Consider the following 144,179-nt stretch of genomic DNA (forward strand, 5'->3'; position numbering starts at 1 on the left):
CTACGATGTCTGCAGTGTGGCAGTTTATAGTGATGTCTAGCACTTTGGCATCATGCAACAGACACGTAGCATATTATCATATTATCCTGACACCAGGCCGAAAAATGCTAACACTAACCTCTTGATGCTGAGTGCTACGCGAGGAAGCTGTTAGTATCATTTTTGAAGTCTTTGGTATTACTTGGCCGTGGTTCGAACCCACGGCCTCCCGCTTCCGAGGCGAACGGTCTAACCATTACGCCACGGGAGTAGTGAACCACAGAAGAAGAAAAAAACCGAGAAAAAAACATCAACATTTTCTGCTTTGAACTTCTGATTCACTTGCAGTTTAAATACCCAATTCAGGCCAATAAGAGCTGGGGCTGTATATGTTGGCATGGTGCCATTAACTAGCTTGTCCATACTGGATGCTGGATATGTAAACAAGTCTATAATTTTACAGCAGGCCTACTTGATTTCTGTAATGCAAAATGTTTATTTCCATTTGCAGACTCTCAAACTGCCAAAACATCAGTGTGCTTTCCACATGGAAAGTAAGATGTTTGTTTGCTCATTTGTTAAGTTTTCAAAACCAATCTATTTTACTTTCATTCTCGCCATGTTTCATGAAAGCAACAAGAACCTTTTTATATTAACGGCGCAGGATTTCCCATTCTCTTTGTTTTTACGTGTTGACCTTCTATAAACGATTGTTTCTGACAGTAAACAAACACCTAATACCATTACGAATTAATAAACCCTGTACTCCCAGAATGTATAATGTTGTGTAAAGGAGACAACTGGTATTTGTATGCATTTAGCAGATGACATATCTCCTAGAATCACGGGATGGTGTTTTTTCCACAATATGAACAGCAGAACAAAGAAAATGCATAAACATACATCAATTTTCATAAAATTCTAGAAAATTTAAAATGTAAGGACACAGTCAATGTCTTGTCAAAATTATAGCAAATTCAAGTTTATTCAAGGACAAAAAAAGGGATTTGAAAACCGGTGGCTGTTCAAAGTTCGGACAAACCATGAAATATGTAGCACGCTTACAATCTTTTAAGGAACCAATGATTTCAATGGCCACTTGGGATCTAGTATGTCATTTGGTAACCTGGGAGCTTGTTTGGGGTTGAAATGAAAATGAGATAATCAACATGTACAGCACACACTAGCTGGATTGAAATAACCTCATATTTGACAGCTTAGAAGTAGTTACAATCCAATATTTTCAAAAGTAGTAATTAACAAGCACAACTTTAACAGACATGTCTGCTTTTATATTAAAGAAATTTCCTGGTATATAATGGAGAACAATTTTCTGATCGATTATAATATTTTGAAAGAACAGACCTCTCAATTAAAAGCATTACCAGATCAATATCAGGCAGAAAGGCTTAAATCTCTGTTTCATTTGAATTTATCACAGACTTATCAAAGAGGCTCAAACAATGCTATATACATTTCAAACATATATTCAGAACATTATTCTAAACTAATTAACTTATGAATGATCTTAGAACAGCACAAATGGAGGCTTGATTAAGGTTTTGAGCAGAAAAGGATAAAACTTGATTTGATATTGACTAAAGCACTTATTACATATGAAATATGTGAATACTCTGATGATATTAGCATTGCATATTGTAGCAGGATTAAAAATCTCCAGGTACAAATCAATTAGTTATTTTAAGTACTTAAATAATGATGCCATTATCTAAATTTACTGATTAACAGTACATGTTTTACAAAATGACATAAGACATTGCAAATGTACAGCAGCATGAGCACCTGAGGAAATTCAAAACATCTATAATCAGACACAAGGAAATAGATACTGAGGACATGTGCAATACATTTGACATTACTAGATACAGGTGCTCAATATCTTTCTATTTTTGAGTGGATTTAATACTCAGTGATGGATCACTTGGGCTTTTTTGAGACCAAATCCTTTTGGAAAGTTATTTTATCTAAATGAAATGCGCACAAAATAAATAAAATAAGAGCTAGGATTGAAGAGATAGCCTTTTCTGATCTTGGTAGAGATCAATAATTAAAGCAAGTAATTAAAGGGATCTTCAATTAGAAAATAATTTTTCATTGTATATGCATGCCAACTGTGCATCTCTTAAAACAAATCACACAAAAGAATGCAATACGAACATAAGCTTGATTACATACGTTAATTACTGGAACTCATGCAGATAACCCACAACAGGATGCTAACGCAAGAGTAACGGTACTATAACTGAAACAATAAGTATGTGAGTGTAATATAAGACCCCCAATAGGTGCAAAATAAGCTGACATACTTGTTTGAGAATGAATATAACTACTATTGGAATGAACAAACAGTGACTGGGAGGAAAGCCAAACGATCATTGCAATACATATTTCACCACTACCAAGGCTGATGCGTAATTTTGTGAACGAGAACGTCTCTGGCATATTACGCATGCTATTCGTACTGAGGCTGCGGAAAATGCACAGCAAGTACATGTACCAGAATTAAAGTTTTAAAAGCACAGCAGTGAATCAGAAAATTATGTAGCGTATCCCATATGCATTCAAACCAGGAAAACACTTTAAACAACTGTTATAAAATATGATTTTAGAGAGTATATCGGCATTACAACACTATGGCCCCTCGGGAGTTAAGACATATATTGTCCTCAATGCACATTTGGTTATTGCACATGGGCATGTATTTAAAATCACAACCCCATGGATTAACAGTGGTTATCATACATGTTTGAATCATACATACATCAAAGCTATCAATGATGAAATCGAGTAAAGCATTAAAACTAATTTTGAAAAATTGGAAAAAATCCACCATACAAGGATCAGGATGAACTTTGGACATTTACATATGTTGAGGTGCATTTTTCTCCCCACCAACAGTGTTTCATGGATTGAGTTATATTCCAACACCGAAATGTATTGATCTGCAGTAATTGATAAATGTAATAAAAAAGATGATCAATGTTTTCAGCGTGAAATTTTTCATCATTTTATCTGGCTAGTAATAATCAAGACCAGCCGTGTAAATACTAGCAACCACTGGGTGAACTTTATCTTGGTAATATATAAATTCCCATGCAGGCTACTACCACACTGAACAAATGTGAAACAAATAACCCAATGATTCATGTTAGTGATTTTACTTTAGGATAAAGGATTTATCCACTTGCGCATTCCCCACAATTTATTTTCTTCTTTTGAGTGATATGATTGGTCTAGAATTGCTGTTTCTTTGCGTATCTTTCTCATTTGATTAACCAACAAAGTAAACACGTGAATAAAATTTTCCTTGCAGATGTTGCATGCATGTATTTTCCACCCAAAAGGTGCTTGAAAACCATGACTTGTATTGTGTTGAGCTCATTAAAAAGCTAATTAATACTAATGATATAACCAGGTAAAAACATTTTGAAATTTACTACACTACAAACAAAGATGAAAATATCCTATATCACACATGCAGATTCTAAATGTTTCAGTATTCCAGTCCAAGAAATATATGCTTCCAATGACCATACAACAAACACAACACAAGCTATTGACAAACCCCCATGTAGGTTTTGTTACAAACTAGTTATGAGTGCTGGAAAAACTGAGCCACCAATGTCCTATTATGGTCCTGACTCGCATGAGTTTTTTATCCTGAAGTTATGATGAAATGGGTCTGGCAACAGATCTATTTACCAGTAGCTAAGCCTATGACAAGCGACAATATTCACGAGTTTTAGGATTCCACTCACTGCTGGATCTGTGAAGGAGTTAATGGACTTGAAAGTGGAAGGGTCGCTTCTTGAGTGTTTGATCACAGTCGTATCACTGGCGTGTATTGAGGAGCTCCACACATAGCATGCAACTTACAATTACAAATGCACCCAAAAAAACAAAATTCCTGTATTGTTACATAATCTTCATGGGTATGACGGTCACCTAATAATGTGAGCATTAGCATCAGCATCAAAGGCAAAGCTTAGTCTTATTCCAAATAATAAGGAAATATAAATGACATTTAGACTCAGAATATTGCAGTTCATTTGATGTCACATTTTCACAATGGGGTGGAACATTACAAAAGCCACATATAACTCCCTGATCTAGAGCACTTCACTAAAATAAAATTTGTCAGACATAGGTAAAGTACCCGATAACAAATTATTCTGAAAACTCCCTATCTTAATAGAGTTATGCATGTCAGAATCATCAATAAGTGATAAAGAATACACAAATTGTTCATTAGTTTCCAAAACAGAATCAGACTAGGGTTTGTTTGACTCGACATATTGTTTTCACTACATCACCATGACACTAAACTCTTAGAAATAAGATAATTTGGAATAGACTTGTCTTTATTATGTTGCCAATTTTCGCCTCTACCAATCAGAAATAATGTGCCATATGTTAGATAATAAGTACAAATAGGACGATATAAGGATTTCAGATTAGTCTTATCAGAATTTTGATTTCTAAAGGTTGATTGAGATTTGCAAGTGTATGTATAAGAATGTGATGAAGCTTACCATGGAACTGTTGAGAGGAAGACAGTGACAAATGAAACATCATGAGTCATCAGTTGTGCAATCAGCATTTTCTAAAGTCTCCACTATTTGCTCACTGAGACAGCTTAGTGGAAAATTACTGACATGAGAAACTCTGTGAGGCAAGCAGCATTTTCTAAAGATTCGACCTTTTGATCGTCTCGTTACGTCTTGTCATCAGTGTAAATGCAGTTATTGAACTCTTCAATTAATATGAGCTGTATGAAGTTATCGTTGTCTTGATCAACCTTCTTTACCAAGCACCACTTATCAAATAGTTGACTTTTTTCCTAGCAATTTTGACACGGGTATTTCAGTTGACTTTCTACAATTTCTGAAACCATTGTCAACATGACTCAGGTACCAATTCTTGACCTGTCAAGATATATTTTTTAACTACATCAAAATCAGCACTCTGCTTTACTGACAGTGAAGAGTAGATTTTACGAGCTTTGCCAATAAGTACGAGATGTAGAAACAAAGTCCAAGGCATAATTGGCAATTTCAGGTTTTCTGCAACTTTCTCAACATGATCAAGGAAAGTATTAATCTAATTATTTTCTTCAAATGGGGGTCATAATAGTTATGATTTTCAGTATCAAAAGCTGATAAAGCGTGCTCTCCTTGCCAGTTTTAATTATTTCAATCTATATTTAATTTCCCTTTCTTCTTTCTGCGTCTATATTTCTTTCCTTCCTCCCATTCCCCTCTCTTTTTGTTAGTACTTCTTTTCATGTGGAATATTATTTCCAGACCTGACATATCGAACTGTGAACATTACTGAGACATTATACTTTCCGGCTATCTACTTTAGGTAAGTTTCTCACCTAAAGGCACTATTATTCAAAACTTAAAAGTTTCACTTTTAGTATGCGTGAATAAGATGTTAAAGTTAAACAATTTTTCAGAATTTGGAAATTCCAATATACTATGCTTGATTATAACTAAATTTTTGGATATAACATTGTATGGCATATCTCCTAATTTTGTATCCTTTTACTGATTTCACCCAGCTGGTCTTTCATCTTGCAGGTTGCTTGTTTGTTGGTTGGTTTTAAAGGTAGCTTTAACACATTATTGAAAATATAATGATGAATACATGGGAGCTATATGTCTTTCTCAAGGACAAACTGAGACAGCTGCCGAAATGAGCTGTCCTTCATGGGTCTCAAACCTACAACACTTAGATCATGAGCTCAACGGTCTGGCAATCAAACTACTGTCTTAAAACAAAGTCCAATGCTTATTTGGCAATTTCAGGTTGTCTTAGTAGCTTGTTTGCCAGACCATTGAGCTCATGATGTAAGTGTTGTAGGTTTGAGACCCATGACCCATGAAGGACAGCTCATATAGCTCCCATGTATTCATCATTATATAGCCAATAATGTGTTAAAGCTACCTTTAAAACCAACCAACAAATAAGCATTATACATTATACATTTACTGGAATGAAACCGTTTAAGTTGAAGCAATGGAGTAATTTACTGTTTATTATCAAACATGCTACTTCCTGTCTTAGATTACAGTAGTGCATGTCTTAGGATGAGTTATCAGCATATATCTGAATCAATATAAATCCTCTTGTTGAATTAATTCTTGTCATTAACCGAATCATTCTACATTGCCCATAAAAGCAATTCTAACTCCTAAATATGGTGGAGATTAAGATACAAGGTCGATCCCATGTAGAGAATTTGGTTAAAGCGTTACACAAGTCTATATGAACTCCCACTCTATAATTTATTTGCAAGCCGAAATTCAGTGTTAATGGATATATCCACTGTCCTGCATACTGTTTAAATATCTCTAAAACAGACAATATACATTTCATACGTACAAGTTCATTCCGTAGATATTAGGTATTCAGATTTGTTTATGCTTCCTTGTGCAGATTTTGTGTCAGTAACTTCTAAATATATAATAAAAAGTATATTAATTATTTGCAGTGATCTATTGCTGATTTTGTTATGAATGCAGGGTTCACTGCCAAAATATAGACAGCATATATGTAAACGTTATTCTGAATATTCTTCATTTAATACGCACCAATTTTGGTTAGGTAACTTAAACAACTAGCCAATTCTCCCTCCCCCATTCTTTCACAGCCAACTTAGACAATGGTTCCTTAAGCTAACTTATCTCAGTATTGCATGATTTAACATTCTGACCCCTTGACAGTAGTGAATGGGGGCTGTTTATGGACAATTTAAATCCCAGTAAAAAAAAGTCATGTGCACGATTAGTGACAAGGGGAATTTAACATGGGAAAATACTGAACTGGCATTTTGGGGACAATGGGACTTTAGTTTAATGGGACAACATCTAAGGTCTGCTGAGATTGTGTCCCCACTTGTGGACAAGACATACGTACCAATAGTGTCTAATCACACGTATGTCGACGAAATAAACCAGGTCACATTTGTCACCAAATCGTGGACTTGGAACACGAATGCTACGTTCAAAAATATCATTCCAAACAGGATGACGAAGCTGACCAGAAGAAAGGGAACTTCAACATTTTCGATTTCGAATGGATGCAACAGACCAACATTTACATTTCCAATTTCTGTGTGGCTCAGCGAGCGATCACCGTTTGAAAACCGATCCCGAGTTTAAATGCATCGTGGAAGGGTAAAAGTTGGTGGACCTGCTAATCCCACGATATAGTTTGTACGGAGGACGGACGAATGCCATCTGTTTGCTGTACCACGCTGATGAATGGAAAGGAGAAGAAATCAAATACGTGCACGTGTGTTCGCTGTATCATTACATGTGAAAATAATGTCGCTTTCCCGTAGGGCACCTTCAATTGCTGACGGAACTCATTGACCTGAACAACATTCGACAATACGAAGGCTTGACCAAGTGCAAAGTCATGCCTCCCACGGACTTGTACCATCCCGATTTACCTCACCATTGCCAAGGAAAACTTACCTTGTCCCGTACTTGTGCCGAAACGTACAACAGAGACCAGACTTGTCATCACACTTAGGAAGAATGAGCTTTGTTGGGAACGTGGGTCAGCGCGGAATTGTTTAAAGCTCTGGATATGAGATACCAACTGTTAGAAGTGTACAAAATATACCACTTTTCCAAAACAGAACAGTACCATAAGGGTGAAGAAACTCAGAAAGGCATTTTCTCAGACTATATTAATAACTTTATGAACCTGAAACAAGAAGCCAGCGACTATCCTTTTTGGTGCCACACTCTCGAAGACGAAACGAAATTCAGAGAGAAATACTGAGAGCAGGAAGGCATCTCGTTAGACCACGTGGAGAAAAACGAAGGAAGGCGATCGTTTGCCAAATTGATGTTAACTTGCTTGTGGGGCGAAATGGCACAAAGTTTACATAAAACGGATTATTTGACAGAACCTTCCCGGTACTTCCAGATAATTAACTACAAAGCCAATTACATGAAACTCATGGATATCGTTCGTGAAGATTTGATCTTAGTCAATTACGAAGAAGAACTGGACTTTGAACAAGCTAATACATTTGGAAATGTCATCATTGCGGCTTACATGACAGTCCAAGCTCGGTTAAAATTGTGCGAAGCTTTAGAACTATTAGGTGATTGCGTCCTGGACTTTGACACGGCCAGCTGCATTTAAATTTATCGCCCGGGTTAAAGTCACCCTGACATCGAAAAAGTCCGTTTAGGAGCCTGGACACTTTACTTTACCGTATGGACATGTCGGTATAAAAAGAAAATGGCTCCAAGAGGATAGCCACCAAGAAGAAGGATGACTTCGCCACTGCAAGAATCGATTGAGAGACCAATGAGAACTCCAAGTTCAAACCATACCATTTTCCTGTCTTCTTGCCTGACTATTGTGATTGTGCCCGTCGATTGGAAACGTTTCAAAATTGTCCCACGGATAGGGAAGGAATACCTACTTCGAATGTTTTAGGTAGAACGGGGCTTATTTACTTGGGCCCTGAGACTGGTTGGGATAGGAAGTACAATCTTTCAGTTGTGGTCTGAAGTTGCGAATGGATCGATGTATATATCTAACGATGCAGCTATTCAGGAACATACTCGATGGTCTCCGCACTGGCTTGACCTTTCTATGGCCTTTCCGCCCATCATAACGCAGTACATTTATGACGGTACGTTAGAGAAGGTTGTATATAATTGTACAGGAAGAAAAAAAAAGGAAGACTTCCTAAACTAGACATAAAAAGGAAAGATGTACAAGCTCGAGACTTCATTATGACTAGTATAAAAAGGGAAAACGTCCAAGAGCGATAGTTCATTGTAATCCTTTTAAACATAAATCATTTAAGTTTGGGGACTCTCAAGTGGAGTGCAATCAGTGCGATGAGTGCGATGCCGTACGATATGACCTCAGCGATGCAGTAAAGCGTCAGGGAACTTTGTCGTTTAGGAAACCAGCCTGGCTAGGAGACACACGTTGGACAACACCTAGACAAGTACACCCCATTTAAAAAAATAATATTCAGGGAATCAAGATCCGCAAGGAAGTTTGGCTGGGACTTGCCAGATCTAAATTTAAAGGGTGACTGCAAATCTTTTGTGTCGAGAAATTCATAAGAGGAAAATAAAAGAAGCAAAGAAACGTATCAGATTTTTCTGGATTAAGTGTTCGTTCATCGTATTATTCCACTTTAGACCTTTTACATCAAAATATTTTATTGAGACTTTTTACCGTTACCCTGAATGGCAGTGGTCAGAAAATACTCACTATATTCATTAATTTAGCTTTAGGAGAAGATATTAAATAACATAATACTGTCTGACATAATTGATAATTTACAAGAGAATATTCGTGGTTTGCCTGTGGAGTTGAGAGAGCGCATTTACCGAGAGCTGGTCAAAATACAAGTGTAACGCAAATTGCATCCGTTACATCACCGGTGATAAAACCACTGGTACCTGAATGGCATTAAATGACTGATTCATTTGAAAACGTTCCAATGGTCGGATATTGTTCACCTGGACGAGGAGCAGATGTCTTTGGTGTCTACTCATCCTGCTTATTACATATTAGCCATAATACAACGAGTTTCAAAGGATGATAGACGATTACCAACACCTTTTACGTTATCGAATTTTGTCTTTAGAGGACAATTCTATGCGATGTGTAGTGTGTGAACTAGTGACTAAATCATTTATATTCGTCACTGGATCATCTCTGAGTATACGATCGTCTCTGTGCAGAAATTACACTTATTACTTCCGGCAAAAGAGGATATACAACGGGCTACCATGCCACAACCTTTATCAGAAGTGTTACAGCATATTCTGCGGAAGGAAATCACTGAAACTATTCAGACAGTGGAGGATTACCAACACTTATTACAGGAACTATGTCCATTGAATTGTGGTCATCGTGCAGTGTGTGTCTTTATGACTTCCTTTTTGGGATTTTGTTTACCAGCCGATTCCTTGTGGACTCTTTACGAAAAGTACTTGCCACCAAATAAAGCATATAAGTGGTTCCTTTAAATGAGCACAATAAACTCATTTTGTTCAAAGCCTTGCGTTTTCTTCTGGATACTTCTCGACATCTACGGGAAAAAAGATTCGTCATCTTTTAGGTACCGACGATGTGTAAGATGATGCGTGTGTAGCATGTGACTTGCACCCTCAATAGACATATGTACGTGATTGGAAACTATTGGGGCTTTGAGGCTTGGACCACAGAAGTGGCCCATTATGCGCATGAGTTGTGATCCTTAATTCAAACGTCCTATGACAAAAAAGTAACTTTTAAACCTGCGTTGGAGGCCGTGCTAGAAGAATCCGTCATCGAGGAAAACCACTCCCTTCAGGACAGGACTGTCATGGACATTCCCGAAAGCCCATTCAGGGAGGACTTATGTGTGTCATTACCCTATGTAGAGACTGTAAGAACATTACGCACTGTTAAAAGGACATATTGGTTACCAGTAACATGTTGTACAGTGGCTGGTTTATATTACACTTAGATAGTGCCAGTTGGGAAGCGTTGTATCTGTGCCATCCCTTTAACATGTTAATTGCAAAACCTAGTCGTTCAGGAAAACCGAATTTATCAAACGTTTGATCGAACATAAACATCATTTGATCGATCGTCAACCTCAACGAATCATGTGGTGTTACTAAGAGTGACAATCGACATACAGCCTCTTGCAAGACATTCAAAGCGATTCCTTATGGAAGGCATTCCAAGCAAAGACAACGGAATTGTGTTTGACCCCAGTCAAATCCATCTGGTCATTTTCGATAGCATGTTAGGAGAAGACAAAGAAGAAATTAAACTGTAGTTTACGCGCAAAGTGCATCATCTTAATGCTAGTGTTATTTACATTACTCAAAATTTGTTTCAACAAAGTAAAGCCCATCGCACCATCAGTCTGAATGCTCATTAGTGGGCTTGTTTAAAAGCCCAAGAAATAAATTACAAGTGCAAGTCTTAGCCAAACAGTTAGGAACGCCGTGGCTAACACATGCGTACGACGATGCCACTCAAACCCCACACGCTTATCTACTCGTCTATTTAAAAACCACAGACTCTGATTAGATGCGATTTCGTATCCATCTGTTTCACCACTGGTGTAAAAACGGAGGGTCTGTCCTGTGCACGACCCCTTCGACGATTTAAACAAAGACAAATCTCTGGGTCTGTCTCACAAAACGTCAAAATAACGTCCCTTCAGTCTCAACTTCCTGTCAAATTGATTTGTGCCATGTATGGCATCCGTCACAGAAAGAAATTTACAAAATCGTTCTCGTGTCTCAGAAGCTAGTCTCAAAGAAAGTCTTACGATGGTTTACGGTGACAGCATGTCAATTACTGCAAGGCATCATTCACATTCCTCAACAAACCTAACGCTTTTGTGAGAGAAGCAAAGTAGCCTTAACGAAACTGGCTGATACTCGCATCAAAACTCAAACTAAAAAGCAAATCTTTTTGAAACCTGGAGATAGTGGTTCTCTATGATCCTAATGCTCCAACAGTTCTCCCCAATAAAAACGTCACTCCCAGAAAATCCAAATAAGCCTCATGGAAGAAAAAGAGCAGTGGTGTAAAGACCAGGTCACAACCCCAGAAAAGAAAGCCCACAGAAAAAAGTCCCCCAAAAAAGAAAAGCCCCCTGAAAACAGCTTCTACACGCAAGAGAGACACTTTGGCCAGGATGCAACCTTACATTCACAAACCATGACCTGCATTGACGGTGCCCATGTCTACAGTAGCCTCAGGTTCTTCCACTTCTTCGTTGTTGGCGATGCATGCCAAACCCAATTTGACACCAGTTCTTCCTCATGTGATGAAACAATGGAAACCCGCATCTCCAAAATCTTCTCCTACAGCGGAAACACCCTTCTCCTCTTTCGCTGCAGTAGCAGCTGCTCACAAGGTGCCTGCTCCCAAAATGAGATCGGACATGTTACAGAGTTTATTGGATTTGTCCAAGCAAGAAATGTCCCGATTTAGTCCGTTGCTAACCACTTCACGATGCATGATTCCTGTCATCAAGTTGATAAAAGGTAAAGACAACCAGTGGCGATCCGTTCCATTATTTAAAAGACCAGAGGCAAAGAATGAGCATCAGTGTTTTTGTGCTCCTGAACACCCAAAGATGTCACCTCCCAGACTTAAACCCTCTTCTAAACCCAAAAGAAAGAAAGGAAAGGACTGCCTCCTCGTTTAGTCAAACATGGGGACATTTCCGTCTTGTTCAAAGCTTCTACACCCATACAGCTAAACATCGTCACGTTCTTCACCAAATAGTTCAAAAGAAAATACCTATTCCTCAGAAGAAGATGTTGGTACAACGCGAGGAATTTTGCCTCTGTTGTTAGGACCCTTGTTGGAAGGAATATTGGGAACAATGCTGGGAGGACTCGTGTGAGCAATAAAAGGGACCTCTATAGTCCAAAGATCTCAGACGCGACCATTGAATTGAATGGAGGGACGAAAACTGGCTTTAGTCTCTTACAAGCGATGAATGGAATACCATCGTTGGCAAGAACAACGGACCCCACATTTGCCTCCCAATCCGAATTTGACCGAAATGTTCCAGTTATCACACTATTTGCATTCGTTGATGGATTGCAACAATTTGTTTAAAACAGACAAATCGCAAAAGAACGGTCAACTCTTGCAATGACTACCCCTCTTTCACTAGACAGCTTTAGACGAAACAGCTTTGCCCACCATGAATGATTTTAAGGTTTTGATGAAAGGTCCATCACTCACATCACCAACACAAACATCATTTAAGACAGACACAGCACCACGAATGCACGCGGAAGAAGAGGTACAATACGTCTTTCAAACATCGTCAGCAGCTCCCATTCCTTGCAAGATCGAAACGTCCTTGTTGACCTTTGTCCCCACACCCCAACGAGAAGAACTGAAAGCTTGGGTTAAAAAGAGGAAGTCCACTCCTTCTTCGACCGTAGCGATAAACAAAGAAGGGAAACCAGAAGTGAAAAAAGAAAAGAAGACCTAAGCCAACACGTTACCACATCCACCACTATCTTTGACTTCTACTCCTGTGGCACATCAGACACATAAATCCATTTCCAAACCACCATCTCGCCCCGTACAAAAATAGCATCAACGAAGAGTGCGTGACTTATCAAAAAACATTGAAGGTGTTAGCCATCATTTAATACGATCAAATCCCATCCTGCTGGTTACGGAGGAGTTCAGAAATTGTATCGTGCTGGCAAAACCCATCTGAAAAGCTGCCTCGCTTGGAGCTCAGGATTAAGAGGTTAGTGTTAGGACTGGTCGGCCCGGTGTCAGGATAATATGAATGGGTGGGACATCATGCCACATATCTGCCGCATTATGCTCCAGTGCTAGACATCACTATAAACTGCCACACTGCAGATACCGTAGCTATATGACTGAAACATTGTTAAAGCTACGATACAAATCCTAATCACACATACACAATGTCTGAAAAGTCTCCGTTTACCTCATGCGCAACGATGGTTTCAAGAACAAGCCACGTACACTTTACACAAACCCATTTGACGAAAATGTGCCAGAAGTCGCACCCGAGTGGAGGGCATCGATCATCAATGGCTAGCCGATTTTGCCGATGTCTCTCATAAGGTCACCTACATTTGTGGCTATAAATATTTCCTGCGTCATCGACGTCTTTTCCAAATGTGCCTGGGTCGTGCCATTGACTTCCAATGGGTTAATGCGAGCCCTCCAACTGGTGTTGAAACATAGCGGTTGTCACCCTCTTTGATGGCAAACTGACAAAGGCGGCAAATGTCTGAAATATGGTTTTGAACAAGAATTAAAGAATCGTGGTATTCAATTTTTTACCAACAAGAATCCAGAAACCAAAGCCAGCATCGTGGAACGTTTTCAACGTACCTTGGAAGAACGCATGTGGAAATATTTTACGCATCAACACACTATCAAGTACATCGACATCTTACCACACATTCTTCAATCGTACAACCAATCTTATCATCGAAATAATTCAAGCGACTGTTTGGTACGTCCTCGATAGTGGACAACCCCAAGAAAAGTGGAGTGCTGACAGTAGGAGATTGGGTGTGCATTGACAAAAACAAACGCACTTTCGACAAAGGTTACTTACACAACTGGACAACCGAATTGTTTCATGTCACTGGACGAGTGCGTGGCCGTCATCCTACCGTCTATAAATTTGAAGACATGTACGGGGAAGTGTTAAAAGGAACGTTTTACTCATAAAAGAAGACGAGTTGTACGACAGCGAAAGCTATCTCGAACGCAGAACTCGTAAAGTGGGAAAACGTCGTGTCAAAGAAGTCAAAGTATGTTGGAAAGGAAATCCTCCCATTTTTTATTCTTGAATCGACACTTCACAAGTCATCGACTCTAAAAGGAAGTGACCATCATGCCCTTCCACACAACCTCAGCCACCGCTGCCACTGCAGTGACCACTCCACCCAGTTCTTCTCTGCAAGATCTACAAAAGCATCCCTTGTGGGTGTAGTGTGGAGAACGTGTGCCTAAAACGCAACTCATCTTTTTCGGCCAAATGTTTGTGGTGCATTTTGCAATCGGGGTTGCCATTGACAATTTGAGTTTGCAACAACGAGACAAATAAGTGTGTACTATTTTACTGAGCAGCTGCATCGGTTACCTTCTACCCTATCCTTCCCTGAAATACTCCTCGAACGGACACAACGGAGTTTTGTTCCAGCATCAATCAACACCCCAACAACAACAACAACATTTTGGGCGGAGATACTACTCTGACTTCGACTGACCCATCGGGCAGCAGAACTCTGGAATTGTGAATAACAACAACCACTTTTACTTAATCTTACCCAGTGACATTTCCATGGAGGTATTATCCAACAACACTTTATACTCTTACACGGCCAAATTACCTCAGGCCACCTAATTAGATCACGAAACCCATTGGGAAATGGCTTTGGTGGAAATCATTCACCCTACACAATTACTAAATGTCCTTCCAAATCAATACATTTTTGAGGTCAAAGTTCATGACACACAAGTGCAAGACTACTTGTTTGCTCATTCAGAATATACTAATTTTAAGCATAACCGAAAAACATAAATGTACACCTGTATGTTCATAATTCCCCCAGGCTATTATTTTAGTGGTCAACATTTGGTGGACATGATTGCTGATAAGTTCAAGGCAGTGTTTGGTAAAGCCCTTGAGAAAAAGTAAAGTGTTAAGATAGAGTACCATAAAGTGGGCCTGCTGATTCAATGTACGAAAGAGAAAGTGGTGTTCGTTGCATTTTGTACTGAATTGTTTGAGATTTTGGGTGGGGACGTTCAGTTGAGGATGAAAATGATCAGGAAAAATGAATTGCCAGCCATTTCCGACAACAAATGATTCCGATGTGGTGGAGTATAACGTGGTGGGACGCGACAGCAAGGATAAAGCAAAAAGACACGACAAAGAAAACACCCCTTCATAAGTTGTCATACTCAAAAAGCTAGAAAGAGTACGAAAAGAATGACCGTCGGTGACTTAGACGTTTTTGATTATTCAAAACATAGTGACAAAAAATGATGCACCAAGAGTCTTGTGCCTGTTTCAAATCAGAACTGGATATATTTGCCATGCCACCCACCAAGATGAGCATGTAATAAAATTAATGGGTCAAATTTCATCCCGTCTCCTCTTTGACAGATTCAGCACCCATCGAGTTTGAAATCAAAGGACAACCCGTATATTACATCGATCCAAAGAGCATTTACATGTACCTCAAAGTCAAAATTCTAGATAAGAATGGAAATACTATGGATGTCGATGAGAAAGTAGATGCCATCAACAATTTCATGCATTCCTTGTTTAGCGGAGTGGACTTAAACTTGAATAACAAACTAGTCAGTAGCGGCATGGATACTTACCCTTACCAGATTTACCTGGAAAATCTCTTGAAGTATGGAACATATGCTAATGACACTCATCTGAATGCCTGCGTGCTATGGAAACCAGATGAAGCGGACAAAATCGCCATAATATCAGATGACAATGATGGATTTGAACAGCGAAGAAACAAAATCAAAAATAGACAGATTTTAGACCTAATGGATCGTTTGCATTTGGATATGTGGTTGCAAGAGAAGTATTTGATGAACAGCGAGTCTGTCCGCTTGAAACTGAATCTCAGCAGTATCGATTTCCATTTGTTGGCTGATGCTGTCGATTACAAACCATTATCAAAGAAGTCAGACTCTATGTGGGACGCATGGAAGTGTTACCTAAAGTGGGAAATAACATCAGTCACACTTTGAGCAGAACAACCGATAAGTATTCGATACAATGCGTGGAAGCCAAAACCGTCACCAGTCCCAGGGGTCAGCGATCCATGATCAAAGATCATCAATTGCAGTGACAGCTACCCAAACGTTTAATCGTTGGCATCGTCGAGAATTCAGCCTTCAATGGAGCCCACAATCAAATTCCTTTCAGCACTTAGCCGTGTCAAAAATTGAAGTAATTCGCAATGGTAAGACCTTGTGTACAAGACCCTTCGAACCTTACTTTGCCAGGAAGAATTACTTGAGGTTGTACTTGTCCCTGTACGAAGCCACAGGACAGCTGGGGACCAAGAGTAGTCACGGCATTGCGTACGAGGAATATGATGGAGGCTACTCTTTGTGGACTTTTGATTTCACTTCAGACCAAGGGAGCGACGAGGGACATTTCCACCCTATAAAATCTGGCCAGATTCCATTTGAACTTCAGTTTGCTACACCTTTACATGAGATGGTGAACGTCATCCTGTATGCCGAATTCGATAATACGATATATATCAACAATTTGAGAGAAGTCATTCTAGACTATTACAAGTTATGGAAGACTGGAGAATCTACGGAAATGGAATAGAAGGTTTCCTTGGAAGCAGAGCCCCAAGACAAAGATGAAGATTATATAGTGGTGAAGTCCAGATGGCCAGAACAACAAAAACATTTAGTCTCTAGTTTTGCCAAACACCTGGCAGAAAACAAAATACGAAATGTATCAAGAAAGATTGCTATAGATGTCAATACTATCATCCCAGTCAAATTCTACACGATAAATGTCTGCTGTTGAGTCAAGAAGAAAAATTGGATGAGTATCTGGACAAAGCTTATGGTTTCATATCGGAAGAAGCCGTGTTGCATCAGTGGTGTAAAGACTTGCGTGAACATTCCTCTCCTCCACTGATGTCGATCACTTCGAAGCTCTCTTAGATTAGAGTGCAGAGACGAAATGAAGAAACGGTTACTTGTCAGACACTTTCAAAGAGAAATGCAGGATTGCACTGATCACTTCTCATTACCTGTGAAGAAAAAACAACAAGACAAAAACAACAAAAACAATATAAAAAATGGATTCCGGGAACTTTATTACCTTTTGAACTACAGTTCGTACATTCCTTAATGGAATCCATCTTGTGTGGTAAAGACGAACTGCCTCATCGCAAACCTCAAGACCCTCAAGCTAATGTCATCAACACGCACGACAGTCATCTCCCAGGAACCCACTGGGTAGCCGTCTACTTTCCTAAAGAAGGTTATGTGGAGTATTTTGATTCTTATAGATTGCAACCTTTGGAAGATGACATCATCGACCTTATGAGAAGAAATGCCCAGAAAACACCAGTCAATACTGTGAAAGTACAAGGCGCATATTCCGTGGACAATATTGTGTGTATTTTCTTCATCAACGCCGTCTTGGATACTTTTTAGAACATTTATTGACTTATTTTGATATTCACTCTTCGAGAAGCGATGACAAAGTAGATCGATGGTTTTGTGAACATCATGGTTATATTTTGTCTTTAGTTAGGAAACGTACTATAAATCAATGGCCCAATGTCTTGCAACAGTGGAAGTCTAACTTCAGTTCACAACGTTGTCAACCATGTCGAAAATAGTGTTATTTGAAAAACGTTTGTTAGTTTATTTGATTGTTAATTTAAAAATTTGCTGACTCTTTTGAGAAAATGCGCCAGTCGTTTGTTTGCCATTTTTTTGATGAACCATTCTCTTTGACTTCTCTCTATCTCTCTCCCTCAGATCAAAGTATCCTAGCATTCCGACATTAAACAGTGTAGGTATGTATTTTATCGCGTCCGCGCTTGAATAATATAAACCGAGGAAGTCTCCAGTCTGACCATCCATTGTTGACTTATCCTCCTATGAAGATGTGCTTAAGACTAGCCAAGCTGAACGAAGCTTATGTGAATTTACATTGTGTCAGGCAAAGCCTGATACCGAAGCCTGCAGAGATATAGAATGTCAGAATGTTGTAAATGACCGAAAACCTGATAGAAGAGCTCTTCAGAGAGGTAATCAAGAAAGAGAAAGAAGAATGGATGTAGAAGTACAGACTTCAGAAACAGCAGAGAGAGCAGCCGCAGCAGGAACCATACAGAGGTTTTGCTGACCGCTATGAGGACACCAAAGAGTTCTCCTCTTTCCGAACAAGTGGACCCTATCCTTCGCGAAAGCCTACCACTAGACGGGGACGCAATCTTAGAAAATACAAGATTGCCATAGCTTCTCGTCCACAAACAACAGCCATTTTCAGGGCTACCCAATAATCTAGAAAAGAGATACTAATTCAATTGCCAATGGTATGTTAGTAAGTTAGAAAAAATATAAGTGTGTCTATTGAACTTCTTTAGAAGTGTGTCTATAAGCACTTCGTTTGTTTGACTTTGTTAGAAGTGCGTCTGTAAGCAATTCTTTTTTCCGTAGCTTGTCAGATAGTGAGTTCGTGATTGTAATTAGTGTTCGTAAGTAAAAGGTGAGTGAGTGTTTCTTTTAGGTATCAGGGGATGTTCTTCTTCACGTCCGTGCTTGATCATTATAAAGGAAACGTTTGTCAGTCTCGCTCCCATTGTTGATTCATCAACTGAGAAGAGGACAGAATAGAAAAAGAAGAGGAGAGAAAAAAGAAAACGAGGAGGAAATACAAAAACTATCCTGCCTCACGTAATGTTGAGACCTGTCTGTGAGGTCAAACCAGAGGCAAGGACATCCCGCGGGGACAAGCACCACAGCCACTACCAACACCACAGTCTTTGTCAGCACCACAGCCGACAGCAGTAAAGGTGAGTGCAGAGGATATAAGGAGACCCCAACATCCAAGAGTGTGGAATAGGAGAAGACAGAGGGAAGTCTTCACTATCCCTGACCGTGAACACTGGGAGAGTAAAACAAATAAACATCCCTCAGCGCTTCAAACCACAATGGTGAATTAGGAGAACGACTGGAGTAGACAAAGTGTGTGGGGGGCACGGCCTTGGAGATGTAATCACTAACAAGTGCATCTGAAGCTCAAAAAACAGCCCTTCTCAGGGCTAACCAAATTTCTAGAAAATTCACTATTCAAGTTAGTGTTAATTTGTGTGAATGTTGAGTAGTGTGATTAAAAACACTCACTCCTTTACTGATATAAGTGTGTGTGTGTGTTTGTATGAGCTCACGTACGTTTGTGTGGAGAGTAGATTGTGTGTTTGTATAAGTGAGCATACGCTTGTGTGGACAGTAGATTGTTAAGGTTTGTAAGCGTTCGCGTACGTTTGTTTGAATAGTAGAGTGTGTGTTTTTTCCCTATCCTTATGTGAGGATGGTATATTTGTTTTTTTTTTCTCCTTCCCGTGTGTGTATAGAATATTATGGTTTCGTCTATAGTATAGTAAGGGCTTGTTTTTCTCCTTATCATGTGTGGATAGGATATTTTGTTTTTGTTTTTTCTCCTTCCCGTGTGTAGATAGTATATTTGCGGTTTGTGGATATTATATTAAGAGTTTGTTTTTTCTCCTTCTCGCGTGTATGAATAGTATATCTAGGTTTTGTTTGTGCTCCTCACATACGTGTTGATAGTATATTTGTAGTTAGTTTTTCTTCTTCCCGTGTGTGGATCGTATGTTTGGGTGTTGTTGTTTCTCCTTCGCGTCCCTAGATAGTATATTTGTGGCTTGTGGGTAGTATAGTACGGGTTTGTTTTGTTCTCCTTTTCGTGTGTATGGATAGTATATGTAGGTTTGATGTGTTGCTCCTCACCTATGTGTTGATAGTATATTTGTAGTTAGTTTCTCTACCTCCTGTGTGTGGATAGTATATTTTGGTTTTGTTATTTCTCCTTTCCGAGTCTAGATAGTATATTTGTGGTTTGTGGATATTATAGTAATGGTTTGTTGTTTTCTCCTTCTCGTGTGTATGCATAGTAAATAATATGAGAAGTGAGTGTAGGGGATGTTTCCCTTTCCATCCGTGCTTGACACTTATAAAGTCAAAGCGTTCGTCGTTTGCGCCATTCAACATTGAATACACGAAGATGGCGATATAGTTATTTAACAAGTTAAAGGACAGTTTGTACTGGATGGTGGACGTCGTCTATGTGTTGGAAAGACTACAACATGAATGTAGGTATCCATTTACCAAAGACATTGTGAAAAGTCAAGTGACCAGCCTAAAAGGAGCCAAGGATCTGGTCCAGGGCATGGTAAAATAGGAAGTCGAAACGTTACGGCGCTTTATTCAACCAACATATGTGAGACTGGGCACAATGAAGGAGGCCCTTGATAATGTGATGAAAGTAAGGTGTTTTTTAGCAGAGATATTAGATTGGACAGAGTAGTCGTTTGTGAAGTGGGGACTAGAAAAACTAAATAAAGCAGAAGAACCAATCAGCAAAGTGATGGAAGAAGTGAGAATATAAAAGACAGGTGGTCTAAGAAAAGAATGGACAACAACAACAACACAAAAAAAACAGAACGAAAATGAGGAGTTTGACAGACTAAATGATAATTGGATGAACGTGCAAGATAAATTTAGATTGATGGGCCATCCCGACTGGATGACAGAGAAAGAGAAAAAGAAGAAGAAAGGAATAATAAAGTGAGGAAATGGTGGAAAAACCGGAGAAAATAGAAGAGCTCAAAGGCCCTTTCCAGGACCAATCTTTTGCCTTGAAAAGATTTGCTTTCTTGCCTAATTTTTGTTTAGTCTGTTGTATAGTTGTTTGTGGCTGCATGTTGTATGTTGTCTGTGTTATCTCTGTTCAATTCCTATTGTCCATATACAAACCCAATACTGGGGCCCCGAGTGGCCGAGTGGTCTAAAGCGTTCTCCGTTACCGATCACTGCCATCTCACCTCTGTCTGCGTGGGTTCGAGTCTCGGATTCGACCAATGTGGGTACGTGAGAAAACTTGCCAGTAGCTTCTCGTGGGTCGGTGGTTCTTTCTGGGGTTTTCCCGGGTTCTTCCTGCACCATTAATACTGGCCGCCATGTATAGCCTATATGGTGCTGAAAAATGGCGTTAAACCCTACAACAACAACAACAGCAACAACAAACCCAGTATTGTTGTCCGTATACAGGCCTGATATTCCCATGTTAAAGTCGCATTGTCTCCAAAGTGCCGGTCCTGTATGTTCCCATGTTAAATTCCCATTGTTCCTAATTGTGCCCACGACCTTTTTGACTGGGATTTCCATTGTAACTAAACAGCCTCCATTCACTACTCTTGACCATTGCATTAAAGTGTAATATCATTGAGAGAATATCATACATGATTTTGGTCTTCCATATAAAAGCTGAAACATTATAAGAGGTTAAGGGTCCTCCCCAACGGGGTCTCAAGCGCCAGAGCCCCCAATGTGGGAGTCCAGGGGGTCGAATGTCCCCGGCAAAAAAAGCATTCTGCACTCATTAAAAACTGCTCCTGGTGCAACATATGATCATAAAATAAACCAAAATAAGCATTCGAGAAACTAACAAACTTACACAAAATGCTCAAATTGACGTCAATAATTTCATAATATTTATAGTCACATGTATTTGTTCTCCAATGCAATTGATGCTGAAGTTATTTTATGTGCATGTCAGTGTACACATCATAATTAAGTCACAATAATATCTCAGTTTTTGCAGCAAAGATATAATGATTCTCTCTTTTCATAACTAAACTGTAAAAAGAAAAAAACACCCAAGTACATCAACTAGATACAAATAATCCCATATATTCACTTTTCTTTTTCTCCATTGGACATAGCATGTTGATATGCCAGTCAAGTTCTTTTTGTGGCTTTGGCATAGATTCCTTCAGCCTTACCTTTTGTCACCACTGACCTTTTTGCTTTATTTGGCTCAATTTGCAAGCGTTTCTTTTCCTTCTCAATGCTAGCCTTTTCCCTTGCAAGCTGGTACTTCTATTGACGATATGCAGTGAGCATATTCTGACACACGGCTTAATCTGTTCTCTCATGCAAGAAATATTTCTTTTTATATTAATTAACTGCACTTTTTCTAGATGCCTTCTAAGCTACAATTTTTTCCTGTGCATCTTTTATTTTTTTTAGGTCCTGTTCCAAACAAGATTAACGTAATTCAGATATTTATTGCAGTGGTAATAAAATGCCAGCCCTCTAGCATTCAGTTGTCTTATAAACTGACCAGCTAAATATCCGTCAAGTTTTCGCTCTAGCCATTCCCATTTCCATATGTTTTTTAAATCTGTATTTAAACATTTCGTGTCATGTTCTCTCTCAACATCTCGGGACGCCATGTTTTGCAAGCATCCTTCTTCTTTCCATGGCCACCAGTTTCCGTTCCACAAAGATTCAGTGGATGAATTTAAACCTTTGACCAATCAGAATAATCTTTACGAGAGTCTTGTGATAGTGTGATAACTAATATATGGAACGAACAATTTACAAGAGTCCTTGCAGAATGGGAACGGGCAGACTATTTTTAAAAATCTGGATCAGAGATGATAAAAAAACGGACTATATTAAGAAAAATCCATTTCAAGTCATGGAAAAGTGGAATTCTGCTTTAAAATGTAGAAAACTCATGTCTAGTATATATATATATATATATATATATATATATATATATATATATAATAAGGGGGAAAATTATGTGAGGGTGTGTGTATTTACATATGTATGTATGCATATATATATATATGCATACATACATATGTAAATACACACTCCCTCACATAATTTTCCCCCTTATTATATATATATATATATATATATATATATATATATATATATATATATATATATATATATATATATATATATATATATATATATATATATATATGCATACATACATATGTAAATACACACTCCCTCACATATATATATATATATATATATATATATATATATATATATATATATATATATATATATATATATATAATAAGGGGGAAAATTATGTGAGGGAGTGTGTATTTACATATGTATGTATGCATATATATATATATATATATATATATATATATATATATATATATATATATATATATATATATATATATATATATATATATATATATATGCATACATACATATGTAAATACACACTCCCTCACATAATTTTCCCCCTTGATTAAATATTAAATCTAATCTAGAGAGGATCCCATATGATGGCGGGTTGGGTATTGCACGTATATAAATGTTCCAGTTTCTTTAAAGGTTGTTCTATTTCACCATAAATCCAAAGCCCTTAATTCAAATTATATGTGAAACTTACTCTCTGGTCTTATCTCCAATTTTACTTCATCAAATCCAATGCTGTTGGTGACATTAACTGTGTAGTTCCCAACGTCTTCCTGGCTGCTAATGCTGATATTGAAATTTCCTCTGAAAACCTTGGCTGGAACATAATGTTTGTAAACTGGAAGGTTGTCTGTTTTAATCTCCACAACACTGTCTGCTTTGTATACTTTACTTGTGTTCGAGTTTAGCAGGGTCACATGACCAGCATCTGTGTTAGAATAATAATCTAGCTGAATAGCAACGGTTCTTCCAATACCACCTGTTACATTCTTGGGAATCTTAAGTATCACTGGAGGAGCTGCAAGACGAAAGTCATATATTTTAGAAAAATAAATAATTTTCGGGAAAACAATTTAGTGTACAGAACATATTTATATATGACATGGAGAATACTGGAAATCTTCTAAATGATTTAATAAGCATGATATAACGTATAATGGTACATACCCCATACTCATGGTATTTGTACGAATGTGGTGATAACGTATATTTAAATGGTTCCCACGCTTTTTCAAATATAAATGTCCAGCTTTTTGCCAGGGTTTCGCTACGATGAAATTAACTTTGTCAAGGTTAACATATGACCATTATTGAATGTAATTAAAGAACAATTTGGATTATAAAACATGCATTTTTCAAATCTGAAGAAAGATGTTTCTCTTTCAAGACTCTCCAAACCATCGGTCGGAAAATATGATCATGTACAAAACCACAAAATGAGTCACACAAAACAAATCTGACTATATTCCTACAATTTGGCATTTCAAGTCATTTCAATGTATATAATACAAAGTCTAAATTTACTTTGCTGACCTGTATTATCTTGCTACATGGAAACGATTTAATGAGCATAAATTATTGTTTCCTTTTTCAACTTTTAATTGTAAAGAATTCCATACCAATATATGTGTATGTTATACAAAGTAAACATTTCATATCACAGTACGAAGAAAAGAATAACCATAAATGCAAAGTATTATAATCTTATCTTGTAACGAAAAAAGTTTAACCATGATTTTATGTATGCCAGTAAAATCTCAAACAAGATTTATCAACCAACATAAACTCCTTGAGACAATTTGGTTAAAAATTCCATCATTTAAAGACATTTACAAAAAAGTGTTGATTTACATTTTGCCAAAAGACCTTCAAAATTAGATATTGTTGTATAAACAAGGAGTGCATTTTCCGTAAAATCAACTTGTCTTCTTGTAGTTCAATAAACCAGTCTCAAAACCTTTATTGATACATGGGCTCTTATAGTTTATTGATATTTTATAAAAGGGACAACACTTTCCCATTTCTCCTGCGTTCTGTTTAAGATCTGAAACCAATGCTTCAAGCTACATATCACTATGTGATAGTTTCGCACCAAGTTCAGATCAGAGATCCAACAAATTATAAGTAGGGTTTCCTCGGAATATTTAAATCCCATTTTTCACATTTGGACATTTAGGATGGAATGTGGGTTCAGAGCAATTACATATAAAGAATTTAGAATCTGCCGCCACCTTAAGATATCTTACCACTGGGCCTAGCAAATTTAAATTATGTTATATCGATTTATAGCTGCAAGGAATCGATAGGAAAATTGTTTATTTTCTCAAAAATGGCAAGTATTATAATCGTTATGTCTTTAATCCGCTGGCAGACTTTACGAAACTCGGAATAGATGAAAACTGACCCGGTACTCGCCATTTGCGTTATTAGTCACATCGCTTAACAACTCTCACACAACGGCATCGGAAGTCCAATAGTCACGTGATATCAACAACAAACTCCTTTTAAATGTCGTTGTAATAAATTTCAATTATAATAAATGACAGTCTGATATCGTTTGTGAAAAACAGAAAAAACATAATTCTCAACATATTTATTTCGAGAACAATGACAAGAAACTTGGCCTGTCTGATTCATCAAGCAGTGTAGTCGGATTTCCTGCTTCGTATGTTCCATGCGTGAGAAAGCATATGTCAACTTGGTAGCCACGTGATACAACAAAACTCTAGAAGTTGGTCTCGGAATAAATATAGAGAGTTGTGTGCTCCTTCGTTTTTGTATTTGTATTACAATCAGTATAGGACCTTCAATTTAATTTTTTCCACAATATTTTAAAATGACAGCTGTGAAATTAGGTGTGCTCGTGCGACCAGTTCAATTAAGAAAAATTGTGAAAGTCGAGAAAGATGTCATGCCAGAATATCAAGCACAACGTGTTTCATCAAGGGAAATGACGAATTGTTGGCTCATTACATGTAATAAAATATATTCTGACTGGCTAATATTGAAAAGTAGTAGCGAGCAAAGAAAGCAATGATATTTTGGCATAAAATGCAGGCTAGAGGGAAGTAAATATTTGAGATCCGGTACTAAGGGCACCGATGCGAGAAGGCGTACTCTGGGTGCGGTCAAACCCATGAGAAAAAGCTTATATGTTTTTGTTCGACCTGTCGTGATCCAGTCTTTCTTACCACCAGTTATCCTGAGTGCAGCCACCACAATCGCCAATTACCAAAGAACAAAGGAACTGGTAAATAAGAACAAAGAAATAATACTAAGAAGAGGAAAAGATAAGCAGCCCGCCAATCCGTGAACAAATGAAGTGAACATAATAAAGGAACTCTCGAACAAAGCAACGATAGGAACACACAGTAAGATAATAATATAGTAATATAATTTAAGCCTTACTGTTAACACTACCCTTATATCTTTATATTTTCTCAAAGAGGCGAGACTGTAGAGCAAAATGCAACCCAAACATAAGCGGAAGATTAAAGAAGATGTTTTTGTTTTTAAAGACATCTTTGTTTTGACGACAGAAAATAAAACTCTACATATATATGCAGCGGCAGTCAGTCAATATGTGAAGGTATATTTTCCATGTTATGATATTCAAATCAATTGATTAAATAGTTTCTTTTAAATTGATAGCTAGGTTTTCGTATGTATTTGATAACATTTACGTAAAGTAATTTCCAAAAATACAGCTGAAATCAAACAGGTTGACAAAAATTAGTAAATTACTTTCTTTTAAATGAGGATCATTATTTTATATTAACGTTTCCAAGTCATACTCATTTATCATAAAAAAATTTTTAAACATAATTCTAAACAGTATATTAGATTAGGGATATCCATAATGTATGTAAAATGTATTGACTATAACTATGCTGCAAATTATGCCTCATAGATAAAACAAATATGCTTTCATAGCATTATATATATATATATATATATATATATGAATTTGCTGTATTGTAGCAGTAAAAACACAAGAAGAGGCCAAAGTAGACCACCTACTACTTATCGTCATACTTTAATCTAAAGACAAATATTGATATATTCTGGGTAACATGACTTGAATGATATCTTCCATTTGATCATTATGACAGTCAAACAGTTGTATGAGTGGTCTTAGTAACCCGGCCTTGGTAGAACATTCCTTGTACATGTAATGTGAAACACTTCTACCACATTTGTTTTCACATTAGAAGTATTTGAGGAGAATTACATATAAATAAAGTCTCTAATATATGCTATTAATACTGGATATTGGTAAAAAGATTACATAGGCACAACCTCTGTAGAAATTGTTCTTAAATAATTTCATGGAAAAGTAGTGAATTAGTGTTAGAAATGACACAACTCAATTTTCCATCGGGTAGCCATATAAAGCAGAAACCGTGTTTCCAACTTTTATACTCGCCTTGACTATACATGATATTATTCAATCTTGATGAAAAATACTATGTTAGGAATATTTGTCTATGTACTATAGATGTGCATGTTTGTTCACTTGTAACTTTTCTATATGACATAATTCACGTATATTTTATTAAAATGTGTTTTAAGGGACCATTTATCATGTCCTATATGCTATAAAGTGTATGTTTCTCAGAATTTACATACTTGATGTTATCTTCACAGTTGGTATGCAGCTGGTTTTCATATCAGTAGTAACCAATTAACTTTAATTTTATGTTTCAAAGCAGAAAGGAGAGTGATCAAATGCTAGATCTGGTCGAATATAACAACAATTTTATCTGGGCATTGTTTTGAAGAAACCACCTTTACATTTTGTGAATCACCAACAGGAAAAGTGCAAAACAATGACTTAATATGCAACACCAGGAACATGGTAATACAACTTGATACAAAAGACAAACATATACATATACGTTTTATGTTACATTTTTTGTTGTACATGTTACAATTGTTAAAATGTTTATTAAAAAACAATTGCCAAAGAGAAAGTTGAAACTGAAACATGGAACGATTTAAAATAAGGCTAACATTCTTGTGACTTGAACCATATATGGCCATTGACAAGTGACACAGAACTGGCTATTATCCATATCACACAAAGCAAATTAGATTTGTAAGATCTGTTATTTACTTTCCTTTGGACTGGTTCATTATTGCACGATATCAGTGTTTTGAGGAATATTAAAAAACTTTTTCATCGTTGTCAAAACAGTATCATGACACTAGCTGTAGTTGGGGCCCCGAGCTTGCCAATAGTTTATAATGGGTTGTAGGTTCTTTCCAGGGTTTTCCCGGGTTCTTCCTGCACCATTTATCCTGAAAGCTGTGCATAGCCTATCTTGTGCTACAAAATGTCATTAAACCCTACAACAACAATTTCCTTTTTTTTATATACAAAACATTGGATCTCACAATGGTAACATTTACTGTCAACAGCAATGTACACTATTCAGTTTAGAGGGCCACCATGCATAGGTATTTCTCTGTGCTCTGATCATGCAAAGAAGGCTGATCATGGTTTTAAGCATGACAAACTTGATGTACAAATGACAGTTTTCTTGTATCCTGATGTGATTTCAAAATAAAGTCTATACTTAGTCACATTTAATAGCATCAACTGTTCGTACCAGCACATATTAAATGCTATGTACATATTCAGGAATTATCTTATATATAATTATGCATGTGACATGTTTAAAAATTTCTCATACAAGCTACATGCATTGTTATGCATGAAATATATACTGATATGATTTTTCATGTTTTGTTATTGTGGTAACAAAGTCAATTGGCAATTACTATGGACACACGATAAAGGTAAAAGGCAGTAAGGAATCGTTTAAATATTGTTCATTTGACACTCTTGCAAACAATCATGCAAGTCGATAACAGGATTTATATGAATTGGATACAGAATGTCAAGTTATAATTGTAGAAGTTTGTATTTTCATACATGGTGATAGTAGAGGCTTAATCTGCTGTTTAAAAATTGTAAATTGAAATATCTATACCTTCTATTCAAATATAATATTATTACAAGGAGATTGATTTACTGTATTATATACACATCCAGGCTATGTAGTAATCATGTTCAAGTGAGTTGGAGATCATCATTTTAGCAATGTTATTGTGAGTAAGATAAAGACTGACAAAGTTGTGTCTTCTATGTAGTAATATAGCAACATTGCAAATAATTCATTTCATCGGCTTTATAAATCCAATTTATTAAAAAGTAATTGAGACATGTATAAATAAATGTGTCATACATGTCATGTGATAAAAATAAAGACTACATGAGTATAGTAAGTTATTTCTCATTTTAGCCATATTCATGATAACAAATATCATATGTACCAAAAAGTCACTAAGCGCGCACACACACACACACACACACACACACACACACACACATATATATATATATATATATATATATATATATATATATATATATATATATATATATAGTAACTTCACTACTTAAATAAAACTCTGGCTCTCTCTATATACGAGTTACACACTTTAGGCGTATGATGATTTCCAATCTATGCTAGGCTGATCCCAGTATAAGAGTAAGTTCTGGGCTGATCTCATTTTATATATGCAAGTCTGGTCCTAGCATGAAGAAAGTAATCTGATTTTATATTACATCCATAGGCAATACGGTACTCTCATCAGCTAGCATGCTGACATCAGAAAACGTTTTATTTCTTAACCGTTAAAATATCTTTATTAATGCATAGCTCATAACAGAGGTGATTGAAATAAGATATATGACAAACATCCCTCTCCGAGAAGAGTTTTACCTCTTATATATACTTTCATATCCTTACAAAACGGTCGTACACAGTTTTATCCCACAAAATGATGATTTGCAACATTTTATCAAGTACATTTGGAATGCGGATTTTTGTGAATACATTTTTTATAAATGCATATAAAATGGGATATTTTACGTGTGTGAAAACTAACTACACTAAAATGTTATACCTGAAAATTGTATATGATGCTGGCTCACCAGATTCCTACATACGATGCACAATATATATATATATATATATATATATATATATATATATATATATATATATATATATATATATCATTGTGAATTGATGTAAGCACGTAAAGTTTACACGGACAACTTACCATCCTGCAATGACTAACATCCTTGCACATAGCACTTTTCCTTAACATAAATGTATGTCTGCCACTTATAAGCAGTGTATACGAAATGAGAGGTTTTAGAATAATATAGTTTACACAACTCACCTTTAGCATGGACATACACCAGCTGTGTCATGACATCCTGTTGTGTCCCAGCCACTTTGACACCATTGCTAGCCTGACATACATAAATACCACTGTCCTGGTAGGACAGTAAATTCAGATCTAATGTAGCATTATGCTCCTCAACATGCGTCGATGGCAGTAACCTCAGAGTTCCATTGTACCCGGGCCAGCGATGTTGCCATGTACCAAATGTATATCTGTCTGGAACACCATGAGGTATGCATACCAGTTTTGTATGGACATCACTAGTTGTAACATTACTTGCAGACACGATTATATCTGGTGGATCTGTAATGAGGGAAGAATGGACTGAAAATGTTTACAATCAATGCACTTGGGAACAAAGCTGTTAAAAGAAGTAATAAAAAATTTGAAGAAAAAGTATATGCTTAGATATATGCTAAATTTGCTCCCAAAATGTCCTTTGTGAAATCAAATCTTATGAACTATTTCATGAGAATGACTATCTCAACAAGTCTTTGTTATGACTTATCTGGCATGATCTGTACATCATATGAGGGCACTGAAAATCATTGGAGGGTCATTCAGACAGATGCAAACATTATGAGAAGTTACTATAAGAGATTGTTTTTAGAAGAAAGCATAAATCCCAACCCTGGCGAAGACAAATTGTAATACAGGTGGAAAAAGAGTAATCTCGAGCAAAAAGAGAGTAATCCATATATAACATGAAACAAATTCAACGTCTATTTGAAGAAAAAACTGCCGTATTTACCTCTTTGGTCTTTTAAGATCAATTACCCGCTTCAATTTTCATATTAAGCACCCGTAGCTTTAAACATCAACAGACTCTCATGTTGTATTTCAAAACACTTTGTAGCAGCTAAGACTATAGATGTTTTGCAAACCAGGAGAGCACCAAGTACTGGGTTACCGGGACTGGATCAACATTTGGTTAAAAATACTGACCAGTTTCTCATGGTCAGCATTAGAATCGTAAAGAACCAATATTCTTTGCATAACCTGACAAAGAAGAGAAATTTATATCTACAGTTATTGGGTCTTTTGGTGCCGCTGCATGTCAACTCTGCATGAATTACATTTCCGGGTGGGAAGCCAACTTGATACTTCTGGAATTCTCCTTCTAATTTATCAGTAGATCTTCCCACAAGGTGCATCAAATGGCAGGGATAACCTCTTATGTACACTGATGGGGACATTTTCAAAATATAGGATGCAACCCCTTTATGAATTGTAGTCATCACTGATGCATTATCAGCTGAAAACCCCATACAGTTCTGTCAACGTATATCATGTTTATTCAAAGCATTATCAAGCAAATCAAACATGTTTTCTCCAGCGGAATCTACGGATAACTCTGGTAATGGAAGAAGAACTATCCATTAAGGTCATGCCTGACAACATAGGTTTCATTTCCATTAAGTATGTATGATAGTGATCAATGACTGGATTATCAGGGATGACAATGGCAAATTACTGGACGCCCAGATTATGGAGCATTTCATGCTGGAAAAAGCAAAATTATATTTAAGCACGTTATCAGGGTTTGTAGCACGTACACAAATATGTGTGAAGCTGCTGAGTAGTACGTGACCCCTGTCGTTAGTCTAGCAAAATATCGGAAAAAACAAACTGGGCGGAAACCCATGCCGACTGACATGTTGGGGAATGTCCTGCAAACATGCATCGAGTTTAAGGTAATTGTAAATATAAATATGGCTGCCTTTTAGCTCTATATGGCTGACTATTATCTTAGCAGCTTTCTGGGAATGAAAGACTGAATAATTAACCACCCAAGGAATTGGAAGACAGGAATGGCTTTTAATGAACCATTTGCTACAGCAGATCTAATTGGGTTTGCACATCAGCACTCATGGGCTTTCAAGTCTTCCTGCCATTCAGTCATGCCTGCCCGGTGCAGTAAGCCAGAAAATGAGTCAGTCTGTAACCACTATAGCTGAACCACCACCACACTTCTGCGGTCCATAATCCAGATGGAAGATTTCATGCATTTCATGGAAGCAAAGTCCATCATCTCGTACAAGAAGCAAAGGTATGGCTAGTGAAAGACAATGTACTAGGACACATTATTATAGGCATGTTGACAGATGACAATGAATATTAACACAGATGTATGAATTGTCAGCTGATAAGCAGAAATATAGAGCTGGATTGTCTGGTGTGTACATGCCAGGAGACCAATGCTCTGCTTGAGTATATCAAGAAACCTATGGGGCAAACTATCATGCATTACAATGGGATGCAAACACAGTACACACACCTTCAATCATCCAGGCCATGTGGACATTAGCCTCATCTGCATGCTATATTTGTTTTTCTCTAAGGCTGTGCTGATTACAACCACCTCTATTTACATGAAGCCAATGCCAATGAAAAAATAGATCTCTGCTAGACAGTCATGTTCAATATCTGTCCCAAAATGAATCTTCAACAACTCAGAAGAGTCAAATTCATTTCTGTTTTACTTTTATACTGCTTTTGACGAATACTATTTATTTTCCTCCTGCCAGATGCCTGCAAGAAAAGTTCAACAGTACAGTACAAAAATACGTGGTGATTTCGACTAATATATTTGACTGCACAAAGCCGGTCATTCAGATATTGGATCTACTATAAATACTGCATGAAAATTTGTCACTTGTCCATAGTTCGCCATCTGCTTTTCCAGGCATATAGGTAGATGATCTTGATACATTTAAAGTAACCCTAACTGCTGACTCAGGCAATTAACAAACAAGGAAACGTCTAGTGCAGCCAATTTTACTGACAATCATAGTGTATTGTGTCTGTGAGTTACCCAGATTGCTATCTTTTTGTAGTTTTACAAAAATCAGTAATTTACCAGCTGACCTAGGCACAATATAAACATCATGAGATTCAAGCTTTAACAAGAGCCAGGGACTATTTCAATAACTCTTGTCCGAAATTAAACATTATGCAAATATACATCAAATCTGGTCAACCATTTTGTTCTGGATATGTGGTATTTTTCTGTTGCTATAGTTAAAAGTACTGATGAATCTATTTTTCACAATGTTATTAAAGAAATGTACTTGTGGCAAAACATATACTCTTGCACTAGTGATGATACTTCATCCTGTCTTGGCCAATGTTCTAGTTGGCATGATGCATCTACAACAAGTGATACAAATGGGCTCAACTATGCATGAAGCACTCAAGGAAATGCTGTACAGATCAGTTGATGTCCTGGAATGCACTATCACCTATGAAATTAGGCACAAGTACACTATAAGTATACATGGTCCTGATGTCTTTAGTCCTCACAATACAGTCACCTTGGCGCCATCAACCCCTGCCCTTTTCTCACAAGAGGCAGGAATCCCTGGACATGGGATTGTCATTGCTATGCATTAGCACCTGTAATGATAGCCAAACCCTTCTGCCAAAATGATATAACTGGTCTTTTAATGGAATTTGTCTCTTATGACAGGTCATAGCTCTATATAATCAATATATATGTGCATGGTCTCTCAAGACAGGTGGTTTCTCATGGTAGTGGTCTCCCAAGACAGGTTTTACTGTAATTGCTCTTGCCGCCTTAATGGACATGCACTTCACATGAATCAGATCTGTTCATGAGGATATAGAAGTGTACTAGCCCAAATGACAATTTTTATTTTCATTACCTTTCACAAAACTAATCATGATGATATTGTTTTACCTAATTACATCTTACACTTGCCACTTATGGATTATGCTGTTTTGGGTACATTATAATCAACAACAAAAATCAATCAAGCAACATAAAGTTGTCCCTGTCATTTTTTATCATGTCTTTAATGACACAGATTTAATAATTTTGACAATATTCTCAAATAGAAGAATGGTGAGTAAGAATAGCATAATAGTGCATTTGATCTCCGTGTAATGTCCTCATTTTCTATATAATGCAGCTGTATATTTAGCATTCCCAAGAAAATAGACAAGATTCTTGAAACTGAAAACTTGCATCACAGATTCATTATATTGTAATAAAATATTTAGATGCCTGACCAATCAATGTTTTAAAATAATGGTCCTGGATGTAGAGCAAAATAGATATTAATGAAGTGACTCATGGATGTTACATGACTGAAAATGTTAGAAGAAGAATATTTTTAAAAGTCAAACCATGTTGGATCAGAAAATGTACAAATCATTAGCACTTTGCATCGTTAAGTGCGAAAGTGTCACGATCAACACACAGCTGGAAGGATAATCAACTATTTTATTCTTGTCGTTTTTAATTAGAACTCGCTTAGCTTAAGATGCCATGGAGGAGCAACGATACATAGACTAGGAACATATATCGCTGGTGCTGCCTGCTCATCCCGAGATCAGTGATGGAGTATTCATGCAGGCTGCAAAACCAGTGCCTGACAATGACAAGAAATATAAGCCACTGGTGCAAGAGAATCAGTGTCTGTGGTTGAAATATACTGGTTCTCCTGCTGTCTACTAGGTGTAACAGTGCTTTGATTTTGGAACCAAATCCCAAAATACTCCCCTCTTGATGTAGGAGAGTCACATACGTCATGGTTACTAGAAAGACAATGTGGCATTTGGTTAATATCCAGTCATCATTACAGTTATGGTAAAGCCATCTGTCACTTGTCTCACCAACAAAAATCATAATGTGACATTCAAAAGGATGTTCTGTTGCATTACAGTAATTGGTTAGAAACCACTAAACCTGTGAAGAAAATGCATGCTTGTTATGACAAAAGACAAATGTATTTGCTGGTATGTTAATGAATGTAATTGGCAGGACAACATATATTAAGGAAATTTACATTTTCTTTAGCATCATTGCCATCTTACTAATAGACCACAGTGGCTAGTTAGATGTGCCTGTACACACCACAATTCCGGTGGTATATACATCCCTTATACCAAGCTTTTGTCAGAAAACCATGTAAGTCGAAGGCTTTTTTGATCTTTCTTAGTTTTGTTTTCCCAATGTCCAGCATTCTGATTCCGTTGTATGTGGATAATCCTGGAACCGTTGCCAGTCTATATTTTTCTATCCTTATACCGAATTTTTTTCGAAACAGGCGACAGTTTCTTCCAGTGGTATTTCCATAGGGATATCCGATAAATGGATTATCCTGTCTGTTTCTTGATCTTTTTAAGAATTGGTGCTGGGTCTTTAACTATTACAGTCTCTCCATAAATACTTATTTATCCAGACTGTAATACTGGCAATTTCCCTCTTGGTCATAATATATATCCCTCATATCCTTTCCTGTTGATGGAGTAAATTGTTCCTAATGTTTGGGCTATTATTACTGTGGACGTTGTAGGCACTCTCTCTCTCCCTCTCCCGGTACGTGTCTCGTATCTAATTCCTGGGTACCTTCCTGATACTTGCATTCAAGATATGACAATTCTTCAGTCTCATTTATTCTTTTTTTAAAAAAAAATATTGTTTTCTTATTGTGTTGTGAGCCTCCACAATGTTTTCTTGTTTTTCTTGCTCGTGAGTAGCATCCCCTGTATGTTTTTTTTCTTCTGTATTATTGTATGAAATCTTGTTTATGGTATTATACTAACGTATACAATTCCATCGATTCTCTATATATATATATCTTGAGAGTTAGTGTGCCTTACGAATCTCTAGTGGCAAATTCAAACTTTTTGATTGGCAATAGTCTCTGACTCTCCATCGCAACATAAATGTCCAAATGTCAAAACTGGGTTGAGAAGGGTTAGGGGAAATATAGATTAACATGTTAGGTGCTACCAACAATAGCCCCAGAAACTTCTTTTATTCAGTAATCATCAAAAGTCACAAACAAAAGGTGACTGTCGTATGATCTTGGTGAGTTTGAGCAAAAGCTTAATCCATCAATTGTTTGAATTGTGAATACTTGTTTTCATGCCTAACAGGAATGTCAATAATATGTTTCACATTTACAGGTCATCTGTCACTGGGCAATTTTAATTAGGATCCATTTCTATTGATAATTATATAAAATTGTGAGGGTTGGGTGTATGGGTCTGTGAGAGAAAGAAATGAGTGCATGTACACAGTTGTAGTTTTCTTGAAATAGCTAACTAAATATATGTTTCTTGGAAGCATACTATAACTGCTAATAATACAATTAAAATTTTAACGATAATGATACTGCTACTACGAATAATGCTAATACTATTTAGAACATAGCACATATATACATTTAACTAAGTCTTGGTGCTGTATCTGTCCAATGTGAAATAATGGTTACAAAATATCATTGTACGAACATATAATTTCATTAGATGTCCGAAATGCCTAAATCAACAATAGTTTTTGAATGGAAAATGACAATAACAGTTACTGATCGAGAATAAGAAGGATTTAAGGAAATTCTAACTAATCATATACTGATAATATTATAAATAAATATATTATAAACACATCAGAATAACGTGACAAAATGTGGAAATAGAAGAATCCGGTGGATAAGAACAGCTGTATTGGTTACTATTCACTGCAGCGTTACCGATGTAAGCACGTTATACGAGGTAACAACACATTTGCATATAATATCTGAAATTTCACCAAAATATATGAAAATGTAGTATGAATTACATAATATGATTGTTAACATACTGCACCACCAGCAAAGAATGTTTTATGGCTAATAGAAACAAAAACAGAAATTCACTGATCCTCAAAAGTATGTTGACAGTTTCCAGCGAAAGTTAATACTGATGATGTCCAGTAAATAGAGAGCCATCGTGTGGGGCAATGAATAATATGTAACGGTTACTTCGTATGTCTATACAAAACAATGAACGACTTTTCAGATCTATGGGAGGGCTGGATTCAGGACGTAGCAGAAGTACCAAAGGTGTGATTGAGTAATGGATTTGACAGAAGGGAGGGAGTGACAGCGCCATCCCTTACGATTTAAAATCAATTGCATTCAGTCTCTGGAATAAAGCTTAAGATTGGGTCATCTGAAAGGTCTATGGTAGGATACCAAATGGCAAATAAGATGGTTTGAATTGCCAAGTGTATAGTCTGGTCAACCTTTATACTTCTTAAGTCTTGTAAGTAGATTTATGTAGGTTGGCTTGTGTCTCCAGTCTTTATTCCTAGTTCCTGCTTCTCGAGTTATCCTAGCCTACAGTTCTCTGTGAAACGCCGTGGAACGCACAGGAACCGGAATTTTTGTTGGGGGGAAGCCTGCATCACTTACCTGAGGACACAATAAACACGAAGTATGAACGTTATGTCGCAAACTAACTTTGCTAAGTGAACCTGACACTAAAAAATGCCTCATGCCCTCACGGACGACGTTTTGTCTATATGTCTGTCATCATAATGCAAAGGCGTACACGAAAAAATCAAATGAATGATGTGTGCTATACCATTTCCAACCTGGTGGAGAAATACATTCGTCGATGATAAATTCTGAGGTGATTCTTCATGAAATCAATAGCGTTGTGCAGCATGTTGTTGCAAACACAACCTCGAGCCCTATCATGACAGTTAAGATCTTGTCTATAAAGTCAGAATATCACGTGACTTTATCGTCACCAATATGCAGCTTCTAATATCACCTACATTTTCTTAGTGTTTGAAATAGTGGGGGATTTTAAAGCAGCAAGCTGATGCACACGAATTGTCAGCTGATTTTGTTATGAATTTCAATAGTCCTGGTCCTGACTGAACAGGTGAATTGTTTATATTTATATAATCTTCCTTACATTAACACATTCATTAGCTGCAAATGACAGTCTTGTCAGCTATGTGCATCAAAATTATCAAGCAAGTAACTACATTTAAATGATCCCAATGACTGTCAATTATTTAAATATAAAATTCTCAGTAATCATGGTCAAGAACATTAGTCTGACACACATTGATGAGTACATCAAATATGGGTCCTAAATTTCCTGATTGTATTAAGGGTAATAGAAACGTTTTGAACTCAGCCATATTTAGGACCACCTCAAAATACAAAGCTGTGCAGATTGTCATATGCATCATCTAGTATGTTCATCTGAGAGATAGTTTGTTCAGTTAATTATAGACTGATACAAAAACAAAGATTCCCAATAAAGTTTTACTGTGATCTTTTAAAAGTCCTAACAAAAATGCGATGACAGCGAGTGATTACCTGTATATTAACCCACATAAAAAGTATGTGGTTTAATCCATGCAAGATGAAATTACTTTCCCGATTTGACAAAGTAGAGGTCAATACCTGCATTCAACTTCATGCTCGAAAGATATTCATGTGAGACATCACCTATCTTCCAAAGGCAGCTAGTGTCGCGACCGCAGTCACCACAGTATTACAGTGATATATTCAATTGAGAACAAACGTTTTCAGCAAATGAACATTTCATCTTTCCTCAAATATTTTGATCATCACATTTATGTGAAACCAATATATCTAATCGTATATTAAGTGCACATATTCCTAATGATATTAGTGCATTCTCAATGACTCATAATTTCCCAACACTCTTCTCTCTGCATCAGTGACTTGTCATTTTCTAGCGACACATCACTTTTCAAATACATCTTGGAGACAATTAATAATAGCACTATCTTTTATGAAGGTCATATTTTTATATGCATTTCATAGGCAATGCTGCACAAATCTGTAATAGTAATGGATATTTTAAATAACTTAAGATTGAAAAATAAGTTTAATTAGTAAAATCCACAATCAGCCTTACACCAGTTAATCATGTAACTTACACTGTACACGAAGAGAAACGTTTCCTTGTCCATTTGGTGATATGCCATTATTAGCAATACAACCATACTCTCCATAATGCGTCCTGTTCACTTGAACTATGGTGAAAGTGTCTCGATTGTCTGACTTTGGTACCGTCGTCTTCAGAATCACATTGTCCTTGACCCAAGTAAAGCTGGACAAAGGCTTGCTCTCCGAAACACATATGATAGTTAAATTGGTGTCCCCTTCTTTGACATCTAATAATGATCCATTTGAAATCACTGCGAGTGGGTTATCTGAAGAGGAAAAGTTGAGTATGCAAACTACAGTTATATAATTAATCATTACCTAAATAAAACCTAAACCTCTTGACACTAGTTTTCATTATATTTCATGGTTTGGTTAATAGTACAGTATAGAAGAGAAGAAAAGAAAAGAAAAATAGTTAGTATAGTTAATTTTGTAAGTGCATCATTCAAAATTAAACATCATAACATTATGCCAATATTATTCAATGTAAATGCAACTTTGGGGATGCAATTATTTGGATGAGAAAAGTAAGACATGACACCACCAACAACAACAGACTTTCTTTCACTGTAGTAATTGGCTGTCTGAATAAATCTTGAAGATTAAAGCCGAAACGATCAATACTATGGTTAGGCCACGCATGAACTTTGACTTGAAACTTATTTATTAGTAAGTTACTCAAGAAATATGGCACTCTAATTGGACTGACTGAAACAGAAACATAGGAAAAGAACACTGAAGTGATTGGACAAATGCATACACCACTCCCTCGATAACTCGTGCCCTGATAACTCCTGAACCAGCTTATAACGCGGGGCCGGACATAGATGCCATTTTTTAAACCAGGAAACACCTGAAAATGTAATCCCTATTTGTTGAACTTGAAGAAAATCGCGATCAAAATTGGTAAAGGAAACTATGATGTATCGCTCGTCTTATCGTCGAAAACGCTAGATAGGACCTGGACATTTTAATCAACACTATGAAATGTCAAATTTAAAAACAGGTCATATAATGTTTTACATTTTCTTTCCAAAAGACATATCTAGTACACCGCAATTAATGATATGTAAGGAAATTTCAATCAATTAAAATGTCACTCACTCCGATTGGAGGTAGTACTTAAATAAATAAATACAGATTAAATAATTTTATAATCAATTGAAATGTGTGTTCTAGTTCTATATTTAGTTCCTATTAGGTGTAATCGTCATAAATGCAGTCTGTCCTCTTGTAATTAAACGTAAAATGCGTCAATCGACCGTAACAGCTATACCCACGATCATTTCTCTGAGAACCTAATTAAGTGCCAACCATGTTTTGATAACTGACTTCCGGAAGTATTTGTTGTATTGCAGCATTGCATTAAAAGCTGGCCTCCTTTGTATTATCACGTTAATTATGTCTTTTGAATCAAATAAAGGAGGTGGAATAAAATAAAGGTTAAAATGCATGAAAATACTACAAGCAAGAATTTTAGCGGTCCCCCGTCGTATGTCGGGTGAACTCACTTCATTTGATCAAACACTTACAAATGTTATTGTGTATTTAACATAAGTTACCTTAAATTAACCGACTCTTTCATAACTGTGATAAAAAGTTACATGCCAGCCAAGCGAAATGAATACTTCGTGAAAGAAAGAGCTTGATTTCACAGAAATGGATCATTGTGGGCAAGCGAGTTTCAGAGAATTCTTGAACTGGCACTTAGAGATATCCTCGAGGATGATAAGTTTCATTATTAATTCCAATTATTTAATTCACGACAACAATATTGTACTAATTGAGCAATACAAAAATTAAGTTTGAGCATAGGCGATTGTCTCACGAAATAAATGTCGCGCGTGTTTTTTTTTTTTTTTTAAAAAAGAATCTTGTTTGGCTGTGTATCAAGAGTTAGTCTAGTACCCTGCTCTGTGGACTCCCGATTTGTCAAGATAATATTAAAGACCATTACGGGAACCAAGCTCATCAAGAAAACAAAATGCACTGACATAATACTCAGGTTTTTTTTCGTGTTCAATTCATGGTTGCTGAAACAGTTGGAACAATCTTTCAGATGAAAATAAATGTTGATTCAACAGAATAATGAACAATTTCATTAGAAAAAGCGCGTTATAAAATTGTTATCGACGTGATTGTAAATAGAGGACTCAGTCAACAGTTTTATTCAGGTCTTTAAATTATTATGAATTGTGTATGTAACTCTTTCATTCTACTTCATTTTAACTTGACCATATCAATTACAATTATGGAGACATGTTACAAAATTAGCTCCAATATCCTATTACTGCCGCAGTTTTAAATTGCTATTACAGTACCCCAGCATTCTTGTATAAATTTCAACACATCCAAAGTTAGACTACAATAAAGAGAATTTACAAAGAAATGTGAACCATATGGTTATTCCTTTAACAGTGATGATAGAGTCACCAGGCTGAATATACATGTACATAGCAATGGACCACTTCAATTCTGATTGCATTAATACTGTATAGGTCATTTTATTAATGGGACTATATTGTTCTTTCCAACAGAAGAACGTTCATTCATCAGAAGTGACAATATATAATTGTTTCAAGTGAATAAGGGAATCAGAAAGTGTGAATTTGTGCATTAAGTTGGACTACAATTGTTTTCAAGCTCATCAATACCTATATAAATTTAAATGGATTTTCTATAATATAATCTTGGCTTCAGGGGTTGTTTTATCAAATTACATTAAACTAAGTAATTAATAATGGACGTTTGGTAACTGTTTCTAACTATTTGTAGGTATTTATCGTTTTACCACGGATCAAACATGGGATGGATTAAGTCGTCACAACAACACGTGGGATCCAAAAAATAATTTAAGCTGTTTTATACAGAATTGTAGCAATTTTAAGAGATGCAAAGCTATATAAAACTAAAATATGCAACATTTCATTTTTCTTGATCTTAATTTAGGATGACATTCAATGACAATAACAATTTAAAAAGAAAATGATGAAAACAATTAGCATCTCCAAAAGTGGGTTTTCGTTGGTTACATTGGCACAAAAAAATAAGTTCATGTAAACACTTTTATCCAAACCAACATAATGCCCTCCATAAATATGTTTCAAAATGTTTATACTGACATGAAGCTTTACTTTGATACAACCAAATGGTTAGCAGTAACATTCATATGACATGAAGCTTTACTTTGCTACAGAAATATGGTTAACAGTAACATTCATATAATTATTTTATATATGCTGTTAGAAATGGTAAAGGGCGCTGATATACAATGGCTCCAACATGGTCATACTGTTTATGAAACTATTTGTTTTCTAGTAAAATATTTATTTGTGAATAATTACAGAACCATACTACCTAAGGTGAACTACTACTACCTCGCAAATACAGCTCTACCAGGTTAAACAATTTTAGCTCAGGAACTAAAAGTTATCTGTTCACATAGTTAGCAATTGAGCAGAGTTATCTCCCCTTGATACAACTTGAGACGCCACATGCCATGAATATATCAGTTATTAATGGAGGACAGGCTCTCTATATGGATGTATCTGTGGAGAGGCTGTGATAGTGTAAGTGTCATATAGATGGGCACGTATTTCCGCAGAAACATATTCTACAAAATATAATAATGTCTTCTTAAAATTCTACTTCCAACAAATCCAGCAGAAATCATTAAGTCACGTCTTATGAAACTGTCGAATAACCTGGAAAAATGACCTATTGCACCATGGCTATAGGTCCCATCAGAACGAGTTGAGCCCCTGGAGACAAAATATCTCAGAGGTAAAGACCGGAAAATGTGGTCTATCTTTATTCCTATATTTTCAGTTAGAGAACAGTTGTAATCAAAGGCTATGCTCATGACAACTAGTCTAACCTCGTGAACCAAAATGCATAACAAATTTATCGAGCTGGAGTTATTTCTCGATATGCTGATTGAATAATCAACTTAATGCAAGACGAAATGGTCTGTACTGTTATTTTCCTATTCCTGTTTGAAAGGTAAAAATAAGCATGATCTTCCTTGATGTAGTATCTATTTTAAAATGCCACCTTAAACTCGTACTGAATTTTGTAGGTTGACTTGAGTTGAAGTGTGTTGAGTAGACAGTGATTTCTTAAAAAGAGTCTGGTTACCGACGAACAGGAGCCTGTTCTTTGCAATGAAAGAGGATTTTGTCACTAATGAAACTGTACCACCTTTCATCAAAAACTGCATGCACTTTGGCTCCACTAATACGGTTGCATTCTGCCTATCATTATTGTAAATGTGGAAACAGGTCTTTTATAACAGGGGAGTCAATGATGCCCTTGCAAATGAAGGATTCATGAGTGCTCTTGATCTATCATGTTGGACCTGCAAGTAGATGGGCTCACCATTAAATGTACTGCCGATGTTTGCCTGCCAACTGCTATAGTAGTGACGAAGCAGAACTTGTATGATAGGTGAAATAGCTAAGCTTTTGACAGCAGTTCAGATGGTGACCTGTCCAGAAAAGTTAACACGCAATAAAACTCAAATTGAACAATGGTCCAGTGCCATTGTCCATGTGATTCTAAACTAGTCTAATAGAAGATTAGACAGGTCTTTGGTTCAAGCAATATCCTCTCTTCTATGATCACCCTTGCTGCTAGTGATGGTGAAATGGTAAGTTTAACTGTGATGGGTGCTAACTGTTTCTGACCCAAAAGCCTATAAAGTTAGCTATTGTGGCATGGAAGTCTCCATTGGAATAAAGTGTTCTGGTGTGAACCAACGAGATTATATTTCACTGTTGTATTATATTGAACCAGTTAAATCTGCATTCACTATTTTGGTTGAGTAATCAAAATGGAAAGACTATACTATTGTTGGATCCTGTATCACGTTAGAATCCAAGGTGTTTGAATGTATATACATTTAGTTATTCCAAAGTATTGAACATTAATTGGCCAGGCTTTTGGGCCAAGGATTAGTGTGGCAAAGGATGGGATGGTAGCCCCTCCACATTGTCGCTAAAATCAATCACATTGAGATGTATTGCATGAAACTGAGGGAAGAACAGGTCATTCCATTTGTACGAGATCCAGTTTGCAAAAATATGAGTCTGCCAATAAATTAGCCAGCCTAGGATAAGTCGAACTGAAAGCTAGATTGCTGTTGAGGACACTGGTTTAGAAAATCCCCCAAAAAGAAAAAAAGTCCGAGTACTTGATCAGCTTTGGAGTATGAGATCAGCCACAATGATGAAGTTGTAGGGCAGTGGACAGTGTTAGTACCCATTGTTGAATTGCATCACAAATTCGGGAGTGTAACGGTTCATTAAATGCGCTTTAATCTTACGGCTATGGTCATGACAAGGGATGAATTGCTGCATCAAAGCTAAAAGAGCTGTGGCCAAATGCTTAGTACATGCGCAGAACATGATACCATGTCCCAGGAACTACTGTTGAATCCCCATGTCGCCATGGCAAATCTTCTCCACTCAACTATGAAAGATTGGAGTCTTCTTCCTACCGGGATCTGAGACAATGGCAGGATGTGGGACATTTATGTATATATGTTGTCAAAACATGGATGCTTTTGTGGAAATGCTAATGAAAACGATGGAACTCCCTCTACCTCTTCCACTTAGTTCAGGAGTTGAACGACTGTTTCCCAGGGCATGCACTCTAGGGACATCCTTGACACCGTGTTAGCTCCTTGTAAATCACTCCACTATAAATGAAACTAAGAGGGACTGGTGGTAGAGAGCATTGAATCTCTTCCAATTGATGTAAGTTCATAGTTATTAGGGCTATAGGATGTTGTATCTATACGTTATGAAATGAACAATCCATAAAATATTCACCCAATTTATGCACTGAGATTCATAATGGAATGATATAAGTTGTGTTCTGCATATTGCGGATGATTAAAATATTGGATACACGGACATGAAGTTGTGAATCGACTCATGATTATATCAATTGAAAACAAGAGGCATAGATGCTTGGAATTTGTAATGGACGATGTGCACAATCTCAAAATGTCAAAAACTCTTCAGACTGTGAAAGCTATTGAAAATAGATTCTTCGGTAGATAATTCTCACCAGATGTCAGAACCTTTCTGACCTGGCAGGTGATGTAGAAAAACGAGGACAGGCCTATTCTAAGTAAGGTATAACAATGACTAGAGCATTGGATTGTCCATTGTGTCATCTAAAGACTATGATAGTGACGTCGTTATTTACTGTAGTAGCTGCAAAGCAATTGAAGAACAATGTCGATGATGATGGTCCACTACACCTGCAGCACTCATATCTTGGAGTACATTACATCTAATGTATTACTAAGCAGGGAAACAGAAGACCGAGGGAGAGTGAAGCACTTCAAAGTTATATACGTTCATTGTTGCTATTATGGTTATAATATGTTGCACCTCTGTGTTATGAAATGGACACTACATTGAGTGTCCATTTCATAACATAGAGGTAGAGCATCGTATGCCTATTTATAACTGGTTTAATTAAGTGGCTTCATTGGTAGCACACACTAAACTGAGTATCATACATGGGTAGAGCTTGGCAGCTCTATGTGATTCATGCAATTGGACAAGTTGTTTGCTGATGGCTGATACTGTATGTCCAATTCTGAAGAAACATGGCCATCTTGGCTGGCATGAAACAGTCCAGTTCTTGAGGTTAAGATTAGTTATGGGATGTTTGATCCAAGTACCTGATCCATAATTTTCATTAGTGAGACTGTAACTTATCCATGTCAAAGTTCTCTATCGCACTGCTCATGAATGGTATGATACAAACCATTTGGGTGTAAGCGAAGTTTTCGTACTCAGGCTGTGATCTACTTCTGTCCATAAGGCACGTCCGATATGTATTGCATGCAGGAATGACAAACATAGGAAATTACACATCTAGACCATATATACAATTGGTGGAGTTTGTGTCCTGCTTTGAAATTGTAAGAAACCGTATAGGGTTATCCACTATGACCAACACCTGTAGAGGGGTACACGTGACCAGTACAGGCAGAAAAATATAATCAGTACCAACTGCAAAGCGACAAATCAATTCCAGTAAGAACTAACCAAACGAAGGGCAACTACTGAGATGCCTATACTGATACATATCACTCAACCATCGCTTATAGTAACACTGCATTATATAGACACTACTGAGTAAACCGTGTATACACCTGTACTTACTTGACCAGAAAGGAAGCTATGCAGTAATCTAGATAATGCACACGAAAAACCTGCAAATTAATAAGTAACTGTGCCGCACAGGTTCTATAATATCCATTTTTATGAGATAATTTATCAATTTATCTATATAGCAACAATTAATAAAGTGCTAGCAGATGGTCTAATGAAGGCGATGAAGCATTAACATATAACATCAGCTCATTGCTACCTGTATGAAGACTCTTAACGATGGCCTGTATAGATACTCATTGAGACTTGGCACCCAGATGCTAAATACATGTAATACACAACTACCCTGTATGTATCCGGTCATAGTGTAAATTAAACACACGCAAATAGTTTTATATAGCCTACTACAGACTTGCATGTACATATCACTTTAAAATATAGCCAGAATTACTGTGAAGTAACGTAGGCTATTAGTGCAAGTACATAAATAAAAGCAGGTGACAGCAAAGTGTTTTAATGTAAAGGCAGAACATTGCTGTCTTAGAAAGAAAGAAAAGGGCAAAATATTACAATGAGTATACATCCCTTTGAGGTAAGGACACCTTCAACTTTGGAGTGCTGGATTTCCACAGGATTTCTGCAATGTCCCTGTTGACACGAGCATGCTATTTGACAAAAGGAGAAGTAACAATTGATATATTCATGGAATTTGGCGCCAATCCTCTGACGTGGGGTGAACACTCTGACCGGCTGCCACCTATATAGGCATATAACTTTTAGCTTGTTAGCTTATTGTTAGCGTATTAGCTAAATGATTTTAAATTGGGACTGTATTTGTTAGATAGCAGTAGTTCTCCTAAAGTATAACATTTCAGTAATGTATTTTTTTAAAAAAATCGTTTTAGTGGGTGAAAACGCTTAGATCAATGAATTAAAGCAATAAATGTGTAGATTAAACAAATTAAAGCATAGTGGGACCTCAAGCATGCTGACGGAAATGGTAGAAACTTGCATTTGTATTATAATTGAATACTGACATACAAACATATCCATCTAATTGGTCCAATCAGACTAATCTGTTGGGACTCCTTCAAAACTGAAAAGCACAATTTGTTCCATTACTGTAGATATACACAAAAACAGAAACTAAGTAAGGTAGCATAGCTTACACGTCACATTGAGGACGACACTGTCACTAACACTTGGTACAGTAGTCTGTGGGTTCTTAGCTGAACAAGTAATAATATTTCCATCCATGTAGCGGGTAGGAGTGATGGTCAAAGTTTGGAACCCAATTTTTCCACCATATTGCCCAGACTGTTCCAAGATGGCACTCAGTTCTCCAGTAGGGACACTCGTGCTGTTCAACCAACGTATTATAACAGTTGGATTGGAGACCCCAGTGGTACACCTCAGACTCAGTTTATCTCCTGCGGTTACTTCTCTGTTGTTGGTTATGCTCACACTGGTAGGGGGGACTGAAATAAGTTGTATAGAGTAAATTAAGTCATTAATATCATTATCCAGTGCTTTCTCCATGAAAAATGATTGCATGAATTAAGCAATAAATAAATCTGAAAAGTAACGAGAAAATCATTTACAGTTGTGTTTTACATCCAATAGCACTGGACAACAAATTTTTACAAAAGTCATGTTACTGAAATAAAATTAGTCAATTCTTATCAATTTTTATGTGCTGAACACGAATATGACAGTCAAATTGCAAAATTGGCTCTAGTTTTTTTGTAATCTGCAAGAAATTAATGTTTACATAACGAAATGCATTCCAATAGTAAAAGGTCAACTGTAATAGCCTACCTATAAAAAATCAAGTCATTGACTACATCTTAGATTTCTTCGCCTGTCTCTTGTACAGCTGTTCGGGAGCATCTCTGAGGAGTGTCCAGCAGTAGTCAGCCAGCATTGTAGTGGACCATTTTCCCTGGTAACTTTGTTCCATTGTTGCGATATCTTGATGAAAACGTTCGCCGTGTTCATCACTAACAATACCACAGTTGCTAGGAAAGAAATCCAAATGGGAATGAAGGAAGTGAATCTTTAGAGACATATTGCAGCCAAGTTTCTTATACTTCATCAACATGTCTTCTACTAGTTCCTTATAGTTTTCTGCCCTAACATTTCCGAGGAAGTTTGTAGAAACTAGGCGAAAAGCATTCCATGCTTGTTTCGCGTCACCTTCCAGCAAGTTGTTGAACCGGTCATCTTTGAAAAGCTCTCGAATCTGAGGACCCACAAAAACTCCCTCTTTAATCTTTGCTTCGCTGAGTCGAGGGAATTTTTCATGCAGGTATCGGAATGCTGGCAAAGTCCGGTCAATGGCTTTCACGAAGTTCTTCATCAAACCTAGTTTGATGTGAAGGGGTGGTAGCAAGATTTTCTGAGCCTCAACCAGAGCTGGGTGTTGGATATTCTTCTCTCCAATGGCTACATTCTGCCTGTGAGTCCATTCCTTCCTCATGTAGTGCATTTCCCTTGCTCGGCTATCCCACTCGCATAAGAAACACATGTATTTTGTATATCCTTGCTGCAGTCCCATTAAAAGGGCAACTACCTTCAAATCACCACAGAGGTGCCAGCTGTACTTGTTATACTCAATGGAATTCAGTAGCTGCCTTAAGTTATCGTATGTCTCTTTCATGTGGACAGCATACGCTACTGGAATAGATGGAAGAATGTTTCCATTGTGCAAAAGCACAGCCTTGAGACTCAGTTTCGAAGAGTCCACAAATAGTCTCCATTCTTGTGGGTCATGAGTGATTTTTAAAGCATTCATGAGGCCCTCAATATCGGAACAGAATATCAGATTACTTTCCTTTCTGAAGAAAGGCTCCAATTGCTGGTGGCGCTTTCGATATGCAGTAATTGTGACATCTTCTTCTAGAAGATTCCATTGTTGGAGTCTTGATCCTAGCAATTCTGCCTTGTTCTTTGATAAGTCCAAATCACGAATCAGGTCATTTAGTTCTTCCTGTGTTATTCTGTGTGGGGTTGATGATGCACCACAGTGAAAATCTGGATCACTGCATGCTGATGGACCAGGAGAAGAACAGGTCGACTCACCTTTGTCTTCGTCAGATGAATCAAGAGAATATTCTGCTGGAGGTTCTGGAATAGGAAGTCCCTCACCATGTGGAACTGGTCTCAATGCAGACGGAATATTTGGGTAGACTATTCTCGACTTCTTTCGCTTCGTTATTCCGCCGGAAAGAGGAGGAACCAAGCAGAAGTAACTGACATTTAGGTGGTTGCTTGGCTCTCTCCACACCATTGGGACTGCAAACGGCATTGATGACCTTTTGCAATTCAACCACTGTGAAAGCTGTGTTGTACATGTAGCACAGCATATATGCGGAGCCCAAGGCTTGTCTTGGTCACCAACCTTGCATCCGAAGTAAAGATGATATGCCTTCTTCACTTGAGAATTGATACTTTTCTTCTGGTTGGCAAATGTCACTTCCCCACAAATATAGCAAAAATTGTCCGCGGTATTAACACACTTTCGAGGCATTACTGTTCTTTATTGTACGTAAATGGATAAAATAATAAGTTTTATGTAACAGTAGCTTGAACTGTCTCGCACAACGTCTAAAATATTTTAAATGCTGAACCTATCTGATTGGGCTTTATATAGTACACTGCTTACGTCAGCTTCAGCAGCCGCCTGGCGTTAGTATAATAGGCCTACACATGTATAGTACACTGCTGACGTCAACTTACTTCAGCAGCCGCATGGCATTAGTATTGCATTGCATCAGAAAATGATGCAATCAACTGTGGATGATGTGAGCATGATGGTAAGCAGCAGAGGGGCTGTACAGACCGAAACTTTTTGCACAATAAACCCCTCCAGGAAACTATTCCTCGATAGAGGGCTTATTTCGACGAAATAAACCCTTCTATTCAGAATACAGGACAAAAAAAAATGTCCCCCGAAAACTCGAAGAGTTTCCAGGGACAAACTCGTTGAGTTTGCACTGACAACTTGGGTTACTTCAATAAATCTGAAACAGTTTCCGTGGCGGGGTCGTTATTGAAAAATCCATGGGTCGGGTCCATCCCCTCTGCTGCTCTGGGAAATGAGTTTCCAAGGAAAAACATTTTTATGTTAGCGGAATTAAATCATTGACAAATAAATAATGGCAAATATTGGAGAAGCACATACGACTAGATTAGCTCGAGAACGTCTCGAAGCAATTCAGAAATTTCTTCCTGTCCGTGATAGTGTCAGACAAAAATTACAACTAAGACAGCAAGCACGGGAAGGCTTTGCAGAGACTACGGAGGAATTATTTAAACCCGTGACCAAAGCTACTGAAAAATCCGCAGCTGTTACCAAAGAGGCTTTAATAGAGCAAAGGAAAATTTTACAGGATATTTCAGCTGGACTTAAACCCCCGCCTCCACCCGATGAAGTTGTTGTGTCAGTACCTGCTGGTAAGCGAGTAACAGGGAGAATTACTGACCCCGCCAAAAGATTTACGCCGGATTATATTGAACTTCTTAAAAATGTACCAGAAGAGAAATTACCTGAGACAATACTGTTAGGATTGATTAGAAGAGATGTGTCTTTAAACCCAGAACACGGTTCTATGACAGATGATAATTTTATCAAATATTCGTATCGTATACGTGAAAATAAAAAACAAATCAGCAGGGACGATACAAAATACGATAGACTTGTAGATGCTATACGTAAACTTGAAATTCCACCATCGCAACCTCAAGAAGAAAAATCACCGTTGCAACACACAGAACGACAACAATATCCTTCACGGCGAAGAGCAATAGATCCTGACCTAACTCCGTTAAGTGAATACGAGGCTGCATCTGAAGGAAGTCCGCGGGGCCAAAAATTCAAACAAACTAGGTCGCCGATAATTAGCTTAACAACATCTGATGAAAGTTTGCCTCAAGACATTTTATCCCCAAGAATTGTACCATCAACAGGGGAGGGTTTAGGATCCGGTTTTATTGCCTGCCCTAATAATATCATCGATGATGTATCACGGTTGGAAGTTCTCATCGGAGGAAGACGTGCCGGAAACAATTCTCCGGAAATTATAAATGAAGCCGCAGATATCTGTCAGAGACTATTTCAGCGTGGCATCATGGATATCAGCATCTACCGGGGGCTCATTGATGAACTCGCAGACGGTTACCACAGCGACTAATAATTAAATTTGCTAGCAAATTCAGTTAGATAAACAATAATTAAATAAAATGATACTACACGATTCTTTTCGCAGACCAAGAAGTGTCAGAGTAGTAAACTCACGATTACCAGTATACGAGGTTGTTTACGGAGATGGAGTCGGTGATGTTGTTAGGGATTTAGTCACAAGAATCGCTCCGAAAGCTGGACCGTTAGCAAAACAATTCGCGATGAAAGCCGCTGATGTTGTCAAGGATAAAGCCATTGGCACTGTTGGTAGTCTTGCCGGGAAAGCATTTCAATCAATCAAGGATCGACTAGCACAGCTGATACGAAAAAAAAACCCAGTCGAGAGGTTGGTGCCAGTAAAACTACCATCCACTGAAGCTATGCCGGCAAATGTTAGTAGCGTAGTAAATAAGGCCGTAAATCAGAAATTAGCTGAGATCGCAACAGCAGGAATTACCTCCAAAGCGTTGCAAGATAGTGTAACTGCTAATTTGATAGCTGGTAGTGGTTTCCGGTGACGATAACATTTTAATTAGATCATCACAAATAATAATAATGTTTGCACGAAAATCCAATGACGCGTTTGATATGTCCAAACCAGTACTTAAAGATGATTCTGTACGTGATTTTCAATATTATTCTTATGAAGCACGTGATCCTAACCAACGCGGAAGAATTGAACTACAGGTCCAGGATACAAGTAGATACTTCTTGCCCGCTGAGGCCTTCATCGAAGTTGAAGGTAGGCTTTTAAAGAATGATAACACTAACTACGGAATCGGCGACCGAGTTGGATTTGTTAACAACGGCATCATGGCGTTATTTAAATCCGCTATTTACATGATAGATGGAAAAGAAATTGAAACAATTCATGATAACGTCGACGTTGCCACAACAATTCTCGGGTTGGCGAGATACTCGGATGATTACACCAGATCAGCCGGACCATCAATGATGTTTGCAAAGGATATAACCGACAGCCCCGAGAACAGGAATGTAACAATGAATAATGCCGGTGACGCAGTTGCATCGATGAACGAAAATTTTAATTTGGGTTTTGCAACACGTAGATCGATGTTAAGTGGAGATGAAGAGTTCTCAGGTGTGATTCCATTGTCTCACATCTTTGGATTCTGCAGAGATGTCCACAAGGTCATATTCGGTGCCAAACACACAGTTGTACTTGTGCGAAAACCTGATGATAATGACGCTATCTGGCGAGATGCTGCTGTTGCCCCTGGTCAGGTAATACTAACTAAACTGTGGTTGTGGATGCCAGTGTTGTCTCCGTCAATCACCGAAGAACAACGACTGTTGTCTTTCATGGACACGGGCGGTAAATCACTGCTATCCTGGAAAACAACAACCACAGACGTTATTCAGGGTGATAATGGTGGGTTGTTTACATGGCATATATCATCGCAACAAGGAGTATCAGCACCACGACATATTTTCATTGCATTTCAATACCGTGCTAGAACAGATAGCCAGGAAAGAAATCCAATGGTATTTGATACACTTGGAGTTTCTGAAGTTTCGTTGAGAATAAATGGGCATCAGGAGCCATCTGAGGATATATTAATAGATTTCGAACATCATCGTGTCGCACGCGCGTATCATCGTCTGATGTCATTTATGGGGCGCGACCTTAATGTAGACACTGGCCTGCAAATATCACAGCGAGACTTTATGAGTTTATATCCGATTTATTACTTTTCGCTGGAACATCTTGATCTGGTTAAACAATCTGTTGTCGACCTACATTTCCGAGCTCGTGTAGGTGTTCCTGCTGGTGGTTACAGAGCGATTGCTGTCATACTCTCCGATAAAGCAATGCTGCTTGAAGGTGTTGGCGGACGAATGAGGGTCGTCGATGCTCCAATCGAGAATATGTAACGCAATTAAAATCAAACTTAGGATATAATGTCATACAGTCATGTCAATGTCACCTTGACTTCCGGTCAAACGAAGAAATTGCAATCAAAGAACGCAAGCACGTGCGGGACATCAATAACACTAAAACGAGATCAGATTACTGGTGGTCCAAACAAATTGTCGTTGACTAATACTCAGCTTAAACATTTTAATAAGGCACTAACAGCAAAAACCGGTGTCCGACTTGATTTCTCTGCTGCAGCTATCAAGGACATGACTAAAACCGGTGGAATATTTCCTCTTCTCGCAGCAATACCGGCGTTGATTGCCGCGGCAGCACCAGCCGTAGCAAAAGCCGCAGCACTCGGTGCAGTTGGAACTGCAGCTGGAATGGCACTAAAAAAGGCAACGGGAAAAGGATACAAGAAAAAAAAGGGACGCGGTCTAAGACTACCAGGAACTCCACCATCATGGTATCCAAAAAAATTCTAACGCCGTTGAGCAATTTTGATTTACTCGATGCTGTTAAAAAATTGCGTGTAAAACATTTCAGAGGCGTATTTATGCGAGATCAATTACCGCAACGACCGAATAATCCAGAAACTGGCATTATCAATCTCGACAACAAAGATGGTCCGGGAACTCACTGGGTTGCTTACGCGATCGATCCACGTGGAATTATCTATTTTGATTCGTACGGTTTAGCACCGCCAGTTGAGTTTCTCAAGTATGTCAGCAGATTTTCTAATGTTCCAGTGTGGCAGTCGACGTTACCAACACAAACATTAATTGATCCGCCCATTTGTGGGAGGGAGGTTTTAAATGTTCTTGATGCAATCTCAAGAAATCCAGCAACTCCTCCTCATAAAGTAGTGTATGAATATACCGCATCGAGAAATGCTAGCATTTGAAAAACAGCAATAAGAATAATGGTGGATATTTACGGAAGACCTTTCACACGAGGAGGTAAACCAAGCACAGATGCTGATCTCTCAAAATATGCGACCAAAGATGAAGTCGATAATCTTTTGAATATAGCTGGAGTTGACCCAGATGAAGTTGCTATTTTCCAAGACAGGCAAGGAAAACTAAGAACGAGCAACATTAAGTGGAATGATATAATTCGCAGAGTTCTTGGAGCTACCAAGGATAACTTCGTTGCATTTAGTGATGGCGGCCGGATCAAGGACTCGAATATATCAATCGCAAGCATCAAAGACAGTATTGATAAAGGTGTTGATAAATGTGTGAAAAAAGCCGGTGACACGATGACAGGCGAACTCAGCATGAGCGGCAACAAAATAACCGCGTTAGCGAATCCCGAATCCGACCAGGATGCGTCAAACAAACAATACGTGGACATCGTCAACGGTAAACTAAATACGCTGCGTGCAGAGCATGATGTTCACGTGGGCGCGTTTACAAGATTTCGAAGAAACTTCGTAAAAACTGATGAGGTCGTGGATAAGTTCTTTGGGACTCCTCCAGTCGTCGATGTAAAACTCGCTGATGTAAAGACCGACATTAACACGATCAAACAAACACAGCAGGATATCGTATCGGGTATTCCTGATATCGTTAACATAACCAGTTTGATTAAAGTTCCCACTGGAGTTACTCCGGGGCATATCACCAACATCGTATTCACGGTATCATCGGGATTCGCAACATGGTCACGACAAAATAACACTATCAAATATACAGCAACAGCCACCGGTGTTTACAGGTTGTCTGTGTTTTCAGCCGCTAAATTTGAAATCTTCACAACATATCCTTGGAGACATTCCACCGATAAGTATTCCGGGGTTTGCACTGTAATACTAAACAGCGGAACCGAGGAAACATTTATGCTTGAAGCCGAGGACGATAGTTTAACAGCAACATCTTACTGGTTTTGTTTGGAATTCGTCGCTGCAACGCCTCAATTGGTTACCGCGTAATTGAATAATGTCAACGACGCCAGATGCTCAACAATATCGATACAATCAAGTCCGTGAGTGGCAATCTGAGTTAAAAACTGTCATCGAAGTGACTAGTCAAAAAGTAAAAAAATACAAGCGCCGCATAACAGTGCTGGATATTATGGTTTATTCAGTATCTGCCGTTGTTGCATCTGCCGGAGCAATACTATCAGCGGTCACTCCGGTAACTGCAGCAGTCGCCGCCACGATCTGTGTTTCCGCGGCCACAACAACAGCTGGAGTTTTCGGCATCATAGCAAAAAAAATATCATCATGTGCTAACACAAAATTACACGATTACACGACAAAATTAAATACAGCCACGACCGCATATCAGAAATTATCATCGCTGATATCATCATCGTTAGACGTGCAAAGTAGCGACGCTACGATATCAGATTCTGAATTCAAACTAATGTCAGATGCGTACAATGACTATTTGAAAACTAAACAAATAAATAATGTCAATAGAACTGCTTCAACAAATAGTCACAAACACAACACCGGTAAGGACCACAATGATCTCAGTGTCCTCGACGACACCAGAATTCGGTATTAATTTTCGAACTCCAATTCCAGTGAGTGAAATCGCGTTAGCAAAGCTCAGTGTGTATCACAGCTGGCCCAATGTTAGGTCGGCATCATTTGGTGGTCTGCAGCCAAATAATTCATTCGTGTTCGGGAAAAGCAAAGCCGACTCCGGCGAACAGGGTGAACTTGACTGGAATACAATTACACTTCCCACTGGGAGTTATCAGATCGAAGAAATCAATAATGAGATACAACGCCAAATAAAACGAATCACCGGCAAGGAAGCCAAAATATCTATAACAGCTCATGAACCAACGCTGTCTGCGGTCATTGAAATCTCAACGCCAGGATACGACGTGGATATTTATAACAGCTCACTCCGAACATTATTAGGATGGCCAAAGGCCCCCGAGGTTAAACCTCGTCCACCAAAACCTGAAAAATCGGATTTTATGACCTATAAAGAAGCACTACACGACCTCGAGTACAATTATTATTTACTCCTTGCAGATCAATTACTAGCAAGAAAAAGTACTTTAATGCCCGATACTTGGAGTATAGAAGCTCCACGTGTTAAGGGGGGGGGGGGGGCAGGAGCTCCGTGTTTACCGTCTAGATGATATAGAATCTGAATTATTTATTCCGATCAATCTAGTACATAAACAACAGCTACAACTCCTGCGAGTATATTTCCAAGATTATATTTCTGATTTAACAAGTCCGCGTGATAATATTATCACAACCATAGAAAAACTAAACAAACTCGCATCGGCCATGGAAACTATAAATCTAAGAATAATTCAGGCTTTACTGGATCTTAAAGACTATATCGATGATAATTATAGACAGATAGCCAGAGCAGATTTTGCAATTAAATATGGTATTCAAGTGAATGATATTTCAGATTTTAAATTTCCTGGATATAACGTGCCCGAGCTGAGAAAATCAGTCTCTGATCTCATCGATCAATCTTTCGAAGATATTCTTGCCGCGTACGAACGAATAAAACCACAACCTGTTATTCTCAAGCACGACAACAGTACAGCATCCGATGGCAGACACATCTCACCCGGGATCGTAAATATCACAGATGTTATTGCGGTCAATCTTGTATGTGACGTCATCGATGGCAGTTACAGCGCATCAGATACTACGACGGCACAACAGGGGTTTATCCTGTATACGTTCACACCAAGAGACCCCCCTGGTTTTCTGATTGTGCAAGAACCAATCAATCCGGTCTATCTACGGTGTCATAACCCGTGGTTGTCAACGATAAATTTCAAACTCACCGACCAGAGGGGGAATTTGTTGGACCTGCGTGACGAGACTGTTAGTATAAACTTACTGGTGAAGTCCTAAGTCAAGGGATCCATAATATTTATAATAGTTTTTTTTTCTGCACTGATCCATTTTCGTCATTTTATCGTGCAAATACCCTATCAAAACCAGCATAAGTTATCGTTGAAAGTGCTAGCACGCATTTAAAAAAAAACGGTTGTGTATAATGTATCAACCCGAGTACATTCATGCACGAGTTCATATTCATGATAAGCAAATTCTTTACGAGGCAATAAAAACCGCATTTCAAATACAGACATTCCCAGAACAGTATTTCCCCGTTAAAATAGTTATTGACGTGTATGGTGACGAAGACTTCTTGTTAACTCCGTCACAATTAACAGAGCTACAGCAAAATCATATGATCATAGTTTGGTGTCAACGAGAACAGATTATGAACTATTCTCATTCCTGTATTGATGTTGAAACGCTTAAGCAAATCCTGAAAATCTGAAAGCGCCCTTCACTTGAGAAACTCTTTGAGTTTCCAAGGGCAAAAAAAATAATACACTTTTTTTTTTACCCGTGGAAATGTGCTTTACACTCCAAGCGGGGGGGGGGGGGGGCGCTAGCGTTCTCAGGTTCTACTTTCACTTTGTGCTGTGAGTCACACGCTATGCGGTTTATACTTCCTTGTCGGCCTCGTAGTCAGAAACACTAGTATTTTTGTCAGAAATGCAAGGCATTTCCGTGTCTAGATTCTTTATATAACCTTTTAACCGTCTCACCCTGGTGCTAATTAATTTTCGAGTCTCATACTCTTGTGACAATCCAAGACGAATCTTCTCAACTGCACGGCACAGTGGAATAAATTCAGATACCTGATTTTCAGTTATCCCGGCAAGTGATCTGTAAACACGATCTTGCAAACCCTTAATGAACCTATAACGAGCAGGGAGATTGTTCTTCCCCAAGCGTGATAGCTCATTCAAGGATTCAAAATCTGACATAATTGTTTCAGTGTCTAGTAAAATATTAAAACCTCGCTGTTGTAATTCTTTAATTTCAACAAGTATGGTATTTATATTTTCGTGATTCATATTATTATATATTTTTATATTTTTAATAGAAACACTTTGCATGAGAAACGCTAGCTTTCCAAAACAAAACGAGACAGTCGGAAACATTTATCCCCTGCAAGGGCCTAGATCGTCAAATAACGTTCTAGAACCCCACGAGGACTGCTTCCGACATGACAATACAACATGTAACACGAAACACTTTATCCCCTGCAAGAGCCTCTAGATCGTCAAATAACGTTCTATAGGCTCAAGAGGACGTGTTTAGTGAATTGACAAGGACAAACATATAACACGTAACTTATCCTAAGGACGGACCCCTCTGACTGCCAAGTGACTCAGAGGCACATTTATTTACAAGACGAGACAGCCCTGGCTTCTAGGATCGAGTTCTCTAGCAGGCCCGGCAAACATTTATTTGACAACACAAACAACCTTTACCTCTGATTCGAGTATCACAGCAAGCAAAGGTACAATGAACATGTAACCTTATCCTAAGAGACGGTACAGAACAGACAACCTTTATCTCTGATTCGAGTATCACAGCAAGCAAAGGTACAATGAACATGTAATCTTATCCTAAGAGACGGTACAGAACAGACAACCTTTAACCTCTGATTCGAGTATGACAGCAAGTAAAGGCACAATGAACATGTAATCTTATCCTAACTTATACTAAGACCTTATCCTATGACGACACAAACATACACAGGTGGGTCATTTTCTACGGTCAGCAGCAGAGCAAAACCATCCATTGAATCGACCATTGGATGGTGCACAAAAGACACCCGCCATTGGCGGATTAAATTTATGGTTTTGCTTGCGCGTGCTGACTTTCGATCGACCCAAAGGTCTTAGGGAGCGATTTCGTATATAACCCAACTGTTACTTGCGAGTTGGAAATTCGCTCTAGCAGTGGGCGGGACTTGTTTAAAATATTTTAATTGTATGTTTTCTTAAGCGCGGTCATATAACAAGCACAGAAGAGCAAAACAGTCGGATATATTCAGTAAAACGAGGATATTGTTTGTAAAAAAATATATATTCTACGGTAAATAAATGATTACATGTTATGAACTCGATAAAATATTTTATCAAGGTGGCTTTCTTAGGGGGAGCAAATCCTCTGACCAGCAACGACAACTCTGCAAAGCGTTACACACTCTCGGAGGAGTTATCGTCGTTTGTGTCAACGATAAGAGTTATATAACAGAATGAAATCTTCTGTTTGAGCTTCTTTGAAAATGCTGTTTTGTAGATCCCATCTGCGACATGCTGTACAGAAGGTGGACAAATACCGAAATACCTACCGGCTGCGCTCATTGATTGAAATATTATTTCTTCACGAGTCTCAACATTCACAGATTTCACTGCTCTTCTTATAGCTGTTTTACATTTAACTCTTCCTCGTATGGTATTCTTGCTCTGAGTGATCGCTTGAAGGTTTTCAATACTGTTATCAAGTCTGTTCCCGTTAATATGATCAATGACAAGGCCTTTAGGGATCTCTCCGTTAAAAACCTCATAGACGAAACGATGACATAAATACCTCCCTTTCCTAACAGTAAATCTTAAATAACCAGCATTATCAACTGTACCAACTTGTTTCCTCAGCCTGTAGTTTCTCACTATGCCATCTCGGTTTGCCTCATAATTTGGAATAGTTGGATGTCGGACGAATTCTTGATTCATTATACTATAAGCAAATCATTGTCTAATTCATAATTTGTCTGAAAACTTATTTATGTAATCACGCTCGCATTTGAGAGCGTTATCACAGTCTGGATTTTTTTTATCATAATACCGTTTTAGTTCTCGATAGCGTTTTCCACCACACGCTGAACATAATTGCGTTTTTCCTCGTACTCCAATGCCGCATCTGATACACGGTATCGGTCCTAGACTCCCACCGCGGACCTGTTGAGCATGTTGTCCACAGTATTCGCCTCTGCAGGGTTTGCTACACGGCGCTGATGAATTTAGTTTGATCCACTTGCATTGGTTCATCATATAATATATTTGTCTATTTAAATATTTGTCTTAATTATAATAATGGGTTTTGAAAGACTATCCAGAATAAAACCCATATCAGGTTCTAGATTCGATCTTGACCGGTTAACCGCTGATCCACGACGAAGAGAGTTAGCAGAGGTAATTGGTGTTATCAAGAATGCCAAAGAAGAGTTTCGTCGTGATGGTGCCGCACACACGTGGTCTTCGTATAAAATTATCCTCGGAAACGCGAGCGTTTCTCGGGAAATGCAAAGCATTTCTCGTGACCGTATCATTGATGCTACCATGAACGATACAATCGCGCGTAACATAATTGGGTATCTCGACGATAGAAGATATTTCGTACAGATACAATTTATTGTTGGAGTCGGCGAGGGAACGTGGATTATCAGAGACAAACTAGACCCTGTTCTTGATGCCAGAGGCGTTCGTGGAAAAACCGTTCTGTTAAGTAAAGACTCAAAACCGGGAGTACTTGTTGGGATTGATATACCATATTATGCCAGAGCGTATCCTGTGACCGCAGTTGTTTATGGAATTTATCCGATGAAGAAACCACGCGTTGATAAACTCAAACCGATGAAGGTGTCGGTGTTGAATTGTGTAGCTGAGCGAGTAATGGAACATTTTAAAAATGCAATGCGAGGAAACGGCCTAACACCGCTAAGACAAACTAAAATAACAGCGTGGGCGACACGAGTAGCGGATAAAGGAGCGTCAATAAATGATGTTGCTGAGCTAGAGCGATTACTAAAATTTCCTATAACGGTTTCATCGTTAACCGGTGAGGTATTGTATGAGTGTAAATACAATTCCCGTGGAACACCAATAACTATTATCGATCATAACAGTCACGCCTGGACTGACTCGGTTAGGATATTTCCGCAAGACCGTGTTGTGAAGTATTATCCGGAATTGCAAAGCAATTCTGGGAGCATGTTTGATTTTATTTATCAGATAAGTAAAACCGATCCAGTGTCTGTGTGGTTATTCAGAAGTAGCGAAGATGGAGAATATGATCAGTTTGTGAGACCCAACGGGGAAATATACAGAACAATGGCGTTACAGCAGGAAATGAAAAAACTCGCAGAAAAATATCATGCTGGCAACACTGATACGTTACTGACACACTGTTTTACTGTCCCGGGTGTTGTCGCGCATGTAGCCCGGGAACGAAATTCATGGAGACCAACTCCGAAAAGTTTTCTTGCTGATATCCAGCAGAGCTGTGTCGAATACGGACACGGCGGTTTGTGGAATACTCAGTATGATCACCGCGGTATGATATCCGTGGACATGACGGCGTGTTATCCAGGAAGTTTCCTTGGGCGTGGAGAATGCAGCGAATATTTTAAACGGTTTGGCCACGCTGGCAATACCATGACAAGAGTAGCTGTCAACGGTGTTTTACCCGATTTTGACTTGACCGGATTTGCTTGTGTGTCGTCGTTTAAATTCGCTAAGGATTTACATCCTGTGTGTTATGTTTGGTTTGGCAGACATTTCGTTGAGAAGCGATGGGCACCGATAGTGTTATTGCGATACATGCTTGACAGTCGAATACTGTTGTCGCTGACGGTCAGCGAAGCGATTATATGTTATTGTCGTCAAACCGAAGTTTGGTTGCCAACTCCAACGCCGGTTACGTTAGAAGAAGTCATCGAAGATTGGTCACGAGAATATCCAGAAACTTCTATCGACGCTATCATCAAGAAAGCTCCTGAAGTACTTAAAAGCAAACTCAGAAATGATGAAAGCACAGCAAAAGATCTAGGACGAAGAATAATAGGGAAATTCACTCAAGGTGGAGCGTATGATCATAAACAACATCACAGTCGATTAATCATGGACAAGACTGAATTGGATCTTATTGTCGCTGATGCAGCCACGAACAACATGTTCTGTAACCGCAAAGATGTGTTTCTGTCAAACGGGGAAAAACTAGGGACTGTTTTTAGTTATATTGACGGAGAATCATCTCAGTACATACATTTGAGATCTTCGATGCTGGCTTATGTATCCATAAATTTGTTGTCGATGATCAATAGATTCCCTGTTGCCGCAGTGAGAGTTGCAACGGATTCATTTTATATTGATAAAAAACACTCAGCGCTGTTGGATAATGTTATATCGGATGATCCATCGTGGGGCTCGTGGAGAATAAAGAATGAAATGTTACACGGATATTGTAAATCGGCTGATGTTGAAATCGAGGATGAGTATCGCAGCGCAGAAATATCTTCGATGGTTTCGTCGGGGGCAACTTCGTTGTTGCCGCCGGTGCACGATCCTGTTACAAGACACAAAACAGTTTATCTGAACGGTCCTGGTGGTTCTGGTAAAACAACTCGAGCGATTGAATTATTTAGAAACTCTGACATGATTGCGCTAACACCCACACACAGACTTGCCAGGGAGATGAGACAACGGGATGTTAACGCGTGCACGTATCACAGTTTTTTCAAATACAGCGGCGGCACGTGGACACCTGAACGAATGGGAACGAAATATATTCCCGAGAAAATCATCTGGGATGAGATAGACACTGTGCCGTTGGATACATTAAAACAGTTTCTGGATTGGCTGCTAAAGAAAAATACCGCAGTGGTGATGTGCGGCGATCATGGTCAACCACCCCCATTTACAGGTGAATCTCCACACGAGTGGCTGAAAACTTTTGTAGATTATTATGAGGAAATAACTAACGATGTTAGAGCACTCGATGAAACGCTGAAAGAGTTTAAGGCACAGATCAGGCTACAAACCAATAAAGTCCAGTGTGAGATAATGCGTGAAATAATTCCAGAGACTTCGCTGAGCGACTTTTGGGAAACGTGGAAACCAGGTGATTTAATTGTGGCAAGTAGAAAGATAGTCAGGGACACACTTCAGCAGCGGTTATTTCAGTTACATCAGAAGAAATTTCCCATGTTGCCAGTGCCGTTGTGTTATAGACCAGCTGATACGCGATTGCAGAATATTGATGTTGATATTCCAGGGCGCCTGACTGCGTCGGGTCCGGAGAAACAGAATTTAGTATTAAATGATATTGTCACAGTTGATGTTGATGCTGTTGAACAGGCACTGAAAATGAGCAAATCCCCGTGGACGCTAGGATACGCTATGACCATCCACAGTTCGCAGGGACTAACTATTTCAGATACAACAGTTTGGATTGTTGATGATCGCATCGAGTGGTCAAATTTAGTTTATTTAGCCGTGTCAAGAGTAAGAAGGATAGGTCAGTTACGAAGAATTGTATTAGATGATGTTGTCAACGACAGCTCAATCGCTGATGACACAATAAGAAAGAAATTAGCCGGTTACAAACAGAGCGACAAAAAAAATGGTAGAGAGTTTGATCCCAAACAAAGTTTGGATGTTGAATTTGTAATACAATTACAACAACAGCAGAATAATCACTGTGCGAGTTGTAATTGTTTATTGCTGTGGCAGTATTCGAAAAACGACCCAAGGCAATTCACCGTAGATAGAATAGATAGCAGTCGCGGTCATACACGTGAAAATGTGATGTTGACCTGTCTTGAGTGTAACCGACGCAGAGGTGTTGCTGCAGTTATTTAAATGATTGAATCACTTCAGTGCGGATCACTTTAGTGATCGGGGTGGTAATTGTGTATCCTCGGGAATCACCTGAAGTTGCTCGCGTTTAAATCCGCGTTGAGGAGCAGTCGAATCTAATCTGTAGATTGCGTTTCTCCCAGTTGATCTGGTTATGCTGGATATCTTATGTGTAGTAACACTCCATGTGGGATCGGTTGCTCTTTTTTTTCCTCCTTCTAGTTCGCCTGGTTCGTATAAATACCTAACGGTGACATTACCCAGCAGTGGGGACGCTAGCGTCCCTGGCTGCGTTGAAACATTTTGTTGCTGTTGTCCGCGTTCACTGACGCGGGGTATATATTTTTTTGTGATTGCATTTACAGGTCTCATGTTTGTTGTTCTGGTAATTTCATTATTCAGTGCGGCTATCACGTTTGGCAGTCTTGCAACCCATTCACGAGATCTCGTATCGTAAATGAATTCCCTCGCGTACTGGTATCCGAATAATCTCTCAGCGAGTGTTCTATTAAATCGCTCAACAATTGCCTGATCCCGATGAATTTCAGTATGTCCTCGTCGTATGGTAACGTTATGCTGCTTTGTCAGTGATGACACCGCGCCCTGAAATTCCTTGCCAGGATCAACTTGTAATAATCGTGGCCAGTTTAGAGGTCCTCGTTGATAAATTCGTTTAAACGCAGAGGCGACTTCGGACGCTGTTTTAGTCGCTAACGGTTCTGCTTCTTTGTATCTACTGGCAACATCAACTACTGTTAGCGCGTATTTGTATATTTTTCTACGGACAGTATCATGAGGCAGGAATAGTATGTCAGCCTGATGAACTTCATTGGGCACACTAACATCAAAATGTGCAAAGTTGATTTGTCGAGGTGGTGGTAAGTAGATTTGCCATATTGCTTGTTTTGATAGCCAATTTTTGGCAACCTCGCGTGTTACTGATGCCGCGTTGGCGAGTTTATTAATTGCTGAGTTACCTCTCCAGTATCCGATTGGGGAATAATAAATCGCTTGCATTTTTATTTAATTATCCAGCGCCTAATACTAATTTAGATTTCATCGCTGATCTTACTAACCAATTAGCGAGTGACTCCTTAAATGATTTATTTTCTATGGCGCTTAGTGCATGAATTAATTTCACATCCGCGATATGCCTGTCTTGTAGATCTTTACTTCGATAAGCAACATCATGTATGTGACACGCTGCGTCGATAGCGTTTATCGGATACTCTCCCGGTTTTGGTTTAGATTGTTCATCAAGTCTGATATCTAGTCGGGTCCCTGGACCGCAGTAATTGTATCCTGGGAGATGTTTTTCTCCGGGATACTTTGCCCAGGGAGTTGCGGGGAGCTTTCCAAGTTTGGCTGCAATGTCACCTCCGCTAAATTCTCGCTTTTTTTTTGAAATCTAAATTTTTTTGTGCCACATCGCGTACACTTACCAGAAAGTGCTTGTCTGTTATTTTTTGTTGTAATGGTTGTTAGATCATTCGTAGGGGTTCGTGCCTTACACTTCACACAATATAGATCCATAATTATTATTCTTTATATACAAATGGAAATTACAGACTTTTCTGCGACAAAAAAGAAAGAGCCAGTTAAGCATAATTCAGTGCTACCAAACTCTATCCGCGCGATTATAATTGGGCCATCCGGTTCAGGTAAAACACAGCTGTTGCTGAACTTGATAATGAAGTGGATGAAATGGGATAAACTGTATTTGATAGCTCCATCTGTAGATGATCAACGATGCTATAACGTTATAAAAGATTTTAATGAGAGTGCAAGCGCGCTGAGTAAAGACGGTGAGGATGTTGTTGAATTTATCACTGATATCGAAGAAGCCCCCAGCGTCGAGGATCTTGATGAATCAATTAACAACCTAGTAGTGTATGATGATGTTATGTTGGACAAGCAAAAAAATCCCGCAAGAATATTTTCCCGGGGACGTCACAAAAACACTGATGTGATTTATGTTACTCAGCGTTATACACAAATTCCTAAAGTAATCAGGGATAATTGTAATCTTCTTGCGATATTCAATGGAGTTGATACACATACACTGAGAAATATTCATCAAACCTGGTGTGGTGGCGATATGGATTTAAATAAATTTAAAAATTTCTTCAGTCATGCTCAAAGAAAACCTCACGGATTTGTGACAATAAATTTACACGATCCCAGAACAAGATACCGTATTGGACTTGATACACTATTTGCAACATAAAAATGTTTTTCCTTGGAAACTCATTTCCCAGAGCAGCAGAGGGGATGGACCCGACCCATGGATTTTTCAATAACGACCCCGCCACGGAAACTGTTTCAGATTTATTGAAGTAACCCAAGTTGTCAGTGCAAACTCAACGAGTTTGTCCCTGGAAACTCTTCGAGTTTTCGGGTGACATTTTTTTTTGTCCTGTATTCTGAATAGAAGGGTTTATTTCGTCGAAATAAGCCCTCTATCGAGGAATAGTTTCCTGGAGGGGTTTATTGTGCAAAAAGTTTCGGTCTGTACAGCCCCTCTGCTGCTTGGTATTATGCAATGTTACATCATTATTCCGGATGTTGCTGCAGTCCTACTGGAGAAATTTACACAGTGAAACATAGAAAATGAGGTATATGAATATCTTCAAAACGAGAGCCAATACAAATTTTTCACGGTTATATTCGTGTTCGGCACACCAAAATACTACAGATTAGGGCCTTTTCAAGTCAGTAATGATTTCACTGTTGACCAGTGTAGTGTGTGGATTCCTGTTTACCAAGTGAAAGTTCAAAATTTATTTTAAAAATTCCGAAATGTAACAGCCAGATAAGTATATATGTTTAGTTTGTTCGAAATTTGATTAAACTCATTTTTATGAACGATAAACACTAAATATACATACACCATACAGTTAGGTTCCTTGATGTAACAAGACTTGAGCTTAAAGCAGGGTGTGTGATAGTACACTGTAATGTAGCTCCATTGTCTTGTCTAGTCACTGTCTTGTTGTATGTTGAGGTGATATTGAAGGTTTCTGTGGCCTTGTCCTCAGTGACGGTGATGACATCCGTTCCAGCTCCAGGCCACGTGATGTTTGCTGCAGGTCTACATTTGTATACACTGCATGTGGAAGACAATGTGGCATTCTCTTGAAGGTTGCCTAGATCTGACATCACTGGTTCACTTGGCTTTACTACATTTGAAGAATTTGAAGAATGAATATATATATATATATATATATATATATATATATATATATATATATATATATATATATATATATATATATATATATATATATATATACACAGTAAAGATAATTTTTTATGATCTTATATACAACAATTTATTGGTATACTGTCTGATGGGTATTGCAAAGGTTTGTTATAATCTTCCTTAATTGCAATTTATTTAATTGATTATAACATTTGATTTGTGGTCTGCCTGATAAAATTATCTGAAGCCTGTTAACCAATTGCAGTCATTGGTAAAGAAAATCTGGCAGCTTGACATCAGGTGCCCCTCTAATTTCAGAGCAGATTCCGCCCATAATCTAAGTGAAGTCCCCCTTGGGGTTACTCACCAAAATCTAATACAATTGTGATTGCACTGATGAAGCTAGGCGTGCTATATTCATGGTACTGAAAGACTAGTAAATTGTTACTGTGTATAATCACAAAGCAAGTTCATGTATAAGCCAAACCCCCAAACCGATTAGGTATGAACATTAAAAGTGCATGACTCATGCATAAAACGACCCACAGATCCAATACAAACAACATGTGGATCAAACAGAAAGTTGTAATTAATGCATCAGTTACTTCTTTCTCCAATTATGTCAATGAAAGCAGTCCAGGCAGATGCACTTTCTTTATTCGTTGCACCTCTTCTAATGCTTCTGTTCTACCATTCCCGTAATTGCTTCTTGTGAACAAATTTCAAATGTTCCAGAAGTTATTTGCTTCAGCATATTCAATAAACTTGAGGCTGAATACCATATCATAACCGAATGCTTTCTTTTATTTTCAACACTATTAATTTTTACTATTACTTTACATTTGTAGAACGAATAAATATAAACAAATTTTGATAATGGTAGATAGGTATCATATTTATACTTTATATTGTAATTTCTCCATATGGCAGGTTCTTATATCAAATTATATTGGATAATTGTTTATCATTGTTTCTATATTTTTATATGTTTCAATACTGGTAGCTTCATTCAGTTAACACAAATATAATTGGCTGTCAGCGTAGTCGATGCCATATATGAATCCCCATAAGGCAAATATAATAGTTACAGTTTGATCGCGATTTACACGATCTCAATTTACACGAATTCAAAATAAAGCGAGATGGGAAAAAGGCGAAAAAGATCTCTACTATTGAGATAACTCTCTTATACATATATATTGTGCCACCGTCACAGGCAAACATTACCCACAATGTCCAGCTCTTACGCCCGCACCATTCTGTGTATTGTGGTCCAAGTGCTGTGTCCGTATGTACATGCACAAATTGTTTGTTACAATTTTGGAACGTCGTTAGTGATGGCATCTAAAAGACAAGCAAGTGATAGTCCGAAGAGACCAAGGAAGGCTATTCCTTAAAAGGTTAAACTTGAAGTAGTGGAAAGTTATGAAGCTGGTCAGATTACTACCATGATAAAGAACCTAGTGAAAGTACATATAGAACAATACATATACGTGACATTGCTGAAAAAAATTAAAGCAAGTGTCAAAGCTGGAACATCCCTTTTGAACCATAAATTATGCTATACCCGCCCCAATATAGTGTACAGGATGGAAAGGATGCTGGCAACGTGGCTTGATGAACAATACTGTTCAATGCAGTTTTCGTGCTTTAATTACACGTACATATGCTATATTAATTAAAATTCATAATTTCAAGCAGTAGAGAGGGCGAACAGACCCAAGAATTCCGACAAAAAAATAAGACCTCAATGAAAAAATCACCTCGTAGAAAGGTCCAGATTTTTACAAATAAACGCTTCCTTGAGATTATTTATTGATGTAATGGTCGATTATATTAATACAACCTTAGTTCGAAATAGTGGCTGAAAAATAAAGTACTCTACGTGTTTATTTATTTTTGTTTATTTTTTGACGACCAACATTGGTAGGCGCCCTCTCTACTGCTATTAATTAAAAAATTGTTATATTAAAAATAATGGTACATCCAGAATCTCATACTGCAAGAATAGCACGAGAACGATTAGAAGCAATTACAAAATTTCTTGGTGTCAGATACTCATTCAGAAAAAATGTACAAGCGCAACAAGAAGCACAAGTTGAGTACGAAGAGGACACTAAAAAACTGTTTAAACCCGTCACTGCAGCTACTGAAAAAGTTACAACTGTCATCAAAGAAGATCTTCCGGTATCAAAACAAACAGCAGAACAAACTGAAAAAATAGCAAGAAGATATTACGAGATCTTCCAACTGATATAGCTGCGGCGGCTCAACCTCCACCTGATGATGAGAAAATACTTGAAAGTATTAGAAAACTTCGTGCTGAGGTCACCGGCGTGAAGAAAGAACATACACCTGAACCCGGGCCAGTAAAAGAAAATATAAAATTAATTGCAAGATTCAAAGAAGGGGTTGTTGAAAAAATTAGAAATACTGAAAGAGAAAAATTACCCGAAAAAATATTAGATTATATATCTGACAAATCTGGTATTTTAAACCCCCCTTATGAAAAAAAATGATGATCTTATTAAATGGATATATCGCGTATATAGAGACAAAAAACATGTTAAAAGTGATGATTTGGAATATAAAGCTCTTTATAAAGAAGTAGAAGTACTTCATAGAGAGAAAACAAGACAACAAAAACAAGAAGAACTCTCCCAGTATCAGCCTCCTCCACCTCTGCAACGAAGAGAACAAGAACAATTGTATTCACCGATGATGTCGAAAATTAAAGAGATATTTGTAATGACACCACCTAAAACATCAGAAAAAGAAAAAGAAGTATGGGGAAGTGGTCTGGGAAATGATTTTATTTGTCCCGATAATATCATTAATGATGTGTCACGGTTAGAAGTTCTCATAGGAGGAAAACGTGCCGGAAATAATTCACCAGAAATAATTAATGAAGCAGCTGATATTTGTGGACGATTATTTCAAGTCGGTATCATGGATATCAGTGTTTACCGAGAGCTTATCGATGAACTTATTGATGACTAGTTGTTAGATAAATAACAAATAAAATAAGATGATCATACATAATAATCATCGTAAACCTGTACAGGTCAGAGCGGTAAACTCACGATTACCAGTCTATAGAGCAATTTACAGAGATGGACTTGGTGATGTTATTCAGGGATTATTCACAAGGATAGCTCCAAAAGAAGCACCTGTTGCAAAATAATTATCGATGCTATTGATATTGTTCGTGAAAAAGCTCCTGGTGCAATTGTCAGGCTTTCTCGGCAATCAGAGAAAGACTAGCACGATTATTGCGACGAAAACGACAACCATCAGTGAAACTAGCAAGTACTGATGTGATGCCCAATGACGTAAGTAAAATAATAAATCAGGCTGCAAATCAAAAATTAGCAGAATTATCTGAAGAAGCAGAAAAATATAACAGCAAATTTAATAGCAGGAAGCCGTCTTCGTCGACGATGATTTAGATCATCATTTGGAAAAATGGTAATTGTAATAAAAATGTTCAAGCGCGAATCCGACGTAGCATTTGATATGGAGGCACCTGTCATTAAATATGAATCGGTACGTGATTATCAATTTTATTCCTATGACGCAAGACAACCAAATCAGCGGGGGAGAATCGAATTACAGGTTCATGATACAAGTAGATATTTCTTGCCCGCTGAGGCGTTTATTGAAGTAGAAGGTAGATTTGTAACGAATGTTGTAGCTAATACGCCATATGATGCCAATTTGCGTGTTGGTTTTGTCAACAACGGAATTATGGCGTTGTTTGACAGCGCCACATACATGATTGATGGAAAAAATATTGAATCAATTCACAAGGATGTTGATTTTGCTACAACAATAATTGGTCTAGCGAGATATTCTGATGATTACAAAAGACCAGTCGGTCCAACAATAATGTTTGCTAAGAATATTACTGATCACACTGATCATGCTCAGTATATTAAGTTACGGACAACACGAGATACTGCAGTTGTTAATCAACCAGATGATTTTGAGCATGAAGATAAACCAGCAGGTGAATTTGATATTATAAAAAGTGTTAATACGAGATACAACTTAGGGTTTGCAACACGTCGAGCGGTGTTGTCAGGAAATAATATAAAATTTTCGTGTGCAATTCCATTATCTCACATCTTTGGATTTTGCAGAAATGTTAGAAAGGTCATCTTTGGAGCTAAACACAGTTGTGCTTGTAAGAAAAGGTGATGATAATGATGCAATCTGGCGAGTTAATGGTATTGCTGATGGTAAAGTAAATATATCAAAACTTGCATTGTGGATGCCAGTAATGACTCAATCAATTACTGAGGAACAAAAATTACTCTCTTTTATGGATCAAGGCGGTAAATTATTGCTATCATGGTTAACAGTAACCACATATGCTGTTCAAAGTAATGTTAATGGTTTATTCACATGGAATATAGCATCACAGCAAGGTGTGTCTGCGCCGCGACATATTTTTATTGCTCTGCAAAATAATAATCGGACGAATAGTCAAGAACATTCACATATGATATTTGACAATCTTGGAGTTAATGAAGTTTCCTTGCGGATAAATGGACATCAAGAACCATCTGAAGATATATTGGTAAATTTTGGTCAAAATCACGTAGCGCGTGTATATCATCGTTTAATGTCATTCATGGAACGTAATCAAACTATAGATACTGGTTTGCAAATATCACAACTAGATTTTACAAATCTATATCCGATTTATTATTTTTCACTGGAACATCTTGATTTGTCCAAACAGTCTGTCGTTGATATACACTTTCGAGCTCGTGTTACTAACCCGCCAGGTGGTGGTGACTTCTACAGAGCAATCGCGGTCATACTCAGCGAAAAAGCTATGTTACATGGTCGAATGAGAGTCTTTGATGCACCAGTGCAAAACCTTTAATCATGTTATTTAGAAAAATATATTTTATATAAAAATGTCGTATAGTCATGTTAGTGTTACTCTGACTCTTGGTCAGGTAAAAAAGCTTCAATCAAAAAACGCCAGCAGACGTGGAACTAAAATATCATTAAAACGAGATCAGATTAGTGGTAGTCCAAACAAATTATCGTTGACAAATAATCAGATTAAACATTTCAATAAAGCCCGAGAATCAAAAACCGGAGTTCAATTCCATCTTTCTCCGAGCGCCATCAAGGACATGGTTAAAACGGTGGTATATTTCCATTTCTTGCGGCTATTCCAGCGTTAATAGCTGCTGCTGCTCCAGCCGTAGCAAAAGCAGCCGCATTAGGTGCTGTTGGAACAGCTGCTAGAATGGCTCTAAAGAAAGCAACAGGAAAAGGATACAAAAAAAGGGACGCGGCCTAAGATTACCGGGATCTCGTTGGGGAGGAGGTCTGAGGCTTCCACGTTAGATACTCCAGGATCAAATTTTGATTTACTTGATGTTGCTAAAAAATTAAAAACAAAAGCCTTTAGAGGTGTTGTTATGCGAGATCAATTACCGGACCGACGGAACAAACTCGAAATAGGCATTATTAATCTAGACTCGAATTCAGGACCCGGTACTCATTGGGTATCATACGCGGTTGATCCACGTGGAATCGTTTATTTTGATTCGTACGGGTTAGCTCCACCTGTTGAATTTATCAAGTACGTCGCACCACTTCACGCGCAAGTTTGGTATTCAACGCTACCCACACAAACAATGACAGATCCGCCAATATGCGGCCGTGAGGCAATTAATATACTTAACGCTATATCAAAATCATCCAAACCGCCACATAAAGTCGTGCATGATTATACAAGCAACCGCTTCGTTGCGCGTAAAGCGTTTTAAACAGATCTTAAATTATAATGGTTGATATTTACGGAAGAAGATCTTAACGCGTTAAGAAAAAACCCGGCGACGTTAATCTGTCAAAGTATGCGACTAAAGATGAACTCGCTGATATCATGAATCTTGCTGGAGTTGACCCAGATGAGGTTGTTATTTTTCAGGATCGATACGGAAAACTAAAAACGAGCAACATCAGATGGAATGATATCGTTCGACGAGTACTCGGTGCAGTTACGGATAATATCCCTGTATTTACTGACAGCGGCAAAATTAGGGATTCAAGTATATCGCTTGAAACCATCGGAGATGAAATTGCAAAAAATGTTGCTAATCGTGTAAAAAATACCGGTGACATAATAACAGGTGAACTTAGCATGAACGGGAATAAGATAGCAGTGTTAAGAGATTCAACATCCGACGAAGACGCAGCAACAAAAAATGCGTCGACGTCAACTATGGCACCGTAGATGGTAAATTATCCACGTTGCGGGCCGAGTATGACGTTCACGTAGGCGCTTTTGGAAGATTTCGAAGAAATTTTAAAAAAAACGATGAAATCCATAGATAAATTCTTCGGCACTCCGCACGCCATTGACATAAAACTTTCTGATATCAAAACTAACCTAGACACGATCAAACTATCACAGCAAGACATCGTAGCGGGGATTCCTGAGATCGTTAATAAAACCAATTTGATTAACATTCCAGCCGGAATAACTCCCGGGCATATCACAAACATCGTATACACTGTATCATCGGGATTCGCAACGTGGTCGCAGCAAAATAAAACTATCAAATATACCGCAACAGTCACTGGCGTGTACAGGCTATCTGTGTTCAGTGCTGCAAAATTTAAAATATTTACAACGTATCCATGGCGTCATTCAACGGATACATTTTCCGGGGTTGTATCTGTTATATTAAATAGCTGAACCGAAGAAATATTTATTCTGGAAGCAGCTGATAAGAAATTAACCGCAACATCTTACTGGTGGTGTTTGGAATTTGTAGCTGAAACACCTCAATTGGTTACTGCATAAAACTGTATGGACGGTGCACAATACAGGTATAATCAAGCGCGTGAATGGCAGGCAGCATTAAAAGATCGAGTCGAACAGTATACAGTAAAAGTAAAGAAATATCGACGACGATTAGTTATCGTTGATGTGATTGTTTATTCAGTATCCGCTGTTGTTGCTGGAACAGGTGTTATATTATCAGCGGTGACAATGATGGCACCAGTAGCCGTAACTATTTGTATTTCAGCAGCAACATCTATTGCAGGTGTGCTCAATATCATCGCAAACAAATATGTACTTGCACGAATGAAACATTATCCGATTACATAATAAAATTACACACAAGGACGGTAGCATACTCGAAATTGTCCTCGTTGTTATCAGCAAGTCTCAGTGATGCAATTATATCGATTTCGTGTTTTCAATGATGGTTAAAATATATGACGAGGGTATTGGTATTAAAGATACAAGTACTAATAATGACAGAATTACTCCAGCAGATCGTGACTAATACAACTCCGTCAAATATAACGATGCTCTCGGTAAGTTCAACTAATCCTGAATTTAGTATTAACTTTCCTACTGCAATTCCAGTGAGGGAAATAGCACTAACTCAATTACGGGTATATTACAGCTGGCCAAATATCAGATCAAAATCATTTAATGGTACATCAGCAAATAATTCGCTTGTATTTGCTGACAAAAACAAACCAGATGGTACTCCTGACTGGATTGTTGTTGGAATACCCACTGGGAGTTATGAGATTGAACAAATTAATGAGGAATTTCAACGTAGAATAGAATCAATAACCGGAAAAGAAGGGAAAATATAAATCAACGTTCATGAACCGACGCTGTCCTCGACGGTTGAGATACATTCTCCTGATTACGTCGTTGATATTTATCAATCCACGATAATATCCGTACTAGGTTGGCCTGAAATTCCGCCAGTGTATCAAGGACCACCAGAACCAACTCGGGATGATTTTACATCATCGAAAAGTTTTCATCATAATATTAAAATGAATTATACAAGTTTCTGGTGGAACATAGAAAAACGGGTATGGGAGAAACGGGATCAATTTCGTGTCAATAATATTGGTGAGTACTACTGGCTCTTACACAACGCTGATGGCGGTAATTCATTTTACGATATAAATATCAATAATGTCATCAGTATCATAAATTCAGATCACAAAGAACAACTGGTTAATTTACGTTCTCTTTTTACTGAATATTTGTCCTATTTGACATCAACGCGTGAAGAAATTATTAAACGAGTAGAAATTTTAAATAATATAGCTGATACTATTGAATATTTTCATAATAGAATCATAAACTTAGTTTTTGAATCATCGGGTAGTTATAGAAGGTTTTTCGCAACCAAGTACAACATATCCGAAGCTGACATTACAACGTTTAAGTTCCCTGATTATAATCCAGATAGATTAAGAAAACCTGTCAATGATGTTATTGATGAATATTTTTCTAAAATACTCGATGCATGGAGAAAAATAACCCCACTAGCAACTGTTCTCAGACATAATAATGATCCACACGGCGGCGGCAGACACGTATCTCCGGGAATCGTTAATATAACCAGCACGATCGTGGTCAATCTGGTTGGTGACGTAATTGACGGTAGCTATCAAATAGATCTCGGAAGATCAAATCAGGCTCAACAAGGATATATTTATATACATTTACACCACAAGTATCCCCTGGAAGTTTAAACGTGCAAGAACCAACTAATCCTGTGTATCTGCGGTGTCACAGTAATATGTTAACACGAATAAATTTTAGGCTCACAGATCACCTTAATCGCTTAATTGACTTGCGTGGAGAAGAGCTTGTAATAAATCTATATCTGAAATCATAGATCATTGATTTTAAAGATACAGTAAATAGCATATAATGTACCAGCACGTGATGGTTTTTATACATGACAAAGAAGTACTTGAAAACGCCATGAGAACAGCGTTTTCACAACCTCCAAACACGGAGCAATTTAACGTTAATTTAGTTATTGATGAATACGGAAACGAGGATTTCTTATTAACACAGGAACAGTTAGATGAGCTCCGTCGAGAACATATTATAGAGATCATTTGTAGCAGAGATCAGATTCTAAATTATGCACACTCATGTATTAAACTCGATCAACTTAAAAAAATATTTCTAAATAAATAAATAAAAAATATTTCTAAATAAATAAATAAATAAAAATATTTTTAATTATTGATACTCAAAATTATACAACTTAATCAGTTTTGTAATTCTGATGGGGTGATTAGATCTTTGATCTTAATATTTTATTTTATTTTATCAGAAATATTTTATTTTATTTTATTTTATCAGAAATATTTTATTTTATCAGAAATATTTCAACATTTTTAGTCAAATTTGTTATTTGTTCAGCTATTTTAGTCGATTTGTCAAGGAAAATTTGTCAAATTTCAGTTTTTTGTCAGGTCAAACCTCGAGCGATTCTCTAATTGTTTATCGATAAATCGTTAAAATCCTCATTTTTTTAGAAAAATTACCAAAAAATGTAACAAAAATCGCATGAAAAATCTCATGTTTTGAGCTAATTTTACTGATTTTTAACGATTTCTCTATGAAACAATTAGAGAATCGCTCCAGGTTTGACCCTGATGATGTTGGAAAATTCATCAATTTTCACTGACAAATGCTGAAATATTTTATTTTTTTTCTGAAAATTTGATGATTTTTCTGAGTACCAACTAGCCCATCAAAGTTACGAAATTGATTGGTTTGCATGATTCTGAGTACCAACTAACTCATCAATGTCAGAATAAATATATAATGTTTCAGAAAAAATAAAATATTTCAGAATAAATATATAATATTTCAGAAAAAATATAATCTTAGAATAAATATAGTCTCAGAATAATATTTCTGATCAAAGATCTACCCAGTTACCGAAACTTTCATTTTCATTTTCATCAGAATTATTTTGTGCTACTCTAGGTTACTCGCTGACATAATTTTTCTTAAGTATCTTATGCGGGTACTGATTGTTTTTTTTTTCGTTTCGTACTCGTTGGATAATCCCGATCTGACCTTTTCTACTGCAACAGAAAGAGAAATAAATTCCTTTACTTGATCATCGCTCACCACAGCTAGTGACTGGAACAGAGCTGCCTGAATCCGCTTTATGAACTTATATTGAGATGATAGAACATACTTATTTTCATTTTTAAGTTCTTCTAATGTTTCAAAATCAGATATTATTTTTTCAGGATTTAGTTCATCAGATATATTAATTCCGTTTTCTTCTAGTTTTTTAATAGCATAAATAATGTCTTTGATATTTTCATGGTTCATTATGTAATATATAAATATATAAATATATAAATATTTAAAATAAAAAAATTATCCCTATAGAACCCTTATCGAGTGTTTTAGCGAGTTCGGCGGGATGTTTCAAGGACGGCACAACATATACAATGAATATATACAATGAAATGAGTATATACAATGAAATCGATATATACAACGAATGACGAGCCCCTAATCGAGTGATGTAGCGAGCTCAGATTATGCATGTAATGAATGAATGACGAGCCCTTAATCGAGTGTTTTAGCGAGCTCAGGACGGTAAAAACATATAACTTAATTAAGGACGGTACGAACAGATAACTTAATTAAGGAAATGAATATATACAATGAAATGGGTATATACAATGAAATGGGTATATACAATGAAATGGGTATATACAATGAATGAAGGACGGCACAAACAAACAATGAATGAAGGACTGTACAAACATACACGCTCAGCAGAACACCCCCGCCAATAATCAGCCCGTGGGTGATACAAAACATGTATCAACCACCAGTTGATATGTGGTTGGAGGATTCTGCTGAGGGGGGGTGGCAGTACCCCCAATTATTATAAAATCGCAATTATACGCACCACCGACAGTTGTCAGCCATGGGCATTCGATCCTGGACCGCGAGCGTCACATTCTAATACATTGCCGATTGAGCTATCGAACCTTCTTACAAACATATGTTTCGGAAATTAATATATAGCTAATAATCATTGACAAGGAACTAATTTCAAGTATTTTTGCTCAAAATACAATTCTGATCAAGAAATACGTTTATATATTTTCACCAAACAAGTTAGTAATTTCCTATTTACTATACCACTTATGATCCACGCCATCGATGATAGAACAATCTGGTCCAGATCTTATAATTCCTCTAACTGTTAGATGTTTCCATCCTCTCTATAACTGTTCAATGGAGAAATATATGTTACGAGATTTCCCACTCGTAAATCTGTATCCGTGAAGAACATGGTCAAAGGGAGTATTTAGTTGTAATTATTACTCGATAAAAAAAGAAAAATAAATAACCACACATACGTACATAAATACATATCATATATATTTCTGCACTGAACAAGGAAAATGCAACTGATTTTTAATTCCAAACATTATTATACACGTATTTCTGTAATCGAGTCAATATAGGCAGTATCCCTGTACTGTACTGTGGATCTAAAATTAACCCGCTGCGATCGATACAGACTAGGCGCTGGTTTCTGCACTCAGTAAGCTGAAATATACATGCCGGTTTTCTGTAATTTAGATGAAATATACATGCATTTTATGTGCTGTCTATGTATAGTACGCTGTTCTAAATGTTTCTCGAATAGAGCAGAAAATACACAGATATAAACACATAACCGTATATTTTTGTAACTTAGAAACCATAAACGGGTATAGTTACTATGTAGATGATTATGACCATATACCGAGAAAAAAATTACCTCCCTTGGTTTAAGTCCAAAAATAAGTAGCATAATAATGAGAATTTCTGACAAAAAAGATAAATAGCTAATAAATATAATTCGAGGTAGTGATGATAGTTTATCTCATTAACAATATTGGAAGATGATTCTTTGATTATATTTACTGGAAAAAGTGGATTTATATATATTTTCCGCCAGAAATTGTACCGAACGCGGATTAATATCAAAGTATTTCGCAGCCGCGTTCATTGAATGAAATATAATTTCTTCGCTAGTTTATGTGTTTGTAGATTTGATGACCCTTCTAGAAGCTGTCTTACATCTTCCAGTATTAACACGAGCAGAGTTCTCGCTCTGTGTGACAACTCGAATGTTGGATAAACTATTATTTTGAGGATTCCCGTCAGCATGATCGATCACAAGACCATGTTTGATTAATCCCTTGTGACATTCATACACAAATCGATGACAGAGATAAGGTTTCTTCCTAGGAATAAACAATAGATAACTACGATTATTAATATAACCAACCGGTACTTTTTTCTGACAATTTCTAATCACACCATTACGATCTGATTCGTAATTCTTGATGACAGGATGTGGGACAAATTTATTTTGCTCCATTATACAATAATATTATTTGTTTAAATCATTGTTTGCCTGAAATCTTGATATATAATCCTCCACGGATTTTATAGCGTTTTCATCATTATTTTTTTTTTGCCATAATATCTCTTAAGTTCTCTGAACCGTTTTGCGCAACAATTTGCAGATAATTCTGTTTTTCCTCGCACTCCAATACCACATCGCAGACACGGTATTGGTCCTAGACTTCCTCGCCGTATACTTTGTAATTGCATCCAACAAAATTCCTTTCTGCAGGATTTGTTGCAGCGATTTACTGAGCCGATCATGAACCAAGTACAATGATTCATAATATATATATTATTTTTATTTAAATACTTGTTTTAATTATATGAACGAGTTTGAGAGATTATCCCAAACTAGGCCTTCTAAATATAAATTTAATATCGACAGATTATCTCCTGACTGACCAGTATGAGATCTGGTTGATCCGAAAAATAAAAGTTTGATCAATAAATTTCATGACGCCAAGAAAGAATTTTACAAGGATGTTGCATCTCATGTATGGTCAACGTTCAAGATTATTCGCAACACTGTCAAGGACGCTACAATGAATGACAAAAGAGCGGCAGCTATCATTAACTACATCGCTGAGTACGAGGGTGATCAAACATATTTCTTCAGAGTAAACTTTATTGTATTAATAGAAACAGGTAGCTGGATTATCCGTGATAAATATGATCCTGTCGTTGGTAATAATAAAATTGCTATATTAAGTAAAAATTCCAGACCGGGTCTATTGACTGGTTTTGACAAACCGTATTTTGAGCGAGCGTACCCTGTAACAGCAGTTATTTATGGAATCTAAGAGATAAATAAAAAAACCCAGCGTTGATAAACTGGCACCCATGAAATTTTCAAGGTTAAATTGTGTAGCCGAACGAGTAATAGAACACTTTACAAACGCGATGCGTGGAAACGGATTAACTGATTTAAGACGTGAAAAAATAAACTCGTGGGCTGATTCAGTTAAGAATACCGGTGCTACAATAAAAGATGTTGCTGAATTAGGAAAAATATTAAAGTTTCCAATAAAAGTATCAATCATAACGGGAGAAGTACTGTACGAATCAAAATATAAATCAAAAGGAGCTCCAATAAATATTATTGATCATAATGCGCATGCATGGACTAGCGCAGTAACAATATTTCCACATGATCGAACTGTTAGATTTTACCCCTCAGATATGGGAGGATTCATGTTTGATTTTATCAACAAAATAAGTAAAAACGATCCTGTATCGGTATGGTTTTTTAAAAGTGATGAGGAAGATGGATTTGATCAGTTTGTTAGACCAAACGGTGAAATATATCGAACAGAATATCTCCACGACGAGATGAAAAATCTCGCGGAGAAGTTTTTCACGGAAAATAATAACAAGTTACTAACTAATTGTTTTACCGTTCCATCTGTTGCGGCTCATTTCGCTAGAGAAAAAAAAAATATGGAAACCAACACGATTTGATCTAATCGAGGACGTGCGCGCAAGTTGCGTCGAATACGGACACGGCGGATTGTAGAATACCAAATATAATTACAATGATATTATTCCGGTTGATATGGTTGCATGTTATCCGGGAAGTTTTCTACGGAGATTGTTCTGTGTACTTTAAAAGATTCGGTCACCCTAAAAACGAGATGACGCGAGTGGCAATTAATGGACCTTTATCTGATTTTGATCTGACTGGATTCGCTTGTGTTGAAACATTCGAGTTTAACGAAAAACTCCACCAAATTTGTTATGTTTGGTTTAGTAGACATTTTTGTAAAAGACGTTGGGCGCCTATAGTTTTATTACGATATATGCTAGATTGTGCGGTACTGACATCGTTGGTTGTCAGTGAAGCAATTATATCATATCACGCGCAGACCGAAGTTTGGTTACCCATGCCAGATTCTATCAGTCTCGATGAAGTCATTAAGGAATTTAAGGAAAAATGTCCTGGTGTTTCCGAAGATGATATTATCAAAGAAGCTCATAAAATTCTCGAGATTAAACTTAAAAATAACGAAAAAACCGCAAAAGATCTCGATATAAAAATTATAGGTAAATTTACTCAGGGTGGTGCATATGATCATAGAAGACATCACGCACGATTAATTCTAGATGATGCCGAGTACGATTTTATAATTGCTGATACAACAGCGAGAAATATATTTGTAAATCGAGAAAGTGTTTATTATCCGACGGAACACAATTAAGTACGATCGTTAGTTACATAATTATGTCTCCTCACAGTATACTCATCTAAGATCTTCTATATTGGCTTATGTTTCAATACATTTATTATAGATGATTAATATATTTCCTGAGACCGCAGTCAGAGTCGCAACATATTCGTTTTATATTTCGAGTAAATATTTAGAATCTGTTATGGAATTTATAAGTAATGATGAACGATGGAGTTCGAGGAGAATAAAAAAGAAATATTACACAATTATGCAGAATCAGCAGATGTTCCGATGAGAAATTTGTATCATAAAGGTAATAAAATATCAGAAATGTCGAAAGCGCCGTCAGTGAGTGATCCAATAACTAGATATAAAACAGTATATCTCAATGGACCTGGTGGATGCTGCAAGACGACTCGAGCAATTAATGTTTTTAGAAATTCAGATATGATCGTGCTGACACCCACACATAGACTTTCACGAGAGATGAAAACAACGGCAAGTACAATCATGCACGTATCATAGTTTCTTTCGGTGGCGCGGGGATACATGGACTCCTGAACGAATGGGAGAAAAATATATACCTAAAATAATTATTTGGGACGAGATAAGTACGGTCTTATTGAATACATTAAAAACGTTTCTTGATTGGTTGTTGACGAAAAATACCGCTATAATAATATGTGGCGATCATGGTCAGCCGCCGCCTTTTATTGGATAATTGGATAAAAAATTTCGTTGATTATTACGAAGAAATAGATGATGATCATAAAGCTCTTGATGAAAATTTAAAGGAATTTAAAAAATTAATCAGATTACAATCAAACAAAATTCAGTGTGAAATAATACGCGGAGTAATCTCAGAGACCTCAATGAACGATTTTTTGAATTCATGGAGACCCAACGGTTTGATAGTAGCAAGCAGAAAAATAATCAGAGACGCTTTACAACAGCAGATATTTCAGCTGCATAAAGAAAAATATGCAGAATTGCCCGTACCGTTATGTTATAGACCATCAGATACACGAAAACAGAATATTAATGTTGATATTCCAGAACAGACTGAGAAGCAAAATCTCGTATTAAATGATATTGTCGCTGTTGATATCAGTGTAGTCGAAGATGCATTACGCGCTGACAGATCTCCATCGGTGTTGGAATACGCTATGACGATCCACTCGTCTCAAGGATTAGCTATTTCTGATACACGAGTCTGGATTGTAGACGATCGTATTGAGTGGTCAAATTTAGTCTATTTAGCGGTGTCAAGGGTTAGAAAAATATCTCAAGTACGGAGAATTATAATTCCTGAAATCGTTAATAAATTTAACATCGTTAATGATGATATAATAAGAAAAAAATTAATCGGATACAAACAATCTGATAAAAATAAAGGCGACTTTGATCTTGATGTTGAATTTATTATTGAGTTAAAACAGCAGCAGAATAATCATTGCGCAAGTTGTAATTGTATAATGCTGTGGAGGTATTCGAGTAATGATTCAAGACTATTTACCGTAGATAGAAAAGATATTAGTCGCGGTCATACATGAGACAATGTTATGTTGACCTGTCTCGAGTGTAATCGACGTAGAGGCTCTAGTTAAGTGATCGCGGTGGTAGTTGTGTATCCTCGGGAATTATTTGTAGTTGTTCACGTATAAATCCACGTTGAGGAGCAGTTGAATCTAGTCTGTAGATTGCGGGTCTACCTGGGGATAGTGTCACGGTGGACATTTTGTGTGTGGTAACACTCCAAATAGGATCAGTAGCTCTTTTTTTACCACCTTCAAGTTCACCCAGTTCATATAAATATCTAACTGTAACATCATCCAGTATTTTTTGTTTTTCAATATCCTTTCGTTGTATTGGTATATTTTCTCTTGTAATTGCATTAATGGGTTTCATGTTGGTTGTTCGTGTGATCTCATTATTTAATGCAGCTATCACACTTGGTAATCTTGTAACCCATTCGCGAGATCTCGTATCCTGAATACATTCCTTTGCATATTGATATCCAAATAACCGCTCGACAAGTGTTCGATTAAATCGCTCCACAATTGCAGTATACCCTCGTCGTATTTTGGTATTATGTCGTTTCATCAATTATGATACTGGACCAAGACATTCTTTGCCAGGATCAACCTGTAATAATTGTGGCCATCGTAATGGTCCTCGTTGATAAATTCGTTCAAACGCATCGGCTACTTCAGATGCTGTTTTAGTTGATAGCGGCTCTGCCCCTTTGTACCTACTTGCAACATCAACAACAGTCAACGCGTACTTGTATGCTTTTCTACGTACAGTATCATGTGGTAAAAACAGAATATCTGCTTGATGAACTTCATTAGGAACACTAACATCGAAATATGCGTACTGAATTCGTTTCGGTAGTGGTAGGTAAATTTGCCATATTGCTTGCCTGGATAACCACGCTTTAGCAGTAGAATGTTTAACCGCTGCTGCATCGGCAAGTTTACTAATTGCAGCTTTGCCTCTCCAGTATCCTCTTGGTGAATAATAAATTGATTCCATTATATATTACCAGACCCAAGCGCTAATTTACCTTTCATCGCGGATCTTACTAACCAATTAGCTAATTTTTCTTTGATATTTTTATTTTTTATAGAATCTAGCGCGTGAATTAATTTCACATCTGCAATATGCCTATCTTGTAGACTTTTACTTTTATTAGCAACATCATGAGCGTGACAAGCTCGATCAATAGCGTTTATTGGTTCCTCGCCTAGTTTTGGTTGATCCTGATTATCAAACTTGATATCAAGTCTGGTACCAGGACCGCAGTAATTATATCCTGGTAGATGTTTTTCTCCTGGGTATTTAGACCATGGAGCACCTGGAAACTTTGACATCAAATTAGCAATATCACCACCGCGCTTACTAGGTGAAAACGAAAATTTCTTTCTACCGCATACAGAACATTTTCCACCATACGCTATTTTTTTATTTTTTGTTCTAACCGTAGTTAAATCAGTAGTTGGAGTTTTAACTCTGCAGCGTAAACAATATAAATTCATGTTATAAAATATATGGATATAATTAATTTCTCAGCAACTCGGCGACGAGAGCCAGTTAAACACCACCCTGCGTTACCAAATTCCATCAGAATGATTATCATAGGACCATCTGGATCGGGTAAGAAGCAATTATTACTTAATTTGATAATGAGATGGTTGAAATGGGATAAATTATATCTGGTAGCACCATCCGTTGATGATCAGAGGTGTTATGAAGTAATAAAAGATTTTAACGAAAATGCAAGATTGATAAATGACGGTAAAAATATTATTGATTTTGTAACAGATATTGGTGAAGCACCGTCCGTAAATGTTTTAGACGGATTTATTGATAATTTAGTTGCATACGACGATGTGATGCTAGATAAACAAGCAAACCCAGCTAGAATATTTTCTTGCGGCAGACATAAAAATACAGATGTGATCTATGTTACTCAACGGTATACACAAATACCAAAAGTGATCAGAGACAATTGTAATATTTTAGTTGTTTCTAATGGCGTAGATGCACACACGATGAGAAATATTCATCAAACTTGGTGCAGCGGTGACATGGATATAATTAAATTTAAAAACTTCTTTTCATGAGCGCAATCTACTCCGCATGGATTTATAACAATAAATTTGCACGATCCTAGAACAAGATATCGTGTAGGTCTTGATAAAATATTAGGATAGCAGCAGAGAGGACGCCTACCAATGTTGGTCGTCAAAAAAAATGAACAAAAATAAATAAACACGTAGAATACTTTATTTTTCAGCTACTATTTCGAACTAAGGTTTTATTAATATAATCGGCCATTACAGAAATAAATAATCTCAAGGAAGCGTTTATTTGTAAAAACCTGGACCTTTCTACGAGATGATTTTTTCATGGACGTTTTATTTTTTTGTCGGAATTCTTGGGTCTGTTCGCCCTCTCTGCTGCTTTTTAAGTTTTTATTTATGTTTCCTATTCCTACTTTTTTAAAAATCTACTTTGCAGAGGCATCCCCTAATTTTAACATACTGAATTTATATGGAGAAAATGATCTCAATGTACATGAATCTCAAATTATGCGCACGCTTCAAAAATGTAACCCTCATATAAACCGCAATAACACTATGTAATTACTAAGCAACTAAGACCCCTGCCTAATCTTATTGAACAATACAACAGGGAGTTGGTACAGACCAGTAAATTCATATCCATTGTGTAAGAAATAAACCGATATATCCGTGAGACACTATGTGCCATAGAATATGCATAGTTAAATCAAGTGCATTTTAAACTGTCTTTATTTCCAACACTCCGGTAAAATGAAATCCACAAAGAATATGCACATCAACATATTAATCATTCTAAATTGTACACTGCTAAATATTATTTAAACTAACACATAACACAAATCACTATTGTCTCATAAATATTGCTTAAAAACCTAACAATCATGATTGTGTTTCTTTCCAATACCAAACTTTTTTGTCATGAAAATATATTCAGAATCCTAATTGCTGAAATAAAAGCTTTGTAGTTAGTTTTTCACATATATTATGTACACATTTATAAAGACTGCATGTGCTAGTATGGTAGACGATATTGATCACTCATTAGCAGATAATTAAATATTGGATGGAGATACTACAATATTGAATTCTTTTCGAAGCTATACATACCATTGATGGCTTAATATATTTGACTAGGCTGCACTTCCTGGTGGATGGACATGTATCATTTTCTGGTGGATGGACATATATCAAATAAACAAAATAGTCAAATAATGTGTATAGTTTGTCTTTTATCCTACCCAATACATTGGAATAAATTCATGACAGTATACTCATTACCTTCATGAAGATGGTCTACTTACCATACTTCTTGTGAAATATTGGGTTCAGAGCTATGCAAGTGACTTATTAATTGGGAACGGATTGCCTGTGCTATAAATAATCACATGGCATTAACATACTGTTATGTATACTTAGTTTGTGTTTGTCAGCTTTCAGGCATTACATAAAATTGTAATGGAACATTTTATCTTGGTCTTAACCTTATCCAACATCAAGATCTGCGACCTCATCTCATATCACATACGCAGTCAAATCATATATATATATATGTGTGTGTGTGTGTGTGTGTGTGTGTATGTCGTGGTGCTGAAACTCCCTAATGTGATGCTATTTGCCATGTGAATAACCCAGCAACGTTACCCTAGACACTGTATGTGGTCATCGTCAACCACGACAGCTTTGACTTACTACCGCTATCTATGAAAGAGAGCAGCTGTTTTTCTTCAATGAGTGATGGTGTCATTGTCGACATCACAACTTACGTTTTGTGAGTTTCACTTTACCATCATCAACACCAGGTGAATACCAGATTGCTTAGTTGTCCGTAGCTTTTAGAACTAATACTATTGTGTGTTTAACACTGAAAATAAGCTTCCGGATATCTCTTCTGAATCCAAATAAGTGCGACAGTAGAATTGTGCATGAAAATTCTTCATTGCCATTTAACATTGGTCGGCGTGCGCAAATCCCTGGTTAAAATTTTATTCACTGATGTGTCTTCAGCACCGTTCATCGTCACATTGCTGCTCTCGGAGTGATCATATGTATCTGTGTATATCATCACTAATGGACCCTCAGACCACAAATAATCATTATAATATCTTCCCAGACCCAATATCGTCCTGACAACGTCGGGACATGATTCAATATTCGTTCCATCAATGCTGTAGGTGGCATTGCTAAATAATGTCATAACACTGGCCAAATATGCATTGTATACTCATAAAATACTGTTTTGGTTAGACCATATTATACTAAATTAGAACATTATTACTTTATTCAAAAGAAAAATATTTTAAAAAAATATCTTTTACAACTTTCGATAATACTTGTATAACGTTACTATGTTCATTGTCACATAAACTTTATCACCAATAATATTAGTCCTGAAGTTATTACATGAGTGTGTCAGTATTCACACAGTAAGTTTATTACAAAAGTTTGTCTATATTTGCAGCAAATGCTATGTTACATTTATCTCGTTTAAAAAGAAATCTGTTAAAGAATGCAATAGCAATTTCTATACAAATAATTGCATGTATTCATGTTTTTTACCAAACTGGACAAAACCTGCTGAAATAGATATGCCGGTCGTGCTCTTCCGCAACCTTGGATATTTCCTTTGCTTTCCTTTCTGTCACCACTGACGTTTTTGACTAAGTGTTCAGTTCTTTCTTACTTTCTCAAAAAGGGTTGTCTTTCATTTCATGCACCTCCTTGTATCGGCTGTAACTTGTGTTTCGGATATTAGATTTCATAATAACATTCTCTGTATAATTCTTCCTACCTCGATTCGCATAATTCAAATCTTTCTTAAAAAGATAAAAACTGCCAGTCCGTTTGCAAACAGTTTTCATATGAACCATCCAAGTTATTTCCGTCAACTTTCTGCTTGAGCTATTCCAATATCCACACATTTATTGAACCTTTATCCTAAAATTTTGCATTATTTTCTCTCTTAAAACTCAAGATGCAATGTTGGCGAGCATGCTTCTATATTTTGATTTCCATCAGTTTCCGGGATAGGAAGATGAATCGGATAAGTAGGAACTTTTGACCAGCCAGAATACTCTTTAAATTGATCTTGCACAAACTAATAAATGAAACAAATACTTTAATTTGAATATTATTGAATAATTCCAGACAACCAGACAGACTGTTTTTTTTTAAAAACCGGATTAGGGATGATATAAAAGCAGCCACATTGAGATTCCGATTTTTCTCGTATGGAGAAAAGCGGAATTACGATTTAATACGGAGAATTATCATATCTGAATAATGCAACTGTCCAGGAAAAATATGACAGTACCGTGCAGGCAACAACATAAATTGACAATACTACCTTTGACAAATAAGACCATCCCATTTTTATAGTATCATTATTGCATTAGGAATTATATTTTTAAGCTGAATTACTGAATCAACCTCTAACTTCACACTTCTTGTATTTTGTTTATATAAAAAAAACAAGTATCTGGTGGGAATTGCTTAACACCTCACTTGTTTTCATTATCTTGTTCATTGTGATACATATAGACATTAAACCTAAAGATGCAATGAAATATGAAACAAAGGACAAATCACTTAAACTTGTGGCTGTGGATCATCTTGTCAAACAATCTTTCAGAAGCTTCAGTCATACATAACATTATCAAAAGCAAAGGAACAAATGTGAACGTGCTTAGTTTCACATGTGGCCAGCAGTAATGCTAAACATTACTTGGGAATGCAAGGTATGCTATGAGACCAATCTGAGAATTGTGATGACCACAATTTAGAATCATTTCCCGGCTGGCGACATCTTCCTCTGCATCCTATGCGTGACTAAGATTGCCAGATTAACTCTTTAAGATGATAAGAACGCTGCACAATGACTATGAAACAGTTACAACATTGCAACTCTTGTCCATCATGGGATCAAACTTTCTCTTATCACCTAATCACTTACTCGTGGAAAACATTATTAGAAGCGGGTGCTCTTTAATATAAATGATAATTATGCCCATGGTGTGCATGTCAGTCATGTCCAGCCACAAGTTAGGTAGACCTTTAGGGGTCAACAAATTAACAAGAAGGATGAAGTTTTCACATAAGTATGCAATTGATGCTCCATCATCATAAAACTTGTCTTTCGTACTGTACACATATAGATTCAAGATACCTTCCTCATAGCCACTGAATAAGTCAAATGAAAGCATCAGCAAGTTGTCATTGTCATTGTTGTTGTTTTTCTTGTGGGGCTTAATGCCATTATTCAGCACACAATTGCCTATAATGGCCGCCACTATAACTAGTGGAGGAAGAATCTGGGGAAAATTATCAAAAACCACCCACACACAGGAAAACTACTGGCAAACATTCTCAAGTACCCACAATGGCTGGGTCTGAGACCTGAATTCCCGCAGACAGAGGTGAGACAACAATAATCCACAATGATAAGCAATTAAGACCGTTTAGCCAACCAGGGCCTTCGTAGTCATGGTCAAATTCGTATATGTATCCAATGGCATACCCATCTTCTAGACAACTGGTGTCCCTGGCAAAAATTGTTGTTGCTCAACAGTAAAATACACCATAACATGGCAAACTTAAGTTTGCCTACTTCTGCATAACTCACTGGATAAGCAGATTATTGGTCTGTTTTTTTTTCTTTCTCAAACTGCTCACACCCTACATGTGCTTGCAGTGCATGTGACATGTTATGGCATATTGATCATATGGTTGGTAAACTTTGCCTATAGTGAGTGCAGTTTCATAATTTTGATATTATAACGTGAACATATCACTTCACCTGGTTGTGATTGGTCCAAAAAAGCCCATGAACGTATTTTGCAGTATTCTCTTTACTGATTGGCTACAGTTGTAGAAAACTTTTTTAACCCCATGTTCTGGAACGTTTTGCTGTCCATAAACATTTAGGCCGACATTTTCTTATTCAATTCACCAAAATAATTCAATACAGAAATGGTCTCATCTGACTGAATACGGCTAATTTACCATTGCAGGGACTTGTTATATCATGTATACCATATCATAAAAGTAAAAATCGATAAAATACCAAAGCAAGAACAAGAACAAGGAGAAGAAAAACTAAGGGTATTGCTAAGTTCTTAGCAAATGTGTTAGTTGGTGTTGTAGGAGAGCAGTAAACCTGAAGTACGGAATCCACCATATACACAAGTGTGGCTTAATTGTTAACTTTCAGAAGTAAATAATCTCACCTCTGTTCAAAGAAGTATGTGGATACAAACCGGATATAAAGAAACTGATAGATATTTATGTAACCACTGCATATTTATGTGGTTAATATGCGATGCAATTCTGACTCAGAATGACATTTGTTTAACTTACATATTTTGTAGTCTATCATTCAAAATCAAACTCTGGAAAATCATGTCAAAAATACATTACAGTAAATGTGGGAATTTCTGCATCTAGGAAACCTTCTCTTAAATGAATCTTGCAACAACATATTTGTTTGTTGTGAAAGTGACATGCTAGGTTATTCAGACATGGACTATCTACTGCATTATAACTGGTACCTCATCAAACAATGTGACATCACGAGCATTGGACATTCGGTGTTGAAAAATGATTTTGCCTGTGTAAAATGTTGTTTATTCTGATGTATGATTGTTCTTTGACTTATGTAATGCAAGAAAAGTATAATCTACTTTTAAACGTTATACTAGATCAACTTTGTTTGGGACTTTTTTACGCACAACACATGAAATGTCAGAATATACGATATTATTTGGATTTTTTTCTACTTATATTAATTTGCAATGAAATAAAAACTATGTGATAAATAAAAGTCTCAAATGGGTAATGATTTAATACTAAAGTCATGAAACTTTTTTAATAATGTCCAGCTTTTCCTTGCCTAGGCTCGTAAACGCTGCAATTATTCAACTAGTTTCATTCACTTTTAAATAATTACCCATTTGTCATCGTCTATATAATGCAGGGGCACCTGACTATGTAATTATTTGTTACTGATATTTAAGGTCAAGGTCTAGCCTTCTTTACCAACTTTTGAAAGTTCTGCAAACATTTAACCTACATCCTAGTGATTTTATTGTGTCTCGTGTGTTTATATGGTTGTTGTGATCATAATTATTGACTATCGGATGAAATCACTTTAGGGGGAATTTTTTTATTTTATTCAAGGTCATTCTGGTTTATACCTTAGTGATACATCAAGATTGTTTGCATATCAGCCTATTCAAGGCTATTAATACACAGGAACATTCAATATTGTAGTTCATTTGGAACAATGTATTTTTGGATCTGCGTTAGAGCTTTTATGCCTATTAGGCATTTGATTCACAATACTATCAATTCCTTTCAACTGTTAATTTTATATTAGAAGGAATTTAATTATATGTTGAATTTATGAAGCTTATTGGCTTTGCTTTCTCGAGTCATAAAAATTGTGATTATGACTATAAATGCCATTAATCCTCTAAATCTCCCCATGCATTTCTTGCAAATGAAACTTTTGTATTGCATTTCCCTTCAACAGTTCTGTTACCTCATTTTTAGGTCATTACTTGTCCTATTTAGCATCATACCCCCATCTCTTTCATTTTGTGGCACAAGTCTTCATTCTTCCTTTCTTGTTCTTTACCTGCTGTTTTATGCTTTTTCTTACAGCATTTTAATCAGTTAGCCAGATGATCATGCTAAATTTAAAGTCGAAAGAGTGTAACCCAGGACAACAAATAGGGTGGGCAGCTACAGAGTGAGACTGCTCTGCTTCAGTGCCTCTTGGCTCTCTGCATGTCCTGTAAAAATAAGCATTGTTTAGGAAACTAAAATTTGTGCTGTCTTTGCCTTGACTCTCCTTGCTGTACAAAATTAGACTCCTTGTGGGTCAGAGTATCGCATGTCATTATTTAAGGACAGTCATATCTTACAACCGCTGGTATGTGCAGCACAGCCCCCAAACCAAATTTGTCCACTTTGAACCATTCATTAAGAAGAAGTAGTGATACATTACATTTGGGTGGCACATTCATTTTGACTTCACAGCAATCCCTAAAGTAGCTGAGCGGGAGTTTTGATTGGTATACAATGATCATCGTGCAATGTGACACTTACAAAATGAATAATTTAACACATATGTAGTGGACTTATTGACAAAATTATAAAATCAAAGGATATAACTCTATTAAATCCAAGTAAATAAACTCTACTTACATGTGAGATACAGTTCCACTGAGGCATTTTGTGGAGATGTCCAAGTTCTATGTTCAGCCTGGCATACATATGTGACTCTGTCTTCAGATCGTGTTGCCATTATAATCACTATTGATGTTACATCATATGTGCCATCTGCGTTATATTGTGAAGAATTACTCGCAGGGACCTCTGAACCAGTCACGCCACCACGTAACCATTTCACATAAGATTGTGGGTTACCTCCCCTGACCTGACAGACAAAGGTGATCTGACTGTTTTCTGTTACCCGTGATACCCTCCTCCCTGACCCAATGTCCTCTGTTGCGTTAGTAATTACTGGATTTTGGGGTGATACTAAAGGTAAAAATGCAAAGGTTTGTAAACCGTAAAGGCATACCAATTCATTGTTTGAAGATATAGTAGTAGAAGAAAGACATCAATGTGCATGGAATATTGATGACTTTAAAGGTTTATGCAACACTAATAATACTATACAGGTTTAACATTATGACATTAATGGGAATCCATACTCCTATTCTATGGCAATTATTAGAAAACAGTGTATATCTCACATGTATTTCCAGAACCCCAAGTAACACAAATGGTGTGGAAAGAGTAGAAAGGATTAAGAAACAAATCCACCACTATCTCCCTGCACGTGCTGATGAAGTTGCCATGGCAGCTCATGAAGAACTTCTCTGCACACCACGCTTTCTCGCATGGTCGTCAAGGATGATCATTGTTAAGTGACAATGGTTTCAATCAAATGGGAATGGTTTACTGTATATGAACCCCTACAAACATCCTCTATAGTGGTTCATGGAGAGAGAGAGAGAGAGAGAGAGAGAGAGAGAGAGAGAGAGAGAGAGAGAGAGAGAGAGGAACCAATTTGTTTATATTGTTACCACATGATTAAATGTGTCTTAGTTCATATGAAAATAATGTCATAAATATAATGTCAAATCAAATTTTACATTATACTGACATAGACGCAATGACTCAAAAACTGTACTAATACTTCAGTACTTTTTTATTGATGAGAGGCTGATTGACACCTTCTGAAACAAGTTTACGCTTTTACTGTATTCCAGTACATCAGAACAAAAATAAACACAGACTTAACAAGACTTTATTGAGTTTCTCTTTGACAGTGTAAAGTTATCCTACTGTTTAAACATGAAAGGTATCCTATGATATATGTACATTTAAATTCCCAATGACATCCGCTTCTGTTAAAATAAAACACAAAACAAAACAGAAAATACTTAAGTTACACTTAAACGATATCCGCATTTTCGTCCTTATCATGTAATGATCCAGTCCTGGAACTGAACATGCATGTACACAGCTATGAGCTTTAGTGTAATTCTAACTGTATTTATAATGTATGGTAATATACTGGTCATTTAATCAATGGGATTATATTGTTCTTTTCAACTGATTTTAAAAAATGTAATTGTTTTACTTATCACAAGTTTTGTTTTCTTCAAATAAACAGCCCAATAGAAAATTAAATGATATCTCCATAATAAAGACAGTTTGAGCTGATCTTTTGCAGACTTAAGGCACTGTACTTTTCAAATCAAATTATAGTTTCTTGATTAACCTCAAAGTTTGTTGAAATGGATTATAATGTCGAAAAATATCAATTCTTTTGTTCAACCAATTTAAGGCATTCTGCATGGTTGTGTCCACGTGTCCTAATATTTGATTATTCATATAAGGCAAAATATAAAAACATTACTATCATAATAAAAAAAGCCTAATCTGTCAGATGGGAAATGTTGAGTCAATAACCAAATCATAATATATATCTTATACATTTAACTATTTCAATGCGATTCCCCGCTTGAAAGTAATGGCGCATCTGGCTATATAGACAAACAAATGAAACAAACAGACCAGTTTCTTTCAAGATCATTTAGTGGATTTCTGTATTTGGTACAATGCATTCCAACTAAAATTGATTAAGTGGAAGACATGTGATTGATGCCCCATCTCCATCTCTCTCTCTTTCTCTCTATCTCTAAAGTGATGGATCTTAAATTTATATTTCTCTGACGGCCTACCTTTCCTCGAAACGGCACCAAAGCAAAAGTATACTGTATTTATCCATTTAATCATATCGTGCATAATACCCAATACGAGTCTCCTAGAGAAAAAAGGACAGTCAAATTTCATGTGACTGTATATTTCTGTTTGTTCATTTCTGTTTTTAATTTAGTGGGAGGGAGCAAATCATTAGAAACCTATCCCCACTTCTTATCATGGTATGTTGATGAAGGTACATTCATGAACTCAATAACATATCTGGGGGAAAGGAACAAGATACATGTAAATGTAGGTCAGTCTCAGATATATATGTATGTGTGCATAAAGTATAGAGATACAAATATCAGTATTTCCATGGGTGGCCGACATTGACTGGCTGTTCAAAAATCAATCAGAAATGCCATTCAACCGCTCCATGGTCGAGAAGCCATAGATGTCCCGGTCAATGCATGGTGGTGAATTTTAGTATATTATTGCTCCATTAAGGAGCGTCATTGCAGGGCAAACGTTGTATGATTAAGAACGCAACTGCAATGTGGGGTGTTCTGGAAATGCATGTCAGCTTTACTGCAAGTGGTTATTTTAAGAAAATAGCTCTTTCTGAAAAAAGATGCATTAACATGGCACAATAAGTCATAGTTGTGTCGATTCAGTCAGAAAAAGGCCATAGTTCAATCATGTATTGACTTTAATGCTTCTCTGTGTTATCTATGAATATTTACAGTAATATGATATTGAGTACAATGAAATCCGGACAAACAGTATGTTTAAAAGTCACTTGTGCATTCTTCTATGTACATGTTATATGGGTTGCTTCAGAGTATTTATAAATAGGGTGGCATATGTGTATGTTTTAAATGCGCGTATCTTTTACATATGTGCATATTATAGATTCAGAAAGTGAGATACGGATTGATGGATGGATGGATGAACAAGAGAGTATAAACATAAAACTCTTACCCAAGACTGCGAGCTGGACATAATTTATAGGACCTCCAATATTACATTTATACAGATTGTCATCTGACCTCCGAGTGTTGTTAATGATCAGAGTTCCAGTTGTTGGTTGCACCGCCAGGCGGGAAACAAACTCGGCTGGTAGTCCATTGATATTAAATGTAGTCGTCCCTCTAATGTTATATGCAGTTTCGCTATGTGGTCCACTCCAAGATAGGCCTTTTATCACGGACGTCAGAGGACATGTAAGCACAGACTGGGTGCCCTCAGTCACATACACTGTCGTATTGGGGTCTGACAAAGAGGTGAAAATGTATCATAACAAAACATTTATTAGAATGAAGACCATCATAAATATTACAATACCTGATACTTTTATTTCATGGGGTGGCTCACAAGTTTAGTACATGCACCATGTTTTTCGGAATAAAACATTGGACATGCAATCCATCAACACATAATTAAATATAGTAACCCAACGTTTTGGCCCTCGTGATTTTTGAGGTTTTTAGGTGTATGTTTAGGGCTAAGACTGCGAATGAAAGGCATGTATTACTGGATTACCTTTTAATATATATATATATATATATATATATATATATATATATATATATATATATATATATACCATAGTTAATCTGGTTCCCTGCTCTTGTATGCTCCCTGTATTGCATTCTGCTATACGAGGTAAGTGAACGCCGATGCCATAGTGCCATGTGATCAAAACAAATGTCAGCATGTGGAGAGATCGAGCTAATCTAACTGCGACACATTTATTCCTTTAATAATCTGTTTATTAGTGACACAATGTGAACTTTACTAATGCTTTTGATTTGAACTATCCTTGTACCTCGTGCAAGCGCCTTTGGACGCCTCTATCCGATTTCCATACAAGTGCCTTTTGGACGCAACTACCGGATTCACATACAAGCGCCTTTTGATGCATGATGTAAATATCAGCCATTTTAAGCAGGTTTTCGTAGGCCACCTTCGGTGAAAACCATATATTAGATACTAGATTTATTTTTGTCAATGACCATTACGTCAGATCACGTGGTCAGTGTTTAAGCTCTGGTTAAAATCTGCTATTTAAAGTAATTTGGTCGTTTTATCCACTCTTCAAAATGGAGGTCGCGGATTTCGTTCAGTACTTACGAAGTTTTCAAGATTAGAATCACAACTATGAAAGCTTTAATAACTTAGATAAAAGTTTTAATATTGGTGTAGGCAGCAATTACTTTTTCTAAATTATCAAAATTCAGATGAATTAATGATATAGACGAGGACAAATTGTTTTTGAAAATTTCGAGTATGAGAAATAGCAGCTGCGATTGGTCACGTGGCTTCACTAACTTGACGGTGAACGAGTTCTCTCAAAATTTTAAAGCACATAGAAAATTATTATGTAACAAATAATTATACAGCTATAATGATCGGATTTTACTCTTCTAAATGTCCATATATAATAGATGTGTACCAAAAATGTAAAATGGTTAAATTGCTGTTAAACGTAGCATACACTACATTGCTTAAGAGTTAACAGACAGGACTATGTGTATGGAGTCGATTAGGTAACATGAGCAGCAGGGAAGTTGTACAGACCATCCTGAACAGACAAAATAAACCTTCCTACGCGAACTTTCTCCGTAGAAGCCTCGGATTTCACTTTTACGGCCTTCTACGGAAGCTAATTCTCGTGAATTTCAGACCGGATGCATCGGTTGGTCGCGCCGGTGTGTTAGTAAATATAGCGTTCGAGACAGGAAAAAAGAAAATTAAGAAGAATTCTTCGGGATAAGATTTTTGTTTTAATTTTTTTGTTGTCTTAGGGGCTGCTTTTTCATGAATAAATTTGATCGAGACCAATTCGATACCTACTGCGTGGATCGTGAAGATTGATCGTGATGAAACCATGCGGCGTTGCCTGAGCGCGGCTAAACAAATTTTTAAACTTATTTATGTCCATGTCGCCGTTGCACCAGGTCTGATGAATATTTCTCAGCGTGTGCGTGTCTACGCCATTGAACACCGATAAAATATTGCAATTGTCCCTGATCACCTTCGGAATCTGCGTATATCTCTGCGTCACGTAAATCACATCGGTGTTTTTGTGTCTGCCACGCGAGAATATCCTAGCCGGGTTGGTTTGCTTGTCCAGCATAACATCATCGAATACAACAAGATTATTAACATCGCCGTCTAAATTTTCCACGGATGGAGCTTCATTGATATCTGTGATGAATTCGATTGTGCCTTCGTCGGTATTGTCGCTAAATTCCTTTAGCACCTGATAACAACGTTGATCGTCCACGGATGGTGCAACCAAATACAATTTGTCCCATTTTAGCCATCGCATGATCAAATTTAGCAACAACTGCGTCTTTCCAGATCCTGATGGACCAATGATTATCATCCTAATCGAATTCGGTAATACCGCGTTGTGTTTTATTTGCTCGCGTCGCTTCGTGGCTGAAAAATCAATTACATTCATGTTACTAGAATACATGGATCTATATTGTGTTAAGTGCCGCAAGCACACAGCTACGATAAATCCAACCGAAATTGTCACACGCAACAACAGGAACGCAATTGCAGGAGAATGCGAAGTTTGCAAGACACGCAAGTTCAGATTTGTAAAAAAAAAAATAGAAGAACCGGAGGAGATATCGCAGCCTCCTTGACAAATCTACCTGGGACCCCCTGGGCAAAATATGCCGGAGAGAAGCATCTGCCAGGGTATAATTATTGTGGACCCGGAACGAGGCTCGATATCAGACTCGACGATAATGACCAACCAAAGCAAGGTGAAGATCCGGTAAACGCCATCGATAGAGCTTGTTACTATCACGATCTTGCGTATCGCAGCGGGGATTTACAACAAAGACACCTCGCTGATATCAGGCTAATTCACGCACTAGACGCGATTCCTAATAAAAATTTCAAAGAGAAATTGGCAACTTGGCTGGTAAAAGGCGCGATGAAAGGTAAATTAGTACTCGGTGCTGGTAGATAATATGGAGCAGATATATTATTCTCCACGAGGATTCTGGCGAGGAAAATCAGCGATCGCCAAACTCGCCAAAGCCGCCAAAGTAAAACAATCCGTCGCTGAATCGTGGCTATCGAAACAGGCAATTTGGCAAATATATCTTCCCCCGCCTAAGAAAATACCGTACGCAAGTTTCACTGTCAGTGTCCCTAATGAGGTCCATCAAGCGGATCTTATGTTTCTTCCTTACGATACCGTCGACGGAGTCACATACAAATATGTTTTGACAGTCGTTGATATCGCAAGCAGGTATAAAGAAGCCGAGCCGTTATCGAATAAAACAGTAACGGAAATTGCTAAGTCATTTAACGAAATTTATTCTCGATCCCCGTTGACATGGCCAAATCTTCTTCAAGTTGATCCAGGTCGAGAATTTCTTGGTGCGGTTACTTCATTGATGAAAAAAAATAATGTGAAAATCCGTCGCGGTATTGTAGGTGTTCATCACAATCAAGCTATCGTCGAAAGATTCAACAAAACGCTCGCAGAAAGATTATTCGGATACCAATACGCGCGTGAGTTTATTCAAGATAATCGATCTCACGATTGGGTATCAAGATTGCCTCAGGTAATTAACGCGCTAAATAACGAGACAACTCGAACAATAGCAATGAAACCAGCAATTGCAATCACAAAATCGAATATACCCCTAAAGCGAGATTCAACAATTCAGCCTGTGCAAGGTAGTGTCACGGTCAGATATTTATATAAGCAAGGCGAGGCTGAAGGAGGCAGAAAAAGAGCAACCGACCCAACCTGGAGCGTTACAACACATAAAATATCAGCCGTAACAAGATCGTCAGGAAGACCAGCTATTTATATCCTAGATTCGTTAGCGCCTCAACGCGGATTTACCAAAGAAGAATTACAAATAGTATCAGAAGATACTCAACTAACGCCAGCGTCACTGATGTAGTTTACTCGAATTCTACCTAACTGAGATAATTTTCTTACTCTCGACACGGCCAAATATACCAAATTTGACCAAGAAATTCTATCATCGACGATCCAAACTTGTCCATCTACGGTCAATCCCTGCGATGAGTGTATCGTTGTTGCGTAGCCTAATTTCCACGGTGATTTTTCTGCATTTATCGCGTCATTAACGAGATTAATATCAACGAAGATAATATCATTCAAGACCAAAATCTTTTCCTCTCCGCATGGTAAAATAATACTAATATTTTGTTTTCTAGTATTGGCGGGCCTATAACATAATGGTACCTGCAGCGTTGGAAATTTCTCGCAATGCAGCTTGAATAACATTTCCTGAATAATATCACGAATAATTTTCCTACTAGCAACGATCAAATGATCGGGACGCCACAAATTTAGAAAATCGTTCATCGGAGTCTCGTCGATTATTCTTCTCATTACGTCACACTGAATCTTATTCGGCTGTAATCGAATCAATTTCTTAAATTCGGTCAACAAAATATCCGCCGATCTATAATCAGCGTCGATTTCCTCATAATAATCAACGAAGTTTCTGAGCCATTCGTGAGGCGATTCACCATCGATAGGATCAGGCTGGCCGTGATCCCCGCACATTATCACAGCGGTATTTTTCCCTTCCAACCAAGCTAGAAACGATTTTAAAATATCTAAATTCACCGTGCAAATTTCATCAAATATAATGATATTGTTGATATATTTGTTTCCCATGCGTGCCGAATCCCATGATCCACCGCTGTACTTGAAATAACTGTGATACGTGCAAGAATTAACGCCGCGCTGCTTTATTTCTCGCGCTAATCTATGTGTCGGAGTCAACACAATCATATCGGAATTTACAAATAAATTTATTGCTCGCGTTGTTTTACCGCTACCGCCAGGTCCATTTAGGTAGACGAATTTACTGCGTGAAATTGGGTCAAATGCAGATGCGGCTGCCGAAGATTCTTCAAATTTACCTTGATGAAATTCATCGCAATCTTCAACATCGGCGTCTTCGCAATAATCTAGAATATCCTCGTTTTTTATCCTCCAAGTACCCCATGAACTACCATCGGTGATTAAATTTTCCAGCCTGTATTGATATTTTTTATCGATATAAAACGAATCCGTTGCGACTCTTACCGCGATATCAGAAAATTTATTTATCATCGATAGCAAATTTATACTAACATAAGCGAGCATCGACGACCGTAAATGCGTATACTGTGCTGATTCTCCGTCAAGGTAGCTAATTACGGTACCTAACTTTGCTCCATCAATAATAATATTCTCTCTGTTGCAGAATATTCCTCGTGATACCGTATCGGCGATTATAAAATCCATCTCCGCATCGTTGATAAACAACCTAGCGTGTCGATGTTTGTGATCAACGGATCCATCCTGAGTAAATTTGCCAATTATTTTTCTTCCTATATCTTTCGCGTTGTCACAATCTGTCGGTAGCCACACCTTAGTTTGTTTCCTATACGATATAATCGCCTCGCTCACTGTCAACGACACTAACATCGATGAATCTAGCATATATCTCAATAACACCGTAGGAACCCAACGGCGCTGAGAAAAATGCCTTCCGAACCAAATATAGCAAATTTTATGTAAATTTTCAGCAAACTCGAACGAAGTAACACAAGCGAATCCGGTCATGGCAAAATCAGGCAACGGCCCGTTAATCGCTACTCTTGTCATCCCGCTGGTAGGATGGCCGAATTTAGCAAAATAATCTGCACAATCGCCATATCCAAGGAAACTTCCAGGATAACACGCGCTCATGTCAACGGAGATCATATTTTCGAAATAGTACTTGGTATTCCACAATCCACCATGGCCGTATTCGATACAACTAAGTTGAATATCAGTTAGAAATTCGTTCCTCGTAGGTTTCCACGAGTTTCTCTCTCTAGCGGCGTGAGCGGCCACAGATGGAACTGTAAAGCAATTCGTTAGTAGCTGATCGGGATTCGACGAATATTTTACCGCAAGTTTTCTCATCGACTCGTGTAATATTTCCCCCCGGTAAATATCGCCGCATGGCAAAATAAATTGATCGTATTTTTCTTCGCTCGAGAATAACCATATCGATATCGGATCAGATACGCTTAATTTTTTGATAAATCTAAACATGGCATCGGAATTATCTTTCGAAGAAAATTCCGTAGAATTTTCCGCCGTGGAAAATTCCACGGGATAAAATTTGACAATACGATCCCGCGGAAATATCATCACCGACTGCGACCACGCGTGGGAGTTGTGATCGACAATCTCGATTGGCGCTCCTCGAGATTTATACGGCGACGAGTATAATATTTCTCCCGATAACGTTTTCACCGTAATAGGAAATTTAAGTTTTTTGCTCAACGCAGCTACGTCATCCACCGATGCACCATTAGCGACAGTCTTCGCCCACGCATTAATTTTATTCAACCTCAACTGGGTCAGACCAGATCCACGTCGGGCGTTTTTCATGTGCTCGATAACACGCTCGGCCACGCAATTTATCATCGGTGATTCTTTCATCGCAGGTAGATTTTTCACATCCGGATTATTATTTAGCCGATAAATTCCATAAACAACTGCACTAGATGGATATGCCCTAGCGTAATAGGGGCCATCGATCCCCAGTAACAATCCGTGCTTAGAGTTTTTATCGAGAACAACATTTTTCTTACCGCCACGCACTGGATCTCGTTTATCGCGAATAATCCAAGTATCGTCGGGCATTTGTGCGATAAATTTTATTCCAAAGATAAATCGCTCTTCGGAGTGTTCGGTTTTTATATGCTCGATTATTTTCTTGGCTCGCTCCAGATTCATCGTAGCATCGACAGAGTTCGTTTTCCAAGTCGACCAAGTGTGAATCGCTCCGTCATCGAAAAACTCTCTCTTGGCCCGATCAACTTCAGGTATAGTATATTCAGCCTCATCAAGATCAAATGCATCCATGGTTATATTTTAGACATATGTTTAAATTATAATAATGCATTGCAAGTGGATATTAATCGGTTCAACAAAATTTTGTGATAAATCCTGCAGAGGGGATTATTGCGGCGCTCACATACATGCGATTGGACGCGGCAGTAAAGGACCACAACGTTGCTTAGTTTGTCAAGTTGGCACGCGAGGAAAAACTCGGTTGTGTTTAGCCTGCGGAGTAAAAAATTATCGAGAATTACGGCGATATTATGAAAAAAGATCCTCGTCGGTGATAACCTGCGAAGAAGATTATATTAATCGATTCAAGGCAAATAACGATTTAGACAAATAGATTATCATATATGGATCTGAAATCAACGATTCCAAAATCAACAATTACATGCGAGTTTAAATCTCATCCAACGATCACTGGATACGAGGCATCATCGGATGGTGTTGTCAGACATATCAGAACGAGGAAAAATGTTGGCAGTTTTAATAAATTTGGCTATCTCAGATTTACCGTCAATGTGAGTAAAAGAAGATGGACGAATTATCTCAGTCATAGGTTTGTATTTGAGTGTTTTCACGGACCAATAGAAATCGGTCTCGTTATCGATCATATTGACGGAAATAAAGCTAATAATAAATTATTCAATCTTCGCGCGGTAACTCAAAGTGAAAATTCCAAATTTGGTAACGGCGGCGGACGATCAGCCAAGGCGGTCAAATCGATAAATCTAGAAACAAACAAGGAACTTGTATTTGAATCGATGAACGCCGCTGCAAAACATTTCGGTATTCATCCGAATTCCGTGCGACTTACGGCAGAAAAAATTCAAAACGCAGCATTTTCCTATGAATTTAGCGCGTGGATCAAATTTTCTTATATTCAGATAATTTCAGACTCAGAAAGTGAAGTCGAAGATTTTTGAAAATTAATTGAATATTACAAAATTTATATAATGAACGAAGAAAACGTAAATAACATCATCGAGGCCATCGAGGATTTAAAAAAGAAAAATGTAAATTTATCCTCAGATTTGGACACAGGTAAAATCCGGTCCGAATTTGAGACGATTGTCCAGGGAAAGCTCGAATACAGGTACACGCTACCGTCAGAATATAAATTCATAAAGAAAATCCAGATTGCGATGTATCAATCACTTGCGACTGTCAGCGATGATCAAATCGAGGATTTTGTTAAATTATCGACGCTGGTAGAAAAAGTTAGATCGAGTTTGTCCGACGAGTATGAGTCAAGAAAAATTACAAGCTCGCGCGTCAGACAGCTAAAAAAGCTGGTCGATGAAAGCAGAATCGAAGATTCTTGAATTAGCGTCAAAGATTCTTAAGATTCTCAAAATTAGCGTCAAAGATTCTGAAGATTTTATCACAAAAAAAAAACAAAAATTTCTGATTTTTATTATTTTTTTTAATATTTTACTGAAATTGCACAATTTTCTTATTTCTGACTACCATTTACCCCAGCAGATTTGCTAAATTATATAAATTACTCAATTTGACGGGTATTTACCCCAGCAGATTCACGAAATTATATAAATTACTCGATTTGATGGGTATTTACCCCATCAAAAACATAAAATTACACAAATTTCTTAATTTCTTTGATTTTTATTAATTTTTTTTATTATTTACCGAAATAATTTATTTATTGAAATTGTGTAATTTTCTTAATTTTGACGGGTATTTACCCCATCAAAAACATAAAATTATATAAATTACTCAATTTGACGGGTAAATACCCCAGCAGATTTACGAAATTATATAAATTGCACAATTTGACGGGTATTTACCCCATCAAAATTAAAAAAATCTACTAATTTTGAAAATTTACTTGGGTTTTATTATTTTTTTTGGCCATTTTTCTTTGGCGGAAAGATCAAAAATCTTAGATTATTTCACGATCTCACCAGCAAATTGATACTCAGCGTTTCTCCGCGTATATCAAGCAAATTTCCATTCTGGTCCGTCAGTTTGAAATTTATCTTCGATAATAATCGATTGTGACATCGCAGATAAAACGGATTTACTGGCTCTTTTATTATCAAAAAACCCGGAGATGCGCTAGGTGAAAACGAATATAAGATAAATCCCTGCTGTGCCTGCTCTGACACAGACGAATCCACGTTGTAGCTACCTTCAACGACATCCGCGTGAAGATTAATCGCGATAACTTCCGTTATGTTAACGATACCTGGCGAGATATGCCGCCCTTGCCCGGCAGGATCATTATTGTGTTTGAGAATCGATTCTGATTGTATTTTTTTAGTCCACGCGGCATGTAATTTCGGAAATAAATCATCGATGGTATCAGTGACGGATTTTCTCATTTCATCAATATCATAATCAGGAAATTTGAAATTTGGTAGCGTTTCCTCGGTTAATCCGAATACTGTCATGAATTTTTGTTTTTTTCCTGAATTTCTGATCAACTCGAATTTGCTAATAGGAAGAACATAATCGGCAATTGATATATCGTCGATTATCGCCCGAATGAACATACCATGATAATATTCAACATCATTCGCGAGTTGATTTAAAATCTTCACGCGTTCGATAATTTCGCTACATGAACCTGATTTATTTAAGATGCATTCATGAAAGGATTCCCGCAATAAATTTAATTGTAATTTATGTTCTTGAATAAATTCGTCGAGGGTTCTTCTTACCAAGATACCGTCTATGGGGGTTATTATCCTGTTAATGTTGGTAGCGTCGAAGATTTTCACACCGGGGGAAATTTTAGGAAGAGGCAACCACGAGAGAATTCTTTCGTCCCTAAAAGTAAAAGCGAACATTACCAGGTTAAATTTGTGGTTATTCATGAGGTTGATGGCGCTGTGGATCAGAGGCTTGTGTTTGATATTTGCGTACCATCCTTCGTCGGTGGTAAAATCTGATTTTTTTGGCTCCGGTAGTTCTGGAGGAGCTTCTTCGTACCAACCTGGAATAATAAAATCAGATTTGTCTGGTTTTGCCAGAGGTGCGATTTCGGGCCAACCTAGAACTGTCCTAATCGATGACTGGTAAATATCCACGACATATGGCGATTTTACCTCGATTATCGATGACAGCGTTGGATCGTGCGAGGATATTTTTATTCCTGGAGTAGCATCGCCAGTTATATTTGATATCCTACTGGTAAGTTCCTTATCTAGTTGCTCAATTTCGTAACTGCCTGTTGGTATGCCAACGACGATCCAATCGGGAGTTCCATCGGGGCGGTTTTTATTGGCAAAAACAAGCGAATTATTCGATGATAATTTGCCGAATGATTTCGATCTAACATTGGGCCAGCTATTATAGACGCGTAACTGTGACAGCGCAATTTCTTTAACGCTAATTGGTGTTGGAAAATCGATACTAAATTCTGGCCTGGTTGAGCTTGCCGATATCAGCGTCGTTATCGGTGGTGTCGTGTTTGTCACGATTTGAGTTAGTTCCGACATTATTGATATTCATTTGTTCAATCTCGGAGTAGATATTTATCATTGCTGAAAATTCTAGATCGGATATAACGCCGTCGTTGAGACTCTCAGAAAGCAACGACGATAATTTCGAATACGCCTCGTTGACCTGGGATAGTTTACTCGTGTATAGAGACAATTTTTCATTCGTGCACGAGGATTTTTTTTCGCGATGATATTGAGAACACCAGCGATTGTTGTTGTCGACGAGATTATTATCGTTGCTACGATTGGTGCGATTGTTGTTACCGCGGATAAGATTATACCTGCACCGGCGATAATTGCACTTACCGCGTACACGGCGACATCGATGGCAATTAATCTGCGTTGATATTTCTTTATTTTTACCTGATACTCGTCGAGGAGCTTTTTTAGCGAATCCTGCCATAAACGCGCCTGATTGTATCGGTAGTCCGATGCTGTCATTTATTAGTTAGTTATCTCAACAATTATCCAGTCGGTTTGACATTACCTATCTCAACAATTGTAGCTGGTACGGATTTATCATTTGCAAATGGTTTGGGTTGACCAACTGTGGTCCATACCGATAAATATTCGAAAATTACAAAATAGGGGATTGGTCCTGTGGTGGTTCTATCTGGTGGTTCTAGTTCGAATAATGTATCGCTATCTTCACTTAGTGAAATAATAAAAAATCCAGGATAAAATTCATGGATTTTACGATTCTGTCTTGGTTGTGCCTTAAATTTTATCTCCGAGATAATATATACTCGATATACGCCAGTAATTGGCGCGATGAAAAGAAATCCATTACTCAAGGGTGTCCAAGTAAAATTATATGTCCTTAACACAAATGGCACATGGCAAGGAATATTTTCTGTTTCTACTTCCGCTGGTATCGAAATACGCGCTAATCTTCCAAGATTCATTGATGATATTTTTGTGTTAATATCGCTAATTTTTGTAGTTGCGTCAAGAAGTTTCGCTCTTAAATCTCGAATTTCTCCGTCATACGACGATACATCTATCTTTTGACGCGCCAAATCACGCGTCTTGGAAATTTCATCGTTGATTTTAGCAATATCCTCGTTGATTTTTCTCACACTTTCGCTGAGATCGCCGTGTAATGTCTTATCGACTTTTTCATTTGTGATTTGGTATATCTTGGAAATTTCACCGTTGATTTTAGTAATATCCTCGTTGATTTTTTTTTTGTTTTCTCGCTGAGATCGTCGTGCGATGCTTGATCGCTTTTCTGACTCATTACAGTATTTATTTTGGTAATATCCTCGTTGATTTTTCTCACTTTATCGCTAAGATCGTCATGCGATGTTTCATCGGTTTTTTTCTTTGCTAGTTCGTTTGCGGCGGTGGAGATATTATCGACGGATGTTTTTATATCTTCCTCGATTTTTTTACTAAATTTAGTTAAGGTATCGTCGAGTTTTTTAAGATCGTTATTTAGCCTGTTAAGTCTTTTTGTCACTCTGTCCTGAAGATCGTCGTGTAATGTTTTATCGGCCTTTAGAAGCAACGTTGCTGATAGCTCGTTGTCCTTTTTTTCCACATCCGCGATATTAGCCTTCAGGGGTAACTTCGCTATAATATCGGCGATATCAGCGATGGATTTTGATACCGAATCTGACAGGCTAGTAAATTGATTAATGCGATCGTTATATTCCTCCCGCTTGATTATATCAGTTATTTTCACGTTGCTGGTTTGTAATCTTCCTTCGCGGCTCTGAAAAACAGCAACTTCGCCAGGATCTACTTCTGACAACGACAGAAGATTATTAATATCATCCCTGGTTGCGAATTTTGATAGATCGACGTCAGTCACCTCCTTCTCCTTCTTCCTGTAGATGAATCTACCGTAAATATCAACCATGATATTTATCTACGGCGTATTTAAATACGATCTTGTGATACGGACTGGATGATTTTGAAATCGCATCGAGAACGTTAATTGATTCTGGACCGCATATCGGTGGATCCGTTAATGTCTGCGTCGGGAGTGTCGAATACCAAATTGGAATATTTAACTTTGACACGTAATTGATAAATTCTTTTGGTGGCGCTAGTCCGTACGAGTCAAAATAAACAACTTCGCGAGGATTAATCGCGTAGGCGACCCAGTGTGTGCCAGGGCCAGTATTTGAATCGAGATTTATTATTCCTGTCTCGGTGGGGTTTGGTTTTTCTGGTAGTTGATCCCGCATAAATACGCCTCTGAAAAATTTTATTTTTTTATTTTTTGCTTCGTTGAATAAATCTAAATTTGAATAGGCCGTGCTAATCTTAGGCCGGATCCGTACGGGGGGCGTCTTAGATAAAGGCCGCTTCCCTTTTTTTTACCATATCGCCCTCCCATTACTTTGTGTACTAGTTTGTCGCCTACAGCTCCGGCCGCACCTAATCCTATCGCTTTTGCAATTGCCGGAAGAGCCCCGGATAATAATCCAGGAATAGCAGCTAGGAAAGGGAAAATTCCGCCCGTTTTGACCATGTCTCTGATGGCACCTATACTAAGATTCACATGAACGCCGGAATTCGCCGATTTGGCTTTGGCGAAACGTTCACGTTGACCCCTAGTTAGCGACAGTTTGTTAGGACCGCCCTGAATTTGATCATTTTTCAGGGTTAATTTCACACCGCATCGCTTTGATATCGCTGACTGAAGCTTTTTCATCTGACCCGGGGTCAGAGTTACGCTGACATGTTCGTATGGCATATTAATAATCGTTTAATCTAAATTTAGAAATCTTCGATTTTGTCACATTTTCTCGACAGGAGCGTCGATGACTCTCATTCTACCACTGATGCCTTCCAAGATCATTGTTCTATCGCTGAGAATAACCGCGATCGCTTTGTGATTAAGTCCACCTGTGTTAATTCTGGCTTTGAAATGGATATCAACGACAGATTGCTTTACCAGATCAAGATGCTCCAGGGAAAAGTAATAGATAGGATAAAATTTATTAAAATCTAGCTGTGATATTTGCAATCCGGTATCGATATTTTGATCACGACCCATGAAACTTAACAAGCGATGATACGCACGAGCCGTCGAATGATTTTCAAAATCAATTGATATTTCCTCGGATGGTTCTTGTTGGCCGTTTATCCTCAACGACACATTTGTTGCTCCAATGTGATCAAATATCATGTGACTGTATAATTGATGATATCTACTAACACGCAAAAAAGCGATAAAGATATGCCTAGGTGCAGAGGTACCCTGCTGCGATGCAATACGCCAGGTAAAATCACCATTAATATTGATAGTTGTGGAATCTGTTGTTGTTGTCAGCCAAGACATAACAGATTTACCGCCTTGGTTCATGAATGATAATAATTTTTCTTCCTCGATTATTGATGGAGTTATCGCTGGCATCCACAAAGTAAATTTAAGTAATCTTACTATGCCGTTATTATTCGCGGCATCATTGGGATCTATCACGCCAGTAGCGTAATCGACAGCACCTTCTCGCCAGATAGCATCGTTGCTATTTTCCTTTCTGACAAAGGTAACGGTGTGTTTTGCTCCGTAGATAATTTTCCTGAAATGTCTGCAAAATCCGAATATATGGGATAACGGGATAGCACAAGAGAATCTTCTGCTACCTGGTGCTAGCATAGACCTTCGCGTGGTAAATCCGAGATTATAATCAGGATAAGATTTAATGATCATATCTTCGACATCATCATTGGGAACAGCAGGATTGGCGCGATTGTTGGGTTGTCTGACAATGAACGGCCTACTTTCGGGACGATCAGTATTATCCTTGGCAAACATCATACTAGGGCCAGCTGATCTAGTAAAATCATCCGAGTATCTAGCTAGGCCTATTATCGTCGTTGCTAAGTCAACATCATTAGTAATTGACTCAATTTCTCTTCCATCAATCATATAAGTGGCGCTCTTGAATAATGCCATAATACCGTTGTTAACAAATCCGACTCTAAAATCTGCTCCATAATTGGTACCATCCGTTTTAACAACTTCCCCGATAACTTCGATATATGCCTCAGATGGGAGAAAATATCTTGTTGTATCGTGAACTTGAATTTCCAAACGATTGGGTGTGTTTGGTTCAACTGCAACGTACGAGAAATACTGGAAATCTCGCACGGATGTGTCTCTACCTACAGGCTCGTCCATGTCGAACACTTCGTTTGACACTTGTGCGAACATTTATTAATAAGAATTTCATCTAAAACGAAGACCGCTGCCTGATATGAAACTTGTGTTCGCGACTTCCTGTGCTAGATTTGTGTTAGCAACTTCCTGCGCTAGGTCATTTATTTTTTATTTGCTGCGTCGTTTATAGCTTTACTGATTTCGGGGGGCATTTCGCTGGTGCTAGGTAATTTGACAGGCTGTTTTTTTTACGCATTAAATTTGATATTTTGCTTTTGACAGCATCGAAGCCTTTAGTGGCCAAATTACCAATACCAGAAACGACGGTCTCGCCAATCTTTCCTATTGCCTTTGATGCGATTTGCTTAGCTGCGGGTCCTATTTTAGGGACTACTCGCGTAACGAGGCTTTTGACGATGTCGCCGAATCCATTGCCGTGAATATATTTATATACAGGCAATCGAGAGTTAACTATGCGGACCTGTCTAGGTCTGCGTTGATGTTTGTGAACAATCATGTTATTTCAATTGTGTTGTTTTAATCGATGAGTTCATCAATGAGCTCCTTGTAAATGTAGGAGTCGATGACACCGCCGCGGAATAATCGCTGGCAAATATCTGAGGCCTCGTTGATTATTTCAGAAGAATTATTTCCGGCTCGTTTTCCTCCGATTAATATTTCGAGGCGAGACACATCGTTGACGACGCTGTCAGGGCAAACGGTATATCCTTCTCCTGTCTTTGGTTCTGGACTACTTCCCCACCCTGACAATATATCTTCCTCTCCTTCTTCTTTTTCTTCTTCTTCTTTTTGTATTATTTTTCCCATAAAATTTTGGTAACCCGGGTCATCAAGATTAATGGATTGTTTCTTTGAAGCAAAATATACCGCGGGAGCCCAATTTTCTTTAGTAAATTTATCAGCACGCCCAGATTTCAAATATTTGCTTCTTTCATCGAAGCCAAATCTGGCAATGTTGATTAAATTATCCTCGTTTTTGTTGAAATAATCGATGGAACTTTCTTCGAAATGTGTGTGAGGAGATTTTCCTATAATTCTGGCTTTCGATTCTGTGGAAATGGATGCAGAAGGTTCATCGATGGATTTTATTTGTGGTATTTTCTCTGTTTTCAAAGATTGTGGCGTCACCGAAGATTTAGGTTTTCCTTTTCCCCGAGGTTGACTCATATTATGCAAAAATCTATCCTGTGCAGATTTGTAAAATCGATAAAAAATATGGTCACCCCCAGCTATCCTGGATATATTAGCTCTAGCTCGGTATATATTCCTGTACCAAAGATCTCGCGATTTAATTTTTTTTAATCCACCCTTCGTTAAAAATTTCGCCCTAACGCTAAAAGAATCTTCAGCAAATGCACCAAGTTCATCAATATTTTCACCAGATAATTTAAATTGCTTTTCCAACGTATTCCAACCATCATCAGTAAACTTATCTTTTATTATTTCCCAAGGTTCTCTATCGCTTTTCTCATCTTCTTCTTCTTCTTCTTCTTCTTCTTCTTCTTCTTCTTCTTCTTCTTCTTCTTCTTCTTCTTCTTCTTGCTGTGGTTGTTCTTGAGGCAATTGTGCTTGTTCTTGTACTTGCTTCAATTGTTTTTCTAGCCTTTGTGTTTGTGCTTGTACGTGTGCTCGTATTTGTGCTTTTCTCAATTTTTCTTGTAGATTTTTTGTTTGTGCTCGTACTCGTTCTTGTGTTTGTCCTTGGTGAATTTGCTCAAGTTGACCTGGCACTACTCGAGTGTGTTCCTCAATATCTTTCACCATGGGAACAATTCCGCGCTTCCTGAGTTCCTTATCGTCTTTTTTCTCACCATATGCGACTCTCTCGACTGTTTCGGTAACTGGCCTTAGCCATTTCGACGATATCTCGGTAATTCCATATTGCGTATCTTCGTGCTCACGAACTTTTTCCTTAAATAATTGTTTTGCTGGAATAAGTTTCCTTACTGCCGCTAATTGTTCTCGCGCTAATCTGGCAGAATGAGGCTCTCCAACTGTGCTGGTTTTCTGACTCATATTATTTTCAAGTATATTATTTTAATGCGACGTAAAATTGGCCAAAGCAGCCCCAAGTTGCAACAAAAAAATTAACACAAAAATCTTATCCCGAAGAATTCTTCTTAATTTTCTTTTTTCCTGTCTCGAACGCTATATTTACTAACACACCGGCGCGACCAACCGATGCATCCGGTCTGAAATTCACGAAAATTAGCTTCCGTAGAAGGCCGTAAAAGTGAAATCCGAGGCTTCTACGGAGAAAGTTCGCGTAGGAAGGTTTATTTTGTCTGTTCAGGATGGTCTGTACAACTTCCCTGCTGCTTAACATGCGTTCTATTTATAGCTCACTTCACTGGGTAACTTTGCTACATGTGTATCGAAGAGTTAAAAGGCAATATGCTCTATGAGGTAAAGGGTTATAGTAGTCATTATCTTGTTTTTAAGCTTAACCACCAAATCGTTCATATAATTATTTTTGCAAACATTTTTCTAGTAGGCGAAAGCGAAAGAAAAGGGTACACACAAGGATGTTTTGTTAATATTGTACATTTTATACAGCGTCATCTCAAACTTCCTTTTCCACTCGATTCCTTGTTAAATTGTACGTCAATATTAGTATGAAGTGATGCACGACAGCCCAAATTAAGCCAAATATTAAGACGAAGCTATCACTTCTCCTTTTACAAGGGGGTGGAGTAACGGTAACGATTGTTTTCGAACTATTGCAGTCTTCACACCACGCCATCTAAATCATTCTAGCTGGAATAAATTCTTTGATCAATTTTACATCGATATTGATATTTCGTAGTACATAAAACCTCGGAATTTCCCAGATATTAGGATAGAAATAACAATCCTATTCCACGTGTATATGATTGTGATGATATAGGGTCCAATATTGTACATTCCTAGTGCATCACGTAATTTGTAAAAAGATTCCATTAGCAATCAATTCCTTGATACCATTTACAACAGAATTGATTTTAAACAAGAGATGACGTTTAGTTTGCAAAAGATTAAGATCAAAATAGTATCTCTTCTATGAAGGCAGGCAGTTAAGGGAAGGGGCATGGAGTGGGTTGTCTGGGTAAAGCTTTAAATACAACTACTTGTACATGTAACACTTTTAGATTGAATCTTCATGGCATTAGGATAAATAAATTAAAAATCAATTTGTATAAAGGAGAACTGTAACATTATTGTACGGTCAATTAATGTCACTGGATTCTAATCTGTATTTTGTTTCATAATACACAGGACTGAATTTTGCTACCTAATGAAAACAGAAAGGATTTGAACTATGTGTCAGCTGTTGTTTTATGAAATGAAGATTAGTTATAGTGTCATGCACCCGAATAATATTGTTTAAATACCTCAAGGATCCTATTATCTAGGTGTCTGACCTCAGTTAAATAAAAATGTCAATTGTAAGACAATACTTTCTAATAAGGCGAAAGTAAAGATTTATTTGCCACCATGTAAATGGTTATTTTTAAATTTCATTTATATTACAAGTTTGCTCGTGAGTTTTAGCCGTTGAAGGCAGTAAATCAGTCACTGATACAACGTGTGTATTTCAGTAAGTCAGGCATTGGTACAAAATTCGTACTTAAGTAAAATTAACGAGCGGTGTAGATTTGAATAAGTAAAGCACTGACGTGAATGAAGGAAACTTGAAAGTGATACCAAATTTGTATTCAAGTAAATCAGACAGTTACTCCATATTTGTATCTAAGTAAATCTGTCAGTGATAACAGTTATGTATATGAATAAATCAAACAGTGATACTAGATGTGCATATGAATAAAGCAGGCAAAAATAAGCCAGATGTGTATCTGAGACTTAGCAGGTTAAAAGTTATATCAGTTGTGGTAAAATATAATAAATAGACATGTATTTGAAAAAAGTCAGAGATACCAGAGGTGTATTGGAATAAACTTTTTAGCAGTGTTACCACATACGTATTGATTAAATTAGGCAGTGATGACATACATGTATTGAGTAAACTAGGAAGTGATAAGACATGTGAATTAAAATAAATCAGACAGTGACACCATATGTGTATCTGAGTACAGCATATAGTGACACCATATGCGTATCTGAGCAAAGCAGACAGTGACACCATATGTGTATCTGAGTAAAGCAGACAGTGACACCATATGCGTATATGAGTAAAGCAGACAGTGACACCATATAAGTATCTGAGTAAAGCAGACAGTGACACCATATGTGTATCTGAGCAAAACAGTGAAACAATGTGTATCTGAGTAAAGTAGACAGAGACACCATATGTGTATGTGAGTAAATCAGTCAGTGACACCATAAGTGTATCTGAGAAAAGCAAACATTGACACCATATGCTATCTGAGCAAAGCAGTGCCACCATGTGTATCTAAGTAAAGCAGACAGCGACACCATATGTGTTTGATTAAAGCAAACAGTGACACAGTATGTTATCTGAGTAAAGCAGTGACACCATATGTGTATCTGAGTAAAGCAGACAATGACACCATATGTGTATCGGAGTAAACCAGACAGTCACTCCATATGTGTATCTGAGTAACTCAGACGGTGACACCATATGTGTGTATCATTATATGTGGTTGTTTGGGATTTTTAACGTAGCTTTAACAATTTTTCAGTCATATCGCTACGACGCCAGCATTGTGACAGTTTTTAGTGATGTCTAGCACTGGAACATCATGCCGCAGACATTTAGAATGATATCCCACCCAATCACATTATCCTGACACCAGACCAACCAGCCTTAACACTAAACTCTTAAAGCTGAGCGCCAAGCGAGACAGCTGTTAGTACCATTTTTGTAAGTCTTTGGTATGACTGGGCCGGGGATCGAAACCGCGACCTCCCGCATTCGAGGCAGATATTCTAACCACTAGGTTGTAATTAAATATGTGCCACCATATGTGCATCTGAGTAAAGCAGTCAGTGACACCATATGTATCTGAGTACAGTAGGCCTTGACACCTTATATGTATCTGAGTAAAGCAGTCTGTGACACTATATGTATCTAAGTACAGCAGTCCTTGACGCCTAATATATATCTGATATGAGTAAAGCAGAGATGGACACCATATGCGTATCTGAGTAAAGCAGTGACACCATGTCTATCTGAGTAAAGCAATCAGTTACACAGTATGTGTATCTGTGTAAAACAGTGACACTGTATGTGTATTTGATTAAAGTAGACAGTGCCACAATATGTGTATCTGAGAAAAGCAGACAATGACACCATGTGCACCTGAGTAAAGCAGTGACACCATGTGTATCTGAGAAAATCAGACAGTGACACCATATGTGTATCTGTGTAAAGCAGACAGTGACAACATGTCTGTATTTGAGTAAAGCAGACAGTGATATGAAGTGTTTATCTGAATAAAGCAGACAGCAGAAAGTGTGTTTCTGAAGCTCAGCAGGTCAAACTAATAATGGTAGTCATGGAATGTTATTATTTGCACAACAGTTTAAAAGACCATCAGATTAGGATGTCTCCATTAAAATTTGATCACTTCTGTTCATCAATAAGTAGTTGAAAATAGCAAATGTCAATGGACAATATTTAGTAGATGAGGACCCGTGAACTCTTGTAATCGATGTAGTATAACAGCAGGAAATGGATGATAAAGAACAGGAAATACTTTTTTAATGCATACCCGTGATTTGAACTGTAAATGTATAGTCAATATTGCCATTATTACAAGCATATGTACCAGCATCTGTCTTCATGGCATTAGTAATGATTAGGCTGCTTGAATTGAATTCTAATATAAACACTTGAACATGAAGCCTGTTTCTCCGTGGCACAGAGTCCAGAATCAATGTCTGCCCTTGACTCGTGTATCTAATCCTCTGACCAAACTCATCAGGACCATACCAAGAGGTCACTGTACTTGAGAAAGAGCTGCACACAATGGTTGCATTGTCCCTCAATACCGATGGCACAACAATTTGTTCCGCTGAAAAGAAAATGATTATCATTACAGTGGAGAAAAAGCAAGGATCATCAAAGACCTTTATGTATGGTGATATCGCCGAATCAATTCTAATATTCAGAAATTTTATGACGCGTGACAAAAAATCCAGTTGCAGTGTTATGAGTCTATGCTCTTAAAATAAGTAACAGTAAACTAAAAAGAAACGCAGCAAGTTTTGTAAAATTCTACAATTCATTTATAGATTACATAGTAAAAATGAAATAAAAGAACATAGGGTGTAGTGACTTACCTGGTAGTTCACAGAATAAACAGCGAATTGCAGACGAAAATCTAATAATAAACGTTTTGTATAAACCTTAGTGGAAATCCAAATTAAGGTCAAAGCTGAACGTGTTGATGTACCTTTTTGATGGCCTGTATCATGTGTTTGTATTAATATTCTTTTGTTGAAGCACAGTAATGCAATTCCAGGTTTGAATTTACTGTAAATTCCAATGAATGTCTCTGTCAAAGAATGTTATCATTATAAGAGCATTCATTATTTCCTGAGAAAAATTAATAAATTGAGGAAACAAATTGCAGCAATTAATGAGCATCAGGTTACAACAATAAATATAAATTGATTCCATTAAAAAACATAAATGAAAAATCCTTTCAGTAACAAGATTATCTATTCAATTCGTCATGAAAGTCGAGTATAACCATTAAACTTTAACAGGTGTCAAAGAAAAGAGTTAATACCTTGCATACATGTTTGTGATTGATGTTTAATTCACTAATCCTTAATTTAAAAAATCTTTCCCAAAAATATGCAGTTAACAAATATACAAAGAAAATAAACGTTCTGTCCCAAAATAAATGCTATCTAAAATAAACATATGATGCAACCCCTTGATTCAGAATTTATCAAACTTCTCAAACTCCACTATTAAATTGTAAAACAAATAAATAGCCACATATCTGGAAAAAATAAATATTGATGTTCAGGCATTTTGGCTTAATAAACACTCAAATTCTTTTTCCGGAAGATTAGGAGAACTACATATACCACGTCGTTTTCTTCCATACCTAATATTCACACAAAAGTCACTAAAATCGTATACTGACTAAATTGTGTAATTTGACTTATAACAGGCAACGAAAAAGCCAATCCAGATTATATAAGTTGTCAGTTGATTCACTATTGCAAAAACTAAGTTATCATTGCCTTTGAACGATATGTACTGTACATAAAATTTAATAAATCCGTAAAAAACTGTCTAATACTGTCATGTTTGATTGTGTAACTCTTTAGCGCTCTTTTGCGTGTGTGTATTCTTGGCAATGGAAAATCTTGTTTATTTGCTGACTTTTAAATGTTGTGATCGTGTAATTTAAAAGTTTATAAAAGAAGTTTGCTACTGAAATAATCACGAGACAAATCATTTACGTTTCCGTTATCTTGTATGTGACCAAGGTTATCAGAGTACTCGGTGGAAGAATAGGCTTGTTAGAACCATTAGAGTGTCCATTGGGGTATGGCTCAGTCCAAGCTACTGCAAAATCATCAAAATTAACTAGGTCTATAGTAATTAACTTATCAATTACATGAATTCACTTATATCTCAGCTTTCACGAAACATCTGATAAACAAAAATACATTTGATTTGATATATAAAAGTAACGTTAAGAAATACACGGAAAAATATGTGCAAAGGAGTGAAAAACCCCAGAGGCTCGTATCGTTGCTTATAGTTTAACTGTCAATCATACATTAGTTTAAAAAATCAAAGTATTATTGCATTCTACATTTATGACTGACATTTATATTACAATCAATGATACAAGCCCTGTGCGTACAACAAAATGTTTACTATTAATTCACCGTGTTTGGCGCATCAAATGAACTCAACAGATGCTGCATGCTAACCTACAGTGTATAATAGCACCTCAAAACGCAACAGACAGAGATTTGCGTGCGGGCTATTTTCACTTATCAAGGACCACACTGTTTAGGAAGAAAGTTATTTAACATTCTCCTGCAACATGTTTGCATTTACATATTTCTGGAACCTCAAGAATGTGGACATTGCTAACAAAAACAAAACAAACTAACATCAACATCTAGTTTAGTCCTACATGTAAGACCTTGTCGATGATATTCATGGTTTGGGCGTCATATCACTAAAACAAAACCAACATGTGATATGTATTACATTGTACGATAACATATAGTGATGTCCTAGCCGGTACCGATGTTAATGTCCAGTACGAAACAGAAGACATCGACGTGCGGTCAGCCACTGAGTGATAATTGAAGAATATATCATCCTCAAGATTAAATACTAGAAAGGTTGTTGCATTGGTAAGTACATGTGAGGAGTGTGGCATGCTCACATTAAAACGTAAGAAGCGGAACACCAAATGTTTTTTCTGTACTTTTACATTTAAACTTTGAAAATAACATTATGAATTAGTGCCATTTTTAAGTTCATTAAAACAATTATTGCACTCTCTACTTTCCATAGTACAGCATGTGTACCTTGTCTCTTTAATTTGAATATATGATGCCACTTAATAATTCTAGAATATACGTTGGAAGGAATTATAATATGCATGTTGTTATGTTCTGGTAAGCCTGATCGTACATGACCAGCATACATGTGACTAGTACTTTGTTCACTTGTAATCTCTTTTGAGTTTTATATGTATTGATGGTTTCAATATTTTAGTCAAAGTGGGTCCTGATAAGCGCATGGAAATAAAAAGAGAAACAATGGCATATTAAAAAGAAGGACACAAAGACCTTTTCTGAAATATCATTTATTAAGAATGAACATTCAATTTACTTTTTGATACAGAACAGTAGGTTTAAACAACACACATTTGCTGCGTATTGGTAACATTCATGATACACAGCTTTTGATAATATACATTATCGATACACATGTGAAATGGATGGTCCTTCCATCTTTACAAGGTCTGTTAGTGGTTAGTGGTGTCCTCATATGTGGTTTACTTATTGTATTTGTATCATACAGATTACAAAAATAAACATACTTGAAAATATTTATATGCCATTCCCATCTATGACTGTATCACACAAATCCTTTCAAGCAGACTACCTGTTAATTGTCGAAGATTGTTATTCAACATTTTACGCTCGGTTTTAGCTAATTTTGATCAGATGCATTACTGACTGCAGCCAGCAGACATATGTCTTTTGATGAAATTAATATCTATACTTCTTAATTAATTGTTTCTTATTCTTCTTTATTCAATTTATCGTAACCCATATTAAGAAAAGTTTGGTATCACATGATCCGGTAGAAAAAGATTGTTTGAGAAGATATGAAAGTTGCCTTCTACCTTTAAGATATCTGTAAAATATCAGATCATATTTAACATCATAATTGTGCTGAAAATCAGCAACTGGTATCTCCATTAACACTTTTCCCAAGCTCCAGTAATATGATACACTTCATAACTTGAAACATTATTGCCATCATAACTATGATAAGCTATTATTTGTGGAATGAAATCATCTTCTAATGATGAATGCTGGAATTAGCCATTGGGTTTTACTAGGTGGCCCGCATTTTAAAGATGCAAGTGTATAACTTTCAACCTTTGAAATAATGCTTCATCCGGGGCATAACTTGTATATGATACATATCATTTTGTGTCGGTTTTCTACCACTTGTAAATATATGTGTATTGACAGTGCAAAAGTACTGATACATCAATATATTAATGCATGTTATGTCTATGAATTATTTAATTATTAATTTACGGTGTGTAAATTTCTGCTTATGTACATGCCAACAGAAACATGTACATGAAATCAATCAACAAAGATGTACATTGTAGCTAAGCAATTTTATATGATGTAAACTATGGACAGGTGTCTAAAGATATCTAAGAAATCTTTTCAGATATATGTATTTGTCCTTATGTATTGCAAGCAAGCCATTCATAAATACGACGAGAAGTGTTACCGGCATAGTTAAAACAATAAATCCCTGCCATGTGCATGCATCGATTCACCACACACAGCCTATGATATGATAAATTCTCAATGTATATATGAACTTTATCGTCTTTCCATCTGTAGAAGGTCCGTCAGTAGTAGGTGGTGCCCTTTTTATGTTCTGACATATTGGTTATTATAGTGTAAGCCTTAATCGAATTAGCTTTGAAATATCATTTGACTGTTAAAGTAATCAATTATTCCACACTGGACGAGAACTGATACACAGCAACAGCTGGTGTATGTTATACATTGACTAGGGTTTACGTTCCATGGCAAATATACACTCAGTGTAATCTTTACTCCCTTTCTAGCTGTATTGATGTATTGTATTTAATAAATAGTACAGAACGCCTTCTGCAGTTATTCTTCAACAACAAATAACATTAAAGTTGTATTTACGGTATGCAGATTACAGAGTGATATATAATAAGTATATATATATATATATATATATATATATATATATATATATATATATATATATATATATATATATATATATATATATATATATATATATATATATATATATATGTCTTTTATATGAATGGCAATATACTCAAATGCTTTTAAATCTATTAGTTGACAGTGATAAGTATAAAATGTTTAGGCCATATAAAACTGTTCCGTTTGATCGTATGCAGGACTCAAAGTCCAGCCACCATATCCATTATTTTGCTTTGCAGCAATACGTTTTGTCTTATAAATAATTGAATGATATTACGATATGAACTTCATAACAGGAAAAAAATTAAATTTCCTTGTGTAAAGAACATTTTACTTTCTTTGTCATCAAGTATTTCTTGCTGTACTTCCTTCATATACAAAAAACTGCCACAGCCACATGTACTTGTTTTGTAAGTGAAGGAAAACTATTGACAAAACCAACTCCCATTCTATAAAACTAATTAAAAATGTATGCAAATTGACGAACTCATGCAGTTTGAAATCTGCCTTTTGGCGATTCTGCATTAATTGTATTTATCCCATCAGCATGTTCAGTCTCTGAATAAATCAGCCAACTTAAACATAGGCTTTACAGATTTGCTACCCATGTATGACTAAAGTAGAGATGCTGACATGATTTGATTTAAAGAGAGGAGCTGGATGTCATCAAAATAAGGATTAAATATACAAAAGAGGAATTAGGAAACAGTTGTAGTTCAGCATTTACCTAACACTTCAATATTTGTCTCTCAGTCATCGTGATCCACTCTTAAAAACGAATTCCATAAGCCGTTATATGTTTATGAGATTAATCAGATTTTTAGCTGTGTATGAATATTGTTCTGTGCTGAGAGCCCACTTTCAGTCTTCTGTCTAAAGGGGCAAATGCACTGTTAACTTAGTATGCCTGAGTATACTAAGGAACTATTCTTTATAGTTTTTATCTACAATATTCCAGAGCTCAAGTGTATTATCTTTTGGATGCATCTGCTCCAAAATGAGACTTTTCAATAACATAAGCTCTGCCAAAGTTTCACTTTTCCAATCAGTACTTTACTGACTACTGTATCAGATTTCGAATCAGCAGGTTTCAAAATGCTGTATTTACACATAGGACAGGCCCCAAAAATGAGATAGTTTCTATTCAATGTAATATGACACCCAAGCTGACAGGTGTATGTACATATAGTACTCTTTACGCCCTGTATGTCTTGCACAGTGATTATGTTCGTCGCTATATATCCGGTACTTGTATTAGCTCTACAATGCAGGTGGAACCTAATGTTTATATTTGGTTAAAACATACAATGTACACACGGTAAGCTTCATCCTAAACAATGTTTAGTAGCAAAACGCAGATTTCGGTTAATTTGTATAAGCTGTAGAATATTTATTTTATATAGTTACTGATAAATTGTGGAAACAATCACACATCTGAGCAACACAATCGTCCAAATGGACAAATGTAAATGCTTCCAAATGTTTAAAATATCTCGCAAGGTGATTTAAGGATACATGCTGTATCAATTAAAAGAGCGTGGTTCTGTAGAGACATACAGGCAGGTATACAACAAGTGTCAAATCAGATCATAATATTATAGAGAATATATATTTCTTTAGAAGTGAATTGGTCAAAAGCATGTGTTTTCCGGTAAATGAAAAATGCCTCAAGCTTGATATCTAATGACATGCCTTTTATTCATTACGTGAGCATGTTTCTCCTTTGCATTTGTCATCAACTGGTTATTGGAAATATGCGCTCAAGTTTCTTCTTTACAAGATCATCGATTCAGCCTTTGACATATTTTGATCATTTAGAGAGTGTTGATCCCTTAATTTCTCACAACCTTACTGCATTAGAACGATGTAGGCGGAAACCATTTTTGTTTGTAATTAAATTTAATCAAATTATCTGTCAAGCTCTTTCTTTAAACGGTTGAAAATCACTATGAGCTTAGCATTTTGTTTTAAGTAATGGGTCATGATCGACGTATAACTGACTTCTACGTAAAATATTCTGACTGCCCCATTTTGTATTATACTAAGAAACTTTATGAAGATTTATTTATAGGATATCCGATAGCGCGACGATGTTGTATCATTGTATACATAAATATGCTCATCACGTACCTAAAATGCATCAATGAATCGGGAATATTTAAAACATTACTTTTTTAATAATTCCATTAAAATTTACAATGAATTTACAATTTAACATGCTCTTGGATATATTGCAATATTAAGCAGGATTTCTATACATTTTGCTGAGTTACTGCCCTTAAGTTACTTTGCACATTCTGATGATACAAACAGTGAACATATGAACTGAGAGAGCACCATCTAAATACATTGATGAGCTACAGACTGATGACTAAGTTAACTTGCAGATAGCTATGGTGCAGACAATTTCATATCAATGATAGTAATGAATGCAAGCAAACACTGGATGACATGTAAAATATCGATGCATCCTTGTAGTTAGTACTTTGAATGCATGATCTTTTAATGTATGCATTTATTTTGTTTACTTTGTTTGGCTGTGCCTTTGTATCATAGTGTAAGTGAACTTTATTGTACTGTATTATCTCTTAAGTAATATGAGTTTGCTTCGTTCAAGCACTAGGCTATTAGAAAGACAAATTGTGTTGAGATACTTAATTTCTATTTGCACGTGACCTGGACGGATTAGCTGAATATCACATAGAAACAAATTATGAGGGCTTCATTTTTGTTCCTGTTGCAGGCTGTGTCGTGAAACAATGTGTGAATAATATGCAACACGGATGATGACTATTGAGATAACGAAAGAAGATATCGTCTTTCTCCGAATCTCAAGAGCAACACGGACATATCAATGATCATATCAGTAAAATACACTATACCAATATATTATTATTGCACAAATAACATTATATATAGTTGTTTATTTATTGTTTAAACAATAAACAACAAAAACACGTAAAATATATGACCTATTCGCTTTATTGCCTCATTAATTTTGTTGAGATATTTACCACCTATTTGAACATGACCTGGACAGATTGACACGACCTGGACATATTAGCTGCTTATCACATCGAAAACAATTATGAGTACTTCATTTTTGTTCCCAGTTTGAGGCGGGGCGGTATCCTGAATCAAAGTACGAAACCTCTATTGCAGAATAATATGCAAAACGGATGCTGGTTATTGAGATAATGATTCAGGATGTCGCCATGCATCAACATTCATGAGCAATTCGTACTTGTGAACGAACACATCAGTAAATTACACAATAGAAAGATAATTATATATATATATACATATATATATATATATATATATATATATATATATATATATATATATATATATATATATATATATATATATATATATATATATATATATATATATATATATATATATATATATATATATATATATATATATATATATATATATATAAACACCAACACCCACATTTGTCTTTCTGTATGTCTCGTCCTGCTTGGCAAACAAAGGATCGCGAGTTCTAAACTCGCGGCAAGCCATATCTTTATTGTTATGTTCACTCCATTTATATTGTTTTCTTCTTCAAACTTTCTTTTAAACTCGAGCATTCGATTTATTTTGCTCCTTTGTTTCTATGTTTAAACTGCATTTATGAATCCCGTCCTGGGAATGGTAATTACGACTTTAAAAATGTATAACGATACGTATCATGAACCATGACCAGCATTTTCTAAAAATGTCCTTGGTACTTTCAGATCATAGATGTATATGGATACGCATTATACTGTAAGAGATAAACGGGCAATTATAGAAGTTAAGAAGCAAATAAAACAAAACACTTCAAACATAAATAAACATACAATATCATGCATCAGGTACTTCTTGATGCAGTTAGACAAATGAATGACCAACACGAGAATTAAAGCGACAATAACTCTGGGTTTCTTGATTTGTGGATTTTGGAGAGGGCACTGTTATTGAACTTAAGTTATCATTATTGAAATGCTATTGAACTTAAACTGAATTGATGCTATAAACAGTTGTTAATTACTGTGTTATAATATTATATTTGTACAATTTCAAATATATAGTATATCAAGCAGAAGTTTACAATATGAGGTACATCGATGTGATACACTGAGTAAGTGATATTGCAAAATACTGATAACAAGTAATATATAATTCTTTGCATATCTTCCTCTTGGAATTCTTCATTATATTACATACTCCGTGTCTTCAAGATTAAACCGTAAATATTCTTGTAAAAGTCACAAAACTATTCAAACAATGTATTTGGAGCGCCTGTCAATCAAGCACATAACAAAAACAGTTAGTTATCTTTTATTGGTACAAAATATAGACCTACAATCTATTATGCCCAACACAATATAGACATCCCATATTTAAAGCTAGCTTTCAAACACTGTGATGTGAAATAAGGGCATTTTAACTGGACAGTTAGCTGGGAGTCTAAACTCAATTAAATTTGACACTAGTGAAATTCACGCTTGCTGATAACTAGGTGATAACAGATAAAGCAAACACAAGCAGGCAAGCATCATAATCTAGAGATATTCAGAATTGGGGCCTGTCTTAGGAGTATATTATGGTTTTTGTATCATCATTCCTGTGCAGCTTGTTACATGTCATAGAAATTAATAAACCATGGAATATGTACATATCACATGAATAGTAATGATAATATATATTTCAACATACACAGAATGGCAGCCACATTCATAGTCCTAGGGACACCAGTTTTACTGACCAGAAACTTGACCTCAGGAAGAAACTTGTGCCAGACATCAATTATTTCTGCTAAGTAGCGTAGGACATGTAACAATGCTAACTAATTGTTAATGAATCATAGACAGTAGATTGACAATAAAATGAGCTATTCTAGTCTTTAAACAGGAAAGGACAACATGAAAAATTATAATTCTTACCACGTAATGAAAATGTCATCATGAAAACCCAACTGGTAAGGAATACAGTGCTTGCTTGCCACATGATTTAAGGCTGCAAAAGAATATATTTCCATTATAAAACATCGACAAATCAAATCTGGATTAAAACAGGAAAGAACAGTTTGAAGTTTATTTGAACAGAACTTGTTCGTTCACAATTAAATGTCACAAAGGAAAAAATATAAAAATATGTATTATTTTATGGATTTCTATTTATGGTACTGCCACAATGACCTTATATGTAAAGCATATTATAGATCAATGTTTACTGCCATAGTGACTGCACTTGTAACACCTCTAAATATGTAGCTTTAAATTTCATGGGTTTAAATTATGCAATACTTACCCACTATTATACAGCTTTATTCTGTTTTGTGTTAAGACAAAAAAGGATCCAGTCAATACATCCTTCTTCAGAGTAGAGAACTGTAAATAAAACATGGTCAAATTTTACATACTGCATACACATAGATCTAGTCATCTTTTTTCCTAGACAATGATTAGACCAGGACATTGGAGCAATGTGGGGGAGTACATTCAGCAATGGCAATGGGTAAGTACTGCATGATTTAAATGAGTTTTACCCACAACGAAACTATGTTTTAATAGCAGCAATAGCATATCCATCACAACTACAAAAAACTGAATTTATCAGGTGGGCAGGTTGATTCGTTAAACTGATAAAAATATAGAAAAATATAGACTACGTAACCAATGAGGGACATATTCAATTTAAAGAATACTATGTGTCCCTAGGAGAAAATGAATGTTGTGCTAGAAGAGAAGTTAGTATCGGATCGCCATAATGCTGCTTCATGACATCCTCCAAAGGCAGAATTATTTAGACAAGTCCATGATACTCGTGGACATTAAGTTCCATAAAGAAAGGTCACTATCGGTAAGGGATTCTTTTGGTTGGAGTGTGGTGACAATTCACCTTGAGAAATTGTATCCCCAAACAAAAATGGAGCCCTTAGGTGGAGGAAAAGGGTGTTTACACTGCTTAGTTTCATTTCATGCAATTTAGATTAAAAAATACAGTACCTTACAAGACGTCCTTGGTCATCTCCAGCACATATCTGACCTCAGTTGGTAACCTTTATAGCTGATACAGCAGCAGGGGGGGCGAATCCGACATTTTGTCCAATCGTTATTTTGCTTAATTAATACTTTCTGCACTCAACGATCTAGTGTCGTCAGCGCCTGGTAAAAAAAAAACGACGACGGTCCATCCTACACGATGGTGACGTCATTTGGTTTAATTAACACCTTCTGCGCGCCGATCCCCAGCGTCGTCAGCGTCCGGTAAGCACATCGACGACCGTGTCGATGTCATCGCCCCCCCTGCTGCTAAGTGGTTATTTACAATGATCTTACAAACAGAGTGATCACTAACTCCTCCTCTTGCAGATCAATTAGGTTATTTGACTGATCGGTAAGTCTAAAATTAATTCTCGTTAAAAACCGATCATGGCATCGCATATAGACCGGATTAATCGGACTCTCAATGATTAAAAATCCCGGAGGGGCTGTTGGTGAAAACGAATAAAGGATATACCCCTGTTGAGCTTGATTTGATTGTTTGGTATCCACCTGATAACTCCCTTCGATAACATCACACACTAGATTGATCGCTATCACCGATGCAATATTTACGTTGTATGGAGCAATATGCCTACCATCATCCCCGTTATCGTGTCTGAGGATAGTTGATGGGGGGGTGTCCTCGGGTGGATTCTTAGGCCATCCTAGTATGGTTCTTATTGAACTGTTATAAATATCAACCATATACCCCGGTGTGCTTATTTCAATCGTCGACGATAACGTCGGTTCATGAACCGTAATAGCGATTTTTGATTCTTTTCCTGTGATCGATTTTATCCTGCGTTGAAATTCTTTATTGATTTGCTCTATTTGGTATGACCCAGTTGGTATTGTAACCTCCTCCCAGTTTGGGGTCCCATCGGGTTTATTTGTCCGTGCAAAAACCAGCGAGTTATTAGGTTGTTGTCCGTTAAATGCGTCCGCTCGAATATTAGGCCAACTGTGATATATTCGCAATTTTGCCAGCGCTATTTCCTTTACTGGAACCGGTGATGGGAAGTTCACACTGAATTCGGGTTTCGTTGACGTTATCGATATCATATTTGTTTGTACCGGAGTGGTGTTCTCCGCGATCCGCTGAAGTAATTGAAACCCTTCGGGGTTCAGCGACATTATTATTATTCGTTGTTTTTAGTGTCTAATTTTAACAACCAGGTGGTTTCGGCTTCCAGTTGAAAATCCTCGATTTTTGACATCGCGGAGCTATATAACTGGACCATCGTGGAGAATTCAACATCGGATACGAACAAATTATCAATCGATAACGAGATCAACCCGGATAATTTCGAGTATGCGTCGGATACTATTTGATGTTTTACTGTATACTCGTTGAGTTTTTTCTGAAAACACGATGATATCTTCCTAGTGATTGCGTTGGCAACTCCAGCAACTGTTGTCATTGCGGAGACAGCGATTGGAACAGCGATCGGGGTTATCGTGGTCATCGTGGATAAAATAACACCGGCGCCAGCTACTATACCCGATACCGAGTACACGACCGCGTCGATGGCGGTTATTTTTCGGCGGTATTTTTTTATTTTTGCACGGTATTGTTCGGAAAGCGTTTTCAAGTTCGCGGAAAATTCTTTTGCGGTATCGAATCGATATTGATGTGACGTCGGTGATACCTCTGATTCAATTTCCTTGGTGGTCATTTTTATTTTAAAAGAGCTAGTGTTTTTAATTACTTAGATTCGCTACAAATTCCACATACCATGTAATGTTTGCCCTGGTTAAATTTCCATCAACGGCATAAATTGTAAACGGTTCAGTTGCGTCCTTGTCTATAATTGTTGATATTGTATTGTTAAACCCGGATGAACTCGACGATAATATATTAAACTGCATCATTGAAACCAGTGTCAGTCGATAAATGCCCTTAACAGTTGCGGTGATATTTACTGTATTCTGTGTAAGAGTCCAATCGAATGATCCATGCCGAATTGTGTATACTGTGTTGATGATGTTCTCATGAGGGGTTTTTATTTTTTCGAGTTGCTCTGCCATTCTCGGTAGTCTGTCTTTAATCGCTTCAACATCAGTTATAACTATTCCTACTCCCCGCCAACTCGCGTCTATATTATTCTTGTTCGCTGCAACATTAGTTTTGATTATTTCTATTTCCCGTGTATTCTCGGTCATACTTTTTTTGTTCGCTGCAACATCAAGTTTGATTGTTTCTATTTCATATGTATGCACGTCCATACCTTTTTTATTCGCTGCAACATCAGTTTTAATTAATCCTATTCCCCGCCAATACGCGTCTACATTTTTTTTGTTCGCTTCGACATCAGTTTTGATTGTTCCTATTTCCTGTGTATGCGCGTCCACACCCTTTTTGTTCGCTTCAATATCAGTTTTGATTGTTCCTATTTCCTGTGTATGCGCGTCCATATTATTTATGATCGTTGTAACATCAGTTTTGATTGTTTCTATTTTCCGTCCATGCGAGTCTACATTATTTATGATCGTTGCAACATTAGCGCCGATTATTTCTATTTCCCGTTCATGCGCGTCTACACTCCTTTTATTTGTTGCAACATCAGTTTTGATTGTTTTTATTTCCTGTCCATACGCAGTGATATCATTTATAGTTATTGTGATCTCATCCGGCTTGGTATTTTTTTTACCAAAGAATTTATCAAAGTTGTCATCGATCCTGTTAACATTTTTTCGCAACTGTGGTAAATTGGCCGACAGCGCCATAAGATCCGAAATAGCATTTTTTATTATTACAAGATTTGGTTCGTCTGCCGTCGGGGGTCCCCGAAAAAAACTATTGACAATGTGTTGCACATCGTCGAAATGCGTTAGCGTCAACACGATCCGTTCTTCATATAATTTAATTTCACTACGTAAACCCTTTAACGAATTTGACATGGTTATATAATTGTCGCCAAGTGTACTTATTTTTCCATTTATCGTCAAGATGGATTCACCCGGTTTGAGTCGTCCGTCGCTGGTATACAGCGCGATAGTGTCCTCGGCGGTATCACGCTGTCGTATTAAAACGTCATCCAGCGACACATTACTGGATTTCAATTTACCCTGGCGGTCTTGAAATACAACTATTTCATCTGGGTCAACACTGGTTAAGTTCAACGTATCAGCGATTTCATCCTCAATTAGTTTTTTTATGTCATCGGTGGCGGGCGTTTCCGTGGGCTTTTTCAGCGCCGAAACCGGTCGTCCCCAGATATCAATCATTATTATTGTAAATGTTATTCTCTAAAATCCGTTGAGCTTCTACGACCCCACTAGTGTATTCGTTTACAACCACATGAGGTGGTTTTCGCGATGATGAAATCGCCGCAAGTACGTTCAATACCTCGCGGCCACATATCGGTGGGTCACTTAACTGCTGTGTTGGCAGCGTGGAATAAAAAACCCGGGCCGAACACGCCCGGGCTGAACACGCCCGGATATACCGCATGAACTCTTTCGGCGGGGCTAACCCGTATGAATCAAAATAGACGATCGCACGCGGATCAATCGCGTATGCAACCCAATGAGTTCCCGCTCCGGAGGACCCATCGAGGTTAATTATGCCTGTTTCAATATTCCTTGGTGCCGCCGGTAATTGATCCCTCATAAAAACACCTCTGAAGTTTTTTATCGCTAGCGCGTTCGCGGCGTCTATTAAATCAAAATTAGACATGGGAGTCATTGACTCAGGAGTCATTGACTCCCGAGTTAATAAACGGTTCCCGGTAGTCTTAGACCCTTTCCCGAGTACCATGAATACGGGGTTCCCGGTAGTCTTAGACCCTTCCCCGAGTACCATGAATACGGGGTTCCCGGTAGTCTTAGACCCTTTCCGGCTACGGGTCGTTTTTTTTTGTAGCCTTTCCCGGTTGCCTTCTTTAATGCCATCCCCGCCGCGGTACCAACGGCCCCCAACGCAGCCGCCTTAGCCACTGCTGGGGCCGCCGCGGCAATCAACGCTGGAATCGCAGCTAACAGCGGAAATATCCCACCGGTCTTTTCCATGTTTTTGATTGCTGCGGCTGAAAAATCTATTTGAACACCCTTTTTATTCTTCATCGCATCATTGAAATGTTTTATTTGACGCGTCGTCAACGATATCTTATGATTACCACCTGCCATCTGCGACGGCTTCAGCGTTATTGTAGTCCCGCATTGTTTAGCCGACTTTGATCGTAATTTCTTGACTTGACCATCAGTCAACTCTACACTGACGACACTATACGACATTTTATTGTAAACGCGTTTATGCTTTCAATTACATGTTTTCCACTGGCGCATCAACGATTCTCATTCGTCCACCAACGCCTTCTAGCAGCATTGATTTATCGCTGAGAATGACAGCAACCGCTCTATAATTGGCACCAGCCGGGGCTATATGAGCTCGGAAGTGTATATCAACAACGGATTGTCTCGTTAAATCAAGATGTTCCAGCGAAAAATAATAAATCGGATACAGGTTTTTAAAATCAAGTTGTGATATTTGCAAACCAGTGTCGACGTTTTGATCACGACCCATATACGACAGCAATCGATGATACACACGTGCGATATGGTTGTCGCCGTAATTAAGCTGTATGTCCTCGGATGGTTCCTGTTGTCCGTTTATTCTCAGCGAAACATCCCTGACTCCTAATTGATCAAATATCATATGGCTGCGTTCTTGACTACCCAATCGTTCCCTATTCTGCAGCGCTATGAATATATGACGCGGGGCTGAAACACCTTGTTTTGATGCCAGGTGCCATGTAAACGTATCGGCGACGTTATCCTCTTTAGCATCAGTTGTTACCGCTAGCCAACTCAACAACGATTTCCCTCCCTGTTCCATAAATGCTAACAATCGTGCTTCCCTGGTAACTGATGGAGTCAGCACCGGCATCCACAATGCCATTTTAGTTAAAATGACTTTACCGGCAGCGACGCCAGCAGCACGCCATATTGCATTGTTATCATCGCCCCTTCGCGTCAGCGCGATTGTGTGCTTGGCCCCATAGACAACTTTTCTAACATTTCTGCAGAATCCAAATATGTGATGGAGTGGAATCGCGCATGAAAACTTTCGGCGTGGTCCTTGCAACATTCCTACTCGTGCTGCGAATCCCATATTGTAATTATCGTTACGACTTTTTATAATATTGAAATTAGCGACTGGTCCTGCTCTGCGGTCTGGATTGGCTGCTTCAGCCTGTGGGTCAGTTGCGGTATCTCTTTCCACCAGCACGTTGATGTACTGAAGATGGTCAGCGTTATTGGTGGTGTCCTTCGAAAACATCATAGATGGGCCCGCCGATCTTGTATAATCATCCGAGTATCTCGCCAACCCAATTATCGTTGTTGCAACATCAACCTCGCGTTCTATTGATTCAATTTCTCGCCCGTCAATAAGATATCTGGCGCTCTCAAATAACGCCATGATACCGTTGTTGACGAAGCCAACTCGAACACGATGGTCATCTGCGTATGGTGCATTATCGGCGGCATTTGTCACGAGTTCTCCCTCGATTTCGATAAACGCTTCACACGGCAGAAAGTATTTACTGGTATCTTGGACCTGAAGTTCAATTCGCGATCGTAGGTCGGGTTGCGCTGCATAATAAGAATAATATTGATAATCGCGGACAGAATCATCCCTGTGCACTGGGGCATCCATATCAAACGCGGGATCAGCGGTTCGCGCAAACATTTTATTATTTATCATGTTGATGTTTTCAATTGCGATTTTTTCGTCGTAAATTCTTTGAATTTAAACCACTCCCCGCTATCGCGTTCATGAGCGCGTTGGTTGACGCATCGGCGGATGGCTGAGCCGCCAACGACTCTAATTTTTCTTCCACGGCGTTATTTATTACTTTACTGACATTTGCAGGCATCACTGTCGTTGATGGCATTACCGGTGGTTTCTGTTTTTTTCTCTTGGATTTCACCAATGACATTAGTTTGTCCCGCGCGGCTGAAAGCGCCTTTCCGGCAACATCTCCAATAGCACTAATTCCCTTATCACGAATAACATCAATAGCCTTCATTCCTAATTGTTTGGCTAACGGCGCTACTTTTGGAGCCATTCTTGTAAATAACCCCGCAATGGTGCTACCGAGACCATCTCCATAGTACGCACGGTAAACAGGCAATCGCGAGTTTACCACGTAGACGAGTACTGGTTTATCGTGATTGTAGTGTATGATCATCCTTATTAAAAACACCAGTTTTCCAATTAATCATCCACGAGTTCGTCTATGAGCGTTCGATATGCATTAATGTCCATAATACCGCCTGCAAATAAACGCTTGCAAATATCAGCGGCCTCATTGATTATTTCCGTAGAGTTATTTCCGGCTCGTTTTCCTCCGATTAGTACTTCCAGCCGTGATATATCACTGAGAACACTATTAGGACAGGTAACGCCATAGGATTCTTTACCAACAGAGTATCCTTTTCCTTTTTTTGGTGTTATACTCTTAACTTCCTTGTGGAATGCGTCGTAATCGGATTTACTATGATGTGGTAATGCATCTTTATGTTTACTTGCTAAATACACTATTCTTGCCCAGTCTTTTAACGACTTTATATTTTTCTCGTAACCGCTATTGATATGCTTCTTATCTCGTATGCTCTTAGCAAAATTGTTGGCAGTAAAATTAATTAATTCTTCCCTGTTGCTGAAGCCTCTAATTTGATCTATTGTGCTCTTCTTGAGTACAATACGGGGTATATTCCCCTCTTTTTCTTCCGGTATTTCTTCTTCTGGTATTTCTTCTTCTGGTATTTCTTCTTCTGGTTCTTTCGCAGTAGCGCCTGGTTCTTCTTCATCGGCCATTGTAACATAGGGTTCTTGTGGTTCGGTTATAGCGAGTGGTGGCGGCCTCCGTGTTGTAGCAGCCGCTATTTTTGCAGGAAGTGTTTCTAAAGACCTTTTTGTTTGTTCGGTCTGAGCCGCTATCTTTTCAAGCGCACCAAGAACGGGTACAGTTGCCGCCGTAACATCTTTGGTCGCTTTGGTTACCGGGGCAAAGAGTTGTTCGCTTCCAACAGTAAAATCGGTTTGTAGTTGCTGCCGCGTTTGAAGTTGTTCTCGGACCCTGTCCCGTAACGGTATAAACCTTCTAAGCGCCGCTAGCCGCTCTCTGGCTAGCCGAGTAGTAAGTGATTCGCCTACCATTATTGCAATTGCTTCGCAATTTCTAATTTCTCGCCGGAGTTTTCGTCTATAATCCTTCTAATGTTTTTGATCTTACTAGAAATCTCCCGGCGTCGTTCATAAACACGTCCGAGTTTTTTTCGTATTATTTCAACGGCAGTAAATAGTCCAATGAATGCATTTGCGTCATTGTGGTACAAGTTTTCATTAATCGTATGTTGTAATCGTTTTATAAAAAAGTACTCGCGGGCCAGGGTAAAACGCCCCCGTTTCGACTGTTCGTTAATAATCTCATAATCGGATAATATTTTTTCACTGTCGAGACCATCAGATAATTCAATTCCTTGATTTTTTAATTTTGAAATCTCGGCTAATATATTATTGATGTCTTCGATATTCATTATTCTTATAGAACATCTTGTTTTTAAATAAAAAAAAATGAAACCCCGTGTATCAATTCCGAAGGTGTTCATACTTTGTTTTCTTCCGGAATGGACAATAACGTTTCACACTGTCATGGTGGCCTTGTCAGCGCCATAGGCGCCGGTGACTTCGTCACTCGCTAATTTCTGTTATATATGAAAATCGAATTCTATGCCCGGTCTTTTTTGAGATCGCTGTTTGATATACTCGTTCTGCAACAAATTGTATTGAGGCTCTACAAATATCGAAATATTTTCCTGCCTCATTCATCGACTGAAATATTTTTTCCTCGTGAGTTGTTGTATCAAATGATTTTACGCTTTTTGCTTTTTTTGAGCATTTACCAGTTTGGCCTTTTTTACTATTTTCACTCTGAGAGATGGCTTGCAAGTTTGTAAGAGAATTATCAGTCTTATTATTATTAATATGATCAATAACAAGCCCATTCTCGATTAATCCGTGAAAACATTCATAGATGATTCTGTGACAGAGATATTTCTTCTTTCCGGCACCAAACATTAAATACCCGTGATTATTTACGGTACCAACCGGCTTCTTCAGTTTGCGGTTTCTAACAATGCCGTCGCGAGACGCCTCGTAACTGACGAACACAGGATGCGGCTGAAATTCTTGGTCCATTTGTATAATAATACTATTTGTCTAATTTATTATTTGGTTTAATTATAAATCTTTCAACGTAGTCTTGGGGGGTTTTGATGACGAAGTCGGCGGTGGGGTCAATGACGGCGTTTTTAATTCGCTTGTCATAATAGCGTTTTAGTTCCCTGTATCGCTTTCCGCCACAATTGATACACAACTGCGATTTTCCTCTTACACCAACGTGGCAAACCAAGCACGGGAGGAGGCCAAGAGAACCATTACGAACGCTTTGTAAATGATACCCGCAGAATTCACCTCTACATGATTTATTGCACGGGGTTGTCGACCCAATCATCAACCATTTGCAGTGATTCATTATACTATATTCTTTCATTTAAATACTTGTTTTAATTATATGGATGAGTTTGAGAGATTGGCAGCAATTAAACCCCGGAAAAATATTAGGTTTAATCTCGATAGAGTCCTCAAGGACACACCAAAAGCGTTAATAAACGATAAAACCCTGTTGAGTAAAATACGCGATTGTATCAATGAATTCAAGCGTGATGGCGCATCTCACAGTTGGTCAACATTTCGAATTGATGGTGTTGTTGATGCTATCATGAACGACAACCGCGCAGCAACGATAGTATCACAACTTGACGGTAAAAGATATTTCTTCAGAGTAAAATTCATTGTCCGGGTGGAATCAGGCGATTGGATCATACGTGATAAATTTGAACCAGTTCTCAGCGATAAGAAAACAGTCATTGTCAGCCGCGACTCCAAGCCGGGGTTGTTAACCGGAATTGACAAACCATACTATGAACGAGCGTATCCTGAAACAGCAGTTGTTTATGGAATATACCCGTTAAATAAGAAACCTGATATCGGAAAACTGAAACCGATGAAACAGTCAACGGGGATAAATTGTGTAGCAGAACGAATAATAGAGCATTTTACAAATGCATGTCGAGGAAACAAATTGACTGATTTACGACGTAGCAAAATCAACCAGTGGGAACTAACCGTAAAAGAGCGTGGAGCAACCATCAGCGACATAGCGAGATTAGAAACATTGCTGAGATTTCCAATAACCGTTACAACGATAACCGGTGAAGTATTATACGAATCAAAGTACAAATCAAATGGAGCCCCAATCAAAATTATTGATCATAACGAACACGCATGGACGCCCGCGATCACAATATTTCCACGGGATAGAACAGTAAAGTATATCCCGGGGGAATTCCTGGAAGAGAACGGTTTTCTCGCGGAGAGGAAACTATTTGATGCTATTGCTTGTTTGTGTAAAAACGACCCTGTATCAATGTGGTTACTTCGCAGCGCTGAAAACGATGCGGATACCTTTGATCAGTTTGTAAGACCAAACGGCGAATTATATCGCACTGAAGCATTTCACAACAGGATGAAAAAAACCGCCATAGAATTTGAGGAGCATGATGAACAACTGCTAACAAATTGTTTTACGATTCCATCGGTTGTAGCTCATGTTGCAGCAAGGAAAAATGCGTGGAGACCAACGCGCAGGGAATTTCTACCGGATGTACAATCCAGTTGTTTGGAATACTATCACGGTGGACTATGGAACACTGAATACAACCGCGACGCTATGATCTCGGTTGATATGGTTGCCTGTTATCCAGCGAGTTTTCTCGGGTATGGATCCGCCGCTGAGTACTTTAGACGATTTGGACACCCCAGTCATGAAATGACTCGTGTTGCTATTAATGGACCACTGCCTGATTTTGATTTAACCGGATTCGCTCGCATAGTATCATTTGAATTCGCGGCAGGACTCCATCGCTGTTGCTATATTTGGATCGGTAGACACATGGCTGAAAAGAGATGGTTGCCAATAGCGCTGCTACGGTATATGATTGATTGTAGCATGCTAGTTTCGTTGATTGTCAGTGACGCGATTATATCATACCGGGCACAGACTGAAGTCTGGTTACCAGAACCGGAGCGTCTAGATAGCATAATTGACGAGTCCAGAAAAAACATTGATGCCGACGAGGAATATATCATCGAATGGTCCAGGAGGATATTTAACCAACGAAACCGCGAGGCAAAAGATCTCGGTAGAAGAATAATTGGTAAGTTTACACAAGGTGGAAAAAACCACGACTACAAACGATATTGCTCACGGCTGATTATAGATGACGCAGAATATGATTTCGTAATCAAGGACACAGTGGCAAAAAATAGATACGTGAACTGCAAAACAGCTTTCTTGTCCAATGGAACGAGGTTGGGTACAGTTGTTACCTACAGCGATGGAGACAGCCCGGCGTATCCACATTTGAGGGCGTCTATGCTGGGATATGCCGCTATCAATTTATTCTCAATGATAAATAGATTCCCCGATACCGCGGTTAGAGTAGCCGTTGATTCGTTTTATATTGACGTAGCGTATAAGGAAAACGTAGCCGAGTTTACTAGTCCGAACGAGAGTTGGGGTACATGGAGAATTAAAAATGAAATACGACGCGATTATTCCCCGTCAGCAGATGTCACCGTTGAGAACAACTACTTACGTGGTGATAAATTGTCAGAATGGTCTAATGCACCATCGTGTTCTGATCCAATTTGTAGACACAAGACGGTTTATTTAAGCGGCTGTGGCGGGTCAGGAAAGACGATTCGGGCAATTGAATTATTTCGAACGCGGGCAAGTATAATCGTGCTTACACCGACCCATAGACTAGCGCGAGAGATAAAACAACGAAATGTTGACGCCGTTACTTATCACAGCTTTTTTCGATACAGCGGCGGTGAGTGGACTCCTGATCGAATGGGTGAAAAATTTATTCCCGACATTATCATCTGGGATGAGATATGTACTGTTTCGTTAGATACTTTACAAATGTTTCTTGAGTGGTTGCTGCGCGCGAATACAGCGGTAATCATGTGTGGGGACCATGGCCAACCACCACCATTTGTCGGCGAGGGTCCACATGATTGGTTAAGGGGTTTTGTGGACTATTATGAAGAAACCGATACTGATTACCGAGCACTTGATGAACAACTGCGCGAGGTTAAGAAATTAATCAGATTACAGCCGGATAGAATTCAATGTGAAATAATTCGCGAGGTGATTCCGGAAACGCCGTTAAATGAATTCTGGGAAACATGGAGACCAAACGATTTGATTGTAGCGAGTAGAAAGATAGTCAGAGACACACTTCAGCGGAAGTTGTTTACGTTGCATAAGGAAAAGTTTCCAACGCGTCCAGTGCCGTTATGTTATAGACCCGCGGACACACGGCGGCAGAACATTGAAGTTGAAATTCCAACCCCGACAGCGTCGGGGACAAAAAAACAAATTCTCGTGCTGAATGATATCGTGCTCGTTGATATCAGCGTCGTCGAGGACGCGCTACGTGCTGATAAATCCCCGTGGACGCTAGGATACGCAACAACAATACATTCCTCGCAGGGACTAACCATCACGGACACAATTGTTTGGATAGTTGATAATCGCATCGAATGGTCGAATCTAGTCTATCTTGCAGTGTCCAGAGTACGAAGGATAAATCAGCTTCGAAGAATTGTTATTGACGAAGCCGGTGACGGAGTCACTGACGAAGCCGGCGACAAAGTCACCATCGATGCAAGCGTCATTGATAGAAAACTCTCGGGTTACCGCCAACAGGATAAAAAAAAACAGCGGCGTTTTGATATTGATGCCGAATTAATAATCTCGCTACGACAACAACAGAATAATCACTGCGCGAGTTGCAATTGTATAATGAGTTGGCGTTATTCGGATAAAGACACTCGCCAATTTACCGTGGATAGGATCGATAACAGTCTCGGTCATGTCAAAAACAATGTGAGGTTGACCTGTCTTGAGTGCAATAGACGCAACGGCGCTAGTTAAGACCACGTGGGGGTAATTGAGTATCGTTAGGTATCACTTGTAGTTGCTCGCGTGTAAATCCGCGCTGAGGAGCAGTTGAATCCAGTCTATAGATCGGTGGTCTACCAGTTGATCGTGTTATCGTTGATATGTTATGTGTGGTAACACTCCAAATAGGATCGGTAGCCCTTTTTTTACCGCCTTCAAGCTCTCCTGGTTCATATAGATATCTAACAGTGACATCGCCAAGAATCGGCTTAGAAACGCTATTTATTTTTAATTTTCCGGGTATATACTCGTATTTAATCGCGTCGCTGGGCTTCATGTTGATTACTCGGGTAATCTCGTTATTTAACGCTGCGATTACACCTGGCAACCTTTTAACCCATTCACGAGATCGTTTTTCTTGGATGAATTCCTTCGCGTATTGATATCCAAATAACCGTTCAGCGAGAGTCCGATTGAATCGTTCAACAATTGCCTGATCACGATGTAGCGCAGTATGACCTCGTCGTATCGCGACGCTATGATGTTTCAGCGTTGATAAAACAGCGCCGCGAAATTCACTACCAGGATCAACTTGTAATAGATTTGGCCAGCGCAGAGGACCTCTTCGATAAATCCGCTCAAACGCATCGGCTACTTCAGTTGCTGACTTTGTTTTCAACGGTTCCGCTTGTTTGTATCGACTCGCAACATCAACTACGGTTAGCGCGTATTTGTAACCGTTGTCATGCGGCAGAAATAGTATATCAGCCTGATGAACTTCATTAGGTACGCTGACATCAAAGCGCGAGAAGTTGATTTGTTTAGGCGGTGGTAGATAGATTTGCCATATAGCCTGTTTGGATAACCAATTAGCCGCAGTGGTCTTTGTTACCTTTGCAGCGCTTGCAAGCTTACCAATTGCGGCCTTCCCCTTCCAGTATCCTCTCGGAGAATAATAGATGGAATCCATCGTTTTTCTTGGATGATTGTTATTAATTACCAGCGCCAATCATTAATTTACCTTTCATAGCCGATTTTACCAACCATGAGGCCAATTTTTCTTTGACGGATTTATCAGGAATAGCATTTAGCGCGTGAATTAATTTTACATCCGCGATATGACGCTGTTGCAGATCGCTACTTTTGTAAGCAACATCATGAGCATGACACGCCTTATCAATAGCATTTATCGGATACTCACCTGGATTGGGCTGATCCTGAGCATCGAGTCTAATATCTAATCGTGTTCCGGGGCCACAGTAGTTATATCCTGGGAGGTGTTTTTCTCCTGGATACTTTGCCCACGGTGTTCCGGGGAGTTTTGCCAATTTGGCTGCGATGTCACCTCCTCGCTTTTTTTTAAAACATCTCCGGGTCTAATAGAAATAAATCTAAATTTCTTTGTACCGCATTGTACACACTTACCAGTAAGCGCCGATCTGTTATTTCTTGTCGTAACGGTTGTCATATCATTTGTGCCAGTACGCACTCTACACTTCACACAATATAGATCCATAATTTATGTATAGAGATATGAATATAATTGATTTTTCGGCGACTAAAACAAAAGAACCAGTTAAGCATGTTGCAGCGTTACCAAACTCGATCCGGATGATTATCATCGGACCATCTGGATCCGGCAAGACGCAATTGTTACTCAATTTAATAATGAGATGGATGAAGTGGGATAAGTTGTATTTGGTTGCTCCTAGCGTAGATGATCAACGATGCTACGAGGTGTTGAAAGATTTCAACGAGAATGCATCAGCGATCGCTAAAAAGAATGTTATTGAGTTTATTACGGATATCAATGATGCACCGGGTATTGATGATATTGATGGCGACGTTAACAATCTAGTCGTGTACGATGATGTTATGTTAGACAATCAAAAGAACCCAGCTAGGATATTTTCCAGAGGCAGGCATAAAAACACTGACGTGATATATGTCACTCAACGATACACTCAGATTCCAAAAGTAATCAGAGATAACTGCAATATTCTTGCTGTATTCAACGGCGTTGATACACACACGCTACGAAATATTTGGCAGACATGGTGCGGCGGTGACATGGACTTTAATGTTTTTCGAAACTTTTTTAGTCATGCTCAGTCGACCCCACATGGATTCATAACGATAAATTTACATGATCCTCGGACACGATATCGTATCGGACTTGACCAAATATTCGGTTAGTTGTAAATAATTTTCATTGTAAATAACCACTTAGCAGCAGAGGGGGCGATGACATCGACACGGTCGTCGATGTGCTTACCGGACGCTGACGACGCTGGGGATCGGCGCGCAGAAGGTGTTAATTAAACCAAATGACGTCACCATCGTGTAGGATGGACCGTCGTCGTTTTTTTTTTACCAGGCGCTGACGACACTAGATCGTTGAGTGCAGAAAGTATTAATTAAGCAAAATAACGATTGGACAAAATGTCGGATTCGCCCCCCCTGCTGCTGATACAGCTACTGAAGGTAACTGAGTCTTGGCAAAGCTTCCTGAATGACCAAGGAGGTAGCAGAATCAAAACAGCCATTGAACTGGAAACAGTGTCAACAGACAAGACGGTATAGAGTGATCACGGTGCCCAATGCCAATACATACCCGGACGTCTCATAGTTCTTGTTGATGAAAAAGTTTTTTTTTATTTTATAAAATTGAAAAGTGTTGTTCTGCCTAGGCCCCCTTACAGGCCCAGGCCCAGGGGATATATTCGTGGTTGACCCAACCCTTTATCACCCCTGTCAACAGACGATGCAAGAATCTCACTGCATCTTCTCACAAAGAAAGCATAAAGTATTAAGCAAGCTTCACTCAGAGGTTCATAACATGGTGTTAGTGAAGGATCATGTAATATATAATAGATTTTATGTGATTGTAAGAGAGCCGGAGACATGTCACTGGAGTATAATGATGAACAAATGGCGAACACAGATCTGTAAGCAGGTCTCGGATGGATGACACTATAGACTATCACAGTCTATCTTCTAAGTACTGGAATTGTGATCATTTTTAATAGTAATACAAAATAAGTTAGACAAATGATATATACTATACAAATGAAGCAAGGAAGCAATGTCAATGAATTTAGATCACATTCCATTTTTAAGAATTATGAGGCACTGCATCCTGCTGCGATTAGGAAGTGTTGACAAAGAACCCCAGTCGGTTCTTTTAATAATGTCTGTTATCGCAGGTTTTGTGCAGGAAAGACAGGATAGCACTCTCACAGAATTATTTAGATCGCCCTCTGAACGGGCTAGAAAGTCATTTGAGAATCTAAGGGTTCACAAGCTAGTAGTGTCTAAGCATACATTAATGTTGATCAGTATTGAAGCCTGTTAGACGTAAATAATATTCTAGCAGCTTATGGCAAGCAGTATGCCCACTTCCCAGGAAATACTTGCAAAAATGAACCACCCGAGCCTGGTCATCTCCTTTCGTGCCAGCACATTACATCATTTATATTAAAGAAATAATTTTTGTATAATGAATTAGGAAAATATTAATGCGATTATGTATGCAATTGAGCAATTACAACTAGCAGGTATACAACTTAATGATCAACATAATCCTGAAAACATCACATATGATTTGGAAACATTACATGAAAGAAATTCCGAAGGATAATACACACTTCAATTTGGTACAGGTTCATCAAATTACGCCATGGGGCAATGATACAATTCCCAGCGATTGTCAATAATATACAAATTCAGCAATTCGTTCCAGTCGCAATGAAGATGGAATTTGTTGTTTTTTGGGGATTTGTCGGGTTAATACAAAATAAAAATGATTGTGGGAATGTATGTAAGACAGTTAAACAAATTTAAAATTTATCATACTAGTGAATATGAGTCTGCCTTAGAGAGCTAGCAATAGACCGTTTATGATGTACGGTCTACATGAAACGTTCTGTTGTGACATGGAAAGCTCTGACTTTTGAGAGTAAAATAAAATAAAATTGCGAACAGTAGAATAAAAGCATTTTTTTAACTGGTGGATGCGGGCAGCAAGGCACGGTCTTAACACTAATAATGTATTAATTTTACGAATGGGTTGCTAGTGATGGACCGTTTACGGTCTACTGTATGTCTAGTACATACAAACGTATTACTAGTTGTACATTGTGTGTCAAGTAAATGCTTGCTCTGATTTATTGGTCCGAAATGTATCCATGAAAATAGCGGACTATGACATTGTAAATAAACAAGATTAACAGGCACTGATGCAATCAAATGACCTGGGGGAACCTCGGGAGTAAACGAGTAGAGAATGTATCCGGGTTGCACCTGCTTAGATTTCCCAAGATCTGCAAAATAACTGACATCAACGGCATCACAAACGAGGTTCATGGATACTGTCAATGTGATAATGATGATATCTGGAGATATATGTCATCCTGAATGAGCAATGCCATTGTTGTGTCGAAGAACAGTTGATGTTGATCTATCTCAGATTTTCTCCGATATGCTAATGAGCTTTGGAAAATATTCATCGATTATATCATTGACGCGCTGTTCTTAGTCCACGACCGTACCATGAGGCTGGAGTCCTTGGTAATCGTAGAACTGAGCTCCAAGCAGCTCGTTCCCACTTATGTTTTTTCATTTGTTGTGGTCAGATCATTTCCTGTCCCTTTCTTCAATGCTATCATGGTAGCATTTACATCAGCAAGTGCAGCTGCTTTTGCAACAGCTGTGCCTGCAGTGGCTATCAGCGCTGTTTAGCTGCCAGAAGTGAAAATATAACTGTCTTTAATGGCATCCGCAGTAAGATCAAGTCGCATGCCAGTCTGTGATCGTTTGTCATCACTGTAGTGCTTGAGCTGAGGCTTAGTCGTTGTTAATCTGTTAGAGCCTTACAATGCCACCATTTTAGCGATATTGTTGTTCAACAAAATAATTCAGATGCTAATTTAGCTTTTTAATCTGACATGGTGTCAGTGTAACATTCACGTGATGAAATGACATTATAATATCATGGACAATTTAAATACTCATTACATTATATTATAGAGCAATATATCATTAGTGATCCGGTTACATGTTTTCCACCAGTGCATCAAAGACTCATTCGGCAACCAAAGCCTTCGAGTAACATTGTTCTGCCTGATAATATAACAGCGATTGTCTAACCTCAGCAATAAGAGTTGGTCATGTCACACAAGCTCGGAAGTGGAGATCGACGACAGACTGTCTGAGCAAATCCCAGTGTTCCAGTGAGAAAAACTAGATCAGATATAACGTGTAGTCTCAGTGAGAACTCTGCAAATCAGAATTAACGTTTTGATCAGGACCCATAAATTTCATCAATTTTAAAATACAGTAATATTTCTTCGAATGGTTTTCGATGTCCATTTTATCCTCAACGAAACCTCACTAAACCCGAACATGTCAAACACCATTGGGATTTGTGTCTGTGAATCTACTTTAGCGATATCCTTAAACACAATGAATATATGTTGTTGCGCAAAGACGGCTTGCTGTGATGATATTTGCCATGTGAATATTCTAGTTACAGTACTCTAGACACTATCTGTGGTCATTGTCAGCCATGACAGCGTTGACTATCCATGAGAGCAGCTATTGCACTTCAGTCATTGATGGCGTCATTGCTGTCATCCATAATGAAAGCTGTGTTAGCCTTACTTTGCCAGCATTATTGGTATCGGGGTGCTGGAATGCATCATTGTCGGTGGATTTTCTCACAAACACTGCACTGTGTTTATCTCCAAATATAACATTTCTTGCGTTACTGAAAAATCCAAATATATGTGATAGTGGAATCAAACATGAAAATTAATCATCATCATTTAACATTAATTGACGTGCTGTAATTTGAAATCTTCATTCATCGATGCTACCTCAGTTATAGTGGTGTTCATTCTCAAGTTACAATTCTCGGGGTTATCAATGGTATCCTTCGCGATAATTAATGGACCAGCGAACCATGAATAATCATCGCTGTATCGCCCTAACCCGATAATCGTCGTAGTTGTATGTAGCACTTTCGAACAACGCCATGATGCCATTGTTTACAAAGCCGACTAGATCTAAAAATCTTTATGGAGTATCATCTGCTTTCATACGTTTTCCTTCGATCTCATTGAAAGCCTCAGCGGGCAAGAAATATATGCTTGTATCTTGTACTTGTTTCTCAATTCGTCCAGGCACGTTAGGTACGCGTGCATCATAAGAACAGTATAGATAATCATGCGCCTATTCATCCATGAGTACTGGTGTGTC

At 37.6% G+C, this 144,179-nt stretch overlaps 1 protein-coding gene across 1 annotated transcript; it reads right to left on the reverse strand.

Annotated features, from left to right (window-relative positions):
- Positions 1-23,540: 23,540 nt before the first annotated feature.
- On the reverse strand, positions 23,541-92,036 carry LOC149782386 (synaptogenesis protein syg-2-like). The gene is made up of 6 exons (XM_089935124.1): positions 91,903-92,036; positions 66,381-66,671; positions 47,158-47,466; positions 38,846-39,121; positions 30,121-30,429; positions 23,541-23,881 (listed from the first exon to the last, which is right to left on the reverse strand). Exons 1-6 carry the CDS (start codon positions 92,000-92,002, stop codon positions 23,541-23,543), a joined length of 1,626 nt encoding a protein of 541 aa, XP_089791250.1. The 5' UTR covers positions 92,003-92,036.
- Between the last annotated feature and the right edge of the window lie 52,143 nt (positions 92,037-144,179).

Source organism: Sinohyriopsis cumingii, chromosome 15, assembly GCF_028554795.1.
Source record: "Sinohyriopsis cumingii isolate HCF-2022 chromosome 15, ASM2855479v2, whole genome shotgun sequence".
NCBI lineage: Eukaryota > Metazoa > Mollusca > Bivalvia > Unionida > Unionidae > Sinohyriopsis > Sinohyriopsis cumingii.

Coding starts and splice junctions, on each gene's coding strand:
- LOC149782386 (XM_089935124.1), bottom strand. CDS start 92,002: ATGGCAACACGATCTGAAGACAGAGTCACATATGTATGCCAGGCTGAA. Junction 66,672..91,902: donor AGTGGAACTGTATCTCACAT/GTAAGTAGAGTT, acceptor CTTCAAATGTAG/TAAAGCCAAGTGAACCAGTG. Junction 30,430..38,845: donor CGTTTCTCTTCGTGTACAGT/GTAAGTTACATG, acceptor CCCTCATTACAG/ATCCACCAGATATAATCGTG.